The following is a 109,246-nucleotide window of genomic DNA, read 5'->3' on the forward strand; positions in this document are numbered from 1 at the left end:
CCACTGGTGTTTACCCAAGCCCCATAAAGTGACAGGGACCACACACAACCCGGCTGCACCCAGCCCGCAGCAGGCAGAGCTCCAGCCCAGCCCTTTCCTAAGCATCGCCATTTGGTGAGACAGGGGAGGAAAAATAAGAGAGGCTGATGGCAAACCTTCACCCAGCCTGTGCCCAAAGCATGGCAGCTGAATTAAGCACCCAGCAGTCACCCTGGAGCAGCTCCACTGCTGTCCCAGCGAGACCCCGCAATGGGAAGAGACAGCGGCCATCCCTTCCGTTCCCCTGCGTGGCCTAATGGCAGCCTGCCGAGGCACAGACCCACAAAACGCTTGACTGCCTCATTCCTCAGCTGCTTTGCTTTTTCACAGGCTCCCTGTGAATTTAACTCCTATTAATGTGATGCTATTAAATCACTCTGCACACCTAATAAACTCCATGTCTCATCCACCTCGCTCTGGGAAAGGAAAGGTTCGGTGGAAAGCAAGCGGCGTGCAGGCCGACTGCGCAGCACGGCTGCATCGGCACAAAAGGAACTGCCAGTCCGTCCCCAGCCCGTCCACATCACCTCTCCGTGATTAACGACAGCGCAGGGCAGGCTGCAAACAACAACAAACCACGACTGGTGTTCCCAGTCACAGAGCCAGACCCCGATCCTCAGCCACAGCGAACAGTGTCATGACTGGAGCGGCACAGATGTTCCACCAGCTCGGCCCGTGCTGCTGTGGTGCGACGAGACCCAGCACCGCCAGCCGAGGGTTTATTGGGAGCATCATTCCCCTTCATCGGAGGCTCATCTGAAGCACAAGGGCTTTTACTGAGCCATATACTTGTCCTCTTCCCGTTGCAATTAAATAAGGTCAAAAAAAAAAACCAAGAGGGAACACAAACATGTTATTGACCGAGCGTGTAAACATTCGGGCTCTTTTGCAATCCTTAATGACAGCAGAAGGCGTGTGTGAACTTCCTGCGCGCTGCGCTGCAGTTCATTCGGAATTCACCAATGCAATTAGGGTGTCCTTTGTGCAAGAGCTGAAATTCGCCTAGATTGATTTAACGAGTATAATTTCCTCTTTGGAACTGCTGGAAATTAATCACCACTTCTCCAGGCTCCACCTGGAATTCACTCTGTCAGCACAACGCGCAGCTCTAATGGTGGCACCTAACAAGAACCGCGTGCCGCCTGCACCGGTGCTGACTTTGTGAAGTATTTCCCATCCCTAGAACGGGAAATATCTCAAATAGGCAGCAAAGTCAACTACCCCAGCACAGTGCACACCGATTTTTTCTCTAGTGACAGCCTTCACACAGGCACCAAGCGCAATTCTCTTCCTGCCCCTACTAGTTGTCACTGAGGCAGCTGCACCAGCTTAATTGGATTGACCCTAATTTGCAGCAAAGGAAAGTGGCAGAAGAAACTGATGGAATATCGTAAAGAGAAATGAAATAAGTACACCTAACCAGTTACATCTCTAAGAAGCTACATTTGCACATAAAAATGTCAATTTGTGCATGTAAATCAGGTAAGTAGCCACCTAATTCCCTATGTTCATGGCTGCCTGCCCGATTTGGGTGTAGAGCTGTAGGACCTGGAGAGCAGTGAGTGCCTCTGAGAACGTGCTGGTGACAGAATCACCTGGGCTCCACAAATTCTGCTCTTTCTTGCCCATCTCAAACTCAACCAAAATCTGTAAAAGGACCCAAAGAAAAAACAAGGACAACTTCATCGCACATGGGACTTAAGTGACTAGCAGCTAAAACAATACAATGCTCTAGAAAGAAAACTGCTTTGTTTATTAAAACATTTAATACAACTTAAAAGGAAGAGTACTGAAGTAGGTGTGAATGAACTGCCCTTCTCAAAACTGAGGTGTGGCTGCTCCAGAGGTTTTCCCAGCATTTTGGTGTCTTTTGATGTAAACCACAGAAACTAAACTATATGAATTAAAATCAGAGCTCCTTAAAATTCACTAGTTCCAGGATTATTCTTGGGAGCTGACCCATCCCTAGAATACCCCACAGGTGTACAGTCACAAAGGAACTCACATAAAAGTTTGAGCTAGTCTTTACTGAGTTCTTCCACCCCAGTGTTGACCCATTTCTAGCCATCATTAGTTTTCAACATTTTTTCGGAGAAGAATCTCTATAAATTTTCCATTCTTCTGTATATAACCCGTTGAAACCAACTGACAGTGAGCTTCCTTTTCTCAGTTACCATCTGCAGACCCACCAGAAGTCATGCAAAGCCCCTAGGAGTCTGTGGTTAAAAAGAACTGATCCCCATCCTTTTTTGCTTCTCCGGCACATATCATAACCTCTACTCAGCCTCCTGGGAAGAGCCAGGACTTACTCCAGCACATAATTTCTCTGGACAATGACAGTTAGCTCTGCCACAGAAAGCTGGCTACTGGAAGTACTCTCCAGGGACCAGCTAATCAAAGATTACAGCACCCCCGGAAGATAGACAAGCCCATCTGATTCTGCCTATCGATAACTGGGGAAAACAGACTCAAAGCTGGTGTCTTGCCCAAGAACGCAGCATGAGAAAGCAGCAGAGCCAAGATAACAACAACCACTACTGATTCCTGCCACACTGTTCTCAGATTCTGGTTGGAACTAGGAAAAATATCTCTTAAAATCTTCCTTCTGCTAAGTTTCTGCCTCTCTTTGTAGCAAGGAGAGCTGAAACTAAAACAAAAATCTCTCCTCTTAGAAGACCTCCATCCAGTTTTGCAAATAAACAGATGAGCAGCCACCCAGTGGGGGAAAAGATAATAACTAGCTGGGCTCTGGGATGCAGGAAGGTGTGTAAAAAAAGAAAGAAGTTTCAAGGATGGCAAGATAGATGTGTAGGAGATGGAATTACAGACAATCCAAATAAGGGAAATAAGAGTTTGAACTTCCTGTGAAAAGAAAAACCACAAACAAACCTGGGAGATTCTCAGAGCCACACAGAAAGGAGCAGGGAGAGGAGAGATGGGGTAAAACTGCACAAAGTAGGAAACTGCCACAGAAAACTCTGAGCTTTAAAAGTCTTCCCTTTTATCTAGAAAGCTTTGGGGTAAGAATGGAGCAAGAGGGAGTAATAGGCATAGGTGCTAATTGCATGGAACATCTCCATGGAGCTTTAGATTAAAGACTCCAGCACCTCGGGGGGTGAAGGAATCTGTAGATCTCGGAGGCAGTTCGTGGGGCAGGCAGCTGCACCCTTTGTTACCAACCTGCCTCCCTTCCCCATCTGATCATGTAAATGAGAGCTACAAATGCTAGAGTTTACAGCATGCAACATCTGAGCTGGGATCTGTGGAGAGACAGGGATGGATTTATTTACAGGTTCTGAGTTATCTCTGCCAATGATCTAACAGGGGCCCCTTCACATCTGCAGAGTCCTGATGAAAGTAAAAACATTGTACCCAGGTATTTCTGTTTGTGCTTGTGGCACTGAAGACAAAAAGGCCACATTCTCTGCCTGTTCTACACCCCTTAGCACTCCCATTTGTTATAGTCTGCTCCTAGGAAGCATGGCATGTCCTTGACAAAGAATATGTGTTTTACAGGGGAATAACCAGGGCCAGATTCAGTCTGATTTGCCAGCTCTGCTTCAGCTTGGCCTCAGATCTTCCCCAGACACCAACCCAGCACGGCTGATGATCCTGACGCCACTAATGAAGCTCCACTACAGCAACAACTTCTTAGAGAGGGACCTCTCTGCCACAGCAGAAGGCTGAGATGGTGGGAGAGCAGAGGTCAGGCCAGATTAGCCCTACGCTAGTGCTCCAAGTTATGCTGAAGCCCTCCTCATATCCCTGCCACCACAGCTTTGGGGAAAATGACTTCTCCACCTGCAATCTGAGTGTCGGTGAACCTGCTGCAGCAAGGATCAGCCTAGGTAACTGTAATCATGCTTAGAGCCAAGAGGAAGGCAGGAGGGAGGACAGCGACCCTTCTGCTCTCCTTTGCCAATAACAAAGAGGGAAACAATAAGAACTAAAGCCTCAAGTGCTGGAGAAGCAGAAATATTTTTTCTCCAGACACCAGGTCTACTTGGCATAAGACCCCCCACTCTGTGCCTACACTGCAGTTCCCGGGGGATCCAGCAGAGAAAAGCAGCCACAGCCCTCGGGTACGGCAGCTGTTGGGCTCTGTGGGCTGCCTGCCTTCCCTGAAATGTTTAAGTACCTTCTCTCGCTGCAGGATGATGGTAGCCCAGGACTGCTGATTTCACCATTCCTCACATGGTTCCGTGCCTCCTTTGTGGCTGACGTTACATCTGCGTTGCTGCCAGATTTTGGTTTTGAAGAGTAGATGCTCATATATTAACCAAGCAGTCCTTCCTGTCAGGAAAGCAAGCAAACTCAGTCAGCCCCTCACTGCTACTGCCGGAAGGGGGCAGGGGGAAAAAAAGGGAAAATAGAAAAAAAACCAAACCAACCCAGGAACCAGCCTCTGGAGCTATCTGTCACCGAAGTACTGGCAGGTGTGTCATTGCCTTCTACCGTTATCAGCTGGGGCTCCAGCAAGCCCACAATCACCTGCAGCTCTGCAGCAGCGATCCCCAGGGACGCAGCTTTGGCCTCCACCCCGGAGCATGGGGGAATCTTCCTTTAATTACGTGTTGAGCTTCTTCCCACCCCGGTGCTACCCTGCAGACTCAGCACTCCATGGGAGAAGGAAAGTTGTTCTCAGGGAGGACCATGGCTTTGCTTTGGAACCACTACGAGAGCTACACAGCAGTTTCAGTCTCTGCCTCTATTTAATCTAGAAGCTGAGGAGATCGATGGGTAGCAAATCTTTGGATTCCTAGATCTCTTCCTTCTAAATAGCATCCCGTTGCCTTCCCTCTCTGCTACAGAGAGTGTCAGTGCTGGCTCTGAGGACATACCACGTTGTGCAGAAGCTACTTGTGCTTTCCATTTTTACCAGAGTAGCCACTCTTGGGCATCTTTGTAGACAATTTTGCTTTCAATAATGTTCTTTCTTTGAAATAAAAATATTTCATATTCTTTCATACAGCCCCCGAGCCTGCAAAGCTCTCCTTTTGGAAGAATGTGAGTGAAAAGAAAAGAAACGAAATGAAACAAAAAGAAAATCTCATCCTTACTTATTAGGAAAAAAAAAATCTGGAACCAAAGAACAAATAAAACTAATTGAACCCCACAATTTCTGCAGCGCACTTTCTGGCTTTTGAACACATACGGCTCATTTAAAGAGCAGCAAGGCTGGGTGGGGATAGCAGTGAGCTTCCCTGGCCTGTGCTGTGGAAAGATGATTCAGAGAGCTCTCCGCGGGGCTGCCCTGCTCACGGAGGGCATTGCAAACACTGCGCTCCCTGCCAGCAGAACCCTGCGGCGAGCAAAGCAAGCAGCTCCTCCAGCCTGGCCCTGCTCAGGGGAGGCTCTCTGCCCCACAGCTGCGGCTCCCTCCGTACCTACGCCTCTCTCTTTGAAGTCCTGCGAACTCCCAGGCCAGCCCTGGGCAGTGAGCTCCATCCTGCGAGGTGCTGAGCACCCTCAGCCAGAGCCTGTGGGAAAAAGCGGGCTCCGAGTGAAGTTAAAGGCCAGCGTATGGCGGGCTCCTAAAAGGAAATAGCTGTGTCCAGCGCATAGCAGAGCCGAGGAATTTGCAGCCGCAGGAAGGCAACTGAGACAAACAACGCTGACTGTGTTTCAAACTTGAGCTGGAAAATTTTATGACTGCAAATAACACTGGCAGTCATCTAACCCAAGGGAAAAAATAGGGGTAATGAAACCTCCTGCTTGAGGGCAGGAGCTGGTGGCCTCTAGGGACAATGGAGGAATTTTTCCTGCCATGCAAAGCATTGCTCAAGTAGCTGGGTGCGTTCCATAGGGGTTTCACCATCCATAGAAATACCAGACATCGACTGTTGTTGTAGAAAAAGGCACTGCACCGGACAAGCCACTGGCTTGATTTGGTAAGGACATCCAACAAATAAACCATGAAACAGAAGGGACATCGGATGAGAGTCCGGCCCTGGGGTCCTAACACATCAACAGGGATGCTCTCCAAGAACCACAGATAAACACACCAGACACGAAGAAAAAGAAAAACGCAGGCCAGACCATTGTGTTTGCCTCTAGGCTGGAGCACTCTACCCAGTACTGTTCTGCTGGCCAGCCAAATAACGTCCGTGAGCCCCATCTTCAGTTCCCACCTTTGGTGGCTGAAGACTGGGCAGCTGGACCTGCGGTTCGGGCTCCTCTTCCTCCTGCACGCAGCCAATCTGCTGGCACGGGCAGGGGATGAAGTCTGCTGGATGTCTTAAAATGCGTTATCTCTAGTGCGCAGAAGTGTCCTCATTGTTAGTCTAAATCAACCCAGGGCCACTTCAGATCCACTGATTGTTATGTCAGTATTGTCCTTCCTCTGCAGGAGTTCTCCTTTTCCCGGTGTTCACCGTATTGCCACTTGCCACGGTCTCTGCTGGGTCACAGAGCCAGCTCTCGCAGGCTGCTGGCCCTGGGAACCTCGCTCTGAACCCCTCTGGCTGCCAGTGCCCCCCCCACTGACAGCCGGTGGCCGCACCCACAGACGTTATTTCTGACGAAGCTCTCCTGCCCTTGTACAAGGGCGCTAGTACTCCTCTAGCTCCTGGGTAATCCTCTCCTCCCCCGTGCATCCTAATACCACACCTGGCTTTCTTTTACTTGTGCACAGTCCCCATAGCTCACCGACCTGCTGTGATCACTGAGCACACCCGGGTCCTTCTCTCTTCTGTTATCTCCAAATTAAACATTCCCTGTTGATAGCTGATTAGTTATTAATTACAGAACACATGATTTTGCATTTTGTACTTTGAATGTCGTCTTTTTTCTACTGCTCTGGTCCTGAAGGTCACACTGCTTTGTCCGTAGAACGCCCTGACCCTCTCCTGCTTTTGATGATGAAGTCCAGATGAGAATCAGCAGATTTCATCAGTACACACTTTTTTGTTTGTTCTGAAAAAAAAGGATAAGATTGAGCCCAAAAATGATTCTGGAAGAACTCCTCTAATAACCTCCTTCCTGCCCAGTACTTCAGCTTTCAACGTTTACCTCTGGGGTAAGCCTCCCTTCTGCCTCCGTTCTCCTGTCTGCTTCAAGTGAATTATCGTGTCCAGATAGAATCTAATTTTTACGAGGTCTCAGACATTGCTCCACACACACGCACATGTGCGTGCACATGCACGTGTGCTCGCTGGGGATACCTGCAAGGAAGCTGTTTCTCAGCAGAAGAATGATGGTCTGTGCAGTCCTGAAGCGGTACAAACCTGAGCTTCCAGGAAATCTTACTCTCAGACCTAAGCTGGCTTGGAGCCACTTTGTGATACCACCCCCAGCACCCCCAGAATAAGCAGCTTAAAAACCCAGACATCGGGACTCAGAGCCTAGCAAACGGGCACAACAGCACCTTCTGCCCCGTGACGCTTACAGCAGCTCCAAGCGCGCTCAGGTACAAAAGGATTCGGTGGCTGATGGGACCAAAGCTTGGCAGATTTCCCCGCAGGGCCCCCAGCCGTTCTCGTCAGCCATCATTCCTGTCAGGCTGGTTCAGAGCGTCTCTGCCTTTACTCTCAGTGGATTAGGGGGTGGTTGAACGGTTGTTTTCTCCTGTTTTGTTGCTTGGAGATGGGGCTGCAGAGGGGAATGAATTACATGAGATAACTACATTAAATTGTCACCCTGAGAATTAACTGGAAGCCCCGGTCCCTCCAGGAAAATAGTACAAGTGGCAAGAGAAGAAAGTGCCCCAGAAGGCATCCCTGCTGTCATTCACGTGGATGGATGAACATGGGCATAATTCTTCTTCCTAGTAATTAATTTCAGTATATTATTAATTGTAATAACCATCAATTTCTAATGAATACACTAGGCCTCATCAAAATCCTGGCACATAGCTGTCACAATTAAAGTAACTGTAGTATTCCCTGATCAACGGGCTCAGTCCTTCCATCTCCTCCCAGTCCAACGCCCCTTACAGCCAGGACGAAAGCCAGGCGACTACAGCACTGCCCCAGAACTCAGGGTCTCTGCTGCAGATTTTCTATAGGACTCTGAAGAAAACTCTCTTTATCTCCATCTCATCCAGTGATAACATCAGTCCTCTACTGCACTCATTTATTTGGAGGTAAGCTTGTTAAAAATGCAGGGATGAATCAGATATTTAGATTACAGGATCCACAACAACCTGTCTGCTGAGAAAAAAAAAAAAAAACATCCTAGAGGAGTCTGGTAAAAATGTCTCCAAAAAAGACCCAAGTCAGGCTCTAGGTGTTGAGGTAGTTTGAGTCAGTATAACTCACACGTCGTATCAGGAGACAATTAACGAGTTAAGAGCTTAATCCAGACTCACAGAGCGACAGCAACAGGAGCGTTCGTCACTTCCTCTGCACAACTTCACCGGTTAGACACCAAACAGCGGATTGCTACATGCGCCATTAACTTTGTGCTTCTTACATCACAAGCACACTACAATCAAATATAAAGAAACAAGTGTTAATTACAGCATGAATATCTTAGTCACCATCCTGATCAAAACAAAATCCAATAATCTCACCATTTACCAGTCTTTCAAAGGAGAAGCGAGAAAACGACACGAACAGACCGGTGACGCAGCCCGTCGCAGCTGCTCTCTCCAGGCCAGGGGCTGCCCTCCGTTCTGCTGCGGTCCCGCACTCAGCACAGGGGTCCTGCGATCGCAGACACCACGCAACAGCAGTTAAGGTTCCCGTTAGGATACACGTACCTTATTATCAAGCGGTAATAGTCACCACTACTGCAGCAAAGTACTCAAAGGCAAGGCAGTACATTTATCAATTAATTGTTTTTCTCCATTTCACCGTATTCCTTAACAGAACACGTTCTGAGAATGGCATCAAGGCTGTAGGAGCCAAACCAGTTCAGAAGATCACTAATTTCCAGGTCCAGGCTAAGGGTATGACGTGGCAGTGAAGTGCACTTCTCTACAGAGCAGAAATCCTGACTCTGTGAAGCTGCGTGGAGAACGACTGACACCAAGACTCCCAGCGTGTTTAGTCAAGGCAAGAGCTGCAGCAAGGGGCATCACTCTTCACCGCTGCTGCGGGCAGCGGCACCAGGCTTTCACAGCACGTTTAGCAAGGCAGAGATCTGTAGTGTGAGGCGTTATCTTTCATAAACCAGCTACTGCAGATGAACAGACAGAGCCGCTGTTGGGCACTGGCACGTGCATCTAGGCCTGGCCCAAAATCAACAGATTCCAGCCGACGTCCGGCCACGAAAATCGTCTGTGAGTTCAACGAAATTATGCTGATCAATGAGACAAACAGAGAAAAAGTGGCTGATAGCTGTGCCAAGTTTTCGCTTGTTAGCACAAGTTCATGTTCTGTTCATAAGGCTGAAGGACTTCCAGGCTGATTGCTGGCTCAGAGGCTGGAGAGATGAGACTCACGATTGCGCGCGCCTGTCCGTGTAAACACGGAGCTGCGGGCAGTTATTTCCTGAGTCACTTCCGTGCTCTGACAGGACTACGATTTACAAATCATGTACGTAGGTACAATGTTATCACCTAGCAATGTTTTTTAATGAATTTTTTTGGTTCTGGACCGTGACCCAACTGAATGTTTTACAACAACAGGTGACTCGGGATCTCTGGCTGTTGTAACCTTCCTCCTCCCCACGAGTCTCCTCCCCGTTGGTTACTGCAATTCTCCCTGTGCACGGAGATTTTAGATCCCGCGAGCGGGGCCCTGGCCAGCCCTGGTTCAGGCTGCAACACCTAGCCGGCTGTTTGCGTTCAGTGGGAGACTCACCTGATGCAGGACTCACCAGGAGCGGCGGGATCGAGATTAAATACATTTACATGCATGTAAATTTTTGCCATTTGCTGTGCAAAAATATCCTGTCTCTGAGATACAGGGAAATATGGTTCTGACTCAGAACTGATGATATCTCTGCAGTCAAGATTAGAGTCTGACTTGTGCAATCCAGCTTAACTCACAGTATCAGTTGCTATGCAAAAGACAGTGTTTCATCCAGAGGCGTGGTCTTCCCAATGATTGCAGCAAATACAGACCACAGCTGCCTTGTCATTTCGATCCAACGCAACTGGAAAGTGCCGGCCATTTTTCAGGTTTGATCCTAAAAAGAAACTGATTGTTCCTCGTGAGATGCCAACTGACCTTAAGTCATGGTAAAGTTAAGGGGATCGAGAGCTTTTAAATACCTGTGAAGAAACTGTCCCTAAAGACAGAAACCAGAAAAGGTGAAAGCACTTAAAAAAAAAAAAAAAGAAGAAGAAGAAGAAAAAAAGCTTTTTTCCCACAGGAAACTTCCATCACTCTCGTATTTTCCCTAAGGACATTTCTGTATCTGTCACTAAAAATTGCTGCTGTCAGCGGTAATGCATCAGCACAAACCGGAGGGCTGGGCTTTGGTGGTCTGACGAGGGATGTAAGCCATGGTTGTTTTTAACCACCGACTCACCTTCGCTCCAGTGAACATTTTATTATGCAATAAATCCAATTTTGTCTGGAGAAAAAATGATTCTGGAAAGAAATATCACGCGTCATTTTCCCAAGTGCATGCCTAAAGCCTACTCGAGGCTGAGGGAGAGACACCTCGCTCATGTAAGGCTGAGCAACTGCAAAACAGAGGGAGGAGAAGGGTGCGCTATGGAGAAACAACTGCAGATGGGTGCCGAAACACTGCACAGCCCCGAAACAGCAAACCTGCCCTCCCTCAGAGCCCCCAAACAAATGCCTCGCCATTTCAGTGGCAAAAGAAGCAAGGCTAGAAGAGATTTCCTCCATAACATGAAATAACACCCCAGAAAATGGCACTACCCATAAAAAGGGAATGAAAAGGTTCACCAGGAACAGTTCTGCCCTACAGATAACTTGTCCCTCCTGGTCCTCATGGATTCCCTTGCAATTCTGACACGCTTCTGTTACAGCGGCACTCAACGCCCTGGAAATCTCAGCCGAGGTGCTGCTCAAAGAGATGGTCTTTGTCCCGGGGAACACGGCGTAACTCTTAAAAAGGCAATGAGAGAGGCTGCTAATTATTCATTTTCTGCACAGGGGATAAGAAAGGTTTATATGGAACGAACGTAGGGCAAGCGTAGTATCATTAGTAGTAATTACAGTAACTGCCTCTGTGATCCTCCTCTGTTGTACTTGAGGCAGACTGCATTTCATAACTACAGGTTTGTCTGCTAAAAACTCCTCTTTCACAACGGACAGCCCTCTGCAAGGCGACGGCTGCCTTCGCGTATCCTGCACTCTGGTCGAGCTGCCTTCCAGCACGGAGCGGTCTTCCTTGGGCTCGGGCTGGAGGAAAGCTGCAGCAGATTGCTGCTGCGTTTCTCTTCTCAAGGATGTTTACCAAGGGGTTCGCAGGGAGAGGTTTAATGCCAGACATGTGTGTGCTGTCACATCATCCAAGGAAAGGGACAGCGGAAGGCCCTGACCCCCCAGATGTTACGCACCTCACCTCAGACAGCATTCCACAGGGGAGCAGACGCGAGGAGGGGTGTCTTCTGCCTAAATGGATGTGGCTGGGTCAGGGCAGAACTAAACAGGATGAAGGAGACGTGGACTGAAGATAGGGAATGGGATCTCTTGTGATGCAAGAAGCATCTTTGTGTAATGGCACAGCCCAGACTGGAGCTCACAGGCTGCAGCAGCGTCCGCCTGGGCGGAGGTTCACCACCAGCCCCTGCCCCAGAGGGAGAGCGGTTTCCTCTCTGTGCCTAAGGAAAGCCAGAAGAACCACGGGTGAAGTGGATTTTGATCCCAGCTGAGACAATGCAATGGTAAAGCACTCTGCTCAGCTTGCGCTCATTGCGAACCCATGCAGGCGCTCAGGGCGGGTCTGTTTGTCTCTTCAGGGCCACAGAAACCAGCAAACGGCGGCGCGGAGAGGAATTACCATGGCCGTGTCCTCATCACACCCACGCTCCCTGAGTGGCCTTCTTTCTGCCTAATGAAGTGAGGGTTAATTAGAGGAGGTAATGGGCTTCTACGGACGGACGGCACTGTCAGGCGCTGCTTATTGCTGGCTGTTGAACCAGCTAGGCATTGTGTAATCCCTCACCTTCTGCAGTGATGACGGGAAACAGGGAAAAAAGACACTCAGCTTTACCAAGGTCAGGGCACTGTGCAGAGCCTTCGGAAACGATGGCTGACGCTGGATAGCACGGCGTGACAGTGCTCAAACCGTCCCGTTCAGCTCTAGAAGACAGCCGATCTGTAACACATAGGATGGGAAAAAACAACAACAAATTATTTTCTATTTTTGTTGAAAAAGAGGGAGAAATTTAAAGGGAATTTGTCCTTGGCACTTATTTCTTTTAAAGAAAAAGTTATTTTCCCTTAAAATTTTCTTTCTAACACACTGTTTGCGTAATGGGGGAAATACTGCTCAGGGAGAGCGTGGTGACCTGCCCAAAGACAGAGCCGGGAGGAAAACCCAGCCGTTTTACTCCTAGACCATGCAGAACACAGTACACCCCAGAGCTTGACTTGTCTTTGTCCTTCGCCGTGTCCGAGCTCCTGTACCCGTAAAAACACCGTGTGTAATGGCACTAACTCTCAGGTAACGGTCACATCCACGCCGCCTCGCGGTGGCAGTGCCTCGACACGTAAGGCATCGCCGAGCCAGCCCTTGCCGCTCCCTCGCTTTCTGTGCTAATTCTGCTTTGGGCCGGGCCATCAACGAACACAGAACAGGGTCTTCAAAAGTCTGCCCTGCAGAACCACTTGGCAGGGGACAAAGTCACTCTCCTGGGGCTGAAACAGCTCTTATCTCGCTGCCAACCCACCTGGGTGTCAGCAGTCACCCTCCTGTCGTGTAACCCAGCCTGGAGAGCGTGAGCAAACACGAGCAGGTTTAACTGCCACATCGCTGTGTTTGGGCTAAGCAGAGCTCAGGGCAGAGATCCAACATTGTCTTTGCGTGTACAAATCCACCACAAAAAATAATTAAAGCACTGAGTCCTGGTTCCCCCCGCCTAGTTCCTTTCAAGAAAGGTTAGAACTTCACCTGTGCACTGAAAATTTGAGACCCCTTTAAACTCCCCGCCAGATTACCTTTGCCTGCCCAGCAGGACAGATGACACATTAGATTTCATTTCATTTTCTCAAGACGTGACATTTTTGTTGGCTCATGTAAGGGGAAGGTGTCTCAGGCCTTTCTAAAGATTTTCGCATGCATGAGCACACCACAGAGCAGACAAAGCCTTTGTCCTTCCCAAGAGAGAGGGATGTGCTTTGGGGAGGGACAAGGCTCCCTAAGCAATGGCCGTCATGAAGAGAGAGCCATCACTGCAGTGAGGGCAGAGGGTCTGGCCCATTTGCTAGACAATCCCACGGGGCCTCTGTCGAAAACAAGAGCAGGGTGTAAGCAGGTGTCCTGTCCTGCAGGCTGGGGCGCCGGTAGCTCAGGATGTCAAGAAGGAATGTTCAGGAGAAGATGGGTTAATGGGGTGGGCTTCTTTCCTTTTCCTCATTTTTCATATCTTCACCCCACAGCTGGGTGGTGCACATAGCTTAATGCAAGGTGCTATGGCCTGGGGACCCGGCAGCGTGAGGCACGGACACAGCTGGTGGCAGCGGTGCCAGGGTGCCGATGTGCCACTTCAGACAGCGCCTGAGTCACCTGGACACAGGCTGTTCCTAAAGGACAGGTCCGGGAAACCCCTGCCTGCCCTGAGGAACCAGGAGGACTGACTTCCACTCAGGAAGGACGCAACAACGGCTCCTGCATGCCTTCAAACAGGCTCAGCGGGACTCCTGCTGACTATTGCTCCACTCTCCGCGTTGGACAGAGACACCAGAGGGACTGTCCCTTTCCTTTCATGCTGGAGGAAGATTTGCTGTTTTGAGGTATTTCCTAATGGTCATGCCAACAGCCTCCTCCGCTCGGTGCTTCCTCACTCCTCTCCAAAGTAGCTGAAGGCTATGAAAAACTCTCGAGGTCTAGCGGAGTCCTCTCAGGTTGATGCTGAAACTCCTAGAGCTTGCCGACACGGCAGAAATTCAGGAAAATCCATTTGAGCTCATGAATGTTAACGACTTAAAATAGGGCAGTAAAATGGCAATGAACTCTCATGCAGATGCTGCAGTTCGGAATCAGAACTTAACCAAGGCTCCTGATCTGCAAGCACTGTCACTTAAAGTACAGTAAATCCAAAGGCAGCCCCTTTAATGCTAAGTGGTCTGTATGGGCCACGCTAACTGCCACTGAATGTAAAGGCGCTAAGAAGCTCACCCCAAATTCACACGGCCAAGACACTGCCAAGGAAAGCCTGAAAACAGGAGAGGCGTGTAATACCAAATGTGCTCAAACAAGGTGATAGAGAAGTGCAAAGTACGTATATATATATTTAAAACCTTCTGCTTTCTCTGAGTTAACATTCATCTACAGAGACTGACACCTCTAACGACGTCTTGCGCTCTACAGACTGTGTTGCTGCCTAGCGCACAGCGCACAGCACACGCCAGGCTAGCGATGGGATCCCAGCTCCAGGCGCTGCTCCGAGTCCTCTGCCCGATGCACGGGGCCACCGCAGGAGCGTTGGCACTGAGCCGCGGTCTCCTCTGCGGACCTGGCCGCGCAGCAGTGCCCACAGCACAGATCAGAGCAGGAGCAGCGCTGGGCAAACAGGCTGAGGGATGAGAGGAGCCACAAATGGAGCCACACACTTACCAAGGACAGCAAGGGGCTTGCAGACATCAGAGCGAAGTGACCGCATTAGACCTGCCAACGGTTGTTTCTTCCAGATTTAAAGAGCTTGCTGTGGAGGACGTGTGCTGGGAAGGAGGGTCTCTAGTCAGGGTTAAGTTGGATCCGCAATGCACCAGTGGCATCCCGGAAAGAGGACGGGAGTTCGGACCTTCTCAAGGAGGTGGGTGAGAAGTTTGAGGTCTCAGAGCTGCTGTGCTACGCCACGTGCTTGCTGCCGCTGCCAGTCTCACCCTTTCGTCAGCAACGCCAGCAAACGTGAGCGCTCCACCACGCTGCCTATGGCCACATCCCACCCAAGCTGTTTTTAATCTTAGGAAACATGAAGCAGGAGGGAAGACAAACCGTGCTCAGAAAGGGTACACATCCTGTTCAAAGTCACGCAAGAGATGCACAGGCAGAGCTCGGCTCAGACCCGCGGCTGATGCCCCTTCTGCTAGACCAGACGCCTCTTTCTCAGTAGTCGGGATTCATGGGACGAACAGCCGCACTTCCCCACTCTCAGTGCACCTCCTCCGCTCTGTCGTAACCATGCTAGGACTTCCCTGGACCGAAGTTAATGCCTACACTGGTTTTCCTCAAGCCTGGTTATAAAGATTCCGTATTAGCCCACCCGCCTCACCTGGTAGGTAAACACTGGACACAGCCTGCGCCGTCCCGCGCAGAAAACTCTGGGTAAGAAACACACATTTTTAATGCAAGCACACTCCTAGGAGCACAAAGGTGATGGTGAAGACATTTCCTCCTTGCTGGGTGCCTGTGCCCAATTGCCATTAGCACTAAAGAGAAATAAGAGAAGCTTGAGACGACCCATCCTCTTGGGCGGAGGCTTATCACAGTGCCAGGTCATCAGGGGAGATTTTAGGGTGATTCTCAGGGATTAAGACCTCCCATTTCACATCACTGACACTTTACATTTCCAGCTCAGCTGTGAACTTGTAAAATCACTGAAGAAAGTGAAAACAGGCCATGTTAGTATAAAAAGATCCAGAAATATGTGCAAGGCCCCTCTCAGCCTTGGGGAGCCCATGCTCTCAGTTAACTGAACTCTTGAGCAATTTTTTTGTCTCCGACCATTCACAAATTGCTTTCTTACAACATCAGAACTGACTACTGACTTTCTTTCAACTTATCTGATGGAGTTAAAGGAAAACACCCTGGCAATGCCACCGCATCACAAGAGAGGCTTTGATCACCAGGAACTGCCAACGCACCTTGAAGCGTGTTAAACGTACGAGGCTGGGCTGATCGCATCTGCCTGCTTCCATTAAGCGTACCTGCAAGGGAGCCACCCGCGGAGCAGGGGCAGCACGAGCGAGAAGGGATCCGGGCTCTGGGTAACTGGATACTCCTTGAGGTTCTTCACAGGAGGGACTTTCAGCACGTTGTGTTTAGCATGTCCCCCAGCCCAGGTAAGCAAAGGCTGGGCGAAAGGGCATTTCTGAAGAAGGCTTCAGCCAGAACTGACCTTTCCACTTGGTTATGCATGGAGAAACCTTCCAGCAGTAAAAAAACCTTCAGCGGCTCTCACGGGCTTTGGGTGCTCATGTAAACTCACCAGGTGAGGCTCAACTCCTTGGACAGCAGGTGCTACCAGCCCATGCTGGTGATCCATAACGCCCGGCTGGACACTGCTGTGCTGGGGTTTCGTCCCTCCTACCCTCTGCGTAAGTCCCCCTGCATACAAGGCCCTCCCAGCTGAAAACAGCTCTAACTGCCTGGCTCAAGAACCAGAGCACAGATTTTAGACTCAGCTTTTAAAGACTGAGATTAAGGCAGCACATAGAGACAAACACTGGAGTAGGACACACGCTGCTGATTTAATGCCATACAGGGAGATCTCAGAAACCTTCTCAGTTCCAAACCCCACCTCATTTCCATTACTCTTTTATTTCTCACTAATGGTTCAGGACTCTTCCTAGTTCTCCTCGGAGCACGAAACACCGAGGCCACCTCATCCCTTGCCCTCTGGGAGTGCGATTCTGGCTTTGTAGGTTATCTGAGGTGGTGTGGGGGAGGAAGCAGGGGAGAAGAATGATGGGGTGCCATGCAGATGATTCTCATTAATTTTGGAAGGAGTTATAAAAAGTAAGCTTTAAAGTCTATCCTAAATATAAGAATTCAGCTGATTGAGACCTCATCTGCTTCTATCTCTCAGGTAATCGGGAATACACTTCTGCTGTGTCACTTCAAAGGCGCAGCACAGCTGGGAGGGTTTTCATCAAAGCTTCTGCATGTCTGGGGGAGGTTTTCCCCCCCATGAATATACATCACTGGAGGCTCCTTTTCCCAGCTTTTCCCATGCCTCTCTCTGATTGATCCTCATTTCATTCAGATGAGCTCTTCCTCTCTGGATGGCTAAAGGGCAAGAGACAGCTCTCTCCAAAGCTTTCCCACTCGCCTGGATGCCTCTCCGAAGATTTTCCTCTCATCAGAGTGGGGGAGGGAGGGAGCTGTTCAGACAAGAGATTGAGCCTTTAAATTAAATTCTTGTCATCTGAGGGCTGGGCCTGATAGCAGCGGGGGTGGGAAGCATATTCTCCCAGTATCGGGACTCTGGCCAGATCCTCATGTGGTGTAAACGTTTGTCAGGGGACTGATCTCAGCAGTCCTGTCATCAAAACGACAAGCCTGAGAGCATCCCCCTCTCTGCAGGGCAGCAGGCTGCTGGGTGGGACCAGCACCAGCCTCTGTGTCTGCCCTGCGGAGTACGTGAGCCCCGCAGACGAGGAACACTTGCTGCAGTTGCTCAATTCCCCTCTTTTTGAGTGGGGAGAGAGGGCCGGGCAGCTCCGTGGAATTTCAAACACTCAGCCACCCTCAGCCAGGCTGGGATTTCCCAAGAGCCCAGACCCCGCGTGCACCCAGCACGTGCAAAGTGGTTGTGGAAACCGGGGCCCCTCTCCTGATCTCAGGTGGGAGCTCAGTCCTCCTGGAAATTCTGGGCCCAGTGCCACTCGGTTACAGCACGTCTGCTGGCTGGTGGCCAGATCGGAGGAGTCTGAACCTCATCTCAGCTCTTCCACCCTCCACGCTCCCATCGCCTGTTCCGTAGGGCCAAAACGACCCAGCAACTGCCCGGTCAGGACGCTGCTGGAGCGGCTGGATGTGCACTCTCTTGTACCACCGCAAACCTGGCCCGCGTGAATGATAACGCGTTGCTGGTGATGATTAAAAAAAAATGATGTTATCAATCTCCTGTGCAGTGACCCCCAGGAAAGTGACAGCCTTGGAGATTATCAGTGCCTGCCTGCCCACTGAGACCTTCCCCTGTTCCAGTGAGACCCCACAGCAGGGGGGGGCCCTCTCTGAGAGCAAGAGCTGCACAGCCACCGCCGATCACCCACCCACCAGCAAGTTTCACGAGCTCACGCCCTTGCAGCCTCCTGTGCTTTCTCTCTTAGCTCAGAGCCCCGCCAACCCACATCTTTGACCTTTGCCAGGGAGATCAAGCCAGGTCCCCAAGGACATGTCACCCTCACGGGGACTCTTCCAACACCATAACGTCTGTTGGCACTTAGAAATCCTGTCCTCCAGGCTCAGTTCCAGGCTGCAACCCTCCCCTGCACAGCCAGAGCCCCTCTGGAGAGGCATTCAGAGCCGGGCGAGTTGTGCCAGCGCTGCGTGTGACTGGGACAGTTCTTCCTCCCAGGCGCTGACGGGATTTTCCCGCACCAGTCTCCGGAATGGTTAATGGGATCTTGAATGGTTTATCACTTCTTTCACTGGGGTGTGTGGCTGGATTTACTTTGACACAAGCCCCTGTCTGAATTGCAAGCTGGCAACAACAAAAGGGAGAAGTCTTTAATTAGTTATCTGGCTAATTAACTTTTACGGCACTGTATAGCTTTGGCATCCAAATGCTGCAATGCAAAACATCGCAAACATTCAAACAAAGACTACCCGCCCGCCAGCAAGCTGCTGCCACTGCTGGCTGCGGGAGAATAGCACCGTGCAGCCTTGGCCGGCCTGCGTGGAAATCCGCCTGCCGCTGCACCGTGCTCCCTGGGCTCCGGCACGGCCACGTCTGCACACAACTCGTCTTCTGATGGTGGTACTCAAACTGCGGACAGAACATCCACGGCTTCCCAGGCCGTGCTCCTCCTCCCAGCATCTGCGCCCACTCTGCCACTACACACAAGATAAAATTTATCTATTGCTGGAAAGATCGCTGCATCCCCCGCCACGCAGGGAGAGCGTCACAGTCAGGGCCGGTGTACGGCACCCCACAGGCCCGAGCCGAGAGAGAAACCCCTCACGCCAGGCAGGGTGACGTCGTGTCAGCAGTGAGGAAAGGCTCTCGAAGAAGGATGAGCTCTGAAGCCTGTGGGATGACCCCCGAGAGCACAGTTTGGCTCAGAGAGTACAACAGACAGGTTGCAAAAATTAAGTCTCTTTGTTGGAACACGCAGGGTCCCCACCGCTTTTCCCACGCTGATCGGTGAGAGCGAGGGGTTTCGGGAGGCACGGTGCCCCCGGGACGTTCCCGTGTTGTTGTATCTGCACCTTGTGGGCTAGCACATGTTTTACTCCGTGTGCGCTGGAGTTTCGCCGTTACTGCGTGTCCAGGCAAGCTCCCGAACTGCTTTCAGCATGAGTAAAAAGGCACTGTAAAGGGAAGGGACAGGTTTCAGGAGAAGAGAGAGAAGCAGCATAAAATGTGCCATCAGCGCGAGTCCAGTGGCTCATCAGTTGATCCTGCACGCCTGCCCCGCCGCTCGGGCAGCCACGGAGGGAAGGCAGAGGTCTGCCTGCCCTCGGGCTGGGGTCCAGACTAAGTCTACTTTCTTGTAGTTTGGACTTCACCTCAGATCCATTTTAGCTGCCGTATTCAATTTATCTGTGGTATAAAAGGATTCTGCTTTTTTTTCCCCTTATCTCCAGCCTGAAGATGCCTGTGAAGCCCCCATTTCCCCCCAGTAACGCTGGCCCATCCAGTCTGAGCTCCCGTATTCTGCAGGGCAGGCAGGTGCTGCGCAGCCATCCCCGCCAGCGTCACTGGCACCCAGCCTGCCCGACTGCAGCGTTAACGGTAACGAGGAGGCGCATGGGGAGGAGAGCCCTTCCACCTGTGACACACGCTGCTCGTGCAGGTCTGAAAGAGCTGTGAAACGCTACGCTCTCCTCAGGCGGCTCCTAGGGCCTTGTCTAAGCACCCTTCCTACCTGAAGGGTACGACTGGCTAATTGTCCTTGGAACAAACACTGCCCTCCAGAGTCAGGCGTCTCCTCAGCCTCGCCGTACTCTCCTTTAAATCACGACCCCTTGTATGAGGAACTGTCAGCTCCAGTCGCTGTGTACCGGCACAGCCCTGAGTTCCCCTAAAAACCCTGCCCCAGAAGGAAAAATAAGACACAAAATGATTCAGAGCACTTGTATGGGGAACATTTTATGGTTTTGTTTTTGCTTTTGCTTTTCCTCGTAAGTCTTGTCAGACTCGGTTTGAAAAACAAATCAAGCCAATTCTGTCCTCTTCCTCCTGGTGACAGGCTGCCCAGATGCCTGTCTGGGTCAACGGGACACTGCTGCGTTTGACTTTACCATCTGGCACGACTCAGCTCTGCAGATTTTTTAACCTCTTAATTCCCAATAGCATTTTGTTCTTTGCTCATCCCCTCATTTCCCTATATTTGCTTTCCTAAACCTTCCAAAATAATTTTCATCAAATCCAAACACTCAGGAGCCTGTGTGTCAGGCGCAAAGAGGAAACTATTTCCCCTCCTGAGCTGCAGATGATCAGGTGCCCCAGTTCCAGGTCAGAGCTAACCCTTCAACACAAAGATTTTCCAGGGATAGGCAAGAAGGTTCAAGTTCACTAAACTGATTCACTAAAGCCAGGATCAGGCTCGCTGCCAGAGCTCCGTGGCGTTCCGGTCTCAGGCTGTCACTTTGGTAGACCTCCTCCTCCCAGAGCATGTGCCTGGCACGCTGCTGCCAAAGCCCCAGCGGCAGCCGCTCGCAGGGGTGGTGGCTGTTTCCAGCTCCGCGTTCCTGGGTGGTACGAATGCCTTTGCCGCACAACTCGTCCTACGTAAGCCAGGGAGAAGGGAGGGAGAGGTGGGCAGAACTGCCAAAGCGATGACCATTGGCCGAGGCACAGCGATCCCTGCACCTCAGGTCCAAACTTGTCTTTTTGGTGAGAGAACCTCAGGACAGGGGAGGAAGTTTCCAAAACTGGTGACTTTTGAGTTGTTAAGCATTTTCTGCCGCTCCCCTGAGCGTAGGTTTCCTTGAAGAACAGTATGTTCTCCACAAAAATGACAAGTGGTTTCCAGGGAAAACTTTGGAACTGGGTGAAGTCTCACTTTCAATTTCAGATGAAGTTTTTTTGTTTAGTTTGGGGCTAACAAGTGTTTTCTCTTCAGACACTGCTGTGCTTATTCACTTTTCCAAAGAGGCAGTGAAAAACATTGAAGGAAAAATTCCTCTCCTGCCCTTGGGTTTTACTTTGCCCTGCTCTGAAGACAGGCCCATACTGCACACTTTTGCCACCACTATTACATCAGCTCCACCACCTCCAGAAATCAAGACATTAAGCCAAGAAAAGCAATCATCTCGCACTGGTGAAGACTGCAGCTCCGCCAGGAAGCTCTGCAGGTAGCTTCCTAAGTCAAAGACATCGCTTTGCGACTGCCAAGCCCTGGGCTCGCGCCTCTGAACTGCTACAGGGAAGTCACAAATCTTTTCTGTGCCTCAGTCCCTGCCTGCACAATACCTGTGTACACATCCGTGTTGAGAGGGATCTAGGGCTCCGTGCCGGAGAAACGCCAAGGAGTGCTACGCAGGGTGTGCGCTGCCTCGTAAGCCGCGAGCACGTGTACAGCACCAAGCGCGGTGGCGGCAACCTCTGCTGCGGGAGTGCTGCGACAGCACGCGCTGCCAGAACTGTCTACAGCATCACAACTCAGTGAAGCAGAGAAGGTAATTAAACAGCAGGAAAGGAAAAGACCACTTAAAGAGCTGACTCTAAATGACTAAAGGTCTCAGCCACTCATTTACCAACATCTTAGGCAAAAACTCCTTTTAAAATAATTTTTATCTGGGTCGCATTCCTTTAAGAAATTTCTCAAAGCATCCAGTGAGAACCACTGGGCAATGCCACTCTCATCCCTGAGATCCGCAGGCTCCAGTGTATTTGTGACAACTCCCACCTCCTCTCCCTGCCTGCAACGTTCTCTGAGGCTGAGCAGTCTCACCCAGCACAGGACTGTGAGAGCTGCTGGAGAAGAATGATTTCTGTCCTGCAGAAATGGAAAATTTTCTTCCCCAAAAATGTTGAGGTAAAACTTTCCAGTGTTTCCATAGACACCTCCTCCAAATATGTCTTCTCATTTCATTCAGGAAAAAAAAGCTCTTACCATGTCAGAAAGAAACAAACATCAACTGCAGAAGACTCCATGTCCAGCTCTTTGAGAAGGCTGTTTCACATTTTATGAAATCCTGAAAACATCCAGCCAGTCCTCCCTGCAATATGGTGGTGACAGAAATGTAAGAGCACGTCAGAAACGTTACGCATGCTGCACTTACGGGTCAGGGCTTTGGTTTCCTATTGTGCCACTCATACCAGAAACAGCTTGTTAATTTTTATAATATGTGGGGTTTTTCTCAAGGGGACCAGTGGTCCTGCCAAGCTCGCAGCATGCGGCACACACAGCTCTGCCAGAACACCTACAGGAGTGGGGCGAGAGCCAAGGCAAGGAGCTGGGAGGACAGTGCTTTACGCTGCCTGCTGCCTCCAAAGGTTTCATAAACTCAAACCACAGCCCAAACCGCGCACTACTCACAAGACTAAGACTGTATTTCCTGCAGTGCCCCTCCTCAAGAAAGGAAGGGATCAGCCAGTCTGACTCAAGAAAGGTTGCAGGGTTTGCCCTCGTGGTCTGAATCATCTGTTCCACGCAGAGGCAAGAGGCGGCAAATGGAGCGCGTCCCCCAGCTATCACGGGTACTACAGCAGTGCGCAAAGGCCCACCTGCAGCTGAGGCAGCGCAGTAAGGCATGCCAGCCCCACCGCGAAGCTTCCTATGAGGGACGCAGTGGGAGGCTGTAGGCACGGTGGCGGGATTCGCCCGAGGACAGAGACACCAGTGGCGCTTTCCCGCCCAGTCCTTTGCCGCAGCGGGCCTCGCCGCCTGCAGCCGTACAGTCACCGCAGGCCAACAGACCCCAGCAGGCTCCCAGCACGGCGGGGGTGCCAGCGCGCCCTCCGCACTCGGCTCAGGAGCCTTGCTCCGGCCGGCACCTGCTGCGCTGCCGGGAGCAAAGGCTGCCGGTGCGCAGAGCCACACCGCGCCGTGCCCGCGCACGCCGGCGCCCGCCGCTGCGGGACGCTGCTGAAAACACCCGCGCAGGGGGCCGCGCAGGCAGCGCGCAGGGCGGACGCAGCTTCCGCGCGGCTCGGCCGGGCGGAACGGGCCGGGAGCAGCCGGCGGGTTTAGTTTGGCAGGCAGCGACACCCCGTGGCACGGCCCCCGCCCCGCCCCGCGCCGCGCAGCACCCCTGGTTTTCCCCGAACAAGGTCCCAGGCGTGCTAACACCGGGGGGGGTTGCCACAGAGCCCGGCGGAGCCCCGATTTCAGGGCAGATGTTTCTGTGAAACAATGATGACGGTGAGGTTCCCCTCTTGCGCGCGCTTACTAAAAATCACGTCATATGAGGAGAAGTTGCCAGAGGACTCTGAGCAAGGCCTTACCGAGATCGGCCCCAGAACTGCTGCAGGAAGCCCAAGAGCTGTGAGCTGCTGCCAGCTCTGCAGTTTTGATGCTCAAGGTGGACAGACCTAGGGCCCTCCGCACCCTCAGCTTTGGTTTTTACATACAAAGGATTATAGTTCTTTTGTAGCAGGAAGAGAAAGGAATTAAGCAGAGGTAGTAGAACAGCCAAGGAACAAGAAAAGTACTGGTAACAGAAGCCTGTGGTGAGAAGAAACAGATTTTTGGGGAAAGTTGTGACTGAAGAAACGTGCAACTGCATCTCCTCCTAGGGCCTGAATCGTGCCGCATTCAGGGAAATGAGACATTTGGTACGTTCCCGGTAAAAAGACAAGCTTTTGCCAAGACAAACCAGCTCCATCGGCTCTTCTCCCACTCAGTACCCAGAACCTGACATCCAGAGGCAGGGCAGCGGGCTGTTTGCTCGCCTTGGTGAGTTCTCCAGCGAGGGCAGACCCAGAAAAGCCCCTTTGCTCTAAGCCAGTGTTATCCTCCGTTTGGTAACGTCACTGACTCATTTCTTTCTGCACGGCACAGGCCTGGAGGTGACTGTGACGGGAAGAGCCGGAGAGCAGGCGTGCCGACCCCGCGGCGTGACTGACTGGGCTGTTTCTCCCTCCTCTCCCTCTGCACAGGACGCAGTGGCACAGCTGTTCCAAACACGTATGCCCGGGCACGCTGTGCTTGGTGGCGGAGCTCACGGCGGAGCCAGGATGTTTCCTGCTCTGTTTCTGACAGGCAGAACAGAACTGCAGTCTCCACGACTCTCCGTTAGGCAGACGTGTGGGGCTGTAACATACAGCAGCAACTTAGGGACTGAGCTTTGCCCCGGAGAGCTCTAGAGTGTAAAGGAAGCACACAAATAGTTTCGTAGCTGTAAATGCTAACGCGCCAACGTGCTCATCGATTAGGCAGTGCGGGGGCCAAGAACCGTCCCCGTGTTGGCACAGTCCTGGCAACCGGTCCCGATCTTGACTGGTATTTTTGGGTTGGCAACAAATAACAGGTAAGTGATAGCTAAGATACAAGGAAATTGCAGCACCGGCATCCAGCAAAACCACGGGATTTCTCAGAAGAACCCAAGTCCTTTCACTGCCCCGCACTGTGTATGCAGCAGCTCTCCGTTCCATTTTTGCACTTTATTTCCCCCATCTGTAAAGCGGGGCAATTCCCTAACTTCTGAAAAGCATTCTTAACCTCCTAACATAAATTAAGAGAAAATCCTTGCTCTCTTGTAAACACAAAGCTACCATAATATCACATACTACTGACTGATTACAGTTTGTGTTATTGCTAGGCTATTATCAGCTATCCCATGCAGTAAAACCTTATTTGATTTCTATTAATATTTCACAGCCATAGAGGTAAATTCCAAAGGTCTGTTTTTTAATGAGGTGCCTCACAAGATAAGGCTGGCAGCTTTACTGTGTTCTTTTTGTATGTAGCCCGTGACAAAGATCAGTTGTGTTACACCGGAGGGCGCACTGCTGCAAGCTTTACACTTTCACCAGAAGCCCTCACATCCGGTCAGGTTCCCGCGCAGTGCTATTTTTGGGCCACACCAGGAAGCGAGGCTGTGTGCATGTTTGCGGTTCATTAAAGACCTGCTCGCCTGTAATTCGTACAACTTAATCCAAGAAAAGAACATGATGAAAAGGTAGCAAGAAAAGAAATAGATTACAAGCGGAAGAAATCTGCTCCGGCATGTCTACCTGGAGAGTCAGAGTCCTGGTGGCACTGTGCTTCCTGCGGCAGACTGGAGGTACAGCCCTACTGTCCTTTTTACTTTGCCTTTCACTGTGCTACCTGGCTTTGCTCGTAGGGGGAAAGACAGTTTAAATGGGAACGATTCAATGAAGCGAAATATTCCACTGTAAAGAAATGGCAATTTAAAATCTGTCTGTAGAATGTGTCTTGTTGAAGGCTACTGATGTACACATCTACCTACCAGAAAAGTCCAAGAGGCAACCTGCATGCCACATCTCGCTGCATTCCTGGTAGGATCTGTCTTTGAAGAACCGGGATGAATGGGCAGCGTGAGCCAGCTGTGTCTACCTCGTCCGGGGGCTGGAGGGTGGGAGAGCAAGGGACTCAGGCTGGAGTTTGTGGAGTTGTAAACCAGGTCACAGCAAAATCCAGTGAGATCATGGAGGAAGCCACTCAAAATTACAGAATAGGATGGTTCACACAAATGCAGGTCTTAATTCTAAAAGCTGTTGAGATGAAGATGTTTTATAAGATAGGAGGAAAACACGACTACATCCCAGGCATACCTGCTTCTGTAACCAATTTCCAGTCTTAAATGAACTGAGCTGCTCTGCCCCAAATTCTGAAACCACCCTGGTGATTTCACCAGGTGATATTTCCTATCCCCACAGATATTTTCAATAGTTCATGTAATTTTCCCTTTCAATCAGGTCATGTTCAACTTCCCCCTCCTCAAAATGTCACACTACTGTCAAAGGATTTTGACATGATTTTGACATGGACTCCAGGAGAAGGCTCTCCGGCAGATGTGACGTACACTGTGAGGTATGAAAGGTAAGCACTTACAAAGGAGGTCTGATTAAAGTACGGCACAGGGCAAACCATTACCATCAGTGACCTGGCCCCATCCTTCTACCAAACCCAATCCTTGTCCATCTGTAAAGTGCTCCAGACTCTGAGCAAGATTCGGTACCCATCCTCCAAAACACTTCCTTCTCTTGCTCTACACATTCTAACAAAACAGCATGTTTAATATTACGGTGTGCTTGTTTCTTCTTTTAGTCAGGAGCGCATGGACAAATGGATAAAGGTTCCTCACTGCAAAAATATTCGCAGCACCTCTTGCAATCTGACTTGTGTGCTTCCAAACTTCTTTGTTAAATTCCGGGCTCGAGTAAAAGCTGTTTCTGGACGATTCCAGTCGCCGTGGGTAGAATCTCAGTTCAAGGAATACCATTTGGATGGTGAGTTTATGTTAGGTTACAGCCTGGGGGAAAGGACATCCCAACGACAGTGTTGGCACGAGCAAATGAATCGACTGCACACCACAGGAAGAGAAACAGCAACCAGCAGCTTTATGAATGACAGAGATCGAGCGGGCACAAACAACAATAAGCCATGATCATTTGAAAATAGATTTTGTACTGGGTGTCAGAATGGGCTCATCAGTGCTCTAGGTGAACAAACTGGCTTCAAGCTTCCCACCTACCAGTTGGGGGTATGTTAGATAAAAAAGAGGTATTTCTTTGCCTTCCTCCTTCCTTCACGCCTATCACAAGATAACAGTTAGAAGTGTAGATCAGCCACAGAAAAGCGTGACTCCTGTGAAGCTAAGACACAAGCAAGCACTATTCTTACGTCTGATCACTCACTTACAGTGGAACTGGCTCCCCCAGTGCTGAACGTGAACGTAAAGGAGAACGTAATCCATGTGAATGCCTCCTTCCCTCTGGCAGCCTGCGTGGAGAGTTTTGCTTGGATGTATGACTTGGACCTTTGGGAAGCTGGATCTGAAGACAAGGTCAGTAAAAGTGGCACTTCATAGATGAAACAGGGGAATGGCGCTGAGCTTGAACTGAAATAGCTTCCAGTTTCTGGGCAGAGAGGGACTGGATCCAAGGCCTGGAGAAACTGAGATAGGCAGACCAGAGGTTAACCAAAGCTAGAGAAAAAAAGTAGATGTGTGTGTGCATCCTTATTTTATTGACAGTTCCCTTTCCTAGTCTATTCCTTTTTTCATCAGGAAGATGTGATGGGGAAGCCACACTATAGCCAGTACAACAGGGCAATGTCTGAGGTTTAAACCAACTAGTTCAGGTGCCGCTAACAGCGTGCCGTGGCCGACAGAGCACAGCCCCAGCTGGAAATCCCACCCTACGATCCATGAGCCCTGGCAGAGATGCTTGCTACAAATAGCAAGCAAGACATTAGGTGCCTCTCCACGCACCTTCCAACCACTGGAGCCACACAACGTGATGAAGGCAATCATGGGCTAAAAAGGTAGAGAAACCCCAGCCAAATAACGAAAAAATCATCTTTCCAACTCTCTGTTCTTTTTGTTTCTAAACAGAAGCAATACAGAGGTATCTTTAGGAAGAACACGCTGACTATTGACACCACTGCATTTAGAGGCAACTACTGTTTAAGTGCCAGATCTTCAATCCAAAGCATTGACTTCAAGCACAGCAAATTCTCCCAGCCAGTATGTGTACTAATAAACCACAAAGGTATGTCCCTGCTGAGCAAAGGATGTGGCGAGACATCAAACAGGATTAGGGCAAGTCAAAGATTTCCACCAAAACTAGCTTTTCAGAAAAAAAAATGGGCTTCCTGTTAAATGGACTGGTTGGATTCTCTAGTGAAAAGTTCCTGCTTTCTGCAGAAACATTTTCATTTAAAAAATCCAACCCTGAAATATTTTCATTTAAAAAATCCAACCCTGAAAATCCTGAAATATTGTACTTGAGTTATGCTCACAATGAAATTTTGGGAATATTCAAATTCATCCTGAAATTTTACCTGCTCCAAGTAATGCACCAGCTGGTATCAACATCCTTCTGTGATTTGGAGTCTGATCTTAGGTAAGTCTGTTACCCTTTCTCTGCATTTGTAAAATAAGGATCTTGAGCCTAACATTTTTCTGAGATTTTTGAAAGAAAAGCTGAGTGTAAGAGCCCATTATTACGATAAAATATACCACCAGCGGATTACTTTTGTCTTTTTCTTTTCTTCAGCAGCAGAATGGAAGTTGCCATTTTCTGCCATGATCCCTGTGTTTGTCCTCACCATCCTTCTGACAAGTGCCTTCATCATCTGCTTGCTGAAACAAGATGCTAAGCAAAAGAAGATGCCTCGTACTTTGGTATGGCCCAAATGCTGAGGTCCCCTCCTGACTCAGTCTTGTTGATTTTTGGAGGGTAACTGGGGAGGAGTGAGGGAGCTCTGCATTTCTGGGGTTTGCATTCAGAAGTCCCGTTATAAGGAGGCTCTTGTTCTGGCATGTCCTATATCCAAACTTTTCTTTAAAAAGAATCACTAACTCATTGATCTGTGTGCCTTGTTTCTTTTCCCTGGTAGGATTTGTCTCCTTTAAAAGCTGCTGGACCAGTCTTTCACTGTGAGCCCAGTGAAAAGGAGTTCTTCAGGGACTATCTTATCTGCACAGAGAAGCCAGTGTCACAAAGGAAGACAAACAGAACTTTAGCAAGAAACAACCTACCATGGATGGCTTCTTTCCTCTCATCATCATCATCATCGTCAGAAGAGGAGGAGGAGGAGGAGGAAGAAGACAGCAGTACTTTCACCCCATACACTGAAATGCCTCAGTTTCCAAAGAGACATCTCAACTGTCAACCATCCAGAACAGCTCAGGGGGAAACTAGCTGGGACTCTGGATCTGGAGGGCTCTCTGCGGATAGCGATTCTGTGCTTGACCTAAGCACCTTGGGTTTCTCTTTCTTTCCAATGAGAAGGAACGAGGTGGACACCTCAGGAGATGAGAAGGCATCTCTTTCTCACAGTTCCTCTTTGGGAAGAATATCCCTCACTGATGTGAGATTCCCAGGTCCCAGGGAACATGGACAGCATGACACAGACAGGGATGAATGCCTGGAAATGACCTCTCTTCAAACACTGCCAGAGGGGATTTGTGCCAAACCTCCAGCCGATGCGCACTACCTGCATAGGAAGGCTCATCATTTCACCAAGTATCACCAGAAACCAGTAGCTGATCTGCACGTCCAGACCGGTGAAATACCACAGCTCCGTGAGGATCCCAGCACCGAGCTGCTTGGTTCCTTTGAGACACTGCAGGTGGCAGAAGATGAAGGTATTGCAAGTGACTGTGACAGCGATAATTTTACAGAAGGGACACCTCCCACATCCACGGTGCTAAGTGATGCATTTGAAACTTCAAATGTGAAGGAAAAACATGATCAAAAGTTTAAATTCAAAGGCTACGAGCAGACACATTACATGGGAAGGAGCTAGAGTACCCTAGCAGCTCAGTGGCATGCCTGGAAAATGCTAGAGAGCTCCAGCTATTCAGGCAAGGATACCTAAACAAGAACAAGGACAAAGAACTGACAGTGGTGCTTTTTGTGTTTATTCACCTAGACAGTGGTTTTTTTTCCACTGATGTCTGCTCTATCAGGGTACAGGGCGTTAGGGACACGAGGCGTATTTTGAATGCTACGTAACTGATGTGCGTTCACCACCCCTCCGTATGAGTACAGCTGTGCTAGGGTGTCAAGGCTCTGGTACGAGGCACGCTGAACCCAGCCTCGTGTAGGTATCACACAGCAAACACGCAGTGCCTTGTGTTCACCTGAGGCTTCAGGGCAAGGAAACTTTTCCATGTGAGTTATGAAGGGCAAACACACCTCTGAGACAGCAGAAACACAACCTGCGCCTGTGTGAAACCAGCAGCTGGGCTCTGAAGACATGGGGCGTTGTGCCTGCGTGAGGCTTTGAGCCAGGACGACCTGCTAACGTTACATTTGCTGCTTTGTCACTGCAACCCTCACACCTGCTTGACTGGAAGTGCTCACAGAGACACTCAGCACCCTTTGCTTTCTGTGGGATGAAGAGATGTCCACTTCAGTCTACAGAGATCACCTTCTGTGTTCCAACAGAGAGAACTGAAGTCAGTGTGATATATGTGGAGCACGTTTATTTATTTTTTTAAATACAAATATACTTATTTAAGCTGAAATTCTGCCTGCTGTGTAGAATGTCTGAGAGCTGCTTTCTGCAGAGGCAATAATATTTTGATACATAACTCCATGTGTGCGTGTGTTTGTTTCCTGGAATTACAAAGGGTGACTGCAGCTCAGCATGAAAAACAGTACATTCTAAAAGAGGACCTATCATGGGCTTCCTAATGCTGTGGTTTGAGCGGAATCCCATGAGACTTCCCAGGCAGGTCAATTTGGGCCACTGAAACACCAGGACTGTGACCATGTCTCCAGGTAAAGAATCAAAGTCCACCAGCAAAAGGCACAGGAGACACGGCCTCCTGTGAACTGGGCAATACTGACCTTCTCAGTGTACTTTTAATTTGTGCTCTTCGCATCTCACAGAAACATCCCCTCCCATTTTATTCCAGTAAAAGGATATGCAAAAAGCAAAGCATTAAATGAAAGAGGGAGACACACAACAGCCATTCTCTGCATTCAGAGAGAGTTGTCTCAGAGGAGGGGAGGTGTTGATGGAGAGTATGAAAGCTGACATCTTCAGAGAACCAGGAGAACAATATTAGCAAGAGGTAGGGGGTGACAGGAGGGACTGGGAACTGCTTTCAAAGAGGAAAGCAAGATGTACTCATTAAGGTCCTGAATTAAAGTAAAAAGGTGAGGTGGGAGAAAAGATTAACCAACTAGAATTTTCCTTTTTTTTTCTTATCTGTCCTCCTCAAGTGTCCTTAGGTACATCCTGCATTGTAATCCCTCCTGTTCATTTAGCAAGACAGAGATCATCCACATACCATCACCACCCATTTTCTTGTGCAACCAAGGAAGAACCCCAGGCTTTGAGTTACAGGAAGCTCTGAAGTTGTGTAACCTCTACAAAATTATTTTGACATGTCACAGCTCTGAAAACAGGGCCTGGGATTGGTTCTTTGTCTTGTCCACGTTTGCTCAGGATGGAAGCTGGGGGAAAGGCTGTACTGGTGGAGGCAGCATCCCACTCCTCCTTGTTTCCTTTCACCAGGGCTTGAGACCTGCTTTCCACTGCAAAAGGGTCAGGGACAACCAGAGCACAGTGGTTCCTCTTCCAGAGCAACCGGTCCATATCTCACACCTACGTAACAGTTGTAGCAGTGGGCTGAGAAAAGCAGCTCTCCCCTCTCACTGAAGAGGTATGACCCAGCCAGCCAAAACCACTGGACATTGCTCCTCTACTGGGCGTGCTGCAATCAAATCTCCTACGTCCCTGCGTCAGCAGTCACTAGGCTTCACGCAGTCCTCACAGAGCAGGGCTCTGCAGCCTGGGCCCTGCAGCAGCTCAGACGAGATCACCACCTTGGTCTTTTTGCCTTTAATCTACTATCTGCACAAATCCCTGGCACACAAGATTTTTCTCCTCTTTCCCAGCTGTGACAAGTTATAAGCAGTCCCATGGAAATCTGTGTTATGAATCTCTCAGTCTGTTTTTCTCCTTAGGGACCAACTTCTGACATAGGCTCAGGCTCTACAGTTTGGAAGGTGAAAGCCAAGTGTTCGATTTTAAACTTGGAACAAGACTTTTGGAAATCTTCAGATACCTAAAGATTCAGAGCTATTCAAAAGTTAACATCTCTCTAGAAACAGGGGCAGAAATAAAGTTTTAAGTTATATTTTCAAAACTAAAGTATCAACTGCACTACGATTTCTCTCACCTCTGCCCTGTCATGGGTCATCACACAGCAGAAGCACGAGGCATAATGTGAGGGAGGGAAAAAAAATGAAATTAGCAAGCTATTCAGGAAACATCCTAACAAAGAGCTGTACTTCATTAGATGTAGGCCGTATGGGTGCGTTGGTGTGTCTTCTTTAATAAACCTGTGAGGCTTCTACATTGTCCACGTGAGACGAGAAAGACAAAGTGACAGCGACTCATCAGAGGCACGGTTTGAAGCTCCGTGAACACTGAAGCAGGGCAGGAACAGAAACAGCTTCAGGAACAGAAATCTGTGAGAGGAAGGGGTGAGCAGCAGGGGTGGTAATTTCTGTCACATGTTTGGCCACAAGGAGAGAACAGTGAAAGCAGTGAACTTTCAGCTTCAGAAGCACACATGGTTCACATTTTCATTAAATTGGAGGCAGATGCGATGCTGCTTATGGGACTCACTTCTAATAAGAAGAAAAAAAAATCCAGCATTTAGGAGCTTTACTAACACACAGTTGTCCTGTGTGCTTTAGGGCAAATATTTCTGTTACAGCTTCCTGTGCTGAAGCGGTCACCGTTTGAATGGTTCTCAGGGCTCAGAAGGACAGCCCAGCTGGTGTCGCTTTGGGGGAACCTCAGCTTTACACAATGGTCCAGTTAGTCCTAGGCAAACTGAGGCCTGAGGAGAGGACCTCCCCACTTTGTGAACAGTTATGGCCACAGGATAAAGTAAGCCAGAGAAATAAGTGAGGGCAGTTATCCAGCCTGTGTCAAGGTGTTGTGGTTTTGCTAGTGAGGGGGGGCCTAAGGTGGTAGCTTCTGTAGGAAACTGCTAGAAGTTGCTCCCCTTTGTTCAGGGGACTTGGCCGGGCCTAGAGCGGACCTGCTGCTGGCCAAGGCCGAGCCGATTGGTAGCAGAATGTCCCCTGATAACGCCTCTGCGATAACGTATTTAAATAGGGGAAAACAGGAAAAAGAGGGAGGAGAAGATGTGAAGCAGCTGAGCGGGGGGCAGAGAGGGGGAAGCGCGAGCCTCGTGGGCCTTGCAGGCCTCACCCTCTGGCCTCCCGCCGGGCAGCCGACTGGGCCCAACTCGGCCCGGCCTGGCTGCAAGAAGTGGAGAGGAGATGAGAAGTGAATAAGATGTAAAAAGGATTCTGAGAGGCGTCTGCCAGCCTGTTGTGAGGAACGGCTGCAGACGCCAAGGTCAGTGAAGGAGGAGGGGGAGGAGTAATGTGGCTCCTGGCCAAGATTCCCCTGCAGCCTGTGGTGACGACCATGGTGGAGCAGGTTGTCCCCCTGCAGCCCATGGAGGTCCACGGAGGAGCAGAGATCCACTTGGAGCCCGTGAAGGACCCCGTACCGGGGGAGGTGGATGCCTGAAGGCAGCTGTGGCCCGTGGAGGGCCCACTGGGACAGCTGTTCTGGAGAGACTGAACTCCGTGGAAGAGATGACCCATGCCGGAGCAGTTCCACGAAGGACTGTGGCCCGTGGGAGGGACCCCACGCTGGAGCAGGGGAGGAATGTGAGGAGTTCTTCCCCCAACCATGAAGCAGCGGCGTGAAACAACATGTGATGAACTGACTGCAACCCCCATTCCCTCTTCCCCCCTATGCCGCTCGGGAGGGGAAGGTAGTAGAGATAATGTTAAGCTTGGGAAGAGGGAGGGGTGGGGGGAGGTTATCTTGTTCTCTGTCTCATTATCCTGCTCTTTGTAGTAATAAATGAATAGTTTTCCCCAAGTTGAGTCTGTTTTGCCCGTGACGGTAACTTTAAGGATTTCTCCCTGTCCTTATCTCAAACCTTGAGCCGTTTTTCCTTATATTTTCTCTCCCTGTTCTATCGGAGGGTGGGGGGAGTGAGAGAGAGACTGCGTAGTCTGGTCCGATCGGGGCTGAACTACGACACAAGGGAATAGCTACACTACCAAAAATCAAAAGCAGCAGCTAAGGGAGTTTCCTGAGCCTCAAATGCAGGTTGTATGTCTGAGCTTTCTCCGCTTAGGACATCTTGGGTAAAATAAGCAGTAAGCAGCTGCAGCAGTTCTTCAGATGTTACACACATCTGCTGGTTCTAAATGCACATCTTCTAGAGAAAGGCAATTAGTTTTCACTTTTGACCAAGAAGAAATTGTCTCTCCCTCTTCTGAGAAAAGCCTGAAAATGTAACTTAACAACACCCTAGAAAACTAAGAACGCTTTGGCAAAGGAACTCTATCTCTTTCTTGTTTAGATTTCATACAAACTCGCAGTTCTTACGACACGGCACTCACAACACTCAGAACAGAGCCTTGCATTGCGAGCAGCCACAAAAATGACCCATAGGCCGACAGTGGCCTTTGAGAAAAACCATGGGACAGCAAGTGCTCGTCCTACGGAAAGGCCACCTCCTTTCTGCATCACACGGGAGAACCCCTGCAGAGCCGTGGCAGACCTGAGCAGCTCATGCTCTGCCCAGTATGCAGCAGAGCTAGGTGCCAGTCATTTGGCTCCCACCCAATGCCACTATGAACAATGGAAGAGCTTAAAAACTACGCATCTGGCTGGCTTTCATTTTAAGAAAGCATCCAAAGGTATTTCTTAAGGAAATGCGTGTCTTGCTTGCAGGAGTTACAAAACCAATGATGCGCACAGCACTAAGTTTTAACTTCTAGAGTTTTAACAACTCAGAGTTATCCGACCAGAAAAACAAGCCCCAAAACTGAGAAACCTCAGCAAGGGCTTTTAGGCAGGAAGCTCTTTATCAGCAAAATGGTATTTGGCTCTCTTTCAAAAGCCAGGGATTTTCTAAGCCTCTGGCTTGTGCACCTTCGTACAGTTAGGTGTGCATACTCAGAAGGGGAGAGGTGCTCCTGCTGTCACTCTCACATTCTCTCTTACACATGCGCACACACCTTTAGCTGGCGATCTCGGATCCGAATGCAGACAGGATAGTAGCTCTGCAGCCTGTAACTGAGCAACAAGTCCAACCTGGCCTCACAAACAAGAATTTAGCTCTCGTAAAAGGTGAATCACCTGCACACGGGATCGACTGCCTGCTCTCCCAGCTCAGCTTGCATAGTTATTCATGAAGCGATTCCTGATCGTCTTGGCTACACTTGCAGTGGTCGGTAAGTCCTGATTCTCCTTTCCTATCGCTGACCATGGTTGTTTCTGTTTGACCTGTATATGGGAGGCAGTTTGATCATGTTTACTGAAAGAAGACCTAGAGAATAAGCTGTTGTCTGAGGTTGTTCAAAAGCTCTCTTCTGTGTTGCTCTCTCCCTTCGATATTTTCAAAGTACCGTTGGTGTGCTCAGTGCTTGAAGGATTAGTAGGGAGAAGAAAAGATTCCTTCACTTCAAAGTGTTTGCCACTGGTGTGTTACAACCCAAATCCTACAGAGTAAATGATATTCACTGACTTCAGGGGGCTTTGGATCAGTCCCCCTGCATCTTAAACAGAGCTGGAAATGAATACAAGAACAGCCCTGATCTCAAAAGAGTTACAAACAAATAACGTATCCATACAAGTCATTGAATCCTACTCTAGATGTGGCAAACTCACTCCTGGGTGAATCAAGGATAAACCTGCTATGTTTCCAAATGCCAGTTTCTCAGCAAGATACCTTCTAATTCATCTGCTGTTGTGTCCCTGATCTTGTACTGGAGGGAAGGCGCCTTTGGAAACTTCTAAAACACAGAGACTTCCACATTGTGAAATATCCTGGTTTTCCCCTGTCCACACTCGACTGTGTTTGTGTTACACTGCTTTGCATAACTGTGTTTTAGTATGGATAAACGTGGGAAGATGGCGATTTCCTCCTTCTGATACGATCAGGGTAGTGGCGACTCAGTTTTCATGGTGCCCAGACAGGGCAGCCCACCCATGCTGTACAGACGGTTGCATTTCTGCCTCGCCAGGAAGATTGTTCTGAGTCTTGTGTGAGCAGAGGCAAGCGCTGAGCTGCAGAGGAGGTTAGGACAAAATTTAGACTAGATTGCAATTCGTTTCTGCATTGCTTCCCTGACAAAATGCCATATACAACAAGACTAAGAAGTGGATCTATGCCCTTCTGCCTAATTCTCCTCCTGTACAGCACGGCGAGCCTAAACTGCTGACACTCAGTCCTCCTCCACGGAGGCAGCCGGTGGGAAAGCTTGGAGCGAGGACCCAGGAATCGGTGTGGCTTAGTCCCTGCTCTACCACAACTGCTCAGTGTGATCTTGTCCAAGTCCCCCCCGTCCTGGTCCTCAGTTTTCCCATCTGTAAAATCATGCTACTGTTACCTGCTTCTCACATCACTTTCTCATGGGGGACACATTGGTTTCGAGTGCCCATTTAGAGCACCATGATGGGACTGTTGGTTTTCAGCAAGCGCAGGCTGAAGCCCAGTCAAGTTCAGGGTGTTTATCAATACTGCAAACCAAGAGCTGAGCAATGTATGCATTACCTATCTTTGAGGATGTGTCTATAATTCAAATTTAGAGCTTATAAATTCTGAAAGTTACTCTCCAAGTTAGAATGTTTCGTGAATCAGCCATGAGAAAATTTTGCTGTGTGTATTCTCAGGACAGGAGAGAGCCAAGGGTCTCCAGACGCTCCTCTGCAGCGCCTGCTCGTAGCCCCTTTGCTGCAGGTGGATCATGGCGGCGCTCTGCTCTACAGAGGCAGCTCAGAGCAGGGACACGTTTCCCAGGGGAAGTGACATTTCTGCTTACCAGAGCCAGAACCCATCCTGCGTGGGGAAGAGGCACAGGGCTTAGAAAGCAGAGAGTGAGTTGTTTGCTTTCACCCCGGCACACCCAGCTCAGAGTCCAGGCATCAGGCCTTTGCGTGTCGCTCTGTACAGGCAGTCTCCCTCCAATAAAACATGGAGCACGAGAGGTCAATGGCAGTCACATCTCTGATGTGAAACTCGTCTCAGCGTATTACTGAGTACGGGCAGAAAGCAGAGACACTCACAGACATGAATCTAGCCTTGAAACAGGTGGTCATTCTTAGTTTTCCAGCAATTTAACTGCTTTAAATGAAACCTGATAAGGAACTCAAAGATTCTCTTTCTGACTCTGAGTTTTTGAAGTCTTTCTGCAAAAATTCCTGACTTACATTCCTTTGGGATGATTCAACAATCTGCAAGGCGGATTCGGTGATGCATGCACAGTTTGGGTTCCTGTTCTGTTGAAGCTTCTGCTTTGCAGCCCATCCCTAGCAAACTGGAATCGGCATGCCTGATATTTCTGTTCACTAGAAGGCTGAGCAGCGTTGGACTTACATGCATCTGAGGGCTGAGATGCCACAATATGCATTTTAATACTAGTTTCCTTGCTCCCCTAGGCGTTGTGACTACAGAGAGGTCATCATGTCTGAAACATGCAGCGTTTTCTTCTACAAACTTTGAGAACATCCTGACATGGGAAACTGAAGCAGATATTCCTCCTGGCACTGTATTTGATGTCCAATACAAACAGTATGTGAAGTTTGCTTCGTTTTGGAGTTCGGTTCTCAGGGCCACTATTCTCAGAAAGAGAAGGGCCAAGAAAGACAAGTAGATTTTGCTGTGTCTGCTGCTTGTTTTACTGCTACGGAAATGGTTCTGCTTAGACAAGAACTCAGTAAAGGACAGGATTATTTAAACTGGTGGATGGTGCTCAGTTAAGCAAATACTTTTACATCTTGGGTTACCAGCTTTACTCCATTACTGAGCCACTCTTTGCCTTCAGCAACTTCCTCCTCTTTATTCTGTAGTTTCCTCACCTGTAAGCACAGGTAACAGCAATTGTCTTCCTCTGGTTCAGTCACTAGAAGTAAGAGAAATGAGACCAGAGTTACACAATAGCGTTGTTGCCTCTGGGTAAGTCTGCAAACTCTGCAGCAAACTTGCGTGCAATCATTCGGCGTTAAAGAGTTGGAAAAACAGCCTGAGAGGATCATTCTGGAGAAGGGTTGTATTGCATCTGTTCTACCAAACAGACTAAAAGCCTTTTTTGTCCCAAGGTATGGAGAAAAACTCTGGCTTAACAAGCGTGAGTGCCAGAGTATCACGCAGCCCTTCTGCAATCTCACTCGCGAAACAGAAAACTTCACGGAGCATTACTACGCCCGGGTGCGGGCCGCTGGCCAGAACTACTGCTCCTCCAGCTGGGTGCGCTCAGAAAGATTTGAGCCCAGGAAAGAAAGTACGTACCGCTGCCAAAATCGATTAAATTCTGGTTGCTAGGGATTTATTCAAAGTCTCAGTGACGTTTAGGACAGCATTTCCTCTAGTTTCGGGATTGCAAGACTCTATCTTCTATAGGAAGGGAGTGAAGGCCTGAAGAATCTTGTTATTAGGCAAGGAGGCAAATGAGCAAATGGGCAGGGCCTTCCCTGGGGTCCCACACCAAAATGGGATTAGAAGAGAAAAGTAAAAGCCAGATTTCCTTGAAGGAAGAACTGCTATTAAGGCTGATGAGAGGCAGAAGTAAACTAGTAAGAGACATGAGGGTGGTGGAGCACTGGCCCAGGGTGCCCAGAGAGGTGGTGGATGCCCCATCCCTGGAAACATTCCAGGCCAGGTTGGCCGGGGCTCTGAGCAACCTGATCTGGTTGGAGATGTCCCTGCTCCTGGCAGGGGGTTGGACCGGGTGGGCTTTAACGGTCCCTTCTCATCCAAATCATCCTGTGATTCTATGATGGGCAACCTGAGGACAGCCAGTAATACAGTCACAGACGCTATGACATGTGAACTCCTGAAAATCAGGAGCCATTCTGTTCAGTTTGATGTTTTCAAGCTACATGGCCTTGGATGAATACTGAATGCTGCTTTTAAATGTCTGTTATAGACTGGGTTAAACCTCTGTTTAAATGTTGGGTGTAGCACATGCCTTTCACTGAAGGTAAGCGTAGATACAAAAGAGCTTAACTACTCCAAAACCAACATCTGACGTAGGATGGGAACAGAAATTTAGGCAGCAGTTAACCGAGTGCCCTGTGGTGGGATTTCACACTTATCACACACGCATGAAGGAGGATGTCCTTGCGCAGGACGGGGAAGCAACACGGAAGCAGTGAGAACATGGTCCCAAGGAAAAGCCTGGGGTAAGAATTTCTAGGGACAAACACTGGGCAGAACCCCCAGGGAAAACAATATCTCCAGTTGCCTGATTTCTCCTGTGCTCAGTGAAATACAGCTCAAATACCTTTTGTATATAAACAGAAGTAATAATTCACAGTGACTCCGGGCTGTATGTATGAGATGCGTATAAGATGATCTGACAATGTATCAGCTTTAATCTTAACAGCTGACACTGCCTGTTCTGCCTTTTCCAGCTATTATTGGAGCTCCAGAAGTGGAGTATATCCCTTATGTACGGTCCATAAAGTTTCTTATACGGCCCCCCTATACTCCGCTGAGAGGGGAGGATGACCGCCAGCTGACCGTAGAGGACATTTGTAGCAAATTCGGTGCTGTTGAATATCACTTAACAATATTCAACCAAAGGACACACCAAAAGGTAAAGACAACCTCCCGTCACTTGGCCACGACTTCTGTGAATCAGATTTCCCATAAGCTGGAGAAGGATCTCAGAGCTTATAAATGATGGATGAGATTTCTGATCTACAAGGCAAAGTCTCAGAGTCTTTTTCCTTTAAAATTCTGGAAAGGAAACTGGAGTTTCCCAGGGTACTGTGTAAGCAGCAAAAAGCAAAGCCGCTGATGATTCAAAAAGATTATTGCTTAATAAGTTCAAGTCGTAAGGAACTGAAATGCAAAAAGTAAATACAGTAACAGTAGAAAACAAATTATATCTTTAGAATTCCATACGTACAGAATTATTACAGTCCTATAGCACCTTATTAGTTATGCTGAATTTTGCAATCTGATTTGAAGAATTTCTATGCATTTAATCGTGCTAAAATACAGAATCTGCCTTTATTTTAAATAGTGGACAAAGAATGAGCACAACAAAGAATTTGAAGTTTCCAACTTGGACCCAGACACTGACTATAATGGAACAGTATATATCTATCTCCTCCAGAGAAGCAGCAGGACTCAAGTATTTTGGGTTAAAACACTAGCAGGTGAGGCTGTTAACTCTGCTCATTTAAAAGTCCAGCGGGGATACTGGCTACACAAAGAGACCGATTTTTGGCTGGTATAAAATAACATAGCCTTGCTAAAGATCTTGAAGCAGCGTTGACTCTCCTAATTTAAAATCTAGCCCTGAGACCAGACCTGCACCGCAATGCAGCCAGTCCCAGGCAGGTTTTCTAAGCCAGCTCTCTGAAGCTACGTTTTGCACTTGTTCTCTTCCCCCTAACCAGACAACACGTGGCTTCTCTACTGCTTCGTGGCACTCGCGTTCTGCGCCGGACTGGTGTTTGCTGCTATTGTCTATGGGATCTGTAAATACGTCAAGCAACACAGTGCACAGCCTACGTCTCTGGTAAGTGCTCCTAAGCCCCTGCAGCAGCGTTGTCTAGGAAATCACTGCCGACGACTGGCAGTTTAAATCTGATCGTTCTGCCACAGGTAGAGAGCTGTAAAGCAAGACAGCAAAGACGCCCGCAGATTTGAAGACTCTTGGTTATTCTCTCAAAAGAAAGAGCCTGCGTATGTTATTCCTAGAGGAGAGTAGGGCTCTTCACCAATGTGTTAGAACAGCTCTCAAAATCACAGACCCTCAGACATGCCCCTTCTGAAATTTTCACTAGTTTTCTAAGATTTTGGTTTCCGATTTTTAAGTGGCAATTTGATTTACATGTTTTAGGACTGCACGGTTGCCCTGATGCATAATGAGAGACATCTGTATTCCTCTGAAGTGTCATTCCCCAGGAAAAAACCAGAGTTCTTTTGTCAATGGAGCAGATCCCTGGTGGTTGTTACTGTTTTTTACTGATATTTCTCCAAAGAAAATGTTAAAGAATATAAAGCAACCCTTCAAAGTCAAGCTTCTTGTTACTAATTCATGTTTGTCTATCTACTTCAACAGGACTTCAGAGGGGTTTCATCGTTCCAGCCTCTTACACTGACCGTGGAACATATTATAAAGCCTATTAATTTAACTAAGCCTTCACTTCCCATCCCCGAAGTGCAGTTACCACAAATCAGCCAACATTTGGACAGAGCACTGGAGCCACCGTGGTCTTTCCATCCACCAGAAACCGCCTATCAGCAACAGATGGACGTACGGACACTCCAGCTGCCCGCTCAGCCACCCTGCTTGGCAAGCACAGCTCCCACTGGTTATGCTCCTCAAAGAGCTGAGCAAAGCGTTCCACCTGCCGCAGCCAGCAGCACTGTGCCCCCAACCTATGGCGTGTGTGTTGAAGGCACAGACTGTGTCGACAAGAAGAATTTGCAGCCAAACCAAATGCTAAAGGGAGTTTCTCCAGATAGTTTTGTTGGTGGAAAGGTCGTAACCCAGATGCTGGGCAATAGCTGCAGCCACTGGAGTTATAAGGAACAGAGGCCAAACTTGGCATTGTGGAACAGCAGTGACACACGAGAGTCAGCTCTCTTCCAGGGAAACCCTGCGCAAACACAGCAACTGCTGTTGCAGACTGGTGGGATGGAAAGTAAAGTGCACGCATCCCAGCTGTCACTGTCTCTGCTGGAACAAGGGGAATGCTATATAGGACAGACAGCAGAACTGCCTCTGCTACTGCCTTCAACGAAAGTGGACCGTGTTCCAGAGGACGAAGGACTGCCATCGCCATCAGCAACCCTCCTTTTCTCAGTCCGTTCTGGTAACAACTTCCCTAGAGAGAACAACACAGAGCGGTGGATGTTGCCGGATTCATTCTCACATTCTGCAAATAAATTGCAGTTCCCAGACACTCAGGAAACAGAAACGTTAACAGCAACAGAGGAGCTGAGCTGCACAAAACTGCATAACGTTGTGTCCCAAGACACTGTCTCAGGCCGGGACAATGGCACTCCTCTCACTATGCTGTTCAAAGATTTGGACTTGAAAGTAGCGTGGGATCAGGATGAAACTGCAGAATTTTATTAGGATGACTTGATGATATTAAAATCCAGATTATGTGTGCCTGCATGAAATGGTAGCCTACCCTGCAAACGGCCCAATGCAAACGAGCATGGCTAATCTGGGATGTATGAGCGTGGCACGGAGTTGTCACTGCTTCCACTACTGTGCTGTGGTGGAGAGAGGTGCCTTTCCTTACAAAATTATTATTGGTACACGGTAATACTCTATCTGTGCACTTAAGTAACAGGTCTAGGATATTCTTCAAATCAATTATGAATTGGGCTACTTTAAAAGCTGAGTTAAGATTCAAGTTGAAATCCTGGATTCCATTTACTGAAAATTTAGCAAAGTTCACAATAGAAACCGTAGGTGCTCTTTTCCAACATCAAAAATCCAGGTCCCAGATATATGCACCCTTTGAAGAAATTCAAATGTAGATCTATGGAAAGATAAAAGAATTAAATATATTATGGCACAGTAAAAGAATTAAATATATATTGGTGTTCTACCCTTGGATACATGACTTGTGCAAAACAATAGGCTAATTCCACGAAATGGACTTTGCCCTTAAAGCAGTCATTGAAACCGGTAACAGCTCCTGATGCAGCCATTCTGCGAAACTACATGTTCCCTGTCCCGCTGTGCTTTAACGTTTGTAGACAGGTAGTGCCTTTTCTGTCTGTGCAACAGATTAATGTGGTCTTGGCCCAGTCCTGATATATTTCTCAGCTGCTGCTCATTTCTTGCTCTGAAATACTCACGCGTTCTCTTCTTCCCTTGAAATCCCCAAGGACGAAGCAGCTAGGACCACATCCCACACAGGCAGGAACGTGAGGATTTACACCAGTCTCAGTTCAGCCCTCCACCTGGTTTACGCTAATCTCAATTCACGCACTCGGTAACCTACGAAGGAGACAAGGGAGGTCCTGAGCTGCTTCCTCCGCCCCTCACTGTCACTAAGAGGAACACGCTGCAGTTGCATGATGGAGAGGAGCCTACGACTGCAGAGCCCTCCTCCGCTGCTGTTACCAGCACACCCACCTCCAGGGCTGGAATGAACCAAAATCAATGTCAGCCGAGGGCCAAATTCCTTTAGCACTGCACCTTTACCACAAGCAAGCTAATTGGCATTTACTCAGGCGACAGAGGAGGCGATTACTTTTCAGTAAGAGGAAAACATAGTTCACCCTGTTGGTTTCCACAGGTGTGCTGAAGAAGTGTGAGTGTCTGATGACATCAGTTTTAGGGGAAAATGAAACCATTTCTAGGAATAAGCAAGGCTTTGAATGGCATGGGGAAGTACTCGCTTGAAAAGCACTGCCAGAGAAAGGCCGACCAGAAGCAAAACTCAGCTGTTCTCACCATGAGCACACTCAGGTGTTTTCTCAGTCCAGGGAAGCTGAGGCTAAAGGCTAAATTCAATTTGCTTGGGTGTGATTTTGCAAATAAACCGTAGCTTTATGAAGTAAAGGGGTTTGATGATTCAACCCAGGACTAAAGGAATAGTCTTAGAAACTTTACAGGCAAAGGTTCAGCTCCTAACTCCAGCATCAGTAACAAACAAAGCAGTTTGGCCGTGTTATATGAGGCCAAAAGGTCGAAACGTCGTATGTGGTGAAGAGCTGGCACGGCACAGGGTGTGAAAGGTGTGCATACGTGCATGGTCTGGGCAGCAACCAGGAAGGACGGTTCCATTGTGCTGGCTTTACTTCATACCATTCAGTATCAAAGGTTTTGTGGAATGTCGTTTGAGCTGTTTCATGTCTCCAAACTATACCATCAAAAACAATACACACAGAAATGCTGCGGCCGTAGGAGCCGCAGCAGCCCAGCTGTGTTGTTTCCGAGGAGCGCGAGACCCCAGGGGTAACGTTCTGCCTCACCAGCTCCCCCTTGGAGAGGCTGCATTTCAAGCCAGTGATGCCAATTCCCTTATTTAGAGTTGCCTGTGGGCTGCGTATCTTGTGTCAACAACATTCCCAGTGATGCTACTCAGGGAATAATCCAATGCCACAATGTCTACATTTTGGCTTATGTTGTGAAACATAACCCTCAGCCCAGGGGCAGCATGGGCAGCATGGTGCAGGAGGGAAGGGGGGCCTTAGGAGAGCACTTGAACATGCTGCTAAAAATTACAACATTTTCTATTTAAAAGCATTTTCAAATCCCTCTGCAGACCCACTGCCACAGCATCTGATCATGTCCAGCCCTTAAGAAATGTATCGTCTTGGTGCCTCAGAAGGAGAGATGGGAACTGAGGCACAGAAAGCCTAGAACTAGATTTTTAGAAGGTATGTAGCTGCCTGAAGATGCAAAGTGTCCCACAGCTGGGACGTCGATCTCTTCTTCGGGCGCCTTAAATACCTTAAACGCTACATTGCTTCTGACTACACTCAAAGGCTGCTTATGGCAGGAATGAGCTTAAAGGCTTACAACCCAGCTCTTGCCCCCTCCTGTCCTCATCTGTTCTACCCCGAACAGCAGTGCCTGTAATGAACAGGGGACGCACTTCAGAGAGACTCTGTGAGCCCTGTCTTAAGGAGGTGATCGACAGCAATATTCTCAACTTCCTGCTCTGATCACGGCCAAGTCAATATTTGTCTTGTAGGCTTTGATATACTAAGCAGGAGGAGACCAATTCTTGTCTCATGAGTCACCTCTAAAATTTAGCAGGAGATCATCCCTTCTAAAACTATTTCTCTTTGGAAAAGCTTGGAAAGAGGTGTTGACGCCCCTGAGCTTTATTGTAGCTGTGCAAGGAAAGCACTCATCCATCCCCCATCAACATGTGTTGACCTTATCGCCTTCTGCTTTATTGCTTTTCATAATCAAATTGATAGCCTTGTTTGGTTCAAAATGCACCACAGCAAACAGCTACAGCAGGATCAAATCGTCTCATTCTTATTCTGTGTGAGGACATTTTCAGATAAACAGCAGGATTTCAACTTTGTTCCAAAGGTCTTCCCAGGGAAGCCATCTGTATCTAACCTCTACTGTCCCTCATTTATCTTGACTTTTCCAGATACCATTTCTGATAGCTCTAGATAATAAAAACTAGCAGTGCCTTGCCACAAAGGCCGTACTTATTCCTCGGCAGATGTCCCGACGATGACAGGTGAGCATTGCAGCTCCAGTTGTCACTGGGTATCAGCATAGCAGGTGGCAGCTGTAACCCTATAGCGCAGTATTGCTCTTTGTCTTCTCAGCTAAATCTGGGAGCTGTCACTTGGCCGCTCCCCACGCCAGCAGCCCTGTCGCAGCTCGCCGGGGATCCTTGCGCAGAGATGAACACATCGCTGCAGACTGCAGCTCACGTTCTCCCTCGTTATTTGCTCGTTATTTCTTCTGGCACTGAAAGGTGCCCTGTTTGAAGACTGTAAAAAATCACTGATGATTTTTTAACAAGTCCTTTGAGGAAAATCTTACTCAAGGAACAAATGAAAAGCTCCAAATTCTGGAGACAGAATGAGGCAGAGTGGAGGGCAGCTCTGAAGGTATTAGGGACCCTGATAAAAGAGACTTTGTATCTTAGCTCTGGCATCACGTTGGCCTAACAGCATGGCTGTTGGTGACGGGGAGGTACGATGCAGCAGAACTGCAGCAGCTGGGTGACAGTGATAAGCAGTGGCCTTACACTTGCTAGTTCAGAGGATTTCAAAGGTCCATCTATATCTTCTTTCTTCTCAGACTGAGACAATGAGAACTGCGAGACATGACTGTAAGATTTTTGTAAGAAAAAGGTGACAAAAGTGATCAGCATCCATATGAGGAGAGCATAAATTAAGATTCTCCTTAAATCATACAAGAGAGGGTTGATATGGCAAAGATTAATTAAATTAATAATATTAAGCAGAACAGATGATAATTACCCATTACTTCTCACAATACAAAATTCAGGAAAGCACTCAAGTGGTCATGCAGTTGTTCAAAACCAATGAAAGAAAAGTGTTCCTTCACTTTAACAGCTCAGCTTACACCAAAACCTGTTCCCTCAGGCCTGCCCAACAGTACCTGTTTATTGCTTTCTCAGGAATGTCCGAAACACAGCCACTAAATAAACTTCACACACAGAAGACCTTGTAGCTCTAGTGCTGATCCTGCTAGGTTTCATCTTTGTTTTATTTGGATGGTGAAGCAAACAAAGGTGCTTAGAAATGGATCCTACTGAAACAGGCAGGGTAACTCAAACGGTGCCAGATTTGATGGCGGTGGTCATTGCCACAAGGCCTTGTGCGGGCTACAGTCAGAAAGTGCTCAAAAAGGCATCAGGCAATGTAACGGGGCTAGGACTGTTAGCAACAATAAAGCATTGTCCAGCTCAGAAAAAGCTACGGGCCACTCTCAAGAGACAGGACACCGTGCTGAACAGACCTTACGCTTCATCCAGTATGGTGATTTTGTGTTCTTGCATATCCTCCTTACACACTTCGAGTGGCTGAGAGAAGCCCGCTACTGACGTGCTGACTCCTCAGCTAATAAAATGTAGCTGGAAAACATCTGGCTCCAAACTGGTATTGCAGCCTCAGAGCTTCGCCACTTTCAAACCTTCACGTCTCCTTCTGAGACCACAAAAAATATCGCCCGCTTCTCACGCTGTTGGGAAGGGTTTATCCTGACTGCTGAAACTCCAAGCCTATCTCGGATAAATGGAGAAACAGCAGGCTCTGTTCTTCTGCCCTGCCCCAGACTCTTCGACACCAGCATGGGCAGCTGGCTGTGCGAGCTCACCCGCTGCCGGGGCAGCAAGCCTTCATTTGCCTGTAGTAAGGAAAGTGCAACAGTCGCAGCCAACCAAAACATGAGAGCTGTTGTTAGCTCCTGATCTAATTATACACTGACATAATTTGGCTGGAGCTGGCATTCACTAAAGAGATGTCAAAGGAAATTATTTCACTCTATTATGCAGCAATGGCAATGTTAACCCCAGGGAAATTCCTGGAGGAGATTAAAATATTCATAATTCATTTTGGATGCTTTGTGAGCTTCTATCCTAGATGAGCAGAGGATAATCCAATACTCTGATGCCTGAATTTTGGAGGCACCTGTTTTTCCTTACAGCATTTTGCCCGATTTGAAAAAGAGTTTGTGATTAGCTGCCACTGCAGTAACCGCTCCAAGAGCGTAAGCCCTGCCTGGGTCTCCCCATTGTCACTGCGATGGCATGGTGGGATGCTATATTTAAGGCTCCAGGATGGGCACTCAAACATGGGGAACATTCTTTTAGGGAGAGTCATTCTCAGTGTCATCAACGGGGAGAAGGAAACGCTCCTTTGTCCTTTCTCTTTCATGAGGACAGGCGCTCTCACTGTAGTCTTCACAGGGTGAGTTTGGCTTATCTGTAAATAAACTACTGTTTATAGCAGGATTTTATGATCTTCATAGCAGCATCCGTTACTTCGTATGATCCCTTTATTTGAATTGCACTTCAGAGACAGACTGTGCTTCGTGACTGTATCTGCTCTCAAGTGTCATTACTGTTTTTCTAGTGTTGTTCTTATGAAAATACTGGTTTACTTCATGTTTTCTCACAATAATCTGTTGTGGTTTACTGATGTGTTTAGAAAAAATTATATACTTGGATTGAAAAGTGCAGGTTTTAGCAGATCAGAACTCTGTAACTTTACAATAAATGCCAGATTACAGAGCACTGAAAATTTTCCACGAAAAAATAAAAAACATTATATAGCAAAAATTAACTTGGATTGGTAACTATTCATGAAAATGGAAACAAAGACCTGACACCCAGAGTAATTCTGCAGCTGAAATAGTCCTGAAGAGAGTAGTATTCTGTGAAATTACAGAGATTTTTTTTTCCATAAAAGCTTGGTTTATTTTCTCTTCTTATACTTGACAATATTTCTTTGTTTATTCCAAGGAAGAGGAAATGTTACTGTGATAATTCCATATTTTCATTTGCATTTTGGGATATTTTGCATTTACCACAACAGCTCTGCTTTTCCATATAACTGTGCTTTTCCAGGGACTGTTTTTAAGAAATCTGTTTACATTAACAGAAAATTGTACTACTAGCAAAAGCTGATGTTTTGTATTTTTTATTGCTTTAGGATTAGAAAGCAGTAAAACTAAAATCCAGGTGCAAAATTTCCCAAGGGAAAATTTCAATAACAGAACATGAGCTAGGGAAAGATTCACAAGTATGTCTGAACAAATACTATTCAGCAACAATTACAGTTCCAAACCTGTTCTTATAAAGTAACCTAAGCTCTTAGAACTGAAAAGCTGAATAGTCTAAGGATTGCGCTGTACATTTCTGAACCAACTGCGGGACAGAATGAGAGAAGAAGGGAAATACTTTTAAAATTTACTTCTGTTTAATGCCCACTCATTAGTCGGTGCCTAAAAGCAGCACGCTGCTCATTCCCAGAGCAGAGGCTGCCGCAGAGCCTAGCCCTTTAGCAGGTACCGCAGGAGACGGGTGGAGTCAAGAGTGCTGATGCCCACTCCCCATGCTTCACCGGGAAGAGAGGGATCTTTCTGGGAGGCTTCTCGGATCACTTGGGGGAAAATCCTGTTCTTCACTGAGCAACTCCTTCGAGACTAATGTCCTGAAGGATGCTATGTTTTCTCCATGGTTTATCAACCTTTTTCTAAGATGTAAGAAGAAATCACTGATCTCTCAGGATACACTCGAAGGACTGGATAAAGCACTGTTCTCTTAAAGTACTGAGCTATAGCTGTTCTTGTCAGCAGCCCAGGTACGGAGATGGGAACACAAGCTGAAGTGCTCTGTTTAGGCAACAGCAACTGGAGCTGGTTAGTTCCAGAAAATCCACCTGGATTTTCCAACTGCCACAGCCACCAAGTGACTCCTGCACAGCAGCCGGTGTGTTCGGTTCAGCAGCAATCCCTCCTCTAACCCCGGGCACATCCAGGCAGGGTCAGAACACGCTGTCATCACAACCCGAGCGGCAGGTCACAGCCTATTTCCAGACTCCTTATTTTCTAAACTTTTCCTCCGTATCTCACTATCTGACGTTCCATACCTTATTTTGTCCCTAGTCTTCCATGTCCCTCTGAGCTCCCTTTTCACGACGCTCCTCATTTGTCTGCATGCTATATTGGGGGTCTGATCTAATGGAACTCCCTGGAAGAATATCCACCAGATTTAGAGCATAAGATTAGTCCTAGGAAAACAAATCTACCCATAAAATGCTGCCTACCTACTGCTCTGTTACAGCTTCAGCTGCCTTTAAAGATTTATTAATTTCGTCATCTAATTCTATTTTCCACAGAAGCATTACGAAACAAACCCCTTTCACAGTTTAAATGCCAGAGGATGGTATTATGTGAACTTTCATTGACGGCCCTTGACCATCAAAGCAAAGCAAGGACGTAATGGTAACTTAAGGAGATTTTGTTAAGGTGTCTTACTTGAAAGCCACTTTATGTCTTATTCTGTTCCAGCAAGAAAGTTCATTTTGACTTCCCATCATGGGAACCCGAACCTTCTTCCACCACAGAGAGGAAGAGCAAAAGGAGGAGAGGCAACAGAGCTTGCAAATGACCTCCACAACTCGAAAGAAAAAGTTCAAAACCAGGTAAGCCACAGAAACAGGGACAGGCTGAGCAAACTGGGTCCAGACAGGACTTTCTACACTCAGTACTGAGCATTCACAGACTGGTTTAATTTCAAGTTTACAAAATTTCCTAACTTTGTCTGGGTTCTTTTATGTGCACCTGCCTCTGGAAGTGAGGAAGAAGAGACTTTCAGCCTTTCAGAGTTATCCATAGCAGCTGCCCTTGCCCTGACCTCCGAAATACCACAGTAAGTCAGGAATCATCACTCAAATGTGACCACTGTATACAATATCACCTTTGTACGTCACAGGTTCCAACTCCTTTTGTTGGAAGCAAAAAGACCAGGTTCAATAAAGAGGTTCTTCTTTTACGAAGAAAACCAGCAGATCTCAACTAAAATGCAGAAAACAAAATTATATTGCCTCCGTACGTCTGATGATGAGTAACACTGCCCTGCTCACAAGCAAGGGCTTAAGAGAAACCAGGCGTCATAGGAGTAAGTGGAAAACACAGTCAGATTAATAAATTAATGGTAACAGATGCAACTCCCCCTCTTTCCTAGAAAATCTTAGCAATGATCCCGCTGTCCATCCCTCTGTGATAGCTGAACAACCTAAGTAGTTAGCAACATCCCTCCTCCCTTTAATCCTTCTCCCAGTTCCCTGCCTGGGATTAAAAGTGGTCATAGAGTGGATCTCCATCTTGTGCCATTAAACTGTTACATCTCACGGTAGCACTGCTGGTCCCTATGAGGCATAATTGCCTGACATTCATAGTCATACAGCAGGCAGGCTGGTGTTTCTGTCCTTAGCACTGATTTAACCAAAAATATGTGCTATAAAACAACGAAGACGACCAAAATAAAATAAAAAGCATTATCGTAACTTTTGTTGGCTTTTATCATCGTTTGTTGCAGAGATTACAAGACAAGAAGAGAAGCTGCCATCCTAGAGCTAGAACAGAGGGGACAAAAGAGAGTTCGGTTTGGGAATGACATGGAAAAGCTGGAAAAGGAGGTTATTCGGAACTGCAGACTGCTCCGTGTGAGAGCCGATCGGAAGGCCCTTCGGAGGAAGGTCAGATCAGACATCTCTATTGGTAGCAGAAATGCCAACAGGATTAAAATTGCCAAGACTAACTAGCATTCTGGAGAGGATACTAAATGTAATCAGGTGTTAGGACAACCTCAAAACCATTAGAAATAAGGACAAGGCCTTATACTCCTGCCACCGAAGCATTATCGCACATGTCCCTGTGTAAAAGAATTTGTGTAGTTAGAACATAATCCCTTTCTATGGCCTTTATTTAGTCTGTCCTTGTCACAGGCTGCAGAAAAGGCACGCGTAGAGAAGGAATACATTGAGCTGCGCTCGGGGCGACCACCTATGTTCTGGATCCCCCTCAGAGTACATATGGTCTGGGAGAGGATGGAAGTGAAGCTGGCGTGCACAGTCCTGGCTTCCCCAGCGCCGCAGGTTACCTGGTACGTCAGCTGATAGCAATGACTCGTGCTGCCCGTGGGCTGACGGTCTGTGCGCGGTTCAGGAAGCAGCCAGAGGAGTAACGTCTGGGTCCTGCTAGAAAGAAGGAACAGAAAGCTTCAGAAATCACAGAAAACACTTTCAATTCCCCAGTTCCATTGTTAGGACCAGTAAAGACATTAAGCATCCAATGGGCCACAGAGGCAGCGGACAGTCCTATGGGGCTCGTTCTGGGATAGGACTGACATTGGTGTACATTTCCCTGCTTCCCGTGGTGCTGTCCTCTGTCCTGCAGGCAAACTCGGGATTTAAGTCTCGGAAAACAGAATCCATTGCTAGCACTAAATCATCACACACATACAGACCATGAAGGCTTGGCTGCCTTGGATACTTGGATACACAAGTTTTAGCATTAAACTGTGATCAGCCACCCAATTTGTAAAACACAGACTAACTCTTTCGTTTATTCAGCTTCGCGTATTTACCAAACCACAGGAGAGGAAGTGTTACCTACCGGGCCTGACTGCAGCATTTACTATTAATAACATAGGGATGGAAATAAATGAAAGATCACCTCAAAAAACAATTTGCAAAGTGTACTTTGATCAGTTTGTTAAAGTGAGTGGCCATTGCTCCCTTAGATGGTCTGATGTATGCAAACATTTGGATTACTAATGACTTCGTAGGCAGCTTCCTCTGCCCTGTGCTGGGTCCTTCCAGAACAACCTCTTTGAATTATTCAAAGACCAAAGAGAACATGAACCTCCCACAGATTCCCAGTGAACGCAAAGAAGCAAGAGACATCTGCCCCAGCTCCCTCACACAACCTGCAAAGCAGGGAGCGTAAACTGAGGAGGAAGCAACAAGCCGATGCTAAGCTGCCCGTGGGCAGCCCGCACGCAGCCGCAGGGAAGGGGCGCGCGCAGGACTACGGGAGGGGAGCTGGGTTAGTTGCAAGGCTGTTTTGGACTGGTGGAGGAGACCTGTAAAAGGAACTGTGTCTGCTCCTCTTTTATGTTGTGATTGATGTGGCTAATTTTAAAATAAAGTGCTCATTTTACCAGTCACTTTCTCTGTCCTTTCCTAAGCAGTGTATTTCCTTTGTGTTCAACTAGGTATAAAAATGGAGTTCGTATTGATCCTCGCCTAGCCCCAGCAGGAAAATACAAGATAAAAAACAAGTTTGGGATGCTGACCTTGCACATCAGCAGGTAATGCATGTGCTCTTGTCTGAGGCGTTTTTTCAGTTGAGTGAGACCTGCTCTCCTGAAACTCCCAGTTTGTGTGTACTGAACAAAAAACGAAAATTCTTCTGGAATCTGACCCTGCTTGACTTCAGCGTGTTGTGGCTGAGCTGAACTTTTGTCATTAGGGACCAAACTCTATAGCAGCTCATGAGGTTTAAAAAATCTTTAAAAAAGATACAGATCCTTATCTATTTTTGCTCCTCTCTTTAGGCATGGCCAAAATGTTCTCATTCAGAGTAAGGCCATGCACATTACCAGCACTTCACAGGCAGAGGTAACAATGTGATTTAGGATGCACCCATGTAATCAGAACGACATCAGCTCAACAACTCTGTGAATTACACATGTCATAAAGATACATGCACATCTTCAGTAGAACCAAGGGTTCCACAGGTCTTCTGCTCGTTCATTACTTGAAATGTTTGCTTCTATGTATTAAGAGAAAAAAATGACCACTAAGTATAAGAAATCCCTGTAATTGAAAGGAAAAGCAGCTTCTTGATGAAAAGCAAATATCTACTTCTAACTTCTGGGACTAAAAGGGAACCCCTTTGAATTTGTCCTGGGAAGTACGAACAGTAACTGAAACCTAAACAGGAGGGGAAATGTTTTGTTCCCAGGTGCTCCATGGAAGATTCTGCTGAATACAGTGTTGAAGTTAAGAACCAATACGGCGAGGCTTATTCATTTGCTACAGTGCTTGTCAGGAGTAAGTAGAAAAGGTTCCTTTTGTTTTAAATGTTCACATTCTTTCGATTCTTCAAAATATTTTAAATGCTATACATTATACCATAGGAACATACAAGCACCCTGGAAAAACAAAGAAAGGAGTAAGCACTCTGGTAAAAGGAGAGGAGAATTTCTCTCAGTTATCAGTGAGGAGAAAGCACAACTGGCCAGAGTAATCCCTAGCTGCCAGTGACTAATATGTACATGGCTGATACGACAGCTTCTCTTTCGCAGTCACTTCTGGACTCAGGCAAAATCTTTCTGATTCCCCATGGACACAGCTGTCCTTCCACTGTGCTAAAATTGTACTAAATTTAGGTACTTTTTTCTTCTGGAATGATATCAAAGAGCCACATGGTTAAATACATAAACGGCTTAGACAGAGTCTGCTGCATTTCCAAAGCTAAGCGAGAAATTGGTTAACAGGTACTGTGGCTTTCCAAGGGCTCTCTCGGCGCAATATTGCATAGAACACCATATTTCTCTCTCAAATCAGTAACTACCAAGAGCAAATACAATATTTTCTTCTTTGATCTGTGCTGTTCTTAAAATAACTGGTGTCGACCCTAGACACACATTCTGCACAAGGCACACCCAGACATACGGTGAAGGAAGTAAACTACCAGTACTTTAAATGGGAAATTATATGAAGCTGTAAGGAATACGCAGTGCAGTCTCATAGGATCATAGCTTCGCTGATCACACTTCATAGCTTTATATACACAAATATATTAAAAAATCACAATTTTGTCATATAAAGCCTGAACAGAACGGACCTACAGAACTGTAGACAACTAAACACTTCAGTGGGACTGACAGGGAATAATTCAAATGGTGGCAGATTAATAGGAAGTGAACGGGTTTACTTGGAACATCTTACTGGTCATGAAGAGATGGGTTTCTTTGATCAATTGAATTGCAAAGCCAGCTTGAACTATTTTTTCAGACAGAACATGTCTTCTTTGGTTTAGATAGTACATTTATAATTAGTGCTTTAAAATATTCTTGGCTCTGTTATGGGTTATGTTATTATCATCCGCAGTCTTTGCATGCCATGTTTTGATCACATCTGAACACCGTTTGGGGATATGCATGTGTACAGAAGAATGTGACTCCAGAATTGTAACAGAAGTATATTGTTTATGGTATCTTTCAGGTCTTTTAATTAAACAATGTCAAAATTCAGCGTATCTGAAATACACAGCACACACTTACCATTTCTAAAGGGATATGTATAATAGCCCAGAAAACCTTCCTTTGCAAGCCTTCCCAGATTCCTAAATTCCCCTTACCCTAATACAGAAATACAGAAAAAGCTCCTGGGAGTGGAATGCTTCTCTTCTACAAAGGTTCTTACAGAATGTCCACAACGCAGGAACCGGGCCTTTGCCATAAAGCAGAAGCAGCTGTTTGAAAAAAAAAAAATCCATGGCAATAATCACATACTTGTTCCAGTTCCCATCACCATCCTCAGGATAAGAGCAGGCACCATGACAGAATAAGGGCTGTGGTCACTCACAGAAACCCTTGAATGGGACTGCTCTCTTCACCTCTCAGTGCCTGATTAAACTGTCCCTCATCAAGCCTGATCAGCATTTCAAACAGCTTGAAACACTGTTCCTTGTGATGGCGGGTGAGAGGCCCACACTGCTCCTTCTCCCTTGACCCTGTCTAATGCCATCCCAGTAACATGATTCTTCCTTCTGCTATTTGCATTTAACATTCTGAAAATAGAGACTACACCAAGGCCTTAATCCTGCCTTCACTGGAAACATTCCTCATCCCCCAGGCAGGCCAATGGCATCTCTCCTCCTGGCCCCACGCTGTCTGGAATGCCCTTGATGCCAGAGGAGGGCCTCCAGGATCTGTGGTTCCTACAGGAGAAGTCCACTTTGCTAAAGACATCACTGAGGGTCTCATGGGACCTGGGATGAAGCTGTGCTTTGCCTCTTGTGCTTTCCATTTCTTTCATCTTTTGCTTATGAGTGAGCTCTGCTACTGCCAAGCTCATTCATTAAAAAAGAGGCGTTAATTTATATGTATTTCTCGCAGCTCATAAAGGTAAGAAAGGAAAGTATCCCAATTTCATCCCATGTTAAATTCTTAGATTTCAGCTCCAAATCATTTAATTTTGTGCTGTGATACCAGCAGTTCTCACAGGCTAGACAGAGGGAAGCAGTATTCACGTATCACACCTCCAAAGAATCCATGACCGTTCAAACAAGTGATCTGGCAGGGGACATACTTCCCTCAGCTGCAGAAATTGGCTCCGTGTCTCAGGACAGATATCTTTTGTTTGGTTAAAGCCTGAAGACCCAGCCATGGGTAGTCTTCAAGAATCTCCCGTCATCCTCTGGGAATGGTATTTAAAACCTGGGGTCTGGCCAAATTACACTTTCACTAACGTTTATGACACAAACAGTTTTTAATTTCCTTTTCTGTGCTGTATGTGGCAACGAGTAGCTGTCACACTCTGTCTCCGAAGAGGGATTTAACGGAAGCATTTCAATTACGGGTGATCCTACATCGTCACACTTCTAATTTGAACAGTACCATACTGGTACACTCATGGAGCTGTAGCTCCATGTATGCGTGCTTTGACTCCGTGTTACTTTCCTAGTGCGGCTTAAAAATACAGAAGCCAAAGTGGAAAAAACTTCCTTAGCTGAGAGTAACTGCATGCACGTGAGCATTTACAGTAGTATTACTTACACCGGTACAGTCACGTGAGCTGATTCCTCAGCAAACACAGCCTCCATTGTTCGGGAAGGTCATCAGCTGCCAATCGATGTTTTGAAGGGACGATAAAAACTGGCATGAGATTGGCTAAATGTATTTTCTCTTTGTCTTATAGAATATTACGGAAAGGAGTCAGGATTTGATTCAGAAATATACAGAAGTAAGTAAATGATCATTGTTATTATTATGTCTTTTATTTTTACAGCTTGAAGCAATTTGATTCTTTTTATCTGAGCTATAGCTTTTCCTATTAGCCTGACTGCACATGGAAAGGGCAAGGCTCAGCTACCATTCTAAATATATGAAAATAAAAATACTACAAGGAGGAAGGCGCTGGGAAGTCTCTATCACGCTCACTTTTACTCTTATTTCATAGGATCTCTTATGGCCAGAGAAGCAGATTTTGCTTTTCCACTGAAACCCTTATTTTCAAGAGAAAAGGAGCCTTTCACCCTCTCCTGTTACTTCTCTTCTGATTTACTTGAACATCAGCGAGACATTATCTGGTTCAGAGATGGTTTGTATGCCACAGACAAGTTTATATGTATGAGTATACCATTTGAAGTCGTAGCTGTGATCTAATGTTCACAGAGGCGAACTAGAATTCAGGATTCTTGAGCAGCTCTCAGGTCTTCTCAAGCTACAGATGTTATTATTTCATTTGTATGTGTAAAAGGATGATACCACTAAAATGTTTTGGAGGTAATGACTCATTTCTGCTCATAAGAATAGTTTAAGAGCCTTAGTTCTATACAGTGAAAGGTCCATGTGTTTGTTAATTCACTGAAAAGGCAGTGCTTCTCTAGTGAAAAAAACCTTCTGGATATTCTGTGTTGTTCTGCTGGCGATCAAGGATGTCGATCTTAGCCAAATTGGTAATCTTTCTGTGCTATTAAGTTTTGGAGAGCAGAAGCAACACAGTGAGTCTGCTCTTGCCGTTCCAGCACTTCTGCCAGAATTGGCTGTGAAAATAGCAAGGTCTATTGAGCTTTACTGATTTGAGGAGAATTTTGCTAGAGTCTGTATCTCTGATCGGATAAAAATACACAAAATGCACCGTATGCGCCATTCCGTTCTCTTGATTTTGAGCGCCACTCAGACAAAAGATCCTGCATGCTGAGCAGTAATATATCCTCCGTTAGGGCTGGCGTATTATCTGGCAGACTTCAGAGCATCCAGTTACCTGGTGTGCAGAGTACCGTTCACTCACTAGTTCATCTGAAGCCACATTTTATTACTCTTTTTCACTCGGACTGCGAGCTCTTCAGGGCAAGGACCGTGCTTTTTGCTCTGCATTTGTGTACAAAGGGAACAGAGAAGCACAGCCGCAAAGCAGAATCAGAGTCTATATAAACTATCATAGTTTGACTATAACTCAGAGGCATGGAATGTCTTACAGATCTCTTCTCTTGCTCTGTGGGGTTTTTTTTGCGTTTGGAAATAGGCCACTCCTGACTCAAGCAGTTCAGGTGGAGTTCCATCGCCACTTCTCATGCTTCACAGGTGAGTTGCTGCAGAACTCGGAGCATCAAGAACTGAAGTACCAAGACCAAGAGGCCTCTCTGACGGTGTCGTGCGCTTACAAAGAAGATGAGGGATTCTACACTATCCGTGTCCCCTCACTGGATGGATATAAAGAGCAGACCACTTATGTGTTTGTTAGAGGTATAAACAGGATTCTGTCCTATGTAGAACAAAACCTCCTTTCCTCATACCTTGGCATAAAGGAACTCACAACCTCATTCACAAGAAAATGTCTCACAGTTTTGTGCATGGATACAATTACCAAGACATTAAAATCTTATTTTCAGTAGTGATTTAGGTATTAGAAAATATGTATTACTGGGGTGTTGGCCCTTACACATTTAAAACGAAGCTATTGAATGAAAATTTTGGTAGAGAGAAGAAAAAAACCTAGCCATTATCACTTGGTGTTTTTATAGATGCTGCAGCAGAAACAGCTGGTGCACCTGGATCCCCACTCAACGTGAAATGCCATGATGTACATAAAGACTGCTTGATTCTTTCTTGGGTAGCACCCAGTGATAATGGAGGAAGTCCGATTCTGGGATACTATATTGAAAGGTCTGTATGTTAACCTTCGAGCAAAAAAGCTCATGACCACGATGTGGAAAAACCACGAAAGAACTCCACGGGCTATGTTTCATCTCAGGTGTGTTGCTGGGTCAGAGGATTGGGTCCCATGCAATGAGAAGCCTGTGAAAACCTGCAGATACCCTGTCTTGGGCCTTGCTGAAGGAGAGACGTACCAGTTCCGAGTAAAGGCTGCCAATAAAAAGGGCATCAGTCATCCTTCAAAAACTAGCGATCCAGTTACAACATATGACCCCAGCAAGGGCAAGAGAGTGACAGGTTTGTACTCAAAACAGGAAAAAGTGCTCCTTAAGTACAATGTGAGGCTGCAGGTATAACTGAACACAGTTTATCCAGACTGTCCCCATTCTCACAGATATCACTGCAACATCCTGCCATGCTGTGCCTTTGCGGAACCCACCCTAGTACTGTTCTGAACAGAAAAAGCTCAAAACACCAGTTATGACATTTCATTGTATGTGTAAAGAAATGTACATAACTATGCATATAACAAAATGACACAGGCCTGGGCTCTGCCTTTTTTGAAAAGCTCCCAGCATCTTCTCTTAGTGGGTAACATTGCCCTGTTTGACGTTACAGTTATTCCATACGATGATGGCAGGACAATAGAAATCTTCAAGGACGACCTGGAAGGTAAGTTCAAATTTATACTGAGCCATTCTCTCAGAGAGAAATGATGGTTATACAGCAATGAGATCTGTAATAACGTGACTCTGAGGAAAACATACTTAGGAAAATGTACAGTGAAATATCACTGGAACCTGCATGAGGACCAGAAACTATCCTAAACAGCACAGGCTTTTGTAATAATTTTGGTTTGCCTGAATGACCCCAAAGAGTTTAAATCTCCTCCTTTATATTGAACAATCTTACTTTATAGTGGGAAAACATAATTCATTTTAAAACAACTTTTTTTTTCATACCACGTTATAACTAAAGCATAACCTATTCTGACTTCCCGTAGGACATATTAAAATTCCCTTGCCACCCACCAATGTTCATGCAAGCGAGGTCAGAGAAGATTATGTGGCTTTGGCCTGGGATGAACCAGATCCAAAAGGCAGAGAGCCACTGAATTATTATGTGGAAAAGGTAAGAAAGCAATATCACATAGAAAGGAAATTGCAGAACAGAACCATTGATTTCTTGGATAGTCTATAGCACAGGCAAGGCGATTCACTGTGTCGATAACTGGAGAAATACAGCCTCAAGAATGGCCTGCTCAGCCCCTCTCCAGCTGCACAGCTTACTTGAGCTTTGATCCTGACTCTTGACACCAACTCAAGTAGTCATGATTAACAAAGAACAAACAAGTACGTTTCACAGCACGGAACAGCAGCAGAGTTTTAACAGGAAGCCTGTTCCTGCCCTATGGGCCCTTAAGTGTGGAAAAGCTGTGAAGAACTGCACAACGGTTCACTTTCCTGCTCCCCACTAATCACTTTGCTGGTTAATTACTATCTTCTACCCGTCTCCTTTCATACATACTCATTTCCCACCTGCTGTACCATTTCTGCTGCAAAGGGGCCCTCTGTTGCCAAGGAAAAAAACTTTGGGTACATCAACAAAAAATACATCATTTACCGTTTTTGTTTGGCTTTTTGTTTGTTTGGGGGTTTGTTTTTGTTTTTGTTTTAAAAAAAAAAACTATTTTCCTGTAAAGATGAGCTTTGTTACTGCTCAGGAGGGTTTTAAGCTTGAGTTACAACATGAGTTGTAAATCATCACCTTTTTTGTTACAGTCAATTGTAGGCAGCAACTCCTGGCAAATGGTTAATCTGGATATGCCAGTTAATTCCCCAAGATTTGCACTCTTTGATCTTGTTAAAGGAAAATCATACTGTTTCCGCGTGCGATCTGTTAACAAGTATGGAATCAGTGAGCCATCCCTGCCCAGTGAGCCTGTAACTGCTGGAGCAAAACTGGGTAATTATTTCATTAATATGCTCTACACTAATGATATGGAAAAGGAGATGGACTATGAAAGTCACGTGTGGGTTCCTCTGTCCCCCCTTTCCTTTAAACTACATGGTATATGATTACACAGCAGTTGCTTTGATATCAGGAAATCTCTTAAAGCCCTAAATCCTTTTTAATTACTTTGCAGTTGGTCAGTGCAGTGTAAATCTAACGAAGCAATGGTGGGGGAATTACATCTAATAAAATGAGAAACAGTTGAAGCCTGTGTTCAATCCCGGTATGCCTCCAGCACTGTGTAAGAGAGATTACACCGACTGCTGGAAGGAATGATACGACTGCTGAAGCAGCCTATTTCTGGGGGCTTCAGACAGAACAAGACTTCACAGGGCTGATTCATTTTATGCAAAGAGATGAGCCTTTTATTTTTTTATATTCCCCTGTATCAAAGCTGCCCTAGTGTTCATTCATTCTGGGCTTTTTCCTCAAGGGTGAAGCAGGTCCCATTTCATAGTGGAGCCACATGACAGTTACTATGTAAGTCGTTTCTCCTCTGCTTCAGAGAAGGTTAAGTAGGTGTAACTGCCAAAATCAGTGGGCTGGAAGGGAGAGAAATACAACATACGGCAAACACAAACATAAAAACGTAGGCTGTGGACTGGGATGATGGCCACGGTATTTTGCTCTAATTTGAAAATGATGCTTCAGAAAAGGTGAATAATCTAACAGGCCAATTCACTCATAATATATTTTTTTTAATTAATAGATTTTAAAACCCCTATTTTTCTCTCTTTCTTCTTTTTTTTTTTAGCTACTCTGCCTCCACCATCCCAGGTTTTAGCTTTCAGAGACACCAAGACATCAGTTGTTTTGCAGTGGGATAAGTTGAAGGACGGTCTGGAGCCTCTGGGCTATTACATATATTGTCGGGAGACTGGGACAGAAGAATGGCAAACTGTCAATAATAAGCCTGTGACATGTAACGAGTGAGTTCAGCTATTGTACTCCACTGAGGGAAGACAGAGTGCCAACTTGGATTCTTCTGTTTAGCGCTGGAGTCATATTTCAGACAAAAAAAGAACTTCCTTCTCTGCACACACACAGCAGGCACGCACACAAACCCCGTGTCCTCTTTTAGAATTAAGTTTTGCTCAAAGTCTCACTTTTACACCCAAAGCCAGACTGACAGCAGAGCCTGGATATCTTCATAGACTCTGGATCTGTAGAAGGTAGACAGACCTCGTGGCACCAGCAGAACCACATTCCATTTTTTTGCTTGCTTTCCAGTAGAGTAAATTGGTGTCACTCACACGTAGGATTCAGAATACCTCTCTTGCTGTGGGGGTCACATGTCAAGTAGAAAAAGTCCATTAAAACGTCCTGTTTATTCTACTGACAAAGCCAGCCAGCAGTGGCATAGCTCGCTATCTGATCTATATTTACTGCCTGATTTATTGCTAGCCATTTTATGTGACACAGTTCACTTTAATTTGTAATGGTAAATGATGATTTTATAAACAACAATACCGTATTAAAATCTATAGCTGTCTGTTCATAAGCCTGTTTACCTGTACTTTGAACAGTCAAGCACAAACATATTAATTTACTCTCCTAGATTTACTGTTCCTGGGCTGCAGCCTGGAAAAGAGTACGTCTTTTGTGTGAAATCTGTCAGCGAGGCAGGACTAAGCGAACGCTCCCCAGAAACAGATCCTATTGTTGTAAGGCCAGCTATTGGTAAGTTGTAACAGATACATGCACATACACATAAAAATCAAATCCCTCACAAATGGACCTATCATGCATAGCTATTATTACCTGTAGTGGCAATAATGTTGAGCAGATAAGCAAAGCAACAGGGAACTGATTTTATCGTACCCTGCAGCTTCTGTCATCAATTATACTTGTCAAGGGTGGACAGAGTTATCAGCATTTTGGCTTAGGAGTGTGTCACATTTTCAGCATTAACTTGGCACTGGTACAAGCGACCATTTGAAGTGCTCAGTTGTGCTGTATCTTGAAATCAGGATTATGAATTTCTCCAGGGCAGTGACAAAATCCTGCCAACCACACTAGCCAGCATCTAACCCTCCATCTTCTCCCTTTCATCGACCCACTGCTTCCATCTTTTCTGTCAGACAAACCTTAAAGCAACATGCAAGAAACATCCTAAGACACATCCATGACTTTTGCTGTGACTTCCAAATAAGAATCTGGTCATTTTCTAATACTTTTACACTGCAAAAGTGGTATTAGGAGGCCTTAACACAAATAGAATCACATCTGGTATGAGCACACAGAGACTTCCTCAGCCCGGTTCTCCCATACCTACACCTCCTTTCCTGATCCCAAACCTGCACTGAACGATACCCTGCTTTCTCTCCCCCTCTGCTGCACAGCTTGTCCATCAGCACCATATGGGTTTGTCCTTCTGAACTGTGGGAAGGCTGACATGACCATCGGCTGGAAACCCCCAAAGCGCAAGGGAGGAACAAAGATTCTGGGTTATTTCCTAGATCAGCATGATGCATCTGAACTAGACTGGCATGAAGTCAATATTCAGCCAATTCCTCAACGAGTTTACACGGTATTCATTTCAGATACAACACTGTCCTTTAAGCACAGTGGGAACCGTAGCTATAACAAGGGTTGATCTGTTTTTCCTCTCCTTCCTCTAGTCTAGAACTCTCTTCCTACCCTCACAAGACGATGGCCACAGAGAGCTGTACTAATAATCTGTTTGCATTTCTGAACCCAAAGGTCAGCCAGCTTGAGGAAGGTCACCTGTACGAATTCCGTGCCTGCGCAATGAACATGGCTGGTGTCGGGGAAGTATCTGAACCCAGTGACTTGTTCAAATGTGAGGAATGGACAATGCCAGAACCAGGTATCTCTCACGCAAAAACAGCAGCCAGAAAAATATTACCAGGTATACTAGTTATCTCCTCACTCTTCTGTGAATCCAAGGGACTTCTGAAAACGATCAGTCTGTATGAGGGTGGCTCCCAGTATAGAAAAGCACACAAACACTTCTAGGGAAGTTCTGATTCAGACGCAGGCTGTTATTTCTGCATTACACAGATACAGCACCCAGGGATTTTTAACAATGTTTCCAGAGAATGAAGAATCTGGAGCCAATATCTCAACGTCTTTGTGTATCACACAAAGCAAATAACATTAAACCAGCTGATGCACGCTGTTTTCTAGGACCTCCCTCTACAGTTCATTAACATAGAAAGATCTCCTACGGACCCACTATTCGCTTGTTATCTTAATTCTCTGCTTTCTGGTCTCAAACACAAGCAAAGTGCACCTGGCTGCATTTTTAATGTTACTGTTTGACAGCCTGCCTTTCCTTGAACAGGCCCTCCTTACGATGTCAAGTGCACTGAAGTGAGAGACTCCTCCCTGAAGCTACACTGGGAGGCCCCGTTGTACACAGGAGCAGGCCCAGTTACAGGGTATTACGTAGACGTGTGTGAAGAAGGGTCAGAGGAATGGAAACAAATAAACAAGCAGCCCCTAGCCACCACGCATATGAAGGTCTGTATATGCACTTACTGTTCAAGTGCTGCTTCTCATTTAGTCTTACATTAACTCCTGTCATGGTTTCCTGCAGGTTTCGGATCTGGAGACAGGGAAATGCTATATTTTCCGAGTAAGAGCACTGAACAAGGCTGGAACTGGACCCCCTTCACTCCCCTCGGATCCTGTTGTGGCTAAAACCAAACCTGGTATGCAACTAAAAGTGATGAGATTGAGCGAGTCTGTAAATACTACAATGATTCTGGTCAAAAACTGCTTTATGAAACATCAGCTACGTGTTTCACAGCAAGAAAGAACCACAGTGAAAATAAAGATTAGCAAAATCAAACAGCCAAAATTAATTTACTGTAGCTGTACACTCTGGGTTTTTTTTTTTGTGTGTGTGGTTTTTTTTGTGGGTTTTTTTTTTGTTTTTTTTTTTTTCAATTAGATGTCCAGAAGCTAAGCCCTGATTTGTTTTGGTAAGGAATGTTTTGTGGGTTTTTTGCTCCTACAGGCACAAATGAAATTGAACTTGGAGTCGATGAAGAGGGTTTCATTTACATGGCCTTTGAAGCTCCTGAAAAAAATGATTCCTCTGAATTTATCTGGTCAAAGGACTATGAAGGACCACCAGATGCTGACAGAGTTCGGACTGAAGAGAAAGACAATAAGTGAGTATCTAATGCACACTGAGAAAATTCATTGGGGACTGTCGAACAAAGAACACATTAGACAGAGCAAAATGTGAAAGCAAATATTTTCCTCTCCTTCCAATATTCATGTAAAATGCACATACACTGTTGAACTGCAACTCTCTGTCCCTGATTTTCAGCTCTAGCATCCAAGAAATGGGGCACTCGGTGCAATCTTCAGGTCACAAAAGGGAAGCATCGGCCATCATATTGCTAATGTTTTTGCCGTGCTCCTCCGTGTCACATAGAAATGACAATGAGTACTATACTTGATGTTCCACATGTATCAAATGTATCACATTCTTTTACAGAAAGCACAATTTTTGATGAAAATAACTTTTTAAAAATTATTATTTTTAAGATCTAAGCTTATACTGAAAGACCCGTCAGAAGAGGATCTGGGTATCTATTCAGTGGAGGTCACAGATGTAGATGACGATATCTCAGCCAGCTGCACTTTAACGAAAGAAGGTAAAAACTGATAACTGACAAGAACAAAAATCTAATGTGCTGTAATTTTCTAATATTAGATGTTTAGAGGAAAGTTTGTCATAGAAGAATAGTAAGTGATAATGACAGTGGCATCTTTAGAAAGATGTTTCTCATTCCTTGAAGGCTCAAGGGCAGTTTCTTTTAGAGTCCCCTAAGAAAAGATTCCATGCTCCTGGAAGGTCGTTTTTCCATTACAGTGCGGATTTCACACACAGCCACACCATCACAGTGATTTAAAACTTCTTTAACATGTTTCTTGAATGCATACAACCAACATTTTACTCAGACATAACTAAGAATTATCTTCAACCTTTTCTAGTCCTCCCCACTATGGCATGTTTTGTACTTCTTGTCTTCTTGACGTAAATAAAGCTCATTAACACATTAAATTAAATTAATACAATGAATTTGTTTTGGCCTAGTTGTACTGATCTAAATTACTTGTTATTCTTTGCCTTTCAGATCTGGACAAGTTACTGAAACGCAGCCATGAAATCAGGAACCCCTGTAAGTTGCACCAGTAAGAAGCCACTACCATATGCCCAGCCTCGGAAAGGAGAACTTGGCTCAGCCAGATACTGCGGTTTGCCTGTGAATTCCCCTCTGTGGTTCTCTCTGTTTTCCAGTGATCAAGCTGATATCTGGATGGAACATTGATGTTCTGGAGAAAGGAGAAGTGCGGCTATGGTTGGAGGTTGAAAAGCTGTCACCAAACGCAGAGCTGCATTTAATCTTCAATGACAAGGAGCTTACAAGTACTCCAGTATGTTTTGGTTTGGTTTGGTTTTAATTCTCATTTACTTTCCCCGTGCTGAGCAGGGAGACAGAGCAAATGGGTAGATTCCCAGTTTTCTAAATTGCCATCAAATATCTTGATGTGTGTTTTTAGGAGATGCTAGGGCTTGGTTTTGCACTGTGCGTAAACAGAAAGCAAAACTGTCTGATTCTCAGGCTGCCCGGTGCTGGTATCAGTAAGGCTGCAGCACGGGTGCTGTCAGTTAAAGGCAGTGCAATAGTCCTCTGTGCTACGGCCAGCAAAACCTTCAGTGCTAACACTCCGACAACGTCCCCTCCTTATCCAGCTTTCCTGTTACCCCGAGAGGCTGCCGCTGACCATCTTACCGCTGTAGAGACTTCCCCTGTAAAAGGGAATTTTCTCACAACAAACCTCAGCCACGTGCAATTCATCTGATACTAGAAAGGTACCTATGCAGGACAGAGAGCTTTGGGATGAACAACCTCCACTCATGTCACTGAATGCTAAAGAAATACCTTCTCTCACAATGAGACGGGATATTTTTTCTCTGCTTTACCAAGCCAAGCTGCAAGCTTTCAACCCTGTCTCTTTGAACTGAGTATGGATAAATCTAATTAATTCTATAAGCAGATGAAAGTGATTTATTTCTCAGTCTGAGGCACTGGAACTAACACTGCCTCGTGTTACAGTGCACTCCAACATTCTGATACATTTTAAAAAATGTTCTAGCCTCTTCCTTCTCTTCCCGTATCAAGTTAATATTGCAACATTTAAAGGTATTTGGAATGACAGGAGCAGAGGGGAGAACAGTTGAGACTGAAGAACAAGATCTATCATTTGCCTATCAGTTACATTCAGTGTAGCAATGCCAAATAACAAAACGAACAAATATAACAAAGAGACAGGGCTAGGCCAAAGAGTTTCAGAGCCATTATTGCGATGCTGGGGTTGTTTAAAGCAATGTGTAGCAAATTTATTGAAGGCTTTGTTTATTCTAACAGCTGCCTTTTCTACCGTGGAAAACTGACGTGGTTATGCAGGATTACAAAGTATTTGTCAAGCTCTTTGTAACGATAATATTTGCTTGGAGCAAACAAGGCGGTAAAGCATCATCATGGTATTTAGGTTTAAGTGCCTGGCAGGTTTCAGGGTGTCTGTGTAAGAGGTTCAGTGGCACTTGCGTGATGTCAAGTGGGTGGCAAGATTACACATCATTGCTCAAATATGCAATTACATGCCACGTATGTGTAATTAAGTACAATGTTTTTATTATTCTAAAAATCATACAGATTCTGGTAAGCTAAAAAGTCTGTAATATCCAACAAGAAAGAATGCGTTGTGTTATGTGGTTTTAACAGAAACTTTCTGGCAGGGAAAACTGCTGCTGTAAGCAATTCTACTGTACCTACATACATACACAAACAACAGATGAATGCCGGCATACAGGATATCGGTGCACTGGCTTCATGACTTCCCTAAGACGAGGGGAGTACATAAGGATACATCATAAAGGGACTGTAACGTCTGGGGTGTGGTAGAAGATGCTGTGCCAGGATCTGGCCTTGCAACAGTTCCACTGTGGAAAAACTATTCAGTTTATCATATTTTCTTTGTTTTACACAGACACATAAAATAAACTTTGTCAAAGGAAAAGGTCTCGTAGAACTGATAATCCAGGACTTCTGTGATGACGATAAGGGGATATACACAGCCCAGCTGCAAGATGGAAAAGCTAAAAATCAATTCACTCTACTTCTTGTGGATGAATGTAAGTGGAAAATGAGGATCAAATATAGATTGCCGTGCTCAGTGGAAAGTTTTCTAGGCACTTAAGGCCCCGAAGCATTTCCGACAGTTATAATGGCACACTGGGAATGGGGAGAGCAACTATTTATTTTAGCATACATTTGAAGTCCAGGAACCATGTAAGAAATTATCTGAATTTCTCTTTAATATTAATGTAAGCTTTTGGTCTTATAAATAGGGTCCTTGATGATAAAAATGGTCTGCTAAAGCAAGATATTCAGTGGAATGCTTAGTTATTTTTTCAAATGTTTTACATATTATCTTGCTATGGCAAAGTGGCTGCGCCTTGGCACTGAACCCTGTGACATGTATTATTACATGTACTCATTTATCTCAGGACAGGATCGGGTTGAAAATTCAGAGTATTTAACAGCTGGTTAACTGCATTAAACTGAGTGCAATAAAGAAACCAGTGTCAACTGTACTCGAGGACAAGTCCAGGCAACAGAGAAAGCTGAACATGAAACATACAGGTTCCTTGTATAGGCCAGGACAGAGAACCTTTTTTAATTAATTAAAAATAGAAAGTTACAAGATTCTCATGCAAATACTTCCCCATAGAGCGTCTATCTCTATTTTCAGTTCTTGCAAACCGTTTGCTTTCAAGTGACCTTCTAAAGCTTCCAAATTTCTTGAATGGAAAGTGTCTATAAAATGTCAAATCCACTCGACTCCCTTTAAAACCAGCGGAGAGAAACAGGCACTTTGCAAAAAGTGATTCTGCCATGCTAAGTTCAAGATATAAAATAAGTGTGCCCATTTGTCTTTACCAACAATGAAGGAAGTAGAGATAACTAAAGTTACATGCAGCTGAGTAAAACAGAGGTCAATTCTATGTTCTCAGCCGCCTTCTGTGGTTTTTTTTTTACTTTTTAAACATTTATAGTTCCGTGTTTCTAGCCTACCTTTTTGTATGGTCAAAATTTCTATTTCATTTCCTAAATGCATAACAGCTAGGTCTTCAGAGACTGTTTGTTTTAATGGAAATAAATGTTAGGTTCTGAGCAACCAGTACAATACAAGAATGATGGCACTAATCTGTTCAGAGTTCTCAGTGGGGACCAGAGGTAGCTCATGCAGTAGAGAAGTCTTCTAAACAAGTATCACGGCTCTAATGATAATACCTTTTGTGATCAGAAACTTCTGAAGTGTTACACTGAGAAATAGCGGGGGGTCTGTTGACTTTGACCATTGCTGTTCTCACAGGTTTTGCTAAAGTTGCAGAGGAGGCTGATGCAAAACGGAGAGAATGGAAGAAAAAGCAGGGTAAGATAAGCTGAAGGTTAATGACTTGCCAGAACTATGCCAACAGGATGGCCAAACCTGAGCAAAGCTATTTCACTGACTGCTCTAAATACTTTTATTTATAATCTTTTTAAAGTGTATTGCTTAAGCCTATTAATACACTAGGATAAGAGTCCTTATTTTAACATATTCTGCCATACTCTTAAAAATCAAAATAATTTATTTGAATAGTTTTAGCCGTGCTAGCCACAACCTTCAGTATAGATCTGCATCAGAACTGTAACACTGAACATTTTTGAATTCTGAAAATTGCCCAATCTGAGTAGATACCATGCAATTAAGATCCAGTCACTTGCCCTGTAGAAAGCAGGATTCTCTATATAAGTTTTAAAAGAACCATGCATTCCACTTTCTTTTTATCTCCCATCTTATACTCATGAATAAGGAAGTTTATAAAACAATTTCAGAGAAAAAATACTACAATTGAAAAGGTGATTCCCTTCTAGTGGGGATAAAAATATTCACTTAATAACAACTGTGGTACCATGCTAGACAATAGGTCCAGTCTCCTGTCTTCAGAGATGCTTAGTATGAGATGAACGTGTATACAAAATAATCTGTCCCCCACTTTGCCTTCCCACAATTAGGAAGAAAATGAGGAAGTATATGGCTTTTCCATTCTATTGCAATTCACCTGGGAAATATCTATCAACCCCTACGCTGATTTGATGCACAGCAGAGTCATAAAGGACTGATTAGGCAGCATCACTAACTACATTTTGGGACAGGATTCCTCCACAAAGACACGTTATCTAAGGACATGGCAAAACCAGCAATAATCATGTGCTCTAAACCGTGGTGCCTATTGCGTGCGAAACGCAGCGGCGTGAAGCATTCCCTGCAGATCGCGCTGCTGGGATGCACCCCTAGATGGAGGCATTTCTGTAGTTAGCACTTGAGAGCTGTGGAAACGCACTGCTAAAGAGGTTTCTTTTCTTTTCTAGGTCCACATTTTATAGAGAATTTGAAATGGAAGGTTACTGAGAACTGTGAAGTACTCCTTACCTGCAAGGTACATACAGCTATGTGATGCAACTGCACAGTCTGAATTCCTTCAGCATTAAATTTTAGATGTGGATTTTAAGGGAAGGGTATGAACAGTGCTCATCCAAATGCTTATTTGCAGACCAGTGAAAGTTAAGAGGCAGTGTATCTTGGACAGAAATTTTGATAGAGAAGGAAGTTTCTAAGATTCTGCAGCAATCCTCTAATGCAAGTGATATTTTGTATTAGACGGACACCTAGGCATTCAGAAATAAACTGCATTTGGAACCCTGACTTGTAAATGTTGACTTCAAACAGGCAACAAATCTGAGAAAGGACACCAGCTTCCAGTGGTTCTTCAATAAGAAAGCCCGACCAGGTGGTGTGTTTGATCCACAGACTGGGATAGGAACTCTTCGTATTAAAAAGGTGAAAAACATAAAACAACTCAGAGGCTTTGGTGACCACAAGAAAATGCAAAAAATTATGAGTTGATCTTATTAATATTCCATGTGTGCTTTGGGTAGTGCCCACTAAATGAAAGAAATCGAACAAATGCTGAGAGAAAAGCACAAAAGAAGAAACCATTTAACGTTATCGTCAGATAGATCTGAATTAGAAAAAAGATGTTTTTAACAGTGAGTGGCTGTTAAAAGTTTAACATGTCTCGAGTGGCTAAAAAGAAAAGTGTGGGCTTTTCAGGTTTCCTGATCAAGACTGATTGTCTATTCTGGAGATGAACTTTAGTAAAAGTTACTGAGCTCATTACAGAAGTAACTGAATGAAATGTTATGGCTTGACCTATAGAGAAGGACAGACAAGCTGACACAATGCCCCTTGTAATCTTACCTCTGCCTCAGAGAAGGTACAGCTGAAGAAATGGAGCTTGAGGGTGCAGTTAGAGTGTTAGTGCCATCTCTGCGGGCTGATTTGAATCTTGTTTGGGTTTGATTTTTCATCTTAATTTCAAACACCAAATCACCTACACAAAGCAAGTAGATAAATGTATGTGAACGGGAATCTCTGCTCACACAAGTCTGAGGTCCAGCAGGAACACGGCAGGCTGGAAGTCAAGAGCTTTGGCAAAGCAACACAAGGGAAATTGATGGAGCAGTGCACATTCATCATCACTGCGTCCCAGACATACCGGTACCTTACACCACTAAGGGCACACAGTGGCACAGGGTGACTGAGGGAAGAAGCTGAGATACTGACTCCCCATAACTGACAGCGTACCAGTTCATAATGAAGCAGAGCCCCCTCTGCCTTTTCAAAGGAGGTTCTGGGGCAAATTGCCTTTTTTTTTGCCCTCATTTCTGATCAGTCTAGCAAAATTCATAGAAGGAAAGAAGAAAATCTCAGCTTTCCCCCTCTGCCAAATCCTGCCATATTACCGTGACATGTGAAGTTTCGAGGGGAGGGTGGGTGGTGTACGTCTCTTTGGTTTTGGGGTTTTTTTAAATAAATGTTACTTACGTGCATATGTATTTGCTAGATAACCAAAGCAGATGAGGGCCAGTACAAAGCACTTGTTTCAGACGACCGAGGAGAGGACTACACCCAACTTGATCTCACAAAAGGAGGTAAGAGAACCTTGTATCAGGCAATAACACATGTTCACATCCCTGCCTGGGATTCATTTTGGATTTAAAAACAAATTTCATAACTCTTTACTACCTTGTTAATTGCCATAGTTCTTACATGCTTTTATAGGGAATAAAACCTGCATTAGAAGTTACTAGTCAATTTTAAAGAGTTTCCTGGTCTACTGTAGTGCACGCGTATCTATCTATCTATCTATATATGTGCTGATCATTTTAAAAATCACAAATATTTCATGTGAGACTGCAATCATTGAATGCACTATGTAAAAGAGTCTCTTACTCTGCAAGAGTTATACAGACCCAAATTAACAGAACAAGTCTCCTTTGTATCTAATCTCAGACCTTTTTTTTTTTTTGTATCTGTCCATACTGTACTTCGTTTGATAACCCACAGACAACTGTTCACTCCTGGAAGTTCAGGCAGTCCTCCGAACAAACTTTCATTTCCACTCTGCATCCCCTACAAGTGAAAAAAATTCTAGGCAAAATTACGATGACAGAATAGTTGTTAAAAGCAACATCAAGTGGAAAAAGAATTACATGTTATCGCAGACTCCTGCTTCACTTTTCAGTGTTCTGAATACGCTCTGGAAATTGAAAAATAAATATACAGTTCTGACATTCTAATGTAATTTACATATGTAGCCATTTATCAAGCTATGACTGCATTATAAACTCTGTCAAGCAACACAGTTAAAAGCTCAGTAATGTTTCTGTCACTTCAACTCAGCATCAATCAGAGGATTCTGCTTCCCAAGATTAAATGCTACCCTGACATCTGGAATCTATCATTTAAACCCGATACATAAATCTGCTTTCTGTGAGGCAGTCTGTTGCACACATTGAGCGCTAAGGAAGACAGAAGCATCTAAATTTAGTAAGAATGCCCAGCATCTAAAAATAAATGAGTCAGTGGCAAAAACTCCATTCTTTTGCAAGTAAACTTTGCAACAGAAAAAGACAACAAATAACTACCAGATATATCCTAATATATCCTGAACATAAGGAAATTAAGTTGGTATATCACATGTGATTTGCTAAATATTGTATTTCTAGACACTTACATCTTTATGTCTTTGCAGCCTTTGAAGACCTTCTCAAGGAGCTGTGCAGGATCAGTGGTATGTCATTTTCTCATCAGCTGACACAGTAGTAGTGGAAGGGGAGAAAGGTGGGGTGCCACCGTCAGAGCAAACTGCTCAGGAGCTGTCTCTGCGTTCGGGTCAAGGACGGTACCACCCATTCACTATTCCGTTAGCGTTAGAAGCACCTTCAAACTGTCAAGGATGACGGTCAGTAAATAGACCCAGGGTACATAAAACCCTCTGTGCTTATAAATCAGTTATGTGACCTTTACGTGCCAGCAGCCTGATCCTTGTCACATCCCTTGGTAGGTGCCTTTGGCCAAGTTGTACTATTTCTGTCTATAACGTGTGTATTCCACATCCAGGTCTCTGGGAGAGATACTGGCATCTTTCTACCGGCTGCTGGCTAAAAGATCCAGGGTTTCAAGAAGTAGAATACTGTCCAGCTTTCAGCCAGCGACATTCCGCAGAGAGAAATTTTAATAGGTTGCTTGGGATTTTGTTTGCGTAACATGTAAAACCATGCATTCTCAAACATCCTCCTCCATTTTAGTCTTTCAATTACGCTTTTAGCTCTTTCTGCTACACCTCTGAAAATTCAGCCTACTGAAGAAGGCATCAAAATCTACACAGATGTGAAGTACTACACAGACTACATGAAAACAACCTGGTATCACAAGTAAGTCTTCCGAAGACATTTGCAAGGCTTCTGGCTTACCGTTACTTGTAACTGTTTATCATCAAAATTAACGTGCTGGGCCTGAGCCCATAGCTTTTTAAGGCAATGGTAGACTTGTCTGAGTCAGGGCTGAAAACCACAATTCACTCTGCATCCTGAAACATGACTGGGAATTCCAAAATAAGCAGTCATGTTATTTTTATCTTAGCACTGCAGAAATATTTATAAGTTATTATCTTTACTAGAATAATAATGATGCTTTTAAGGTACTGCTCAGTTAACAGCCACCTTGGCTACAGGCAGGAAAAGAAATTGTTTGGTTTTTTTTTCAAATTCTTTATTTCTACTACTTTGTACTTCTCTTGACCACCCTATTCCCCTACTCTGATTAACAAATATTCCCAAAGGTTATAAAGTTATTTCCAAACACTAGCTAAGTTAGCCTCATAATGTCTTTGTGAAATGGAGAAATGGTGTTTTATTAGATACCACCGACACACCTAAGGAGGCCAATTTTTAGTAACATTTAAGGGCTAAACGCTTACAAATATTCAACATCTAAATCCTATTTAATCTCCTAAATAAGAACTAAAAGGTCTTTTGTACAGTTTGTAGAGCTTTGACAAGTTACCTAAAAGCACAGCTAGATGCCCCATGAGATTTTCAAAAGTGACTGAGCACATAACCCTCCATGAAACTCACAGCGAGGTCCCGACTCCCACTCCCTTATTCTAACCAGTATAGGTCTAAAAAAAGTTAGCCCTCTAATTTATACAGCTCTACTGAATACATCATTTGTTTACTTAGGGAGAAACAGCTGGAAAGCCGTGACAGACTGAAAGCTGGGAGCACAATGAACCAAATCTGGCTTCACATCCTGAACCCAACAGATGCAGATAAGGGAAAATACACCCTGGAGTTATTTGATGGGAAGAACTCTCACAAACTGTCAACTGACTTGTCTGGACAAGGTAAGCCAAGTCAAACGATAGGAGTGAGATATACCTGAGCTGCTTTCCAAGATTCCTTCAAACCACAGGCAGTGATCCCTCTCTCCTTTATTTGAGCTAGAGGTGCAGTTCCACGGCAGCACGCTCTGAAATTGGGTTAGTGAAGTGCCCACAGAAGTGAGAGGAGACACGGGGAGAGAAGTGTGCAGCAGAAAGGACTGGAGCCTTTAGGGAGCCTCGCTGCCGCAGCATGAGGCGCTCCTGGGGAAGGGATGAGAGAGGGCCCCTGCTCCGGCCATGTGTCCGATCCCTCCATAGGCCAACAGAGCTTACAGCTGGCATCTTGGAAAAGAGAATGTGGCTTCAGGTTTACAAAGACTTTTCCAAACTGTTCAAGCTTGGCTTTTTTTGCCTCCTCTGGACTTCTCTGGAAAGGGAGTACTAGATCCCACTTATTTCAGTATTATAGAAATAGATTCATATTTCCTTAAGGCAGATACAGATGCTGTCTAGACAATAATTATACATACCTGTGTGCACAAATACCTGTAATTCCAACATTGATAATTACATTAAATCTACTCAGTCAAATGAAATAAATGCCAACTTTCTGTGAAACCTTTTCATTTCTTGCAGCCTTTGAAGATGCTCTGGCTGAGCACAGAAGGCTAAAGTAAGTTCCTGCCTAAATATTTTCACAGCTAAATCTATTTTGAGTGTCATATCCTGTATTGAGAATACAATGCCTAATAACTAAAACCACTGTAATTTTATCTCTCTCACTTTCAGGGAAGCAGCAGTAGCAGAAAAGTGTAAGTAAACTAATTTCCTTACTCGTGCGAAACAAAGCCAAGTGGAACACTGGTAAGTCAGACTAAAAGGTCATATTTGTTCATTCCCAGGTCGTGCCAGAGTTGTTCAAGGTCTGCCAGACGTTGCCACCATCATGGAGGATAAGGTAATGTTGAGTAACTGTTCGTATAACTGGCCCTTGCACAGACACAGAAGAATAACTGATGGGAGAAAACTTGTTTGCCCCTCCTGTGTTCCCAGGAGCTTTTCTGCGCTACTGCCGTAGCCAAAGGTGGGAAGTGGTGCCCCCACAACACCTGTATCAGCCCCCTATACTGCTGGTGGTGCTTCCAAATGCGCACTTGCCTCTGCACACACGGGTGCTCTTTGTGGCAAAAAAAAACCTCTTTTCTTGCAGGTTTCACATGTTACTGCTTCCCAGGTCTGTTTCACAGCCAGATCCTTTCTGTTGTCTTCCCGTTTCATAGGACCAGACTAAGGCCTTTAAACGCTGGACCTGATTTTCCCATCGTATCAGCTTGCAGCTTACTTTTCTGAGCCACATTCCCCTTTACTGGTGCACAGGCAGAACAAAGTAATTGCTGTAAAGTAATTGCAGATTTACCGTGTGCCTATTTAGGTGTCACTGCACGGTGTAAGACAGCTATAAAAAGACAGCAGCACAAATATGAGTCAGGCCCAGTTAATTCAGTCAGGTTAATCCTGATCATACAGGAGGATATCAGGAAAAGGAGTAGACAGTCCTGGAATCTCACCTATTGAAAATCTAAGAGAATTTATTTTTATTTTTCTTAATTTTTCATTAACTGAATTTCCTTGCTCATTTATACCTTCATAATCTATTTCCACCAACTGTTTCACAACAGACCCTGTGTTTAACTTGCTGTGTATCTGGAGATCCTTACCCAGAAATCACTTGGTTCAAAAACGAGAAGGTTATCGTCTTTAAAGATCGTTACAAAATGGATGTGAAGGGGACAGTTGTCACAATTACCATCGAGAAAGTCTGCAATGAAGACACAGGAAAATACAGCATCTATGTCAAGAATAAGTATGGTTCTGAAACGGGGCAGGTTACTATCAGTGTCTATAAGCACGGAGAGATACCAACAGGAATGGAAGAAGAGGAAGTCTCAGGTGGGATTATAACGAAAAAGCCTAAATGAGTTAGTCAGTTATGTCTCATTGAACTTAAAAGAAATTTAACTCCTTCGGATTCTTTTCAGTGCCTCTGTCGTAATATCTAGGCTCATGTCTCTATTTTTATTTTAGTCATATGTTAGTATTTTTATTTTGGCAGTTGTTAGAAAACTATTCTCGTGTGTGTGTGTGTGTGTGCGCATGTGCGTGTGCCTACATATGCACGTTCACCTTACAGAGAAACTCTTTCCTAGTAGTGTGTGTGGGAAATACCAGAGGATTCACGTATGCAAACCAAGCTTTCAGAGGAGTTTTTTTTCTTATTAAATAACTATATGTTACTGATTATCTTGTAGCTGATAAATGCTTGTGTGTGCATTATTAAACTTATACCCGTGGTGACACCTCAGCACTGTTGTCATCTTGAAATCAGTCTGCCTGCGTGTGGGAAGTTAGCAATTTTCCTAAGTACTGTGCTGAATCAGGGACTAGAAGTATGGACCTTTACAAACCTAAGCCATACGGGAAGAAAACAAGGCAGTGACATTCTCCAGGCTGGGTTCTTTACCGAGGAATACGTTCAGCTTCTCTGTATACTGCCACGCAGTAATGCCTTTACACAAAAGGGCTGAGTTAACGTCTGCAGAGGTGCATCCAGATTCATCCGTCCTACCGAACACACCAACGTTCTTTAGCAGTAAAGAGATTTTTAGGTTTATTAGTTATGTTAGATTATTCCTGATGTAGAAAAAAGTGTGACCTCTCAACTGCTCTGAAGCCACAGCTACACGCCCAGCTTCTACCAGTAACAGTGCCAGTGACAGATACGATAGCGACTGTACCCCTAATACGGCCATCCAGCTAAAATGCATTTACTCAGCAAAATAGCATCCTACCTTGCTACACAAACTAGTATAAGCTGTTCTCACAATAGCAGGATTTTTCCCAGTTATTTGAGGTAGATTGTTGCTCCACTGTCAACATAAATGAGCACAGCAATCCTGTACAGGATTGCCAATCATTTGAGCAAAGGCAGTTATATTTCAGACGTTACTTTAAATTAAATTACACGTATATAATTTCTTAAAACGTGAGAGCTTAGCTAATAGTCTAGATTCATCACACTGTGAATGAAGAAAAGTAAGCCCTTCTGATGGTATCATTAACATTCCTCTAGGGTAGAACAGATGAATTATGTCCTAGAATAACTCCAATATAAACATGTACCTCTTGGAGTCGTGTGTGTTACTTACTCATTATCCGTACCTCATCCTTGCCACTCGGGTATTATCATACGTAAACATAACGACAAGACTGGCTTTTGGGTGTGAATTTTCTTTAAAACTACATACTAAAAAAAAAGTTGTGCATTTGTAAGAAAAAGTTCAGCAGTGCTTTTCTGTTTAAATAGAAGAATTACTGACCAGTATGGAGTAATAAAAGTTAACTTTAAAAGGTCACCTACCCCTGGGATACAGGCTCTATTTGAATTAAGCAATGTAGCTGCAAGACACATAATCGAATGAATGTCTTCCAAAATCAACAGTCAAGCTTGCACAGATAGCAAGGACTATCATTCAACAGCTATAATGAGTGAGGAATTCACGGCGCAATTGGTGAGAAGAAAAATAATACATCCCATTTACTTCTTTCACATTTCAGTCTCCAAGCAATGTTGCATGTTTTATTTTACCTGTCATCTTCTATGTATGCAGTGATTATTAAAAAAAAAAAAAAAAAGGAATTTAATACAGCTCTAGGTGCACATTACTGACATCTACTGGATAAAGTCATAAATGGCTGCCCCACTCCAACACCACTGTCCCTGTCCTCAAGCCATTGGAGACCCACAATTTTGGAAGAAATAGCTGTGGATTTGATTCCCACCAGTCCAAGTGCTCACAGTACAGAATACTGTTATTGTGATAATTAGGAAGTTCCTGCTCTGAGACAGTAACTACCTCACATCTATTGTAAGTTATACCATTTTACCTGCACAATTCTATCCAAAACTCAGAAAATCTATTAAGCATAGAAGTTAGAACAAAAAGAAAACAAATTAATCCATGCAACACTTTACAACAATTATGAGTAATTACTCAAGTTCAGTAACCCACAACAAGCATAACATCCCAAACCAGCTGGTCAAGGTGAGACTTTCTACAAAGCAGAATGAACTAGAGGTTATGATCATTAAGAACAAATAAATGATTAATAATTGTTACTTCATGGTTGATAATTAGCTAGTCATCTCACAATTTGGGCTGGCCTTTCCCTTTCCATAAATAGCACCTGACTGACCAGGGAGAGCCCTCACTCTCCTGCGAGCATCACCGCCCTAAACTGCCGTCTAACATCCATAATGGCATTCAGTGGAACCTGGCAGGTCTATGCACAAGAGAACCTCGAAGAGTTTCTGAAAGCTCTTGGTAAGTGCCTAGTCACTTCTGAAATAACTTGCTCGGGTTGCAACACACACTTTGCACGATATCTTTTATTACTGTATTTCTACATCATTTTTCTTTTGTTTGACAGACTACCTGTGGCCAGGTAAGTCCGTTATGTCCAATTTGAAAATTAAAAGAAATTGAAAATCGTACAAATTGATATAGAAAGGTTCAAGATAACCCCCAAATCCCTATCTTAAGAGAAGATGAGTCCCTCATGAAAGAAGAGGTACACCAGAAATCACTTGTTTTGATTAACACATAACTTTATAAATACATTTAACTAGAAACCAGGTGTCAATGACGTATACAGATTTCCGATGTGCTATTAGCAGTGCGGGCACTTTCTACAGCACCAGTGATGACCGTATGTGATAGCTGTTCAGTAATCCGTAAGGAATAGACGTGGTGGTTATGACTTAGTAGGTGCCTACATTCATACAACTGCATCTACCCTCTTGACAATCTTGGCAGAACATTCACACTGGGGTTTTTAAGAGTATATAAGAGATACTCAGTAGAACAGAATTCAGTTACAGATGAAAAGCTAGTCCTACAGTACGATGCCTGAACCAATCCTTCTGCTAAAGATGATACTCTCAAATCCCGCTAGAGACACCCTGATAAAGTAGCTTGAGGCTACTTGCACTGTTGCAGCTCTGAGCAGACAGATAACCTCCACCTCCAATCTCCCTGGCAAGAGGTGAGGGAAACAAAATAATATACACATGGTTTTCGTCATGGAGAAATGCCATCACTTGGAAAGCCGTTACTGAAAGAAACAATACACATTCTGACACAAGATTAACAAATACAGTATCAAATCTATACAGAGTAGATGGAATGGAACAATATGCCCATAGAGAAATGAGGAATCCAAAACAGGATTTGTCTTTTAACTTGGACATCACTTTCTATCTTTTTCTTTATATATTTTGCACCTTTATTGGATAAAAGAATTTGCTATTTCATATCACTACTTCACAACACAAAAAGCCCTTTGTTGCCTTTTTGACAGCATTGCCAGATGACCTTATTAAAGCTGCCAAAGATATTAAGCCTGTTGTTGAAATACAACAAAAAGGAGATGACTTTGTTGTGACATCAAAAACACCCAAGCAATCTGTAACGAACTCCTTTACACTCGGAAAAGAGGCTGACATTACTACTATGGACGGCAGGAAGCTGAAGGTAATGTATTTCAGGAATGAGTGCATCTCCTTTTTCATCCTTATACTTCAGTTTCCGTGTACGAGTGAAACTTGTCTGTACCATTTCCATTAGCATACATTTCTATCATTCCAACAACACAAATGCTTCTTCTAAAACTCCTATTAAAATGCTCTAATCTCCAGTTTAAGTTAGCAGATGCACTTACGAAGCATTGGTATAATTTATTTCCTATTTACGTAGTCCTCTACTTATTCTAATTGAATTCCAAAATCTAAATTTTTAAATAATTTTTAAATCTGCTTCAACAGTGTACTGTGAACATGGTAAAAGGGAAGCTTGTGTGCAAGTCAGAAAAATTCTCTCATGAGCAAGAAGTTAAAGGAAATGAAATGGTGGAGGTAAGTGTTAGAAAATAATGGCATAGTAAGAAAAATCCTGAAGGAAAAAAGTTCTGTGTTGATTAGCTCTTTGCATAGGGTGAATACCTTAAATCCTGGTCCCAAAATTGCTACATTACTTGCAGAATTCCTTACAGGTGCTTAAATCTGCAGATACAGAATTTTAGTATTGCAAAATAACCACAGCTAGTGGAAAATACTATCAGTATCCTTTATTATTCCTGTCTCTTATTAAAGCCAATTGCCTCAGATGACTCTCCTTTAAGCACTGCTCATATATCTAACGCAGCCTGCTCAACACAACTTTTTATTAATTGCTACCCTGGAGCCAGTTCTAGGCACTGAAGTGAGAAGGGCTTTAGCTGTACAGCATGTTGCTGTTGTCTCCTTAAAAATTCCTCTACAATACTATAGCAGTGTTTCCACACTTGGATTTATCCATAGCATTGGCTCTGAAAAGAAAGTAAAGGCTGAGTCAAACCTGAACATTTACAATACACTTATTCCACCTTCAGTTCTTCAAAGTTCTTAGTTCTAAATGCTCAGTGCTGACAAAGAGCTTTTCTCTGTAGAGTTAAGCTCATAAGGCTTCTTAGAAGTGTCCACTTGGGTAAAGATTGCTACAAGAATGACAGTTAACATCAAAGTTGTATGTTTTGGACATACAGCTTCCTAAGTTAATTTTGAGCATCAAACTACTTTTCTAACATTACATAAGTAAAACACCAGGCAAAAGAATCCATTCCTAATTGGATTTCTATTACAGGAAATGAATCTTTCTGGTAGTATCTATTATACCTCTTAAAACAGTGATAAACTGTAGTTGAGGATGGCATTTACATTTAGATTTTTCATCTTCAGAACTGCTTCTGTAAAAAAAATTTTCTTTGGTATGAATGTTATGCACATATTTATAGGCAGGTACTGTAAATGTATTTTCTTGTGGAGTAAGATGGATTTATAAATTAATTACTGAAACTTCTAGCCACTTAGCTACAAACTGACTTCCTGAAGTCTAAATGAAAACCAAGTTCTGCATATTTGTCTTCTACAGACTATAACTTCTGGTGGAGTAACACTTGTCAGAAGAAGCAAGAGAGTTTAAAGACAGATCATCGTCTTTGTGACATCTTTACATCCCCAAAATAAAGTGCAGTTTCCAGAAGGTGTGATCTTTGTTATCTGAAAAAACAGTACAGAAAATAATTACAATTTCTACTCTCCTTTCACACACACATCACTTCCCATTATTTTAAGACTGCATTTTCCCTGTGTACACTTACAGATCCCTTCTGTACTCAAAGTGACATTAACTGGAACATTCTGGTTTAGCATAATAATCCTTGGGAGCAGACAAAAGCTGATATAAACGCTTCTTGATTTCTTACATATCTAGTAACATATTCAGCTTTAGTTCCTTTGTCCAATAAAGTTTGGTGTTCTACTAAAGCCCTTTCTCTGTAACCTAGCCAGCAAAGAACAATTACACGTTTGTTTGGCTGATCTGCATCACGTGTCTGTAACAGGAATAGAAACAGCAATATTTTAAAAGCTATGAAGTATTTAACAGTCATAAACAATTACAAACTAATAATAGGAATGACTGCTCTTAAATTGAAGTACACAAGAGTACAATTAAACATAAACGAGGTACTACAAGAGCAAAGGGAATTAAACACTCTTCCAATTTGCAACATACTCCCAATACCTGCTTGTCACAGTTTAAGTTTCTGAAGCTGAAGAGACTGTTTATATTCAGGTTATGTGTCTCTACTGGAGTGTAAAATGCACAGGACCCATGCCTACAACAGTTTATCCCTTCACTGCTGATTAGATCCTATCACTGTATTAGCAGTCCTTTTTAAGTCACTACAGATTTGTGAGAACTGGTCTTGAGTGTAAAACCTCCATGAAAAAAAAAAGGTGCTGGGCTGATTATGCCATTTAAAGTCCTCATGGGGATGTTTTCTTCCAGTTAAGAGTGCTGAGTCTCCATCTTCCTATGCTAGGAGAAGAGCAGTTTGTGCGGGGGGAGGCTGTGGTTTAGTTAATGACACTTGCAACATGCTATAAGCAATCTGAGAAGTGTATTCTTATCCTGGGAGAAGGCTGTCCTCATGGGAGTTTTACTGGTGTAACCATGCAAGAACCATTGTGTTCATTTTGCCTCCCAGGCAGTTCTAATGCTAAGTACACTTTTGCAGAGTAAATTAAATTCCATGTGAGTTACACATACAGAAGATCAGCAGAACAGAAATCAAGACACTGGTAAAACTCAGGGAGAAGGCTCCTTTAAAGCACCCGTACTGCAAAAAGCCATATAAGAGCTTGAAACACTTCTGTTTGGAAGTTGCTGGGTAACTGCTGCTAACTACACAATGAAACACCACAAAACTGAGCGTTTTCCAACAGTCAATTTGCAGAACACCGCAAATCTTCAACAACCAAATACTCTATCAGTAAGCCCGTAGGCCACAAAATACAAGACACTTCAGGTGTACTTCTAAACTAATGCAGAGATCATTCATTACTCTGAACACTACACTTTTAAAGCCTGTGACAAAGCCTTGGTACACTATGACATAAAATGGGAATGATGTTAAAGTGTATTTGTTTACTTTTAAAGAAACATGAAGGTCTTATTTTGATTCAATGACTGCTCAGATACTTCCCTGCTCACTTGACACAATCTGCCTTGCAAACTTGCTTGTTCCCTGTTCAACCCCTTAGCTGAAAGTTCAACGTCAATACAGGACAACTGGTATACCAAGGCGGCTGAAGTTATAGACCGTAGATACTACATACTGAAAACACGCTAATCCTATATAGAACTTCAGCTGATGCTAAACCACTTGAACACACTAAAAATTCTTTAAAAAATACTTCACATTACTTACTTCACAATTGCGGTGACTCGGTATTTCCAACAACCGTGCCAATCTTTTCAATCCAATGGCAACATTCTGCCACAGGGCATCTCAGACTTACGGGAAATACTCAGTGCATTTCCTTACATGAAGCAGTCCAAACCTGAAGGATTTTGCGAATTTTGTCCCATTGCCCAAAATCACTTATTATTTCTGGATGCCGAACTCTCATAGGTTTGGATAATAGCACTGGATCCACTCTTCCACAAAACTATGTGAATTCTTCCGCAAAGGACTTCATGAGAGTGTTTATAATCTTATTTAGTTCTTGTTCAAAACTGTTCATTTACTATTCTAAAACCTCTGAAAAGGTACTCCTCGCAGCAAGTATTTCTATCCATCACCAAACTCCATTCTTTGGTGATTCCATAGTTTTTCAGAACATCTATTAGAAGGATTTTTTTCTGCTTTGCCATAGCTGTTTTGTGTCATGCACTCCCACCGTAATTTCAGTCTCTAATGTGCTTCCTTGGCTCAATTTTCATGTGATTGAACTTTATCTGTCACTCAAAACCTGTAGAAATGTCACACAATTATGAGCGTGAGATTGCCAGGATATGAACAGCAGTGTCCACCCACCTGAGTTTTCATTCATGTTCAGCCATTAAGAAATGAAAATACGCTAGTGACAGACATCAGGACTGCATCAATTGTAAGTCCTTCTCTCCCATCTGCAGCCCGCTGAAGATTCCTCACACCAGCAAAGATGCAGACACATGGTTTTATTGAATCCTTAATCAAATCACCTGTAACTGTCCAGTCACAGATCTGCCATTTATCTGCCTACATACCTATTACTGAGTGACACATTAAGGTGTTAAGAAATAAGATCTCTACTCGCCTACTTTATTGTTCTTATCACACAGATGGCTTTAGTAAAAAAGAGCTAGTCCTTTGCAGACATCGCTGCCCTACAACTGCCTGATGAAAACTCCTGGGGCACAGCAACACTGTCGGTGACGGGGTGACTAAACAATGATCCCTCGAGCCACGAGAAAAGGCCTTGCACAGTGAGCCTTATGGTCCCACAGCCCAAACTGCCACGGCGTCAGTTCGTTGACCCGGCCAACTGCACGGGAGCGGGCCGCGGCGCCGAGAGGTGACTGCGTGGGGCAGGGAGCGCCCCCCTCGCCGCAGCCGCGGCCCGGCCGCCATCTTGCCCGCGCGAGGAACGCCGCTCGCGCGCTTCTCCCTCTTTCGGCGGGAAAAGACAGCGGCCGCGGGGGGCGGAGCAGGGCGCATGCGCGGGCGGCGCCGGAGGGCGGGGGAGCCGCTCGGGCTCTGAGTGACGGCGGGCGGGCGCGCTCTGCGCGTGCGCGCCTGGCGGGCGGGCGGAGGGCGCACGCGCAGTGAGGGCAGGGCCGGTTTTGGCGCGGCAGTCTCGCCCTTCCCCCGCCCCTTTCCCCCCCCCCGCGTTTTCCTCCTCGCGCGGAGCTCGCGCCGGAAGCGCTGCGGGAAGTCTCGCGAGAGGCGGCGCGCGGGCGGCGGTGTCGCTGCGTGCAGCTCCGGAGGGTCGCTCAGCCGCTCGGCTCCCCGCAGCGCCCGGGCCCTGCCGCTCTCTCGCTCGCTCCCTCTGCCGCCGCCGCCATGTCCCGCTACCTGCGCCCCCCCAACACCTCGCTCTTCGTGCGGAACGTGGCCGACGACACCCGGTGAGTGGGGGCGGGCGCCAGCGGGGCGCGGGGGCTGGCGCAGGCTTTGGCGGGCTCGCTAGGCCGCACGGGCGGAGGGGCGCGGGGACCCTCCCGCAGCCGTGGCAGGGGAGGGGGCGAGGCCGGCCTGCTCCCTTCAGCTTTGCCTTTCTCCCTGCCGTGCCTTGCGCGCCCTTCTCCATTTTGCTGTTCCCTCCTCGCCGTGCTGCTCCATTTCCCTCCCCTCCACGAGGATCGGTTTCAAAACAACGTCCAGAGAGAACAAAGCTCGGCCGGGAGAAAGTGGAACTCTCGGGCCCGCCCTCGGCTGTGTCCAGCGGGAGACCGAGGCGGGATGTGCATGCCCGCTTCGGGGGTGGCCGCCTGTGCCCCTTAGCGATGCTCTGCAGCCGCTGGAGTTTTGAACGCCCTTTTGAAATAGGAGCGGTTTTTACTAGAAGGGAGAGAACAGCGCGTTTGCTATGGGTGTCCCCGAAGTTCTTGGCGTGGATGGTTCCGTTAGTATGGTGATTGCGGCCGGTTCGGTGGAATGTTACTGCGTTAATTGTTATGTACCGTGTCCTCTTGTGACACTCGCTGCAGAGCGGGGGGAAATACAGCGCTTTTTCTTTGTAATAATTGCAGCAAAATTCCATAGGGACTAAATGTGTGCAGTAACTTAGCGAAATGACTTCTCATAGCGAATGTAAATAACTTAAAAGTGTATATTGCACGAGTTCTTATTTATTACTCGGATATTTTTAGTAAACTACTAGATTTCTCCATTTCTGTTTTGTAATTTATCGTGTCCCTTTTGTGTTTATCAGCAGTGAAACATTTATAGAGTATATTAGTATGGAATGCATATGTGAGAGCACTTTTATGTCATTAATTATTGTAGAATTTGCATGGAAGTCCCCGTAAGGTCTGGTTGTGTAAAACGCAAGCAGGAGTTTTCAAATTTGCTGCCTGGGCAGCTTGCACCGAAGTTGTTTGGCAAATAACAGTGCCGTGGGCATGGCGGAATGAATTGGGAACCTTCTTGTGGTCAGAAGAGTAAATAGCTTCAGCTTGATTTTTTTTTTAAGTGCATTTTCTTTCCTCTTTCTGATAGTTTATTTTACTGTAGTTGTAAACTTTTGAAGATAATGTGAATCCTATTGAGGCTTTCACCATAAGCTTGTGATTAGATGGTACGTTCTTCCGAGGTACGGTTTCATTGTGACATCCTGATGTGGGTTGTTGTAGTTGCCTTCTGCTGTCACTGACTGTGTGCACTGCAGATTCTTCCCCAACTGAAGAGAACAAGAAATGGATAATAGTAGCTCTTTCATGGCGCATAAATATGATATTACATCAGACTTTCTCATACAGGTGGTTGTCCTAAAATGACACAAAAGTACGTTTAAAGCATCTGATGTGATTAAGAAAGCTCTCTGTTGAGGAGACCGTAGTTGTTCCAAGTATAGTTACGTATCTGTTGAACAGTTGCGCTCAGCTCTCTTAAAGCCGCCTCTTTGGAAAACCTATCCTAAGGGCGTGAGTTGGTTGCTCACTCAAGTTGTGTTCTGTTTGATGTGGTTGTGAGTATTGATTATCCTATGGAAATGAGTTTGTGTGACTGGTTTCTTCTTGTGCCGTTTCTGTGGATCTTACAGTTGATGTCTGCCTGCTGCAAAAGCATTGTCAAGAGATGCTTTTGAAGTGCTTGAGTAATGATCATTCTTACATGCTTCTTCTCGCTTTCTGCCCACCTTTGCTAGTACAGCTTGCATTGAATTGATCAATATGCATCACTTCTCAGTTTACGCTTCTGTTGTAGAGTTACATTGAACACTGGATTCAAAATGCCGGGTTGTATCTTAAGCATCCTGAGTCTTCAGTGTTTCGGAAAAGCCTACTGTGTCGCTTAACAATGAACTGCTCAAACACCGTTTTCCCAAAAAATGTTTTGCTACATGCATCCTCTGCCAGCTGCTTCCAAAAAGATGGGTGGTCACACTGATTGTGGATTATTGTGTGTGTGTGGATGTTTTGCAACACCTTAAATAGTGAAAAAACATATGAGATATTTGTGATATTCTAGGTCTGAAGACTTGCGTCGTGAATTTGGTCGTTATGGGCCTATAGTTGATGTATACGTTCCACTTGACTTCTACACTCGTCGTCCCAGAGGATTTGCTTATGTTCAATATCCTTTCTTCAGATGGCTGATTAGTGAGGGGTGTTGAAGTTTGAAATTCAAGTTTGTGTAAGAGGTAACAAATCTAAATGAAAAAGCAGTTTACTTTTGTGTTGTATCTAATAAGTGTCTTACTTATATTGTGGTGTTTCGTTATTTTTGAAGATTAACTTCTCTCAATTGTTCTTTGCCTTTTTGCAAAACTTAAATCAAGTTCAGTAATATAAAAGCTTGCTTATGTCACTGAAATTAATACTATATGATTTAAATGAAAATTTATCTCTGAGTCAAATTTGTCTAGCACGTTTTTATTATCACTGGTATGTACGTAAACTTGTGCTTAGCAAACTGTGGCTGGTATTCATTGTTAATTTAACAATTGGGAACTGGAATCACTTGATCAAAGTCAGACTGTATAAAAAATGAGGTGAACTTCTTTCTTTAATATTGTCCCCTAATTTACTGTCCTCTGTTGTTGCCTCAGAATGTAAAGCTGTACAGTATTGGCGACCCCAAAGAGAAAGCATGAAAGAACCTTTAGAGTAGAGTTCAACAATTAAGGCAAGTAGACAAGCCAAAGACCTCTTAAGGATCAGGCTTGAAGAGAAGGGAGAGTTTGGGAAAAGAAAAAATAAAGAAAAGCTGGAAGAAGGACAAGCCATAATGGGAGACAAAGCTTCGCTTTATCTACAAAAGGGGGAAAAAGGTTGTTTTTCAAAGTAAAAGATAAAGCCATCTGTCATTTTTGGCCAAGCATCTCATGACAAGTCCTTCTGACAAGCACTTAAAGAGTTAAAGGTCAAGATGAAGTTGAATGGTGGCCAAGATTAAAGGAGTCATACCTGATGTATCCTACAGAATAACAGTTTTTCTTCTGTTTGTCATGTAAGCAGTAATTTGATGAATTATTCTGGTTTAGTCCATTGACGAAACCTGTAATATTTCTCTTGTGAGTGCTAATTGTAACTGTGGTCTTGAATGAAAGTTCATTCGTTCTTGGTTTATCGAGATACATACCTACAACGTGATAGTTTAGTTTCCGCGTAGATGCTGCTGCTGATGAACTGGGTTGCTACAAGGAGAAAGGCAATTCATTCTTTCAGGTCCCGTAGCTGGAAGAAGGTGTGTGAATTACAGTAGTGGTCAACCTCGCAGATTAAAACTAGTACTGTCTGTGTTACTGACTGTTTGACTCGACTGATAGCGTAGAGGTTTTAGTGCACGCTTTTATCTCAGACTGTTGAAGGTCTGTATACATGTCTGTGGCATTACATAATTTAAACTTAAAAAGAGTTGGGGAAAAAAGGAAAGCTTTATCCCAATCCTGAAATTAATAGACACGTGTTCATTTTGACTATTGGTATGCCTAACATAATTTAAGAACTAGAGTTTAATTTTAGTAAAGGCAGTGTAGCGGAGAGAACTGAATGACCATTAACAAATGTATTTTGAAAAGGATACGTTTATTTTTTTTTTTCCTTGCATAAGTACAAGTGGGAGAAGAAAAAAAAAAAAAGAGTATCACATAGCAACTGCTTGCTGATGGATAAGTTCATGGTCATATTATGAGATTTTAATTTTATTATAGGAGTTCTCAGCTGATGGTTAATTAAAAAATTAGTAGTAGCATGACCAAAAGAACTTTAAAAAAATCCCAAAAGCAAAAAACCCTGTAAAATTAGAAAATTCTTTTAAATACCAAATCTGTAAACTACTCAAATTCCCAAGTACCTTAACACTCGCCACATTTGAAGATGTCCGTGATGCAGAAGATGCTCTCCATAATTTGGATCGAAAGTGGATTTGTGGTCGGCAAATAGAAATCCAGTTTGCACAGGGGGATCGAAAGAGTAAGTGCCTTGCGTGTATTCCATCGGACTGGGATTTTAGCCTTAAATGTTTAGTGCCGGGCAACGTTACGTGTGTTATTAATTGTTGTGATATGTTCTCACTTGTATATAAATAGTATGTGGACGTTTTGCTTTTTATCCAGTAACTATTAGTGACTCATTCTAATTAAAAACAGATAACTAAGTATAACGGTCACATACCACAATCTGATTCTTGCTGCTAGCTAAAAATTCTTCAGAGCTTTCTGTGCAGCTCTATCAAACGTCCTTTGCAGAAACACACTGTTGAAAACTCTTCCTGTCAGAATGAGCAACCCGCTTCCAGTGTGTTGCAATGTTAGTATTGTGTTGAAGCGTATTAGTGATTCTGTGTTGACGTTTTCCAGTGTAGTCCGGTTTCCAGGATTGAGGTAACGTCGTCTTAATTTTCATTTGGCTTCAGGATAAAAGTAATTTTCAAGGTATCTCAATTCAACATGGAACAGAAGTTTTGTTTTCCAAACAGATAATTGTAAAGAAAACTTAACATTTTCCATCCGTTATTTGTATACGTATGCTTAATAGATACAGATATTATATAAAAATTACTCATGCGGTTGGTAGACCTAACATGTACTTGTTGATCTAAAGCAGAACTATTAATACTGTGCAGCTTGGGAATAAAAGCACCTTAAAGATCTTTCAGTTAAAGCTCTCAGAGAGACAACCTAACTGTTCAGGTTTCCCTCAAAGGCGCATATTTGGCTGTTATTGAAGTCAATGCAAATTGTATGTCCTGTGTAGAAACATCGGGATTTTTTCTAAGGTTCTGAACAGAAATTAACAAAATCTACCTTAGTGTTGTGAACAGCAGCACTCAAAACATAAAAGTTGTAGTTGTTTAGTACAGGTAGTGTTCATTACAGCACGGTGTGTTTGAAATACTTTGAGCATGGTCTTTGGATTGAATTGAGAATGGGATTTAATACAAGGGAAAGGTAGCTCTGCTGTTTAGAGAAAATACAGCAGAAGACTAATAAGTTCATTCATTCTTCTTAATTATTTTTATAACTGAGCTTGCAGAGTGAATGTGCATTGTTGTATTGGTGGGGAGAGTGCTTTTAGAGTCAAACCTCTCTCTGTGGCTTCCATTGCTGCTTCTGTATAAGCTGTCTTTTAATCATTAAAGAAGTCTGTGGATCAGGTGGGGCTGTGTAGTCTAGAAAATGGATGTTTAATTAACTCCTTGTTAGCTTTCACTTTTTGGGTAAATTCAGGAATGTTAGAATGTTTCAGTCATGGGTTTGGTCTGTCATACCAGTTTCCAGGTGGCCTGAAATCACCTTAGCCAGTTCTTCGTTTTGCTTTTATGGAGCATTAGTCCTTTCTCACTGGTTTGAGGGGAGTTGGTTGGTGGATTTTTTGTTTTGTTTTGTTTTGGTGGGGGGGGGTGTTCTTCTGGGTGGTGGTGGTTTTTTGTTGTTGTTTTTGGTTTGGTTTGGGTTTTTTTTTTCCCCATAGACTTATAATGCCCATGAGGCTGTATTAATTTTTGTCCAGTGGTTAAGGCAGCAAAAAAGCAAATGGCATAACAACAGTCTCTCAGCTGTCCTTTTCATAAACATCTCTGCTAGAATCATGAATTAAGCTTTCTGCTAAATACCAACTATATGGAATAAGGGTGTCACTGAAGGGAAACTAGGGCGTCTTTTTAACTTAAAATGTTAAATATTGCTCTTTTTTTACAGCACCAAATCAAATGAAAGCCAAGGAAGGGAGAAACCTATACAGTTCTTCTCGTTACGATGACTATGACAGATACAGGCGATCTAGAAGTCGGAGTTATGAAAGGAGGCGGTCTAGAAGTCGTTCTTTTGATTACAGCTATAGAAGATCTTATAGCCCCAGAAAGTAAGTGTAGTGTGTGGTTGGCTTCAACTGCGCAGCAGTCTGTTGGAGGAGAAATACCACATTGACTATTTAATTGTTAAAATTTTGAATAATCTTTTTCTAGACTCACTTTATAATTACTTGTGGGAGTTAAGTATCTTGTACGCTGCATCAAATCTGAAATGTTGAATGAAATTATTCTGTGCTTCATTGAAGAATAACTAAAAGCAATTGCACAGTTTGAAACATAATTTATTAAGCATTTGTGTACATATATAGGTATTTGTCACCATTTTCTTTTTCTGATGTACCTTTTTAGCAGTAGACCTACTGGAAGACCTCGTCGTAGCAGAAGCCATTCGGACAATGATAGGTAAAATTATTTTTACACGCTTTAAATTGAAAACTAGATCACTGTATTCCTTTAACTATAGGTTTTAAAAAAAAGTTTCTCCTGAAAAAAAAAAAAACGGTAAACAATTTTTAATGTACTAGATGTCTAAGAATAGTGGTTTTACATTTAAATCTCCTCTCTCCCCTTTATTCTGATAGGTTCAAACACCGCAATCGATCTTTTTCAAGATCTAAGTCCAATTCAAGATCACGATCCAAGTCACAGCCCAAGAAAGAAATGAAGGCTAAATCACGGTCTAGGTCTGCATCTCACACCAAATCTAGAGGCACTGCTAAAACAGATTCTAAAACACACTATAAGTCCAGCTCAAGATATGAAAAGGAGTCGAGAAAAAAAGAACCAGCTAGATCCAAATCACAGTCAAGATCACATTCTAGATCTAGGTCAAAATCCAGATCAAGGTCATGGACTAGTCCCAAGTCCAGTGGCCACTAACAGTGTATCCATGTTGTTTTTAGGCATGTAAGATTCATTTACACACAGTTCAGTTTACTTAAATTATCAGGAATATGATGTTGCAACAGTGCTAAAAAATATTTTTCTTTGTCAGTTTTCCCTGTAGCCGACAATGGTTAAAATTAAAACAGTGTTGAGAAGCCACTGAGAGAGAGCGAGGGAGAGAATGTCCACTGGGTTAAATGTCATGGGCAGCTACTGATTTGGTTGTGGTGTCTCTATGTATATTTTTGTAAAGATTTGCATTTTTAATGCTTAGATATTGGTGATGACTTGATTGATCGTAACTTGCAGCATTGTCCTATTGAAAATGTCATACCCGTAGAGAAATTGGTACCAGTTTGTGCTGAACAGTTAAACGAACTGTTTAACTTGTTCTTTAACGCTAAACTTTGTGATACAACAGAAGACTGGACAGCTGTAGTGCAACACTGGCTGCTGTGAAATGCAGACTGGCAATTCTATGTTTCCATTGTTCAAAGGCAGGTTTCTGTGTTCTCCATGCCCACTGACACAAGTAGGTTGGTAAATGGAGCTCTATGGAGAGAGATTTTTGAGATTTCTCTTTAACCCTGCCACCTGGAGGGATGGTACTAACAGTGCATGTGCTACACGGGGAGAGAGTTGGTCTTGGAAGCTCATTCTGAGCCTGTGCAGTGTTGTGACTTGTCAGGATAGAGGCTTCACTGCTTTGGCCTGGCTGCTAATACTAAATGTGTGAGGGAAAAAAACAACCTTGAAATGGAAAATTAAATTCAGATTTCAGCAAATGGCAGAGCAACTAAATATTAGGTTGTGTGTACATTTTATGCAGTTTTTGTATCTATTCTAAATTTTAGTGGGCAGTTAACCATAAAATTGCTTAGTTTTCCTGCTGTTAGATACGAGTAGATTGTTTCGAGTTGTGTGTGTACAGTATATAAGAACTAAACTTTTATGCCAATGACTCCTGTGGTTAGTTGGTGTATTCATAGGTATAAAACTGTAGCCATCTCTCTTCTTGAGTAACTGAGGCTTGCTTTCACACATCAAAAAGTATTTGGTCGAGCAAGTCTGAATCACCTCTTCCTCAGAATGGATAGTGGTTTGGTTACAAGATTTCACTTAAGAACAAATGTTTGAAGTTGAATATGAACAAGAGCTGCATCTCTAGCTATTTAGTTAATCACTAATACAGTATATTTAGTAAATTGAATGTGAAAAATAAGAAAACCAGTGTGTAATCTTACCAGTATTTCTCTAGAAGGCAAGATAATTTGTTACGAAAATGGCTTTTGGCGTTGTTTTTTCCTATTTACCTTCAAAAGCCAGCATCAAACACCTAACGTTCCTTGCTGTCTTGTGTAGTAGCGTATAAAGACATTCATTTCAAAAAGTTCCTTTTTAGAGAAATGTCTTAGGTTTGGGTTTTAGTGTTTTCAGCAGGGCCTTGGGAGAAATGCAGATGGCTTTTAAGTATTGGCAGCGGAACGTGCTTAGGGGGTTGATTCTAGAACCTTTGTACATTTGATAGTATTTCTAACTTTTTCTTTACTGTTTGCAGTTAATGTTCATGTTCTGCTATGCAATCATTTATATGCACGTTCCTTTAATTTTGTAGACTTTCCTGGATGTATAGTTTAAAAACAGCAAAAAGTCTATTTAAAACTGTAGCAGTAGCGTGCAGCTCTAGCAGAGGAAAGTTGTGGGATTAAACTTTGTATTTCCTTTCTTATAGAGGCTTCTAAAAAGGTATTTTTATATGTTCTTTTTAACAAATATTGTGTACTACCTTTAAAACATCGATGTTTTGATCAAAATAACTAAAGACCCAGCTTATTTTCTGCTTGCTGTAAATTTAGCAAACATGCTGTAATAAAAAAAATGAAGGAAATACTGATCCGCTGGAATTATTGTAGCTTTAGAATTTGACTCCAGAGCATGGTTAGGAGTAGAGCTATGCATCCCTTATGGAGTACAATCCTTACTATGGTATTCCAGTAGTCGGGAATTTATCCTTTGATGTCTGAATATAATCTCACATTTTTAAAGGGGTACTAGACAGAATAAGAATGATAAGCATATGTTTTACTGTGATGTATCAGAAATTACTTTTGCATTAATTTTCCTCATTGCTGGATGGACTTCCCTCTGATTGTAATCAGATGTTATTAGCCAGGTGATGAACTACTTAAAATCAGCAATTGAAGATTCGTGTAGAACCGAATTTCTAGTGTCACCCTAGCGATTTACATTTGCCATATCAAAACTTACACCAGCAGTGGTCCTCTAGAAGGTGGTAAAATTTTGCTGATGATATTTAAAATTTGAACTGCCTCCTGGCACTTGTGGTATTTACAACTAGTTCTTCTTGTGCCACTGGAGAAAAAACTCTGAAAAGCACTTAATTGCTTTGCTAAACCCACTCTTTACACCTGAGTTGAGCTGTGATTAGCTGTCCATAAAAATGGCTTGTAGCAGCAGAAACCCCACCCATTTTCAGCTTTCTTAAAAGAATGTAGACTTCAGGGCTAAAGTCCCGCTTAAAAGCGGTCCGCCTGACTGTGTCTGGGAAGGTGTTTTTGTCAGCAGCCTGCAAGGGATCGCTGTAATTGATGCTCACGTCAGTCCCGCCAGAATTACAGCTGGGTCAGCGGGGAGGAGGGAGGAGAACACCTTTGTGTCCAGGCTGAGGTTCTGATCTGAGACTGCAGAGTAACAGTAACTGAACCTTAACTGTTTTGTCAGCATGTCCTTGTATTGTGTGCCTCAACATTTATGTACAGCACAGTTTACTTTTTTTTGTTGTTGTTTTGAAAATCCAATTCATTGCAAGTATAATGTAGTATCTGACAGTTCTGATGGTTCTTTCTTTCTCTCCCAGAGGTAGGACTAAACTTTGACTTGACTTGTGTATATGAACAAGCCAGAAAAGCCGAACACAAACCCACGATGTTTCAAGAGTGCATGAATAAAGATGTTGTCCTAGTTCTTGCTCCCATGGAAAAATTGTGAAGAAGCTGTTCTGTGGGCCTTTCAGTTGGGGACGAGTTAGCAGGATGTGGCCAAAAGGGCAGGGAATGTTTACGCATTCGTGCGAGTCAAGCCACAGCCCATCTAGATAACATCTCCCTTCCTTGATGCAGGTGTCCTAGTCCTGCTCCAAAAAAAGCAGTAGCCTGTCTTGTGCAAGCTACCTGCAGGTTATGCACAGCTGGAATGCAAGAACATACGCAGGCTACAAAAGATCATGTATAGGCATCTTTCTTTTGGAGTCTCAAGAATGGTGGGAAATATGTTTTTCTGTGGTAAAATAGATTTTGTCATTCCTGCAAAATTTGTAGAATTGAAGTAGCGTGTAAAAATTCTGCTGAAAGTAATGGCTGTGCTCCAGGATATCTACAGCGTATTGATTTATCTCAGCAGTAACAGAAGGCTCTATTGGAACTTCTTTTTCACCAAAAGTCCATGCACCCAACTGAGAATTAAAAATCTTAAATTTAGTGGTTAAGTAGCTGGGTGTTTAAATTAGGGACTGTGATAGACTGGTTTCTGAAAGCTAAATGTTATCCTTTCTATGTCTCTTAAAGATGTTTAAATGTACAGTATAATGGCTTTATTCGAAGTGGAAATTTCAATTCACATGTTATTTTGAGCTCTCTTCTTGGAAAGAGCTTTTTTTTTCCGTACTGTTCAGTCTGGGGTAACAGCTGGAACTATGTTCAGAGAAGGGCAATTGGATTGATCTACTCTGCAGCACTGCTACTTGAGTTTTTGGCAGGGATGTTGCAGATTAACACTTTGAAGTACAAAGGGATAAACTTACACATTTTTAGGACATAAGCACCCATTAATAATTGCTGGTTTTCTCCATTTATCTTGTAACTTGCTTAAGAAGTCTGTAGTCCATTGCTATAATATTTGTCTAAAGATGCTCTTACTGATGAGACTATTCTAGGAAGGGAAGACTATGTACCCTGTAGTGTGTTTGATCAAAAGATGCTGATGTTTTATTCATACACATCCTTTCCTCTTGAGTTTTGTGTTCCATCTGTGCAAATAACCCTGTGAATCGGGAATAAAATGTACAAGTTTTGACTATAACTGGAGAGCACCTTCTGACTTAATTAATCCAGCCGTAGTCTGTGGAGCCTGAGCGCTGACTGCCCCAGGAAGCTCCCCTGGCCCTGAGCCCGCGACCCGTCCGCCGAGGCTGAGCTGAGGCTGCGCCTGCTCAGACTGGCTTCTCTGGGTTGCAGTCCGCCTCCCCTGGGCACAGCCTGCAGCCCTCCGCAGCTGCTTTGTCTCTCAGGGTGACAGCAGTGTCATTCCAAGCCCTGTGTTCACGAGGCACGAACGCGAGGGCTGTAGCTGAAGGAACTGTCATTCCAGCTTCTCCTGACTCTCAGCCTGAGGAGATGCGCAGAACAGTGCCTGGGGTTCTCAGGCTGCAGATTCTTCATTTCTAGAATTTAAAAGCTTCTTGCCAGTTAAGGATACGAAGGGTGGTAGTTAAATGCACTGATCAGCATTTGGAAGCGTCAGAGCTTCATAGAATTCTTTGAGCTGCCAAAATGACGTGATCCCACTTTTCCATTCCCCTCTTAAAATAAATAGATGCTTTTAGGGGGTGAAAAGTTTAGTTTATTTAAATTTTTGTTGTTTCCAATTTGCACATACACAGTAATTGGCAATTTCAAGTCGAGTACACACAGTTGTAACCGGGATCCAGCTCACGCGCTGGTGAAGGTCCGGGCCACGGAGACCCGAGTTTAAGGACTCCCAATTCCATCTCATTTGGAGCAACAGATTTGTAAACATCAACCAGCTGCCAGTGCATTTTGAACGCACAGAAAAAACATCTCCAGGAACACTCCACAACCTGCAGAACTCCCTGTCACGGTAAAGCACCTTTTAGTAGTTACTGTATGTCGACAGAGCCTTGCAGTCTGCTTTCACAGTTCAGCTGTTTCTGCTGCAGGGTCAGCTGAACTGCGACAGCAGCGAGAAGGACGTGCTGGCAGCGCCGGCGCCCGGGCTGGGCAGCATGTCAGCAAGCCCTGGGACAGCACTGATGCGTCTTGAGAAACCCAAACTGTTAACAATACATCGAGCACCCAGACTTAGCGATTGGCATTTCTTAGGAAACATCCACCTTGATTTCACACACCTTAGTTTTTCCTCATTTGCTACACACCTCTCCTATACATCCAGGACATCATTACCTTAGATTGGAACAGCTTTTTTTTTTTTTTTTTACTAAAAAATTCTAAATAAGCCTCTTTCGCACTGTTTACTTTAAAAACAAGCTCATGACCGAGTAAAACATACATATTCACTGTATGTGAAGTGCAAGGGCACAGCCACAAATGTGTTGTGTTTTTTTTTAAACAAAATATTTTTTTTTTTTTTTAAATCAGGCCACGTGTTCAACATGGTCATCTTACATTCAGCAGTTTTGTACTAAAAATACTTCTGTGCAGGAAAGCCCAGCAAAAATGTACATATGCTACAAAGTTTTACACTTATATACATGGCTCTGTCTTCCCTATGAAAACACTTTAATACCTGCCACAAACTACTGTAACTTAAAGCAGCTATTACAGGGTAACCAATTTAAGAGCAGCCTCAGGAGCTACACCTCTTTCTCTATTTTAAACATCGATACAAAAATGTATTTCAGAACTCATCAGTGCAATTGGAATACAAAGCATTTTTTTGTTTCAGTTTTTGGCAGTCGTCTGGCAATGCAGTGTCACCAGTTGGCACAGTCCGACGTGGTGCAGTTCAGTGAAGTAGCGCTAGAGCCGCAGAGAGACGGCCACCGCTCTGCCTGGCCTGTTCCTCCCTCCCTTGGAAAACGTGCACCCGTGTTTCCTACACCTGCGTTAGTCACAGGGCTGCAATGCTTGTGCACCAATTCAAGAGTGCCTAGTCAAGCTCACGGGTAGAAACGAGAATCATCTGTTTTACCAGTGCCTCGGTAGAGGCCTCCTCTGCTCAGCAAGTCCGGTTTTATTTACCTAGCAAATTCTACGCAAGTTCGAAAGGCAGCAGAGTACCCAACTGAAGCATTCAGTGCATTCTGTCCCGTTCGTGCTGCACTAAGTTAGGCAGACTTGACTTTCTAACACCATGCCAAAAAGCAGTCACAGTTCCAATTCTGCGGCCGTCCCATTCACTCTTAATAAGTTCAGTAAAGGGCAGCTGTCTGGGATTTGATCAAATGGGCTCTAGAGAGAACACCTGCTTCACAAGGAACATGGCACGCACCTTTCGAGGTGACACAAGGGGAGTGGGACCTGCCCCTTCTCTTTCATACGACTAACTACATGCAGCAAGAACGTCTCGTTCTCTGTGCCTGTGCATCCGGAGTCAGCAACAATTCTCAAATTTGAAACCCTGTAAATTTAAATAATGTTTAAAATATAAAAAGTTACATCTCAAGCCTGGACTTTAAGTAATGTTTTAAGCTGAAATGTCATTATTTCTTTATCAGAAGGTTTAAAAGAAACAGGTACCCAGTGACTCGGTGGCTTAGGAAGAACACTTGGTGAGGGTGGCTCACTAAATTTTGCTCCAGCATAGTTCTGATTGGTCTGCGGTGTGAAAAACAGGTTGCGATTCGATAAAGTAGGACTCCAATTTTGATTACTGGGGAAATGAACATTGCTCTTTCCCCCTTTCTGCATGGCCTGCCACGCACCAGATGATGAGTTGCATCCAGGGCCTCTTTCTTTCTTCATGTAGGTCTTCATCTGCGAATTCTGGTCTTTATTCTTCTGCCTGTTTTTAAGTTGTTGATGGTTCTTGGTGGTACTTCTAGACTGGGGAACTGGAATGTTGAATCTTTCTCCACCACCCATCTTCAACTTAAATGTCACCTGTGAAAATGGGAAAAAGTCCATGGTTTGCATTACTTATTTATTTATTTATTTTGTTTAAACAGAAAGCATTTCAGAGTGGCTCTGGATTCTAAGCAAGGGAACTGAAGTTACTTGCATCAGTTTAAAGTAGTGTTTTTTTCTCCTTTACTGGACACCGCTTCAGTAATACCCAAGAACTCAGTGGCACGCTCATGAGAATGTATTCTAACGCAGCCAAGCTTCGAGTGGGAGATTACGGACTCTAGAGTGGCTCAGCGACTCTGCTCCTCACAGCTGACCAGCAGCAACCCATCCTTCGGGAACGGCGCCCCAGTCCCCTTACCAACAATCTCACCTTTGTCTACCTAGTTATAACCGCCGGTCCCCCACGCAGCCCAACTGCTACGCAAACCACTTTTCTCCTCAGCAAAAGGTGTTACCAGAAGAGTGTGAAAGACGTGTTGCTTGCAAAATCCAGTACCAAATTAAGGTGTCGGTATTTAATCCTCAAGATACTGAAACCAAGCTTGTTAGGTGTCACAAGCTTGATCTAACAAGATCTGGGCACAGTTTGCACTGATAAAGCCACTCCCCAGTCTTTCTCTAAGTCCAAGAATTACTCTGATAAACCCAAAGTGAACGGAAAACAACCTCAAATGGAAAGCAGCCATCTGAAACGACTTCCAAAGCAGCCACCCAGATGCTATCGCACAGTACTTGGCACCTTCCTGCGACCCTCCTACACTATACCACTCCTCTCCCACCCCCACTTACCTTTCAGTTGTCTTCTCAGATTCGATTCTTCGCTCCAACTCTTGTCCCCTTTCTTGCTTCCAAGCCTGGAAGAGTAGGTGCTGCCTTTTGTTGGACTCCTTCCTTTGACTAGGAATAGGAGTTTTCATGGGCTGATCTGCTGTGTTCAGCCAGGGAGCCGAGCCCAGCATCAGATTCTCGGCACAGAAGCTCCAAGGGAGAAGTCCCACTGCATAAATGAGAAAGAAGTTTGAACTCAGGTTAAGGAAACAATTTTTTCTCTTTCAAATTTAAAAAAAAAAAAAAAGCTGAAATAAGTCAGAGAACTCATAAAGTCAGTTGTGTCTGTTACTTGTTGAAGATGGCAATATGCTTCAAACTTCAAGAAAAAAAAAAAAAAAAAAGACCACAATAGTATTTCTTACTCTATTTACATAAACTTCACCGTACTTAGCATTTCACAAAGAACAGCATTTTTATCATGCTCTCTCTATATATCTTCAGAAATATTTTAATTAAGGAGAGGCAAGCAAAAACCTTATCATTTTTTTTAACAGGGAAAAGAAGTCGAATACAATGGAAAAATACTGAACTCTTAAGGAACTAGCGCTTAAACGCATCACTCCTGAGCACAAAGAAACCCTTCCTGAAACCGGTCCCTTGAGAACTCGCCCGCCCAGCTCTATGGGACCAGGACAGGAAAGCACTGCCCAGAATTACTGCCCACAGAAACTGACCCCAAGCGTCCCAGCGCTTCCCATGAAGCCAATCACACCCGTAAACCCTCCTCCAGACATTACAAGAGCGCAATTCGTAATTCGTCAGCTGTTTTTTTCACCTTTCTTAGGAAAATAATTCCTTATTAACTTTAAAAACAATTTCCTGTTTAGCCCATCCTCTCTTGAAATCTTATTTAAGGTTTTAATCTTAAGGCACTCCAATCTGTCCGCCTCCCAATCGACGTGTCACTCTTCACTAATCGGCATCCTCAGTCCATCTCTACCCAAAAGCTACAGGAAGAGCCACCCATCCTCATTTCCAGCTTTCACCTTGCTGTGACTAAAAAAGGGCCGAGGCAACGTCATTAGCACAAACCAAGCTGCTGTTTGCTCCCACTGGAGCAGCCCTCGCGGGCTCGGCGCTTGCCAGACTCCGTCCGTTCGTCTCCAAACCTTCTCCCGTCTTCTGCCTACAACCCGCGGTTCCTCGTCCCGCCCGATCCCGCGGGGAGGCCCCGTCCCCACTTTCCCAACAACAGAGCAGCCCAAAGACAGCACAACATGGCGGCAACAGCGCCCGGCCCTTCCCGCACCGCACCTCCCTTACCGACTTCTGTCCGTCTCGCTCGCCCACAAGCACAGACACACACACACGGGCCTCTAGGAGCTGACACTGCTGCACCTCCGCCGTCGCTCTCCGACACCCCCCCCCCCCCAAAGCACAGCCGAGCCCCTCCGCTGCCCCTCTGTCTCCAACACAAAATGGCGGCCCCCTCCCTATGCCATATAGCATCCTTACCCTCCTCCCCCCTCCCCAGACCACCCTGCTCCAGCCAATAGGAGTGCGCTGCCTGCTCCCTCCGCCAATGAGAGTCAGGCCCCGCCTGTTGCCGGGAGGGGACGGGGCAGACTGGCCGCCGCGGGCGGGCGGGGCCGCTATTCGAATTCTCCTCAGCGCAGGGCAGCTCGGGAGTGCGGCCGCGCTGAGGCCTCGGCCCCTTTGTCCCCGGGCGGCGGCCCCTCCGGCGGGCACGGCCCCGAGAGTCCCCGGGCAGCGCTCCCCAGCCCCCCGGTCACGGCCCCGAGAGTCCCCGGGCGGCGCTCCCCAGCCCCCCGGTCACGGCCCCGAGAGTCCCCGGGCGGCGCTCCCCAACCCCCCGGCCGCGCAGCCATTTTCCCCCCTCGCTCGAGAATTAGCACAACAAAAGGTAGGGGATGGCCGCGCCAGCTGCCGCTTGGGGTTTAAAGAGGTAAAATAATTAACAAAAAAAACCAAACCCAAAATACACTCTCCGGCTGTAAGAGGGTCCCAAGGGGCGGGGATACGGCGAACAAAGAGCGAAACCCACCCCCCGCAGGGATCGCCTGCGGCTTTCAGATCTCCAAATGGAGCATCTCGAGCCCATACGCCACACCTGCTTTTATTTAAATAATTTGTAAATGCTGAATTATTAAAAAGAACTAAGAGGTATTTTCAATATCAAAATGTAGGGAAAGGCTTGAAGAAAAAAGCTCCCACACTCTTAGACTACTGTTGTGGGAAGGGATTCCGAACTGCAGAGCCCCTGGCACTGGCTGCTGTTTGTGTTCATATTCACAAACTCTTATTTTGCCTCAAGGGATGCTTACACGGAAACCCACGAGATGTGGCCTTTACCCTGTACAGGCTGAACGGAAATAACCAAGACAAGAAGCCTGCACGCTCTCAGGACAGCTCCTGCTCGCTGTCCACCACTGAGGGGCCAGCCAAGCACTGCGCTCTGCACCAAGGACCAAAAAAAGGAATCTGAAAACAGAATAGAAAGCAACTAATTCAGTTTAATCAGCTCCGGGGCGGGGGAAAAGTACGTAGAAACAACACATGAAGACTCAAAGTTTAAATTTTCATGTATGGATATATTGAAGGGTTCATTGAAGTACTCCACATTTATAACTACAAAATGGACAAATCCCTCCTTCCTCCTTTGTCTGTAAACCACTTAAAACAGAGCCGGTTTGGTTTCTCAGTGCTCAGCACCTGGTATCACACAGGGCTCTCGACCATCGCAGGGTCTTCAGGCACTAACAGGACAAAGGCAAGTACTCTGAAGAGAAACTGCATCTGTAAGAAGTTTGTGTTTCATTATGCAGTGTTATTGAAGAAAACATGGTCTGTTTTAATACACAAGATGTGTTGACATAACCAAGCCCAGACCTTTGTTCATGTGCTTTATTGTATGTTTGCACAAACCAAGCTGCGATTATTTTTTCCTCCCTTTGCTCTGTGTTTCTTGGCACTTACATGTTATGTCTAAGATACTTTTAGCAGCTTTCATCTAGATAGAAGACAACAGTATCTGCTCTAACCACACACTTAAGCCTTGAAATTCCACTAATTATCTCAAACAACTCTCCTGTCCTGCACATCAGCAGATTTTCGCTTTGGTTCTATCTTTAGTGTGTTTGTATCTGCTAAAACATCTCGATGTGTAGATGTTTTTAAGTCAGGACATGTCACTGAGATTTAGAAACAGCATTTTTACTGGCTGTACGTGTGCTCTTTTGTCTGGGGAGCAGAACAGCCATGTACGTTTCAATTCAGATCAACAGTGACACAAGGTCTGGCACTTTTTCCTCATTATCTTTTAGATATATCAAAAAAAAAAACAAACCAAAAACGTCTTTCAGAATTGGTTTTGAGGTCAGACACATTTAGCCAGGAGGGGAGCAGAAAGCGTCAGTGATAAACCACTCCTGTACTTGTGCATAAACTATTTCACTGAAACACGCCAGGACACCAGTTGAATGCTGCAGTGAATTGTGTGTTTCGGAGTTCAAGCAGGAGCACAAGGGGTATTTTTTAAATCAAAAGAGCAAGCAGTCCAGAATCTCCAGAACACCACAATGCCCAACTTGCAAACAAAAATAAAGCTACCCACGCTTCACACTTCAGCTGCTAAAGCCTTGGGCAGGTTTCCTATCCCGCAGTGGATGAGGGAGATGTTCCCAGAGCTACGGTAACTGGAATGCATACAGGAGCACCTCCAGTGCCTGTCATGTCCTGAAGACACAGCATAGCCTCACTCCCAGGGTTCAGTCTTGATCCCTTATCATCAAGATCTGAGATCCCCTCAAGAGAAGCTACTCTACTCCCTCAATTTTTAGACCCTCTATTTTTTTTCCACTGGCCTCAACACAAGCCTTTCTGTTCCAAAGCCTGTGGCACTGTTTTCACCTCAGTCACTCACGGGCAGACTGTGCTGCAGTGAGACGCGAGCTGCCTCCAGGAGCAGCTGCTGCCCACTGTCCATGCCATGCAGCCCTCCAGCTGCTGAAGACACAGTCTGAGAGGCAGCCCCAAACACGCTCCGTGACCAGGGTCGTACCTCCACACCTGACTTTGCTGTGCATTGCCACGTGGCACCACAGCCTCAATGACCTCAGCTCCACGACGCTTTTGCTACGTGCTCTTATAACCCTTGTTATGTACAATAACTCTTATTGTACATGATTTTTCCTGTTGTGCAACTGTGCTCAGTCTGGATTATTCTGCTCCCTCTAAGTAATCCAAGGCTGACTGCAATAACTACCAAGCTTCCTCATGTTCCCAGGGAGCCAGTTCCTTCAGTAGGATCTACATTACTTGGATCCTCCTCTCAGCCCTTCACCATACTTTTGCTGCCACGGTGACAACTCCGTGTTTTCCCTAGCTGCTATTATTTTTCACTCGGTATCTCCGTTCCCTCCCAAAGCAAGTGTTAATACCAGCCCAGGGAAGCAGCTCCATCTGTGCTGGCATTGCAACAATGAGCAGTTTGCACTGAAGTTCCAGTGAAGACAAAGTCCCCAGAGCTTCATTAGCCCCAAACTGAAATGCTTCCAGCTGTGATCGAGATGGACCTAACCATGCACAAATCCATGGCACAGCATTTCCGTGGAACTACCCACTGATGGGTGCTGCAGGAAGTAAGCAGCAGATGAATCATTTGTTAAGTCAATAGTGAACCACAGCCCCAGTTCTATTCCACAGGTGACAAGCTTCCGGTGGTACGTGATTTTTAAAGCATAAAAAGTAAACACCTTGGGTTACTAAGAGTCCCATGACACACTTGAAACGAGTTAGATGTTTCCATCTGAGGCAAACATTAATCAGATAACGATCTACCTAAGTCTTCCTCACCAGGAAATCTGGTGAGCTTGTATTTTCTTAAAAATACGCACAGAAGTATTGAGTACACAGTAATATTTAAAATATCCTTTATTCTGTTTGTCAGGGGCTCCTTGTTTCTCAATCAAAGCAAGCTCAGGAAATTCACAGCAACGATATAGAGGAACTAGGTGGATATTTTAATCTCTTCAGAGTAAACAGTGAGGAGGTACAAGGCGACAATTCAAAAAACTACATGATTTAATTGCTTAAAGCTCCATATAACCTATTAAATAAAGCAGAGGCAGTATACCTAAAGATACTTTCTCTCTAAGCTGTAGATATTAATTAAGTGAGCGCCCACCAGCACCTGAGGTGGTTTTAAAAGCTTTCTTTTACTCTGGCAGGACAATTTTGCTGTAAAAAGAATGTCCAGAAGCCAAATTACGAGCTTCTAGCTATGCTGCAGCGATAACGTTTCTTTCTTTATAGCACGCACCCCCTCGGCAGAACAATAGCTCTCATCGCAGACAGCCGAGAGCCTGGGTCTGTATTTGACAGGACCCTGCTGGGCGTGAAGCTGTGACAGAGCAGGGAATAGTCTGGAGCTGAGAGCTGCTTTTCTAACTCAGGGCTAGCATCGAGTGTCTCTGTTTTTCACAAGCTCTTTACAGTCTCATTTTTGTTCTTGCAAAGGAAAATCTGTCTGTTCCTGGGGGCTGAAATGGAAGCTGTTAATTTTTCAAACAGAGCTGATAACCTGACTCTTCTCCTTTGCTTATACAACTGTCTATGATGCCTTTCATCTTTTTTGTGGTTTCCATGCGTGAGATCCCGAGAGGGGCTTTTGAACACAGCCAGCCAAGCACCCGGGCGAGCGGAGGAACCCCCTTTTCCCAGCCGCGGGCCAAGAGGAAGCACTGGGTTCCCAGTTCTGCTGCTTTCTCAAGCGTTGGCAGGCCAATGTCACCGCAAGTGTTGCGGGCTTCCCTGGAGAGGGCAGCCGAGCATTGCTGAACGCGGGCGCACGGCTGAGCTCCAGCAGCTGCTGGAAAACTCCTGAGCCACAGGGAATGGCAGAGGGGAAGCAAAGATTTGAGGAGTGGGAGATGTACCTGCTGTTCAAAACCACCACGACCCCACCGAACGGGGGGCAGCTGGAGTCCAAGCGGGAGGGAAGGCTGAGTTCCCGGCTGGGAGAAGGCACGTGGGTGGTGCTGGGGTGGGGCTGTGGGAGCAGGCTGCTGCTTCTCTGTGGGATGTTGGAGCGGGACCTGCTGCGGGGCAGGGTGCATGCGGGGGCTATGGAGTGTTGGATACCTGGAGTACCAGGGGCACTTAGTGAACAATCCAGACCGAATGGAATTGTTATGTTTGTGAGCAGCAGGCCTCAAGGACATCACTGAAGCCGCTTGTGAGAAAGTACTGAAGCTGCCTGTAAGAAAGTACTGAAGCCACCTGTGAGAAAATAATGAGGCCGCCTGTGAGAAAGTAATGAAGCTTCCTGTGAGAAAGTAAACGAAGCAACCTTGAGAAGAAGGAAAACAGCTGGCATACGTGACTGGGGGCTGAATGTGAAGCAGGGTGCAGGTGGAGAGGGCCGTGCGCGTGAACATAGAGACTTAACGAATCATATTTTAGCTAGGAGCGCGTGCATGATATAGTTAACCAATTAGTAGAGAGCTTGCGCATGATACGGAATTAGAAGGGCTATATTAACCGGGATGTATCAACAATAAATTGGCATTTGCTTGATCATATTGGTCGTCAGCAGTGTCCGTTTCTTCCGCGTCAACAGGTGGCGCCCGAACAGGGACCCTCAGATCGGCGTTGGTCATCCCGACGGAACCGAAATAGGAAAAGAAGAGGGGGCGGAAGCCGGTCGCAGGCGAGTGCTGCCCCGGCACTCGGGAAGTCGCTATAGCGCAAAAAGGTACGAAAGGTACAGAGGGAATCTCGTCTTGGCCAGGCGAGCGGCCGGGGAGGAGATGGGGTCCACACTGACCAAAGAGGAGTCAGCAGTGGTTAAGCTCCTCCAACATATGCTCTCTGTGAGAGGACTGAGTTATGACTCGGCCGTCCTAGAAGCTTTGCTGCAGTGGGCAAAGAAAAGGGAATTAATCTCCACAGTTGATGATGCTTTTGAACTCCCGACATGGGAGAAGATAGGAAAAGAGCTGTGGGATGAAAAAAGTAAAGGATCAAAGGAGGCGAGCAAACTCTCCACTATGTGGAGGCTAATTAACGAAACACTGATAAGCATGAAAGCCGAGCGTTCAGTTGCCGCATCTGCTTTTGCGGCCTTAACTCCAGCCGGCGGGTCCACCTCTGCTACTAGCATGCCGTTCTCGGGTTTAACGAGCCCTGCCGCCGCCCCGGCTCGTGCTGAGGGTGGGGGGGTTCGAGTCCCAGCAAGGACTGCAGGAGCTGCAGCCACAGCCCCTATAACTATAGATATACAAGCACCAGAAGGAAAAACTGCCGAAAGCCTTTCACCACCAGATGTACCACTACCAGGCACCCCGCCACACTGCGCCAGTGCAGGCTCAGAGTCACGAGTCTTTTCGCCGACACCGACAGCTCCGGTTTATCCCCCATTACCACCTTCTTCCGTGCCACCACGGCATGAGGAGGAGGGGGATGAACATTCATCTGGCTCCAAGGACGCACAGCTGGAAGAGACGCTAAAAAGGCTGGAAGCCCTAGAGGTTCGCCTAGAAGCGTCACTGGGAAACTTGTCAACTCCTTCGCCTGTGCCACATCGAGACCTGCCAGCGTCCAACCTATTCGTTCCGAACGGAGCATCGGGTGAGATCAGTCCTTTTGCACCTTTACAAGGGACGCTGGCGGGAGGGGCCGGGGATTTGAATCCGATAGCACGGTGGAAAGAGGTGATTCGAGATGCTTTGATAGAAGGAGAGCCTTTTCCTATGGCATTTCCAGTTGTGACTGATAATACCGGGAGAAGTGTGTGGCAGGCATTAGATTGGAAAATATTGAAGGAAGCTAAAAATGCAGTTACTCAGTATGGGCTAAAATCATCATATACTCAAACTGTGTTGCAGCATATTTTTTTGTCACAGTTGTTAACTCCTTATGATACTAGAATGATTGTCCAGATGCTTTTGCTGCCGTCACAGCAGCTGCAGTTTTTTCAGCACTGGCAGACTGCTTGTGATAAGGCAGCTGCAACTCCTCGGCAACAGGGTGATCCATTATTCGGGGTGCAAACTCAAATGCTGATGGGAGCGGGACCCTACACACGATCTGATTGGCAAGCGCAATTTGCTACCGAAGTGTTACAACTGGGCCAAGATTTGGCTTATAGAGCGCTTGCTAGGGTGTATGATGAAAAGTCCGGACCTGCCGTTACGTCAGTAAGGCAAGGTCCCACAGAACCATATGGGAAATGTATTGATCGGTTGCACACCGCAATTATGGCTCACCCTGATCTGGATGATGACATGAAAGCAAAGTTCTTAGATATGCTTGCCTTTAATAATGCTAACAAAAAAAAAAAAAAAAAAAAAAAAAAAAAAAAAAAAAAAAGAAAAAAAGCCTAAGAGAGCCCTTAAGAGCCCTTAGTGTGCTGCCAAAAGGATCTAGTACAGGGCAACTGCTGGAAACTGCCGAGCGAATGGTAGAAGAAGAAAAGGCTACAGTCATGGCTGCTGTCATAGGTGCAGCAGTTAAACCCTTGGTACCAAAAAAGCAGGCAAAGAGAAAGAACAAAAGGTGTTTTAGTTGTGGAAAATTGGGTCATTTCACTAAGGACTGTTTGCGATCGGGAAACAGGGCACGGAGCGCGTTCCACCCACGCGCAACGACACAAGTACAGGGTGCTTGGACCGCTGCGCGGCCACCACAGTCGGCAGTGCCGGAGTGGACTTGGCAACAGCAGTAGATGTGACATTAACAACTTCAGAGGTTCAACTAGTTGATTCTGATCAGCAAGGACCGTTAGGGCATGGGTTAAGTGCATCACTTATAGGCCGTTCATCAGTGTCTCGAAAAGGCATATTTATAGTGCCTGGAATCATTGATGCAGATTATTGCGGGACTATAAAGATTATGGTGTATACACTAACACCACCCCTGACCATACCAGCACAATCAAAGATAGCACAATTGGTACCGTTTCATGCATGTGTTCCTCGGGCGCACTCGGTCGTCCGCGGCCGGGGAGGCTTTGGGTCCACCGGCGCGCCAAGTGTCTTATTGGCAATCGATATCGCCAGGGGAAAGCCAGAAGAAAAGGTCACAATTAAACATCCTAATGGACAATCCTTGGCGCTGTCGATGCTAATTGACACGGGTGCAGATGTTACCATTATTCCTGCAACAAAGTGGCCCTGTAATTGGCCATTGGTACCGGCAGTTACTACTGTGGTAGGGGTGGGAGGCGCACAGTGCACGATGATCAGTAAATCAATAGTGTCATTTAATTTTCAAGATGGTACAGTAGTTACCACGAGGCCGTATGTAATGCACATGCCTATAGCTCTTTTAGGTCGAGACGTGCTGTCCCAAATGAAAGCCCAGCTTGTAACCCAGCCTTTTTAGGGGCGGCCATGGTCAAGCAGCCTGTTTTAAAACTCACCTGGACGACGGCAACCCCAGTGTGGGTAGACCAATGGCCGCTAAAGCAGGATAGGCTGCAAATATTACAGAACCTAGTACATGAGCAATTGGAAGCAGGTCATATTGTGCCATCTATAAGCCCTTGGAACACCCCCGTTTTTACTATTCCAAAAAAATCGGGTAGATGGCGACTGCTGCATGATTTACGTGCAGTAAACGCTGTCATGCAGGATATGGGAACTTTACAGTCGGGATTACCTTCCCCTGTAATGATCCCTGAAAATTGGGATTTACTTATTATTGATTTAAAAGATTGTTTTTTCACCATTCCTTTACATCCAGATGACGCAGAAAAATTTGCTTTCACGGTACCAGCAGTTAACAAGCAGGAACCTGCTAAAAGGTATCAATGGGTGGTGCTACCCCAAGGCATGAAAAATTCCCCCACAATGTGTCAGAATTTTGTCGCATGGGCTCTGCAGCCATTTCGGCAAGAGCATCAGTCTTTGTTAATCTATCATTATATGGATGACATCTTAATAGCAGGCGAAAAAATGAATGCAGAAAAAATATTACAAGAGTTAATAAAAACTTTAGAGCCAAAAGGACTAAAAATTGCCCCTGAAAAAGTACAGCGTAAAGGCCCATGGCAATATTTAGGCTGGGTAATTACTGGAAGCACAGTGCGACCGCAAAAAATACAAATTCATACAGACATTAAGAACCTCTCAGATGTTCAGAAATTGTTGGGAGACATACAGTGGGTAAGATCCATCACTGGAATCACTAATGATGATTTAGCTCCTTTAATGCCCCTGCTGGGAACTACGACCAAACCAAATGAACGGCGAACTTTATCAGTAGAACAGAAACAGGTGTTAGACCAGATTGTAGAAAAAATTCTAACAGCTACCACACAAAGAAAAATTAATGATTTACCTTTACAGTTTTTGATTGTTAATTCGTCACCAAAGCGACAACATTTAATAGGGCTCATAGTGCAATCAGAAGAACAGCACATTAGAATTTTGGAATGGGTATTTCTATCTTACCAACCCAAAAACACAGTTTGTACAAGGGTCGAGCTGTTAGCTAACATGATTATAAAAGGCAGAAGAAGGATTTTGGAATTGTCAGCTCAAGAACCTACAAGGCTATTTGTACCTATAGCTCAAAATTATTTGGACTGGCTGTTAGCAACTTCAGAGATGCTTCAAGTCGCTTTAGCTGACTACCCAGGTGCTGTAACTAATCATTATCCTTCAGCCAAACTTTTGTCACTGTTGCAAAATCAAGACTTTGAAGAAGCCCCTCGCAGGTCGGAAGTACCGGTAGAAGGACTCACAGTATTTACAGATGCTGGGAGGAAATCTAAACGAGCTGCCATCGCTTGGTACAGTAATAACCAATGGAATCATCAAATTCTTACAGGTTACATCACGGACTCCCTGCAGACGCTTGAACTGAGAGCAGTGGTGTGGGCCTTTCAACAGTGGCACGATGAGCCTCTAAATGTTGTTTCAGATTCATTATAT

At 45.1% G+C, this 109,246-nt stretch overlaps 6 protein-coding genes and 1 long non-coding RNA gene across 12 annotated transcripts; 6 read left to right on the forward strand and 1 right to left on the reverse strand.

The window, feature by feature from the left end:
• The first annotated feature begins 25,019 nt into the window (after nt 1-25,019).
• IFNLR1 (interferon lambda receptor 1) lies at nt 25,020-30,200 on the forward strand. The gene is made up of 7 exons (XM_086765052.1): nt 25,020-25,191; nt 25,847-25,970; nt 26,199-26,380; nt 26,795-26,937; nt 27,487-27,643; nt 28,151-28,278; nt 28,494-30,200. The coding sequence occupies exons 1-7, from the start codon at nt 25,134-25,136 to the stop codon at nt 29,403-29,405; spliced, it is 1,704 nt and encodes a 567-aa protein (XP_086621178.1). The 5' UTR covers nt 25,020-25,133; the 3' UTR covers nt 29,406-30,200.
• Nucleotides 30,201-34,851: 4,651 nt separating this feature from the next.
• Nucleotides 34,852-41,761, forward strand: IL22RA1 (interleukin 22 receptor subunit alpha 1). The gene is made up of 7 exons (XM_010117689.2): nt 34,852-34,894; nt 37,101-37,233; nt 37,761-37,942; nt 39,075-39,259; nt 39,692-39,827; nt 40,071-40,192; nt 40,739-41,761. The coding sequence occupies exons 1-7, from the start codon at nt 34,852-34,854 to the stop codon at nt 41,759-41,761; spliced, it is 1,824 nt and encodes a 607-aa protein (XP_010115991.2).
• Nucleotides 41,762-46,972: 5,211 nt separating this feature from the next.
• On the forward strand, nt 46,973-75,748 carry MYOM3 (myomesin 3). 2 transcript variants are annotated; one of them, XM_010117678.2, is made up of 37 exons: nt 46,973-47,058; nt 49,163-49,296; nt 49,449-49,523; nt 50,193-50,352; nt 50,602-50,759; nt 51,873-51,968; nt 52,625-52,713; nt 55,588-55,632; nt 55,849-55,989; nt 56,976-57,137; nt 57,416-57,557; nt 57,646-57,845; nt 58,167-58,220; nt 58,552-58,679; nt 59,330-59,513; nt 60,316-60,490; nt 61,120-61,241; nt 61,904-62,091; nt 62,265-62,391; nt 62,869-63,047; nt 63,124-63,238; nt 63,547-63,703; nt 64,086-64,195; nt 64,679-64,723; nt 64,843-64,979; nt 66,597-66,741; nt 67,986-68,045; nt 69,029-69,096; nt 69,387-69,497; nt 70,564-70,651; nt 71,755-71,793; nt 72,331-72,436; nt 73,244-73,407; nt 74,023-74,059; nt 74,176-74,198; nt 74,289-74,344; nt 75,066-75,748. In XM_010117678.2, exons 2-37 carry the CDS (start codon nt 49,190-49,192, stop codon nt 75,363-75,365), a joined length of 4,293 nt encoding a protein of 1,430 aa, XP_010115980.2. In that variant the 5' UTR covers nt 46,973-47,058; nt 49,163-49,189; the 3' UTR covers nt 75,366-75,748. The 2 variants fall into 2 exon arrangements, with proteins under 2 accessions (XP_010115980.2, XP_086621300.1); XM_086765174.1 differs by lacking the exons at nt 46,973-47,058; nt 49,163-49,296; nt 49,449-49,523; ... (1 more) ...; nt 50,602-50,759; nt 51,873-51,968 and having other exon boundaries at nt 52,642-52,726; nt 55,602-55,632.
• A 1,914-nt stretch (nt 75,749-77,662) lies between these two features.
• LOC104477528 (fatty acid-binding protein, liver) lies at nt 77,663-80,522 on the forward strand. The gene is made up of 4 exons (XM_010117667.2): nt 77,663-77,768; nt 78,805-78,977; nt 79,268-79,357; nt 80,412-80,522. The coding sequence occupies exons 1-4, from the start codon at nt 77,702-77,704 to the stop codon at nt 80,460-80,462; spliced, it is 381 nt and encodes a 126-aa protein (XP_010115969.1). The 5' UTR covers nt 77,663-77,701; the 3' UTR covers nt 80,463-80,522.
• Nucleotides 80,523-83,754: 3,232 nt separating this feature from the next.
• Nucleotides 83,755-94,770, forward strand: SRSF10 (serine and arginine rich splicing factor 10). 4 transcript variants are annotated; one of them, XM_086764774.1, is made up of 7 exons: nt 83,755-83,936; nt 86,002-86,106; nt 87,844-87,947; nt 89,675-89,837; nt 90,136-90,189; nt 90,369-90,470; nt 93,551-94,770. In XM_086764774.1, exons 1-7 carry the CDS (start codon nt 83,872-83,874, stop codon nt 93,567-93,569), a joined length of 612 nt encoding a protein of 203 aa, XP_086620900.1. In that variant the 5' UTR covers nt 83,755-83,871; the 3' UTR covers nt 93,570-94,770. The 4 variants fall into 4 exon arrangements, with proteins under 4 accessions (XP_086620900.1, XP_086620896.1, XP_086620898.1 ...); XM_086764773.1 differs by lacking the exon at nt 93,551-94,770 and adding an exon at nt 86,582-86,982 and having other exon boundaries at nt 83,893-83,936; nt 86,002-86,173; nt 87,826-87,947; nt 90,369-93,514; XM_086764770.1 differs by lacking the exon at nt 93,551-94,770 and having other exon boundaries at nt 90,369-93,514.
• Nucleotides 94,771-95,287: 517 nt separating this feature from the next.
• Nucleotides 95,288-99,767, reverse strand: PNRC2 (proline rich nuclear receptor coactivator 2). Of its 2 annotated transcripts, none has more exons than XM_086764775.1 (3): nt 99,612-99,767; nt 98,307-98,514; nt 95,288-97,550 (listed from the first exon to the last, which is right to left on the reverse strand). In XM_086764775.1, the coding sequence occupies exon 3, from the start codon at nt 97,530-97,532 to the stop codon at nt 97,110-97,112; it is 423 nt and encodes a 140-aa protein (XP_086620901.1). In that variant the 5' UTR covers nt 97,533-97,550; nt 98,307-98,514; nt 99,612-99,767; the 3' UTR covers nt 95,288-97,109. The 2 variants fall into 2 exon arrangements, with proteins under 2 accessions (XP_086620901.1, XP_086620902.1); XM_086764776.1 differs by lacking the exon at nt 99,612-99,767 and adding an exon at nt 98,638-99,086.
• Nucleotides 99,768-100,087: 320 nt separating this feature from the next.
• LOC147598032 (uncharacterized) lies at nt 100,088-100,993 on the forward strand. The gene is made up of 2 exons (XR_015260933.1): nt 100,088-100,212; nt 100,671-100,993. It is a non-coding gene; the product is annotated as an uncharacterized LOC147598032 (long non-coding RNA).
• The last annotated feature ends 8,253 nt before the right edge of the window (nt 100,994-109,246 follow it).

The sequence above is a fragment of the Chlamydotis macqueenii genome, chromosome 22 (assembly GCF_036417535.1).
Source record: "Chlamydotis macqueenii isolate bChlMac1 chromosome 22, bChlMac1.mat, whole genome shotgun sequence".
NCBI classification, from domain to species: domain Eukaryota; kingdom Metazoa; phylum Chordata; class Aves; order Otidiformes; family Otididae; genus Chlamydotis; species Chlamydotis macqueenii.

What these genes read in the sequence shown, in the direction of transcription:
- LOC104477528 (XM_010117667.2), top strand. Translation starts at nt 77,702, where the DNA reads ATGGCATTCAGTGGAACCTGGCAGGTCTATGCACAAGAGAACCTCGAA. An exon ending in AGAGTTTCTGAAAGCTCTTG is followed by an intron (nt 77,769 to 78,804) that starts GTAAGTGCCTAG and finishes CCTTTTTGACAG; the next exon opens with CATTGCCAGATGACCTTATT. An exon ending in AAGGAAATGAAATGGTGGAG is followed by an intron (nt 79,358 to 80,411) that starts GTAAGTGTTAGA and finishes TGTCTTCTACAG; the next exon opens with ACTATAACTTCTGGTGGAGT.
- PNRC2 (XM_086764775.1), bottom strand. Translation starts at nt 97,532, where the DNA reads ATGGGTGGTGGAGAAAGATTCAACATTCCAGTTCCCCAGTCTAGAAGT.
- SRSF10 (XM_086764770.1), top strand. Translation starts at nt 83,872, where the DNA reads ATGTCCCGCTACCTGCGCCCCCCCAACACCTCGCTCTTCGTGCGGAAC. An exon ending in AACGTGGCCGACGACACCCG is followed by an intron (nt 83,937 to 86,001) that starts GTGAGTGGGGGC and finishes GTGATATTCTAG; the next exon opens with GTCTGAAGACTTGCGTCGTG. An exon ending in AGATCTTATAGCCCCAGAAA is followed by an intron (nt 89,838 to 90,135) that starts GTAAGTGTAGTG and finishes GTACCTTTTTAG; the next exon opens with CAGTAGACCTACTGGAAGAC.
- MYOM3 (XM_010117678.2), top strand. Translation starts at nt 49,190, where the DNA reads ATGGGAACCCGAACCTTCTTCCACCACAGAGAGGAAGAGCAAAAGGAG. An exon ending in AAGCCTGTGACATGTAACGA is followed by an intron (nt 60,491 to 61,119) that starts GTGAGTTCAGCT and finishes TTACTCTCCTAG; the next exon opens with ATTTACTGTTCCTGGGCTGC. An exon ending in TCTACTTCTTGTGGATGAAT is followed by an intron (nt 66,742 to 67,985) that starts GTAAGTGGAAAA and finishes CTGTTCTCACAG; the next exon opens with GTTTTGCTAAAGTTGCAGAG.
- IL22RA1 (XM_010117689.2), top strand. Translation starts at nt 34,852, where the DNA reads ATGAAGCGATTCCTGATCGTCTTGGCTACACTTGCAGTGGTCG. An exon ending in TTGGGTTAAAACACTAGCAG is followed by an intron (nt 39,828 to 40,070) that starts GTGAGGCTGTTA and finishes CCCCCTAACCAG; the next exon opens with ACAACACGTGGCTTCTCTAC. An exon ending in GTGCACAGCCTACGTCTCTG is followed by an intron (nt 40,193 to 40,738) that starts GTAAGTGCTCCT and finishes CTACTTCAACAG; the next exon opens with GACTTCAGAGGGGTTTCATC.
- IFNLR1 (XM_086765052.1), top strand. Translation starts at nt 25,134, where the DNA reads ATGTCTACCTGGAGAGTCAGAGTCCTGGTGGCACTGTGCTTCCTGCGG. An exon ending in CTTCCTGCGGCAGACTGGAG is followed by an intron (nt 25,192 to 25,846) that starts GTACAGCCCTAC and finishes CCTTTCAATCAG; the next exon opens with GTCATGTTCAACTTCCCCCT. An exon ending in CAAGGAATACCATTTGGATG is followed by an intron (nt 26,381 to 26,794) that starts GTGAGTTTATGT and finishes ACTCACTTACAG; the next exon opens with TGGAACTGGCTCCCCCAGTG.